This window comes from Panthera onca, chromosome B1 (assembly GCF_046562875.1).
Source record: "Panthera onca isolate mPanOnc1 chromosome B1, mPanOnc1 haplotype 2, whole genome shotgun sequence".
NCBI classification, from domain to species: Eukaryota; Metazoa; Chordata; class Mammalia; order Carnivora; family Felidae; genus Panthera; species Panthera onca.
The window spans coordinates 141,152,594-141,296,772 of NC_138342.1; the positions used below are offsets into that span (position 1 = coordinate 141,152,594).

Sequence of the window (144,179 nt, forward strand, 5' to 3'; positions counted from 1 at the left end):
TTTTCTAGAAAATTGAGCAAGTATACATGCATGTGCATATACTTTCATTAATGTCTTGTATATATAGCAGCATTTAGCATTCTGATAACAAGAAATCAAGATCAATATAAATATGTTAAGCAACACATAAACGAGGAAGAAGTGAAAAGAATACCTAAAGCTTCAGAAGCGCTGTATTGTTCCCATGATTTTAGTTATACCCAAAGGAATGCATGTGGGTATTTTTCTAAGCTTTCTAAAATCATTGGTTTATATATCTGTACTGCAGCAGAGCATATTTCAAGTGGCAAGATTCATGAGATTGGTAAGAGTTGGCAATAATATTTTATAAGTCTTATTTTACTTAATAGAAGTTTATGTACTGCATGAAGTTTATATTTATAGGATATTTAAAGAAAAAGTGCAATATGCTTTCTCACCCAAAATGTTTACACACATGTTTTTTAAATATTTTACCATAGAATTAAAAATTTTCAGTGTGCTTTCACTTTAGTAGCAATTTTTTTTTAATTTATTCATTTAAATTCAAGTTAGTTGACATACAGTGTTGTATAGGTTTCAGGAGTAGAACCAAGTGATTCCTCACTTATTGTATAAGACCCAGTGCTCATCCCAAGAAGTGCCCTCCTTAATGCCCATCACCCATTTAACCCATTCTCCCACCCCCCTTCAGCAATCCTAAGTTTGTTCACTGTATTTAAAGAGTCTCATGGTTTGTCTCCCTCTCTGTTTTTATCTTATTGTTCCTTCCATTCCCCTATGTTCATCTGTTTTGTTTCTTAAATTCCACATATGAGTGAAATTATATGGTATTTTTCTTTCTCTGCCTTATTTTGCTTGGCATAACCCATTCTAGTTCCATCCATGTTGTAAATGGCAAGATTTCATTCTTTTTGATCGCCGTGTAATATTCCATTGTATATACCATATCTTCTTTATCCATTCATCAGTCGATGGACATTTGGACTCTTTCTATAATTTGGCGGCACTGGAGCCTCCAGTGAACCCAGTGCTGCTATAATCATTGAGGTGCATGTGCCCCTTAGAATCAGCATTTTTGTATCCTTTGGGCAAGTTCCTAGTAGTGCTAGTGCTGGATCATAGGGTAGTTCTGGTTTGTTTGTTTTTTTAAGTTTTATTTATTTTGAGATAGAGGTAGAGATAGAGAACACAAGCAGGGGAGGGGCAGAAAGAGAGAGGGACAGAGTATCCAAAATGGGCTCCAGGCTGACAGCAATGAGTCCAATGCAGAGCTCGAACTCTCGAAGCCTGAGATCATGACCTGAATTGAAGTCAGAGGTTCAACCGACTGAGCCACCCAGGTCCCCCCTCTATTTTTAATTTTTTTGAGAAACCTCCATACTGTTCTCCAGAATGTCTGCCCAGTTTGTACTCCCACCAACAGTTAGTAGCAGAAATATTAAGTTTGCTTCTGCCTCCTTGCATTTAAAAATAAGACAAATAAACTTCTGAACGGACCTTACCACTTGGTAAATTCTAAGATAATGGCATTGTGTAAGTTCCCATAGCAGGCAGTTTTCCTTGGCAAATGTTTATCTTTACATGTGACTTCCACTCCTAAACTCATAAAGCCTTTCTAGATTCCCTTTTTATAAAATGACATCTCTCCTTCTTCTGGATCCCTCCTCTAGATTTCTGTAGTACTCTGTAACTACCTGTTTTTACATTTTACATTTTTTGTTCTATTTTGCAATGAATATTCCTTGCTATTATACATCAGTTCCTTAAAAACAAAGATTGTATCTCCTCCACATTTGTAATTTCCACATTATCTAACATAATGCATTACACATAGAAAGCCATTGAAGTTTATGAAAGAGTCATACAATATTTTGGATATCAACTTTTTTGAAGGAGTGTGGGCTGGAGGATGCTTTGTGGTATTCAGTACATTCTTTGGGTAACTTCCCAGAAAAACAAAATAGATATGCATTTCTACAAATATATTTCAAAGTATGTGTAGCAGAATTAATAATCATCAAATATACCAGCCGAACTAGTATTGCAATAATATCTAGTAGTCCTGCCATAGAATAGAATATTTCATGTTAGGAAGAAACCTGTCATGATGCAAATTATTTTGATGTAGTGGTAACCTCCAAATATACAGGTAGGCAAGATCCCCAAGGCCACAGAAGAATAAGGCATACAAAACAATTAAAAGGTTCAAACAATATGATTTATTTAATCAATTAAGATACGTAGTGAAAAGCAAAGGAGAAAAGTGGCATGGGTTAATGCACTTGAGATAGTATGCAAGCAGAGTGGAAGACAATACTACCTATCTTCTGGGTTATGCAATTCTCCCTCTCTGTGTCTCTGTCTCTGTCTCTGTCTCTCTATCTATCTATAAACATAAATACATACACAAAGAGGGATATCATCTCCCTCTGTCTCTCTTCTGAGTTTCACTATCCATTAATGGCATAGTTACAAGCACCAGAACTGAGGTTTGAGTAAATAGACTCAACAAACAGAAGAAGCCTAAGACCAACATACATACTTGCTCTACCAGAGAGATGCAGGGCAAGTATGCCTGAGCAATCACAGGACTCACCATTTGAAAATCTCCCTGGACTCTGCCTGTGAGAAGCTATGGATTTCATTTGTGTTTCTTGAGTAGAAGACATACGAGGCCTGAATGGGCATTACCAGTGAGTGACCAAATTAAAACCTAAGAATACTCAAGGGCTTACATATATTTTAGTGCCTCCCGAATACTATGTGTCTCCGATATATTTACAGTGCCCCAAACTTTAGGTGTCTTTTGATCTATCTTTTTAAATCTATGTTCATCTCACACAGGATCTGCTTACTATCTTATTTATCCTACCCGGCTCATCTTACAGATTCTGCCTACATCTCACGAGCTACTTATTTACACATTGTATATACACACCTAACACATCTTACGGGTTTTGTCTATGTGCTCCTCTTCTATAGGATATTCAAATATTTTCAAATAATTTGTTCAAAAAACCTCTTTAGAAATATGAAAACAGGGGCGCCTGGGTGGCTCAGTCGGTTAAGCGTCTGACTTCGGCTCAGGTCATGATCTCGCGGTCTGTGGGTTCGAGCCCCGCGTTGGGCTCTGTGCTGACAGCTCAGAGCCTGGAGCCTGTTTCAGATTCTATGTCTCCCTCTTCCTCTGACCCTCCCCTGTTCATGCTCTCTCTCTCTCTGTCTCAAAAAATAAATAAATGTTAAAAAAAATTTAGAAATATGGAAACAATTGTGCCATTAGGTTACAAATATATTGTATATTTAAAACATTCAGGGGACCCCTGCGTGGCTCAGTCAGTTGAGCATCTGACTCTTGATAATGACTCAGGCCCTGGTCTCACTGTCATGAGATCAAGCCCCATGGCAAGCTCTGCACTGAACGAGGTCTGCTGGGAATTCTCTCCCCCTCTCTCTTTTCCTCCCCAGCTCTCTGTCTCTCTATCTCTCCCAAAATAAATAAACTTAAAAAAATACAATGTTTTAAAAATATTTAAATAAAACTTCTGAAAAAAGTTAATGGAAAATAAGTTTAGCCTGAGGCTTATGACAGAATTTGTATTTATAAAAACAAACAAACACGAACCTTCCACAAAGCCATGTCAATGAAAAAATAAAAACTATTTATATATAATGTAATGGCATTAGAAGGAATTGGGGATATAAAGACAGAAAATAAGTAGCACGATTCAACAAATTAAAAGATCCTGGTAGGAGTTGCTGTAATGGTCAGGATAAGCTAGGTTATGTTATGTTCACAAACACCCCAAATCTCAACTTTAAAATTACAAAGGCTTATTTCTCACTCATTGTTGATGTCCAACACAGATTCTGCCAGGGAAAGAAGACTACTGTCTTATAATGCCACCATTTCAATACAAGGCTTTATGTTTTATCATGGCAGGAGATAAGTGAATGGAACAGGTGCATGGTTTTTAAGTGCTTCTACCCAGAAGTGACACAATCACTTCCACTCACATTTTATTGCCCACAACAAGTCACTTTGCCACACCTAGTTTCAAGGAGGCCTGTGGCAAGAAAGAGAGGAAAACTGAAAGTTTTGAAAAACACTGGTAAAGTCTTTCGTGGTAATTATTAACATGAAAGCAATAATCAGAGATTTACCAAATTGAAAAGCAACATGAGATGGTGAAAATTGAATATCATATCTATATATCTATATACATATCAGATATCTCTACATTCATATACATATAACATATATATGCAAATATTTGTATGTATACACATATATCTATAGATACACACACATCATTGGGATGAACCGAATGCAACCTCATCCCTTGTCAGCAGAAAATTTGAAATCAAAATAATCTACATTGGGGTAACTCCTCCTACACCAGATGGTTGGGGATTATTCATGGCTAATGAGTTGGTCCTTGTAATATAAAAAGCGGACCCTGCAATTTGTCGATTGTTTCTTAGAACAATGAGATCAGGATTATTCATTCATGTGGTAGGACAGCCAAAGTCACAAATTTAGTATAAACATGCTTTCCTCATATGATACTACCTTGGCAGCCTTGGAAAGAAAATCAACATTCACCTTTTGAAATGTCATAGTTTTAGGTGCCCTGTGAGAAATGTAGCGTCAACATTTGCTGGAGGTTGGGGAAGACTCAAACTAGAATGAGGACGCCCACTGACTTTGGAGAACAGAACCTACCCTGTTCAGCAGAAAGTGAGGAGAACAAGTTCCAGTTAGCCTGTAGGCTGCAGCTAAAATTGTTGAATTAACAAGACCTCAGAAGAATGCCTTTCTTCCTGGAAGGGATGGAAAGGTGGGGGTGAGGTAAGACTCTGGACTGTGAGATTTAGAGAAGCCTCTTGGGAGGAGGAGAGGGAGAAGTAAGAAGCCATGGCTGAGAGGTAGCGTTCACACATCAACTTCCTTGGGTTTGTTTTATAAATATATGCATTTTTTTATTTTATGTTTTTGCATAATATAAATCAGGCCCTTGAAGAAAAGAACTGTGTGTTTTATTCTAGGTCAAGCAGTCCTCAAGGAAGATGGTATCTGATTTTTCATAGTCTTGAAGTTTCCCAAGCAGGAAGACACTAAGAGACCTCTGAACCCTCCACCCCCATCTTTGAGGATGAGTGAATGAAGCTACTACCATTTCCCAGCAACTGCATAGACAACTACTGACCTACACATGGCATCCCTAGCTTCTTACCTGCCCGAGACTGAATTTCCTGCTCCTGAACCTTCCCGCTGGCAAACACACACAGTCCATGGACACTCTGTGGGACTGTGAGGAGAGGTGCGAGAGCTGGCACCTCTGCTTTACTGGTAAGTCCTTGGAAAAGGCACTTCACCTCTCCTCACCTTCCTTTCCCTCATCTCTGATGTAGAAATGGTAATGTCTGCGTAGTTTCTATCACTAACACATTGCAAGGGTCAGATGAGTAAATGCACATGAAAATCCCCTGAAACTTTTAAGAGCTGGTTTTGCTAGTAATGATCTGTTTAGTTTTAATATTCAAATTAAGTAGTCTTTATATTGACACACTTCTTTTTATTTTTTTAATTTTTTTAACGTTTATTTATTTTTGAGACAGAGAGAGACAGAGCATGAACGGGGGAGGGGCAGAGAGAGAGGGAGACACAGAATCTGAAGCAGGCTCCAGGCTCTGAGCCATCAGCCCAGAGCCCGACGTGGGGCTCGAACTCACGGACCGAGAGATCGTGACCTGAGTCGAAGTCGGACGCTTAATCGACTGAGCCACCCAGGCGCCCCACACACACATAGTTCTTTTTAAAAACAAGTCATTTTCTGAGGGAAAAAATATCTAATCTGCTATGTGCATTATGTATTTTATCCTTACAGTAAACATATCTTGTGTAAGCATACTTTTTTCACATTTCACTGTGCAGCAAGCTATTCTACCTGTGGATATAAGAAGATGAGAATGTTTATTTTAAAAATTAAATCTTCCTAAGGGGAAAATAGAGCACTAACTTTTTGGTGGTCAGCACACTGGTCACTAAAGAAACTTCTGATAAATATGTATACTTTAGGGGCGCCTGGGTGGCGCAGTCGGTTAAGCGTCCGACTTCACTCAGGTCACGATCTCGCGGTCTGTGAGTTGGAGCCCCACGTCGGGCTCTGGGCTGATGGCTCAGAGCCTGGAGCCTGCTTCCGATTATGTGTCTCCCTCTCTCTCTGCCCCTCCCCCGTTCATGCTCTGTCTCTCTCTCTGTCTCAAAAATAAATAAACGTTAAAAAAAAATATATGTATACTTTATTATTACAGCTATTCATAACACAACTGACAAAACACTGTAATTACATTGGTATCTATTTTTCATAAAAACTTGACTCGGCTTGACAATTTCATAGAATTTTGGAATATTAAGCTTAAATGGACCTCAGAAATAATTTAGACCATGTCTAGATAAAGTAACTAGGACCCAGAAAGGTTAAGTGGCTTTTATAAGGTTCTACAGATAACCCTTGGCAGAATTACGACTCTGACTTAGAGTCACTTTACAAAATAGTGAATTTCAAGATTTTTATAAAGAAGCCTTCTCGATTTTACTTAGTAAAGATAATATATACTCTAGTGCTGTATGAGAAGAAGAAAAAATATTTTACTTTAACACTAAGTAATACATTAAATTGAAATATATACCCATAATTAGTCAAGTACTGTTTCATTAGGTTTTAAATATTCATTAATTTCACAATGTATAAAAAACACTATTTATTAAAATAAAACATGAAGAGTATGTAATGTATCAAATAGTACCTGAAACAGTTGAATATGCTATATAAAGTATTTCTCTTCTAAATCAAATATTCATTCTAAAAGAGAATTAATGAAAATTGGCCATTATCATGTTTTTATGTGTCCAAAAATATCAACAATATAAAATTTGTGCATACGTATACGTGCACGCGTGCACGCGCACACACACACACACACACACACACAAGCACACTTATTTTGTAAAATAGTTGAGTCAATTTATTCTAGGGTGTGTTTTTTTTAAAGATAACTATGCTAAATATCATCAAAAGAGCTTTTAAACATGGTTCTTTGCAATTTAAAGTGTTACTATCTTTTTTTGGTTACTATATTTTTATGGCCAAATTCCTTGGTTACTAAATTGTCTCACAACTATCTAATGCTTTTGATAAACAGAATAGTTTTTTTTCTTCTTTTGGGAAGTAGCAGCATTCATCTGCCACTAAATCATGTTGGTGGGAAAACAAAGGTTAATAAATAAGAGATTTAATAAAAGCATAGTTAAATAGGATTTGAGTTCAATGGCACCAAAATGGGAATTAGACAATCTATGTAGATTTCCACAGGATAAAGCTTTCATAATATATAAGCAAAAAGAGGCAAAAATGTATTTCTTTCAACCTTTATTTCTTGGCATAGAATAAACAGGAAACCCCTCTTAAGAGAAATTTATAATATGTGAATAAATTTTATGATGTGACCTAAGAAGTCATAAAATAGTGAATTGAAATTTATCATCAAATTCTACTATGTAAAGAGTTCATCATTCAGCAAGACATTTATTGACAAAGAAACAGAAAATTACATGAGAGTAACCCTCATTTGAAGAACTAGTGTGAGCAGCATCGACGAGGTCTTGACCTCTAGGACTAAATGGAGGCCTGTTATAGAGCTGTGGCAATCCCCAACACCTTACATGGCTTGGCAGTGTGACGTCACGCCTGGCCTCACATCTGTCTTTCCTCCTGTGGAGCATCTAAAGCACCAGGCTTTGCTGTTATCAAGAGCGTAAAATATCTGTCCTCTTAGAAGCTCTCATAGGATTTGAGCACAAATTGAACGAGCTCCGACATCTGTATAAAACTCATTTATAATTCTTGGTATTTGAAAGCTGTTTCATAATGAGCATGTTAATTACCCACTTAATAGAGAGGTGTCATGTTCTGACATTGCTTTGAGCTTGACCATTAGGAAAAAGTTTCTGCACAACTTCATCTTCACTCCTCACAGCTTTGCCATTTCCTAGTTACAATTCAGTGTCAAGCCCTCTATTTTTATGGAGGATTTATTAAAAAAAAAACAGATTGTACGGCCTTTTCTTACTGATTGTGAAACTATGCTTAAGGATACTGTACCCTCCATCATTCAATGTCCTCTATCCAAGGACACACATGATCAATTTGTGCTGTAGTTTAGTTCAACCAAAAAAATCATCTTTATAGATGGATGTGCATGCTTTCAGTTGTCACAAGATGAAGGCTGTGTTTCTTTCTTTTTTAAATCTTAGCTGAATGAAAACAGCATCAAATATACTCACCAAACACTGTAATTCAATTCTGGTCCTGAAAACATTTCACTTTTTCTGCTAACTTTAGAGACACCATTCAGTTTTATACCTCCAATAGACAATTTTGAACTCTTATTAAATCTATAAACTTCCTCAAAACTCTTTTTTCAATCCTGCCCTTCTTCTGTTTCATTTATCTGCCACAATCTTGGTTTTTCTTTGAAGGCCGAATCCCGCATGGACATTGAGCCTAACTTGACCGGAAGAATGTATTAGGGAACCCTAACTAGTCAGATTTCCTGTCTGAGACAAGATATAATGCGTTAGATTCAAGATCCAGTGAGCTGAATAGGTCATGGATACCTGGATCCCCACTTAGCAACACACTTCTCTCTTCTTCCTTCTCATTGTAAAGATTGGGTTTCTGCCTCAGTTTCTGGAATTAACACTCCAAGTCTCTTGTTTGGAATAGAGACCTACTCTAAACACTAACTAGCTTTTTTAGAATACTGATAACAGAGGTGCCAGGGTGGCTCAGTTGGTTGAGCATCTGACTTTGGTCAGATCTCACATCATCTCACAGTTTGTGGTTTCAAGCCCCATGTCAGGCTCTGTGCTGACAGTTCAGAGCCTGGAGCCTGCTTCAGATTCTGTGTCTCCCTCTCTCTCTTTACCCCTCCTCCGCTCCCTCTCTCTCTCTCTCACTCCCTCTCTCTCTCTCTCTCTCTGAAAAATGAATAAACACTAAAAATTTTTAATAAAAAGTAAAAAAAAGAATACTGATAACAAATATAATATCAGATCATGTCTGTCATACAAGAAAGATTCTGTGGTTATGTATCCCTATGTGAGAGCTGGTGTCCTCCAAATTTCAAAATTACTCAGGAAACTAATATAGTCATTTACTCAAGCTAAAATATGATCACTACTTAGAAACCACAGCTGCCAGACTCTTCACCTGCTATATTGGATTTGCTGATATACTGGTGTTTGCCGAAATCAAGCTCAAGTTTATGATTTGTCACTTTTATCCCAGGCTATTCCAATCTTTGTGAACTCTCATCACCACCTACAGTCCTACTGCATTAGTCAACTCATCCTGAATTTCTCAGGCAATTATTTCCTACCTTCTATTCTCTCTTGAACCCCTCAATAATCGCTTCCCCTTCTCACATGTAAATGAAGACTTTCTCGTTAGATAGCTTCCTCATCCCCACATATTATATACCATCTGTATAACAGAAAAAATACACGTGCTTCTACTAAGGTATCAACTCTTCTTATTCCCTAGATCCAATTTCCTCTCATCAGTCCAAGAATTATCCTCTTCAAGTACTCTGATTCAATTTCGCATTATTAATTTTTCTCTTTTTATGGGGACTTATGGTCAGCATAAAAATGTACTGTTGTTTCTTCCATCTTTAAAAAAGCAACAAAACCAAACTTTAAGGAAAAATTTCAGGTGTCCACACTTTCTGATTTTATTGTCATACTCACTGGTTCTGTCTAGAAGTCACTCCAATCAGGGTTTCATTCCATCCACTCTACTAAAACAGCTTTGGCAAGTTAATCAATGACCTCCACAACACTTCTACAGTTTTATTTTCATTCTTCTTATTTGACTTCTTGGGAACATTTGAAGCATTCAATCCTGTCCTTCTTGAAATGCTGTAGATGGCCATTTGGTTTCTGGAACACTATCCTTTTCTAGTTTTACTCATAACTGACCATTCTGTATCTCCTGTGATGGATATCTTCCTTTCTCTAACTTGTAAATACTGGAGTGCTCCAGGGATTTATCGTACCCTGTCCCAATCTACATTAATTCTCTGGGCGATCTCATCTAGTTTCATTGGCTTTAAAGTTTATTTATTTATTTATTTACTTACTTACTTATTTATTTTTAGAGAGAGACAGGGAGAGAGTACACAAGTGCACACATATGATTTGAGCGGGTGGAGGGCAGAGAGAGAGGGAGAGAGAGAATCTCAAGCAGAGTCCATGCTATCAGCATGGAGCCCAATGTGGGGCTCAAGACCACAAACTGTGAGATTATGACTTGAGCAGAAATCAAGAAACAGTCACTTAACCAACTGAGCCATCCAGGCATCTCCAGTTTCATTGGCTTTAAATGTGATCTTTATGCTGAGGACTTTAAAATCTCACTTCAGACTCAACTCTTTTGATGGACTTCAGATTAATATATGCAAAAGTCTTCACTTGAATACATTTCTCAAGCCTAACTCTTAGTACCAACCCTTCTCCCTCAAGCTTCTCCCTTTCAGTAAGCAGCACTGTGCTGTCATTCTTGGTGTCTCATTTTATATCACATCCCACATCGGATCCACCAACAAATTCTGTGAAAGTATAATGCAAATCTTATCACTTCTTGTCTCCTCCATTGCTATTACCCCATTTCAAGCCATCATAATCCTCATCTAGAATATGGTCAAATCATCCTATCTGAATTCTTGCTTTTACTCTGTCTTTCCTCCACAGAGCAGGCATAGTATTTCCTTTAAGACATTAAGGCTAATACATTCCTCACTTAACTACCCTTCTGTATCTTTCCATAATACTTAGAAAAAAATCAGTCTTTACCTAAATTTACAAAGTTCAACAGTTATATGATCAGGTGCTAGCTAACTGTCCATTAGCATCTCTTACCACCATCACTCTGAATCACTAATTGCAGCCACACTGGCCTCCGGCTATATCTTCAACCAGACAGACATGCTTTTACCTCGGAGCCTTTGCATTGGATATTCTCTCTTCTTAGAATGTTCTTTCCCCATGTATCCTCTTCCTGACTTCATCCAGGCCTCAGTTCAAATGTTACCTCCTCCAAGAAGCCTTTGCTGATAAAACCATGGTAAAAATCACAATTTGTTTCCTTGAATTCTTTGTTTATTTTATATCAGTTACCATTACCTGTCACAGAAACAACCAGTGAATTCAGTCCATTTTGCTTCAAAAATATCCAACTCATGAGAAGTTAAGCCTTTCTTTTCTGGCTTCATGAAAACAAAAAACGAACCGATTGATTTTAAAAGCTTATTTGGGCATTGAAAAGACACAGAATGTGATCAATAGTACCTCCAAACTCTCTCTTTTAAAGAGTATTATGTGAAAATGTTAAAAAGTATATTATGGGAAATTCACATAATATTATTATGGTATTATGTGGAAAATTCTGGGAGACAACTGTCAGAGAGAATAATGGTGCACTTCTCCCATAGTCTGCCACAGAACTAACAGTATTTTTCAAATGCTAAATGTGCTTATACTACATGCTAAAAATCTCATTTCTAAAATACTCATCCTGCTCATACCATTGAGATATACTTAGTTGAAAAATCTGGCACTTTATGCTTGAACTCATAAATGACTTGAACAGATACTAAAATCCTTTTGCTTTGATGTGTTAGACAAATATGTGAAGTCTGAAAACCAGAGCTTCAGTCTTGGTTCCACCGTTTACTATGTCTGCAGTCTTGAATGAGTTATTCAATACCTTATCTTTGTGTTCTCATCTTTACAAAAAGAAAAAAAAAAGAAGCAGATACTTTTGAGATACTTAAAATATATACAATGAAATTGTCTGAAAACTGGGAAGTTATTAGTAATCTAAATTAAATCTTCGCAAATTTTATACCATATTTGTTGTATACAAATGATGGCATACAACTGGCAACAACTGTTTAGGCACAAAGTCATATACTGGGTATTTTACCACAATATAAGATCGTAAGATTTTAGAGGGGCTAATATGTTTATCAAGTCCTTTAACTACTACCATATGTGGAGGGAATGATTATGAAGGGAAGAATCTGTTGCATATCCAAAGAATATAAGCTGGTACGGTAAAACAAATACATACAGTTATTTATTTGCATAAGATCTTCCTTAGAGTAGTTTCAAAATCCTAATATTCATGTAGCAGTTACACGAGGAAGATTTCAAGCTAGTAAAAGAATTATTCTTGTTTTATACATTTCACCATTTATAGTCCAACTGATGTCTGCCAATTCGCTTAAACTCACACGATAAATCAGTGATAGATTAAAAATAAAGTCTTAAGCCTTAAGACAGAAATGTAATTTTTCAATTGCTTTTAACACTAATTCTTTACAACCATTGCTATGATGTGAGTATATTAATGTGTTCTTCCATCTTGTGTTCTTGAAAAAAAAAAATCTCAAAAGGTCCCAGGGAGGGCATTCTATTTAATTTGCTAAGAAGTAGCAAAATCATCTTATCACTAAAAGAAAATGGGTAAATATTTAAAGATTACTAACCATAATATAAATTTTTGAAGGTTACTACCACAAAGCTAATATGCATGTGATACGCAAAAGAAATTGCCACCTTCTAGAATGGTTCTTTCAAATGTCTAGTGGTACACATGGTATGGCATGTCATCTCGGATACAACATTCCTCTCTCTGCCTTTTCTTTATCTTCAGAGGAAACTCAAGCCATTACAAAGTCCGTCTCAGCATTTTTGATGCTGCTATGGTCATTAATTTAGCTATACTTTATATAAATATAAAATGTTTACAATGAAACATCATTTATTGTCTTTTTATTCTGCCATTAGTTAAGTTGACTATAAAGTATATTTGAAAGAGAAGACAAGCAATAATCATCAGGAAAATACTGAAAATAAAAGCCATTGGGGATTGGGAAGTATTTGGCTGTGCCAAATATTAAAAGATCTTATATAGCTTCTGTAATTAAAACATTAGAGCATGAACAGGGCATCAGAGCATGAACAGACTGTTAGACCAATGAAAGCGAATTGGAAAATATAGAAATAGAGCTAATCTCATATGAAAAATTAGCATGTGATAAAGTTATCTTAAATCACTGGGGAAAATATGGACATTTTAATAAATGACATTGAAATAACTGAATAGCAGAGTAACAAAACATATATTTGAATCTGTCCCTGTACACTATGTCATGACAGATTCTAAATAGATCAAATATTAAAATGTAAAACATAAAATCATTGAATGATTAAGAGAAAACATGGCTATATTTTTCTATAACTTTGGGCTGGAAAAACTTTTCTGACTATACTCAAAATCAAGATGCAATAAGAGAGTGATAAACTGGACTAAATACAATGTTAAAATTAAATAAATAAATTTGAATTTCCAAATTCCATACTCTTATGTATGGAAAAAAATCTATATGATAATGATCAAAATAAATAAAATTAAAAAACAGAAAAATATTTTTAACTCAAATCATTTTTCCAACTATATATAATGTCTTTCAAATTATATGATATTCTATTATTGATGGAGTGTTAATAATTCTAATATTTAAATAGATTCTTTTAAATTTTTTAACATTTATTCATTTTTTTGATAGAGACATAGTGTGAGTGGGGGAGGGGTAGAGAGAGAGACACAGAATCTGAAGCAGCCTCCAGGCTCTGAGCTGACAGCACAGAGCCCGACGTGGGGCTCAAACTCATGCATCATGAGATCATGACCTGAGCCGAAGTCGGACGCTTAACCGACTGAGCCACCCAGGAGCCCCTTAAATAGCTTTTTAAACTAGAAGGAAAAAAACAATATTAAAAATGAGCAGGATATATGAATAATTCGTGGAAAGAGAAAAGCAAATGATCCTTAGACATATAACAAGATGCTCAGTTGATCTTGAGCATTGGTAATGGAAAATAAAATTTTGAAACAACTCTGAGATACCATTTCTCCTCTATAAGTCTGGGAAAAATCTGAAAGTTGGACAATAGATTTTTGCAAAAAAGAGCTCACGTCAACATTGCTGATTATGGCAAAAACTGGGAGGCAATACAAATGTCTTTCAGTCAAGATCTACATAAATTATGACCCATTTATTCAGTGGAATTGTATGTGGCTATTTAAAGAGTGAAATAAAAATTTTAAAAAATCATTTGATTTCTCACTGCTAATGAGTGCCATTTTAACCAGAATTTTCTGTTTAATTATCTGCTCACTAACCCAGAAAAAGGCATAATTTTTAAATGGATATTTTAAATAAAATTGAATCATCACAATATATGTTTTGCTTTTAGTATTTTTTCTTTTTGCCTTTTTAAAAATGTTATTATTTTTAATTTACATGCAAGTTAGTTAGCATACAGTGCAACAATGATTTCAGTAATAGATTCTTTAATGCCCCTTACCCATTTAGCGCATCCCCCCTCCCACACACAACCCCTCCAGTAACCCTCTGTTTGTTCTCCATATTTAAAAGCCTCTTATGTTTTATCCCCATCCCTGTTTTTATATTATTTTTCCCTTCCCTTATGTTTATCTGTTTTGTCTCTTAAATTCCTCATATGAATGAAGTCATATGATATTTGTCTTTCTCTGACTAATTTCACTTAGCATAATACCCTCCAGTTCCATCCACGTACTTTCAAAAATCACAATATATATTTTGTTTTTAGTATTTTCAAAAATCAGCTACAGCTCAAAAATTTTCTAAATAACCACTGCATTTAAACTTTCATTGAGGTATACAAGACTATGTATGGAGCTTCCAAACAAACTTAACTAAATGCAGTGAAAAGTGCAAGCTGACAAAGTTATTCATGATGTGGAAATTCAAATCAGATAAAAAAGAACCTTGATTTGGCTAGAGACTTGAATCTATAATTCACATTCAACAAGATGAAAATCACCATTGCCGGGAATATTATAATCAGTAACCCAAGGAGTCTGTAACTAGCTTGGCGGTGAGGGGAAAGAGAGAAGTAATCAAGTCATCAACACTTGTCTTATTAATGTCAATCTTACAAGCACATTTTTTTGAAAGGAAACACTAAATAAGAAGGATTCATATTTCTATTACAAAGTCATACAGTTTTATTTCAGCTTGAAAATTTGTGTTAGAAATATGACAAGGAATATAACAGTCTGACACAAGAAAATCAAGGACTATCATCCATTCATCCATAAACCGTAGGATTGGTGTGTACATAACTATCATACCAAGGGTCAAGTTTTATGCTAGGGACTGGATATGTGAAGTTTACTGTTGTTGACAAGTAAATGATTGTAACTCAATGTGATAAGTTGTATGTAAAAGTACTTATAAAAGACTATGAGGAAAAACTGAAACATCATGGATGACTTCATAACACAAATAACATGTGAGCTGTGTCTTGAGGAATGTTTTATTCCTTATTCTATTTCATAACCAGATGGACGAGAAGAACACCCTTGCAAATGGATTAGCAAGTACAAGGATATGGAGTATGATATTACATGATCTATTCGGGAAATGCAGAATAGTTCTGTGGTAGCAGTATTAATTGCAGGGAAAGTGGCTACAAATGAGACTAAAATGTACCATGAAAGCCATGATACGAAGAGTGTCACTTTCACCAAGCTAAAACGATTTGTAAACTTTATGATGGAAAATAAGATACTACCAATGGTACTTAAGCAGGATGATTAGATTTGGGTTTTACAAAGAAAACTCTGATATTTGGATTGAGGAGGTGAGAGACTAAAGAGATTTTCCTATTCCTAATTTCCTTATCTTTGGTTGGTACTAGTCAATTAGTCATAACAACTAATTGGGTGTTTAAGGTAATAGACAAAAAAGTTAAGTGTGACTCAGTAATTTCTATTTCTTACAACAAGATTAATTCATGTGGGCACAAAGGGGGTGTGGGAAGAGAGCAAGTTTGGGGAAATAAAAATAAGATTAGTGTCAGATGCCAGGAACTTCCAGGAGATGCTGAAATGATAGTTGAATATACAAGTTTTAAGCTGAGATATGAAGACTAAAGAAACAGGTCTTGGAGTAAACAGCTTGCAGGTGATATAAAAACTATGGAGGGTGGGGCACCTGGGTGGCTCCCGACTCTTGATTCCAGTTCAGATCATGATCTCATAGGTTCATGGATTTGCACCCACCCAAGACTCTGAGCTGACAGTGCAGAGCCTGCCTGGGATGCTCTCTTTCCCTCTGTCTCTGCAACTCCTTCACTCACACTCTCTCAAAATAAACATTAACTGTGGAGGAGGGTGGATAATATTGACCTGAAAAACTATGGGAAAAAGAGTTCCAACAACAGAATAGAACCTTGGACCATTGGCCTTTTAAAGGATGGAGAGAGAGAAGGAATCTAGAGACTGGGAGAACCTGGGTCAAAGATATCATGGGAAGAGAGAATTTTATGAGGTGCACATTATTGTTAAATGCCTTACACTAGTCATAAAACATAAAAACTAAAATGTTGTCATTGCAAACTTGGGGACCTTATAAGAAGAGTCAATGATTGATGAGGAGTAAAAAAAAAAAAAAAAAAAAAAAAAAAAAAAAAAAAATACTGCAGTGAGCAGAAAGTAATTAGAAGTCAAGCAAACAAAGACAGTGTGTCTATACATTTCTCAATAAATCGCATTTTAAGGAAATAAGAGCTTCGTCTATATTTTAAGATTAAGTTATTCCCCAGTTTTACAACAAAATATTGTCAAACTAAAATACAGTTGGAAATACTTAACTTGTTTGCTTTGTGTAAATAAGTTTATGAAGTGGGAGAATAGAAACAAAGTGAAATGAGAATTAGAATTTATTACTCACTTAACACAAGCCCAAGTAAGTTTAACAGAAAAATCAACTTACTACACTGTGATTTCTACAAGGATTCTCAGACCTTTGAGAAGCCCTTCCCTGGTTTTCTCTCAAGGGTTTTCCCTACCCTGGACTGTAAGGAACTTTAATTCTTCAGTTAATGAGACTTTTGTAGGTTCTGATTCAGACTTTTGGAAAGATTCCAATTTGACCACAGAAAGTTCCTTCCTTCCTTCTTTTCTTCCTTCCTTTTTTCTTTCCTTCCTTCCTTCCTTCCTTCCTCCCTTCCTTCCTTCCTTTCTTCCTTCCTTCCTTCACTCTTTCACTCCTTTACTCCCTCCTTCACTCCTTCCCTCCCTCTTTCCCTCCCTCCATTATTTCTTCTTTCAGCTTTTAGGCTAAACCACATTTAAACACCCATCTTTTACCTGTTTTCAAGGTCTCAATCCCTAAAATTCCTACATTTTCACCTTTCCTGTTTTCTTCAGTCTCATTTTCAAAGAACATGGCGTACCTATGAGCTGTTCCCTAAGTTCTTGCATCTAGCTGGGGTTATTGCTTCTTGTTCCTATGTCATTTATAAAGCAGAAATGATTGACATTCCCTGAGACAAAGCATGGCTAAGCCTTTCTTGGTTCTGGTTCCAATTTCTCTTGATCCCTCAAATGTTTCAACTGCCAAGGAAAATGACCCTTCAGAATTCTAGTTATTAAAATTTTACCACATATTCTACTTTACTTTGCAATATCACTGCAGAGTATTATCCACACTAGATGTCAAAGAGATACCTACAAAAACATACACTGTCTTGTGCTTTCTTACAGCATGTGGTTTATTGTCTGTATGCTGCAACTTCTATCCTTTCAAAGAAAAATCTCTCCATGTGAGCGGTGACTTAGTAAGCATAAGTTGAAATATCTAGTCCTAGGACCCAGCATAAGTGCTTAAAAGAAATATGCAGAAGCACAACTCTGAGCCTTTATATTGTTTAAGTGGAAAGAGTCTATAGAGGAAAATAAAATATAAAAGTGGATCAGTTAACTATTGGGGCATCACAAACCACCAACTATTGCTGCAAAACTTACTGGCTTAAAACAAAAACCATTTACTTTCTCAGAGAAGGAGCAATTTGGGTTGAGCCCAAATGGGTGGTTCCTCTGCTGGTTTCTCCTGCGATCACTTATGTGGCTTCAGTCATCCAGCTCATGGTTCAGCTGGGGCTGGATGATCCACAACGGCCTTGCTTACCTATCTGGCAGTTGGCACGGGATGTTGCTTGAAGTGCCTTTGTTCCTTTCCATGTGGTCTCTTATCCTCTAGGAAGCTAGACAGTTGATTCTTCATATAATGGCTAAAGTGTTCCAAAAGATCAAAAGCAGAAGTAGCAAGAACTCATAAGATCTGGTCTTAGAAGTCATACAACATTGCTTTTGCCAAAGCAAACCTCAAGGCCGGTCCAGATACGAGGAATATAGAAGTAAGTTTCATTTCTTTTTTTTTTTTTTTTTTTTTTTTTTTTTTTTTTTTCATCAGAAAGATTATATTTTTATTGTCCAAATCGGGACAATTTGGAGAGTGAAATAGAACATAATTTGCAGTTATGCTGAGACAGTAGCCATAACCTTTGGACTATTCCAGAAAGCTTACTGCTAGCCCTCCTACTCCACTCCTCTTGTTCCTAAGTCCTTCCCAATTTGTTACAAGTCACGGTTACTAATCCCCAGGCCATGCTGGCGAGTAGCCTTTGAACCCTTGGCAATTTGCGAATGTCTCTCTTGGAATTATGGCGGCTAGAATTGAATCCAGTAGTCGAGATGTGGTTGACTGGCACCAGGTGATGTGGATCACTTGGTTTGGAGAATATATTCCCAGTAAGTTTCATTTCTGATGGGAGAAATTCTAGGATCACATTGCATAGAGACATAAATACAAGGCAGTGTGATTCACTGGAGGCCTTTATTCATAATTCTCTGGAAGTCATAGCAACGAAAACAAAATGATTTCTGCCTTAATAAGAAGCAATATACTTTTATCTATCAGACATGATTATAATTGGTTAAGTGTATTCTCCCAGACTACACTATGAGCATGTTAAGGGTTAACATCTTACCTTACCTCCTTTAGAATGCAGAGTTTACATTAAAATCTCCACATAGTAAGAATATAAATAATAATAATAATGTATAATAGCTACTGTTATTGAGTTCACTATAGCCTAAAATCTTTGCACGAATATCTCATTTGATGCTCACAACAACACTACTAGGAAAATGTTGTCATCACCCTCAGTCAAAAGATGAGGAAACTGAACCTCAGCAGGAATAAATAATGTAGCCAAATTACATGAATGGGTAAAGGTGAGATTAGAAACCAGTTCTGCCTCACCACTGAGACTATCATCTCTCCCACTAAGCCACACTGCCTTACATGACGATGCCTGGGAGGAATGTGACACGCATGGCTTTGTCTAACTCCAGGCAAGAATATGCACACACTAAAGTATAACTGAGTCTTTCATTTACTGTTTCATATATTTCTTTCTTAGTTATTAGGATTTTGTAAGTCCTGACGGTGTGAGAGGTGATTTGTTTTCATCTCAATTCTAACACATTTTGAACTATTTTATCAGCCTATGGGGAAAACAGATTGTTATTTTTATTTTTATTTGGTTTGTTTAAAAAAAAAACACCAAAAAGCTGGTTTACTAGTAAAACTATTGTAAACAGTCGCCTGGGGACATCTCCTTTGGCAGACAACCTGTTTGCAGAGTCCAATTCCCATCAGCTCAGTAGTTGAGATTAATGATATGGGAAGAGTTTGAACACTACAGGTGGCAGAATGGGTGATTTAACAGCAAAGCTGTGCAAATCAATCTACCCTACACCTCACAGTCATCTTGTAAGTTTACAGAAAAAGGGAAAAAGGAAGGAAGAAAGAAAGGAGAGAGGGGAGAAAAAGAATATTCTCCACTTTCAACATATGGAGTGATATGTGATCTATGTTTACTTTTTATATTTCTCTTTTTCTTTACTTTACAACATCCATATGTTACCAAAACAACTTTGTTGTGATGTACTTCTCACTGATGGGAATTTGTGTATAATGCAGATTACACCCTTCTTCCTCTGAGCCCCGTTTTTAAATGAAAGATTGGCTAAAGTTGTACCTTTGAGCGGGAGGCATGTAGAAAGAAAATGATGCTGGACAGGGAACTGCAGGCGACTGCAGGAGAGGTCAGGGTAGATTCCCATGTTTACAGGATTTTACCAACCTTATCTTCCCTCATGGTATCAACAAAAGGGGTACCATTTGACCTGACGATGTCTTAAATTGTCTCAGACATCCTGGAAAGCCCAACTTGGCAGAGAATGCAGAATTTTCGCCAAGTAGCACAAAGTTGAATTTGGATTATATGGCCTGACTGACCCTAGAACTCCATCAAGCTGCCAAATAGTCTCACCTTGGTCATTTTATTAACTGAACAGTGGCATGGCTCTACATTTGATTAGATGGAATTTTTTGGATGCTACTGCTTAAGTAACAACTGAGCTTTACTGTTTACATAATCATAAGAAAAGATGTGTTAAAAATATATGTGCAAAATAAAACATTTATAATGGCAACAAAAACTAAGAAGTATTTACTGTTGGGGTTCTGCTAGTTGTCCCCTAATGTCTATTTGCCCCTTTTTCCATACTAATAGAATGCCAGACTTTTTGTTGACTCATAGTGTCCCAAAATAAAGGAAATGTTTCTCAGACTTTCTTGCCACAAACAGGTGGCCATTTGACTTATTCTGGCCATGGGATATAAGTAGGAATAGGTGCAAGGATTCTGTTTCCAGAGGCTTCCTTGTAAGATACCTGGATGTTCGTCTTGACTCCTTCTTGTGTATCTTTTCTTCAGTCTTCCTCCCTGTCATACAGATGTGTTGGCTGACATTCTTACAGTTATCTTGAATCGTGAGGACCAGAACTGATGTCTGAAAGATGACAGGGGAATGTGGAAGACTGCAGCAGAGATATCATACCAACCCTTTGTGAGATACTTTCATGTGAGAAAGAAATAAACTTCTTCCATATTTAAGCCACTATTACTTTGAGTCTTTTTTACTTTCAGCCAAACCTAGCCCTAGATGATATACCTAGGAATAAAATCCATAAAAAATGTACAAAACTTATGTAAAGCACACTTTATTTAATGAAGGACATAAATGAATACCTTGAATCAGTAGAGAGTCATGCTAATTTTCTGGTTGAGAAGGCTCAGTATTATAAAGATATAAATTCTCCTCAAATTGATCTATAAATTCAATGCAAACATAATCAAAATCTCAATTGGATTTTTAAATTTTAAGGTGATTCTGAGGTTAATCTGGAAAATTAAATATACAAGAGTACACAAAAAATGTGAGAAAGAGAAAAAGAATAGTGATTAGGGACTTGCCCTCTAATATGTCAAAATATATTATAAGATATATTAATTAAAATAATATGTTATTTTTAATGTTTATTTTTTTATTTTGAGAGAGAGAGAGAGAGAGAGAGTGAGCAGGGGAGGGGCAGAGAGAGGGGGAGAGAGAGAATCTCAAGCAAGCTCCACGCAATCAGCACAGAGCCCCACGCCAGGCTCAAATCACGAACTGTGAGATCACGACCTGAATGGTAAACAAGAGTCAAATGCTTAACCAGCTGAGCCACCTAGGTGCCCACAAAAATGTGTTATTGGTATAGAAAGTACAATATACATCAATGAAATAAAAATACTCAAATATATATGTATATAAACACATATAGTATAAATGAATATAAGCAGGTAGCATATATACATATATATACGTGCATAAGGCTATATATATTTATACGCAACCTGGTTATATTCATATACTAGCATATATAAAAATATAAATCTAAACAATGTAAACTCATTAGGCCACGAGGATAAAAGGAAAATCTATGATTTTAGAAAGGAAAGGTGGTACCTCTCAAAGAGACATCACAAATATGAGCAAAAGAGTGGCATTTACTCTTGTAAACAAGATGGGCGTGCGACAGTCCCAGAGTCTCATGCCAGCCTGTCACCAGGTCCCGCCCTTGCTATTTACTGTGGATCCAAACCTATTTTCCTCTAAATCCAACAGTTTCTTTACTTACATTTTCCTGGAGAATGTTATCTTAACAAGAGAAACACTCCCAGATTTGACAATGTTTTGAATTTAAAGAAGGTTGGGTAAGATTGTGAAATGTCTTAGTATTAAAGTAAATATAAATGACAAGAAAAATCACAGTTTTAACTGTATATAGTATTGACAGGGTATTTATCAATGAATTTAGATTTCGGAAAAACTGCAGATTCTACTAGCATAAGTCCTAGTAATGTGTACTTATAATTTAAATTTAGACAGGTGGTTTAATTTATTCCTATGTAACAGAATATCACTTATTTTATATACTAGGAAATTACAAAATAGAAATGCATAATAGTTATGATTTCAAAATACCTTAACTAAAAAAAGAAACAAAAATATTTTTTTTCTTTATTACTACCATAAAATTTTGGTCTTTCTCTTCAAACTGTTTTATCAAACTGGTCTATAATTATTGATCATTGAAATGTTTGCCATCTGTTATTTAAGAGTCACAGATATTTTATCCTATTTAACCATTGAGTTCCAATGATACAAAAAGGTATTTACTAACTATGTAAACATGGAAATAATTGCTTGGAAGGGAAAGTATTTATCTAATTAATTATTATCCTTCTATGAATCCAAAACAAGTGCTTCAGAGTAGTATGACACAATGGAAAGAATCAGAATCCTGATTCTTATCTACCAGCTATGTGAACATACATTATTTACCTAACCGCATTGACAATTAAATACAGTTTTTAAAATGCAAGTAAATTGGTTGGCATGCAGTTGATCCTTGCTAATTATCATGCTTCCTTTCTACTAAGTGTGCCAATGGGTTTGGGAAGCTTGAGCTCAAGTCATAGTTTATGAAACCCTTTTTTGATTATTTATAGAAGCAATAATTTAGAAATCTATTTGATTTAATAATCATAAAATGATCTAGATTGACATTTCTGAACCCTGACACAAAGTTACTGAATTAGAATGATAAGGAATAAATTCAAAAACTCTATAGAAACAACTTTCCAGGGAATTCTGATGATCAATTATAGAGGAACAATACTATCTTAGACATTTTAGTAAATGCAAAGAAGCATATTTAAAGTAGCTGGCAATAAAATTCAGCAAAATTAAAATGGCAAGAATGAACTATGAGAAATGTACATTTATTTGCATCTTCTAAAAGTTAAAGTCTCTTCATTTTAGCCATATGTCTTTTTTTAATTTTTTACAGTGTATACTAATATCCATATAGTAAAGATTAAATTATTCAAATAGATAATCTTGGCTATCTAGTACCATTATTATAAACTCCTAAGGAGCCATCAATGTTTCTATGTGGTCTGCCTAAATCTACATTTTGCATTACAAATTGCTTTGCTATTTGCTTCATCTTGCTTAGAACTTCCTAATCATTCATGACATATGACATTGTGTTGGAAAGACACACATGGAGCCACACACTGTGCTCTATTAATTTTATTTGTTTACTTAGTGAAAGTTCCAGCCACTGCATCTCAATAGCTTCCCTTTTTTCTGGGTCAAGAACATGAAATGACAAATGGAGTGTCATGCTCCTGGAAATTGTTCCAAGAGTTACTTCTCCCACCTATCTCAGGTTGCTATATAACCTAAGAGTCAGATTTCTGGAAAGGTCCCACTGAGATATTTTAGTTCATGTTCCTGCCTCCAGGCTAGGTCTAGTATCCAGCTACCTAGTAAAATACACAGCTCAAAGCCAGCTTTATCTACATGTACTGTCCACACGTAGAAAAGTGAGTATGCACATGTGTGAATGTGAGTGTGTAAAATAAAATATGACCCCCATAATGCTAATGTTTTTAAACTAACTGTAATATATTAGACAGACTTTTAATAATATACAGAAATTACCCCCATGGATTTACTGCTTTGGTAACTATGAACATTTTATGCAGTGGTTTGGAGTCATCAGGTTGCTTGATCCATTCTTGTTCTCAGCTTATCAACACCAGAACTTTGATTACCCAGAAACAAAGCAGAAAGTAGACCAAACGGTAGGATTTGCTGGGTACCAAAATCTTGTGTTCCCCATAACATCTGTGTACACAGCTGTAAGTCTATCTTCTCGCCTTAATAACGGGTTCAATTCAATGGAGACTCTGGAGCCTGACTTCCTGTATTCAAATCCTGTCTCCACCACTTCCTAGGACAGGCATTATAGTCAAGTTCCCTAACCTCCCTGTGTCTCTCAATCAACTATCTGCTAAAAACATAAAATAAAATACCTTTTTGAACTGATGAGATAAAGTGAGGTCACCTATGTATGCAAAGCACATACAACAATACTAGGCCCATTATAACTTCTCCATGTTGACTATTATCTTTACTACTATGATTATTATAAACTACTGTGTAAACATTTAGCTGCAGTGACTCTGCAACTCTTTCCCACCATTACAAATTGATACTAGGAGCTAATAACTTTTTTTTAATATGAAGTTTATTGTCAAATTGGTTTCCATACAACACCCAGTGCTCATCCCAACAGGTGCTCTCCTCAGTACCCATCACCCACTCTCCCCTCCCTCCCACCCCCCCATCAACCCTCAGATTGTTCTCAGTTTTTAAGAGTCTCTTATGCTTTGGCTCCCTCCCTCTCTAACTTTTTTTTTCCCTTCCCCTCCCCCATGGTCTTCTGTTAAGTTTCTCAGAATCCACATAGGAATGAAAACATATGGTATCTGTCTTTCTCTGTATGACTTATTTCACTTAGCATAACACTCTCCAGTTCCATCCACGTTGCTACAAAAGGCCATATTTCATTCTTTCTCATTGCCACGCAGTATTCTATTGTGTATATAAACCACAATTTCTTTATCCATTCATCAGTTGATGGACATTTAGGCCCTTTCCATAATTTGGCTATTGTTGAAAGTGCTGCTATAAACATTGGGGTACAAGTGCCCCTATGCATCAGCACTCCTGTATCCCTTGGGTAAATTCCTAGCATTGCTATTGCTGGATCATGGGGTAGATCTATTTTTAATTTTTTGAGGAACCTCCACTAGCTTTTACCTGGAATCCTGATCGGATGAGACACAGAAGAGATAAAATTAGTTGCAGCATTACAATGATAAACACTATGCCCTTTTTCACATATAGTGTGAATAGTAAAAATTCCTTCCATTCAAATATTAACCTTTTGTGCAAACCCAGTGCAAGTGATTTCATTTTTTTAAAAAAAAATTTTAGTGTTTATTTATTTTTGAGAGAGAGAGTGAAAGAGACAGAGTGCAAGTTGAGGAGGGATAGAGAGAGAGGGAGACACAGAATCTGAAGCAGGCTCCAGGCTCTGAACTGTCAGCACAGAGCTTGACGTGGGTCTTGAACCCATGAACCAAACCATGGGATCATGACCTGAGCCAAAGTTGAACACTTAACAGACTGAGCCACCCAGGCACCCCAGTGATTTCCTTTTTTATAGCAGCCCCCCTGTTCACTCCCACAAGAGATTGCCCAACCTTCTGGAGCAAGAGTGGTACCTAACACATAATTCTATGTAATCAGGAACTGTACTACATTATAATACATTATATTACAAGACAATACATTAATTGTATTAATGTATTTACTCTTCACAATATCTCCTGAGTTGGGTGCTATTATTTCCCCATTTCATAGATAGAAAAACTAAAGCCTGGGGTCACACAGTAAGTAGTGGAACAGATTGAAATCTTGGTTTTGAGCTCCAGAAGCTGGTTCTTGACCTCCCTTCTTCTTTTGAATGCTTCTGGAACTCATATTGACCTTGTGACATTTGATCTCATGAAACTACTTGAAATTGCCCATGGGGGTACCTACTGTAACAGGAGCAGAGCCCTTCCTGGTTCTGCTCCTTAGTCAGTTGGTAGAGGAGAGGGCCCATTGTCTCCCTGGCCCCAGGGCCTCCTACAGTAATTAGGGCTGCTACACTTTCATTCTGAAAAGCCCCTGTGAAGTGCTCTGCAGGTCCACACCACTCCAGGGACTATCCAAAATGACCAAACGAAAGAATTCCCCTCAAAAGAATCTCCAGGAAATAACAACAGCTAATGAACTGATCAAAAAGGATTTAAATAATATAACAGAAAGTGAATTTAGAATAATAGTCATAAAATTAATCGCTGGGCTTGAAAACAGTATAGAGGACAGCAGAGAATCTATTGCTACAGAGATCAAGGGACTAAGGAATAGTCAGGAGGAGCTGAAAAACGCTATAAACGATATGCAAAGTAAAATGGAAACGACCATGGCTCGGATTGAAGAGGCAGAGGAGAGAATAGGTGAACTAGAAGATAAAATTATGGAAAAAGAGGAAGCTGAGAAAAAGAGAGATAAAAAAATCCAGGAGTATGAGGGGAAAATTAGAGAACTAAGTGATGCACTAAAAAGAAATAATATACACATAATTGGTATTCCAGAGGAGGAAGAGAGAGGGAAAGGTGCTGAAGGGGTACTTGAAGAAATAATAGCTGAGAACTTCCCTGAACTGGGGAAGGAAAAAGGCACTGAAATCCAAGAGGCACAGAGAACTCCCTTCAGATGTAACTTGAATCAATCTTCTGCACGACATATCATAGTGAAACTGGCAAAATACAAGGATAAAGAGAAAATTGTGAAAGCAGCAAGGGATAAACGTGCCCTCACATATAAAGGGAGACCTATAAGACTCGTGACTGATCTCTCTTCTGAAACTTGGCAGGCCAGAAAGGAATGGCAGGAGATCTTCAATGTGATGAACAGAAAAAATATGCAGCCGAGAATCCTTTATCCAGCAAGTCTGTCATTTAGAATAGAAGGAGAGATAAAGGTCTTCCCAAACAAACAAAAACTGAAGGAATTCGTCACCACGAAACCAGTCCTACAAGAGATCCTAAGGGGGATCCTACGAGACAAAGTACCAGAGACATCACTACAAGCATAAAACATATAGACATCACAATGATTCTAAACCCGTATCTTTCTATAATAACACTGAATGTAAATGGACTAAATGCGCCAACCAAAAGACATAGGGTATCAGAATGGATAAAAAAACAAGACCCATCTATTTGCTGTCCACAAGAGACTCATTTTAGACCTGAGGACACCTTCAGATTGAGAGTGAGGGGATGGAGAACTATTTATCATGCTCCTGGAAGCCAAAAGAAAGCTGGAGTAGCCATACTTATATCAGACAAACTAGACTTTAAATTAAAGGCTGTAACAAGAGATGAAGAAGGGCATTATATAATAATTACAGGGTCTCTCCATCAGGAAGAGCTAACAATTATAAATGTCTATGCGCCGAATACCGGAGCCCCCAAATATATAAAACAATTACTCATAAACATAAGCAAACTTATTGATAAGAATGTGGTAATTGCAGGGGACTTTAACACTCCACTTACAGAAATGGATAGATCATCTAGACACACGGTCAATAAAGAAATGAGGGCCCTGAATGATACATTGGATCAGATGGACTTGACAGATATATTTAGAACTCTGCATCCCAAAGCAACAGAATATACTTTCTTCTCGAGTGCACATGGAACATTCTCCAAGATACGTCGTATACTGAGTCACAAAACAGCCCTTCATAAGTATACAAGAACTGAAATTATACCATGCATACTTTCAGACCACAACGCTATGAAGCTTGAAATCAACCACAGGAAAAAGTCTGGAAAACCTCCAAAAGCATGGAGGTTAAAGAACACCCTACTAAAGAATGAGTGGGTCAACCAGGCAATTAGAGAAGAAATTAAAAAATATATGGAAACAAACGAAAATGAAAATACAACAATCCAAACGCTTTGGGACGCAGCGAAGGCAGTCCTGAGAGGAAAATACATTGCAATCCAGGCCTATCTCATGAAAAGCCCCTGTGTCACCGGCTGCCTCTATTCCCACATTCCCTGGACACTGTGGGGGTTGGCCAAGAGGGTGTTATTAGCACTAGGTGCTGCTACCCACCCACATCCTATAGGAAGGGAAAAATAATTTTCCCCCTACCCTTCCAGGTTCTTGGCTGACACTGCACTGTCATAAAGATAGATTAACAGGGGGGAAACAAACAGAAGTTTAGTAATATGTATACCACCAGAATGCATGGGAGAGACCCAGGAGAATTGGCCTCCCTGAAATGGCCTAAGCCATCACCTTAAATAACATCTCTGGCTAAAGACAAAAGAAGATGTTGGTAGGTGGGGTAAAGTCAGAGCTGGGGAGTATCAGGTAAAGCATAGTAAACAAGAGTAAGGTTGTTAAATTGATTTAGGCCATTGCCTTCTCCGTTGCTAAAAGTTTCTAGAGTTTTAAGCACCCCTCTCTTCCTGGTACAAAGAGGAAGACACCCTTCCAAATAGAGATTTCCCTTATGAATGTAAATGTTTCTTACAAAAAGGTAACTTCTGTGTGGTTTTCAGAGCTTTTCCTATGCTGTTTCTTAAAAATAATCCTTATGCCAAAGAGATATTTTGGGATGGCAAATTCTGCTTTCCCTTACTACCCTCACTGTAGCCTTCCATCTTCCCCCTACCAAGCACCTGAGCTCAAGGACCACAGAAGGGCAACTGCAGGTTGTGACATGTTAGCCTGGACTGGTCCCTGCAGTCCCCCAGCCCTTAGGCTGGGAGAGACCTTCTCTGTCCAGAAGCATAGCAGGACAGCCAGGGTGTTTGGGCAGCACAATGAGAGGGTCGAGGTGGATCTGGTCAGTAGGTCCTCAGCCATCTAGCCCCATAGCTCTGCATCCTGTCAGTGCTGATATAGGAAATAAAGACAGAAGGAAATGGTAGATAAAATTAAATTTCCTTGTAACCTGCAGCCCACTGACAAATACTTGAGGCAGGCAGAGTATAACATTCCTCCAGGAACTCCCTACTATCTTAATGTTAATGCTTTGCTAGAGAAAAAACAACCTTAGCTTGACAATAGCTAGGCCTCCAGTATCCTGTGAGTCTTCTTTAGTATATGAAAATCCTTTTGGAAACTTCCCCTTGCCTTTACCTCCCCCAACTCCCAAGTATATAATCAGTCACTCCTCATAATCTGCCAGGTCTTTCTGCCCACGGGCCCCATCCTCATCCTTTAATAAAACCACCTTTTTGCACCAAAGATGTCTCAAGAATTCTTGGCCATCAGCTCTGAACCCCAACACTCCAAACCACATCAAGTGCCACCACCCACAGTACCACCTCGCCCAACACATGCCCCCTTGTGCTAATTGGCCCTCTCCTGTGTGGTGACCCATTCTACCCCAACTCCAAACTCCCTGGGGCATTTCCTTGCTGATTTTTCAATGTTATGTTTAAAGAGTGGAAAATGAGAATATGAGTTTTTATTTTAAAAAAATGGTGCCAAAAAAAAAAAAGCTTTGGTGAATATTTTATTGCTATTTACTTTCCCCACAAATTTATGTAATTACTCTGCAATTAGATTATAAGCTCATTGAAAGAAAAGACAATACTTTATAAATTTTGTGTTTTCCCCCAAATACCCACCACAGCAGTAGTAGTTCTAAAATTCCTCTATAGCAAGGGATTAACCTTGCTATACCTTCTACTGAGGGGGAAGATAAGGGGTGAACTAGGGGATGTGCTTAAAGCTTCATTTTCCAAGCAAATGTTTTAACTTATGTTATATATTTACCAGGGCCACTTGTGGTAGTAGAAAGGCTGAGAGAATTTTCAGCTGATAAAGACCCCCAATTACCTCTGGCCCAAATTCTGTACAATAGTGCTATGCACTGTTGAGGAGGAAAAATTTTCTTCTACCCTTCCAAGTTTCTTTCAGGTGGTCTAAGAATTAAATTGAGACAGATTAATAGGAGAAAATCAAATTTAATTTTGTATGTATGGAAACCCTACCTATATAAGAGATTCGAAGATGAAAGGTACAGTGAGGTATATGTGCCATCTTTGGCTAAAGAGTGAGATCAGGGTTTGGGGCTTCAAAGGGAGGGGGACAACTCTAAGGCAATAAGAAGAGCAGATGTTTGATAATTAAATGTTTTCCCTGCCATACAGATGGGTCACTCAGACAAAATGTATCTCTGGGAGTAACTCCAATTGTGGGAAGGGCCTCCAATTTAGATTCTTCTAAGTGATTAAGGGAACAGTAAAAACTTTCTCTTGAATCCACAGGGTCTCAAAATAGTCCATATGCCAAAGTGACACATTTTGGGAAGACTTGCCCTGAAGTCCTTTAGCACATAGGAAGCACTTAATGAATACTTGATGTATTATTTCATGTATGTGATAACACTAAATGACAAAAAAATGTGATGGTGCCTTCATAGATTAAGAAGGGCAATATCCTTAGGAAAAAAATGGATAGTCTGCCCCACCCACAAACTAGATAACAATTAAACCCCCTGCCTCAGTTCTCATTCCAGAATGACCTACTATACAAGCCCAGTGATCTATAGTCACTCGGAACCAGTAGCAGACAGATGGTAACCTTAAAAAGAAAGTCTAATCTTAGGAATTAGAACTGAGATTTTATAGCACAATAAAGTCCAAGACCATATCTTTTTCCTCTATAAAGCTTGCAGAAAAGAGCCAGAATTTAATTAAACTGCCATTACTCCTGAATTACGTATTCTGTTTTCTAATTTTCCCCAAAGTTCTTCATTATCTTTTAGTTTTCAGCCCAAAACAAAGGAGGACGAAGAGGAGGAGAAAGAGGTGGAAGAGGGGAGGGTAAAGGGGAGAAAATGGCTACTAGAGGAAAAGGGCACTATTTAAGGGAACTATTGGGGAATAAAAAGTCTCCCTTCTTCTTGTCTAGGTTCTTTGTCTGGGCCTAATAATTTCAATTGACATAAGACAGATTAACAGAAGAAAAACAAACAAAATTTTATAACATATATCCTACACACACACACACACACACACACACACACACACACACACACAGGAAACATCCAGGAAAACTGAGTAACTCTTAAATGGCCAAAGCCATCACCTTAAATACCACCTTCAGTTAAAGACAAAAGAAATAGGTTAGGGGTGGGGAATTAGTTATGGAAGTTTATGAGGAAAAGACAATAAACAAGAGTGAATTATTATGCAGACCTTTAAGTTGTTAGAATGACAACCACAGGTCCAAAATGGAGTTATTTATGCTGGACCAGGTCTCCAAACTGGTGCTTACTATCTAATAGAATTACAGTTTCAACTTCTCCCACAGTAGGAGTCTTAATCACTCAATCAGGAATTTTCTGCTCAGCACCAACAAGGTAATCTGTCACATGAGCCCTCTCCATCTACCGAAGGAAGATGAGTTAATCCAGCTAACAAACCTTCCTGCTTTTCCCCCAAAGGGAAGGTGACCTTGCCTGAAACAATCCTTTTGTGTCTTTTGCTAATTGTTCTGCCCCATTTCTACCTATACAACCCTTCCATTATGTACAGTTCCTTGGAGCTCCTTTCTACTTTCTAGATGGGATGCAGCCTGATTCATAAATCATTGAACAAAGTCAGTTAGATCTTTAAATCTACCCAGTTGAATTTTTTTTTTTTTTTTTATCAAACTCCATACCTTTTCCAGTTTCCATTTCTAGAGATCTGGGTATTCTCTTAGTCCTGGTACAGAGAGGGAGACACTCTTACAAATGGATATGTCCCTTATAAATGTAAATGTTTCTTACCAAAGGTTAACTTGTAGTCAGTTTTCAGAGCTTCACCTGTATCTGCTATATCTTTAAAAATAACCACCTTAAAATATCAATATGACAAACAGGCATACTTTGGGGTGGTATATTTTGCTTCCTTGCAGAAAATTTGCAATCATTTAATCTATTTCCCACTGTGAGGGAGCAAAAATAACTTTGCTCTACCTTTCTAGGTTGTTGGCTGAGACCCCACTGTAATAAAGATAGAATACAGAATAACAGAATTCTAAAGATAGAATATTCTGATGGAATTCTAAAGGTAGAATAACAGAAGAAAAACTATCTATCTATCTAAAGATGTAATAACAGGGGTGCCTGGGTGGCTCGCTCAGTTGGTTAAGCATCTGGCGTCCGACTTCGGCTCATGTCATGATCTCGCAGTTTGCGAGTTCCAGCCTTGAGTCGGGCTCTGTGCTGACAGCTCAGAGCCTGGAGCCTGCTTCCGATTCTGTGTCTCCCTCTCCCTCTGCCCTTCCCCTGCTCACGCTCTGACTCTCTCTGTCTTCCAATAATAAATAAACTTAAAAAAAAAAAAGATAGAACAAAAGAAAACAAAAACAAAAGTTTAATAAACATGTATATTTCCTGTGACATGGGAGAGACCCAGGAAAATGGAGAAACTCCCTGAAACGGTCCAGGCCACCACCTTAAATATCATCTCTAACTAAAGAAAAAAGAAGATATTGGGGAAGAGGGGAGATGAGTTATGGGAGGCTACCAGGCAAAGAACAGTAATCAAGGGTATGGTTGTTACACAGTTTTAAGTCCTTGCCTTCTCCATGGATAAGAATTTATAGAAATTTAGCCTTCCTCCTCTTTCTGGTACACAGAGGGAGACCATGGAAATTTCTTTTACAGATGGAGATTTCCCTTGTAATGTCTCTTACAAAAGGGTAAGTTCTTGGTTTTCAGAGCTTTTCTTATGTCTGCTTGTTTCTTAAAAAATAATCAGCCTAAAATAATCCTTATGCCAACAAAATGTATATTAGTGTGGAAAATTCTGCTCTTTCACTGTCTCAATGAAAGGGAATATCACAAGGGATCACATGGGAGGACAGGGATTTACAGTACTTGAAATCAGGCAGACCTGTTTTACTTCCTGGTTTTACTAGTCAACCAGCTATGTCAATGAAGTTAGACTATTTAACCATTCTCAGTCTCATCTTTCTCATTTGTTAAATGTACATCTACATATCTTAGTGAATTAAATGAAATAAGGTGTACAAAATGCTCAGCACAAGGCCTGGCACATTAGAACGCAGTCACTGTTAGTCATATCGCCATTAGTGTTCCCAGGGCTGATGCTGCCTATTGATGGCACAGGATAGGTTCAATGTAGAAAGCTGAAATAGAAATTCTTCCTTACAGTGTGCTAAGGCAAAACGTCTTACACACTGGTTATTATTGTGATAGAATTAAACAACATTCTTTTTTACAGCCTTATTCCGACATAATTCACATACCATACAATGTACCCTGTGAAAGCATGCAGTTCAATGATTTGTAGTCTATTTACAGAGTTGTGCAAACATCACAACAATTTTTGAACATTTTCATCACCTTAAAAGCAAGTCCCAAACAATGTATTTTTTGACAATAATTTTTATGTTTTTAGAATAATGTCATAAAAAAATTCTCCTCTAGATTACAATTACCAGATACATAACACAAAAGTGGAAAAGTGGTAAACAAAGTAGAATAAGTCATATTTATGGATTATCAGTTTACTCAAACATACTATGATATAGGATACCATAATGACTTTATAAATAGGTTCAATGAAACACTAGTCACATTAAAACTGAGAACAATGCTAATAGAATTGATATAGCAACAGTCATAAAATAGTACATGTACATCTCTTCTGTATTTAATTATTTAAGTTTGTAAGTGTTCAAATGCATCACAGATTTTTTTAAATCTTAGAAAATATGCAACTATTATACAGAAATAGTAGTCAAGTACTCAAACATTTCAAAAACATAAAAAATAAAATAATTTCTCTGTTCTTACTCTTAGTGGTATTGGATAGGGAACCAGAAGTCTACATCCCTTCATGACTAATTTTCCAGGTTGTTTTTATTAATCAGGATCTATGGGAAATAATAGTAATAGTAGAGGATTAAAAAAAACACCTATGGAACTAGATGCTCCTTATCAAATCTAACTGGGTAAACTTAATAAGGTTAAATGACCTCCCATGCATCAGTTTTCTCATTCATAAATTCAGGATATGGTAGCACATGTAGCCCATAAGATTGTAATGAGTATTACATATATAACATGCATAAATCAATTTCCAAATAATTCCAAAAATATATAAATAACCCCTCCTAGGAAGTGGAGCTTAATTCTCCTCCCCCTGAATATTGGCTGGACTTATTAACCTGCTTACAAAGACTAGTGCATGGAGAGGGGAAAATGGTACCCTTACAGTGGAGAAAACTGGCAAACAATGTCCCCTGTTAAACACCATCTTCCAAAAAAAAAAAAAACAGTAAAAAAAAAAAAGTTATAGTCACACTACTGCTTAAAACTTTCCAATGGTTTCCATCTGTGCTTACAATACAATTTTGATTCCTTGCTATCACTTTCTAGGTCCATGGTCTCATTCTCATCTACTTCATAATGGATGCCTTTTCCCTCTCTCACTATGGTCTGGCCTCACAAGCCTTCTCAATATAACTCAACTGATCCAATATTTTCTTTAAGTGCTTTCCTTGTGGTGTCTCTGATCTTGCCATGACCAATCCTTGTTTATCATTGTCACTTCTGCTCAATAGTTGCCTCTTCACAGATGCCTTCTCTGACTATCCTACCTAGACTGCCCTCTGCTTGGCCACTCTGTCAGCTTACCTAGTTTATTTCCTTCACAGAGTCTATCATACCATAAAATTTTCTTGATTATTTGTTTACTTACTTGCTTGCAATCTCTCCCATCATGAGAAAGGTTGTTCAGTGAGGGCAGGAATTCTGCTTGTTTTGTTAAACTCCATACCCTCAGTTCCCATAAACTTGTGGAAGCCAAATAATAACGTGTTGAATGAGTAAATGACAGAGAAAATAGTAGGGATGTCCCCCATAGTTTTCATGTATTTTAGTAATTACAAAGACGGTCAACCCTTAAATGAGGACTAGATGAAGAGAAGAATGTCTGTTTTTTAAATTTCTATGCTTATTCTCTGATAGTTACCAGTCTTTCTCAGCTGTAGACATTTACTATATCTTTAACTTTCATGCTTCGCACCATTCATTTCTGATTTAGCATTGATCATGGACTCCTTCATGCTAGTCAATGAGCTGTAGAATTAATCTCTCTGCCAAGGCTGGGACCATATTAAGGGAGGGTGTCCTAAATACTTCCTTCCCTCAGATCACAGCTTTCCTTTAGCCCTTACCATATTTTCTCAGCTCCAGTAAGATTGTCGGTGGATTTTCTTGTCCCCCACTAGGATTGTAGCCTTTTCTGAGCCCAATGTAATTAATTGGGACTTTGCATCTTGTCTAGCTGTCAAGAATTTTCCACCTAAGACACAGATTCCCTTACCTCTGTGATTCTTTTTCTCTTCTTTCCCACATCTTAATTGTTTCACCCACCTAACTGCAGATATGGCCCACCCCATACTCTTACAGCACCTAAAGAACTAATTTAGAACCCCTTGGTTCATGTATAACTGAGTTCCTATGCCTCCTGGGACCCAGAGCATTAAATGATAGCTATTAAACTTAGGCTTTCTTCTTTTTCCACCAGCCCCTGCAGCTGAAGTCAGAGTATTCCTAAGGAAAAAGCCCATTTACATCATAAACCCTCTTTAATATGTGTGGCAAAATATTCTTAAAGTTATCAACCATAGCAGAACATATTTCAGTTTCAAGATACTTAAAAATAATAAGTAAATCATCATTGTATATATAAAATGTAGTAATAGACATTAGTAAACTGTGTAACATTCACCTGAAAGTAAAGACCCATTGGCAAAGTTTGATAATTACAATTAACCATGGCACAGTCCCAAAATCACTTGGACTGTCTAATAACTTTGAAGGTAATATTATGTTAAGGAACCACATACCTAAAGAAAATGTTTATAATGTTCTGTATTTTTGTAACAGATTTACTATCACCTTTCACAGAACCCAAAATTTTATGCTTCAAGTGGTAGAATCTATAGAATATTGATTTGTTTTTATTTGTTCAGATTCAACTGTCAGTAAAACCTAAAGAAGAAAGAATTCAGTCCCACTTAGTGGAAACTCACAAGATATAAATGTAGCAATATAATATTACATACAGGAAATATTGTGACTATCAGAATATAACAGGAACCATGTTTTAAAAATATTAAACCAATGTGTTTTCCCTTATTAATCCTGTTCTTTCCCCTATAACTCTTTCGGCCACTATGGCTATACCATGAAGGTTATTACCCAGAAAAAGTATGACTGCAGTTTGCCTAGACTCCAGAACATAGTGTAAGTAAAGAAGAAAGGAAAATAACATAGAAAAGAAGTTCTCAACAGAATAAGGGAAAATCTAAAGAAAATGGTATTTGGAAAAGATGAGATGATATTAAAGGAATTATGTTCAGGATCCCTTCATCCCTCATTTGTGTTGAGAAGATAGAAACCTCATTGAATGTCTAACTCAGACAGCTCCTGCACCCTGCTCCCACCTTATAAAGGACACCTCTTTGAACAGCACTTTACATCAACTCAAAGTGGTAATATAAGAGGAATCATACAGCATATTTGGGCAGCAGGTGGACTGGAGGTAGCATTCCAAAAATCTTCCTAGATTCGTGTGTGATATGAAAGGTATCCAAAATCCCTTCTGCTGTAGGTAGAACTAGAAAAAAGATGTGGGGTTCCTGGCTGCCTCAGTTGGTGTAGCATGCAACTCTTGATCTCAGGGACATGAGTTCAAGCCTCACATAGGGTGTAGACTGTACTTAAAAGAAGAAGAAGAAGAAGCAGAAGCAGAAGAAGAGGAGGAGAAGGAGAAGGAGAAGGAGAAGGAGAAGGAGAAGGAGAAGGAGAAGGAGAAGGATGTTCTAGCAGATGTTACCTGGCTAGCAAGCTTGCTAACGTGTGATGCTAGTGATGGTCACTGTGGCAGAGGTAAAATGTTTATATATCAAGATCTACTGGATGAACCACCAGGTCCAGGACCAAATGAAAGTCAGAGCCAGAACTAGAGATAGCTTTAGTGCTGCCCCAAACAAAAATGGGATCTTACTCCATGGAGGGCAATATACCTCCAATAATTAGCCATGTATTTATATCCCTCATATATCTATCTATCTCCCTCATATATCTATCTATATCTATCTATCTATATAGATAGATATAGATAGATATATGGCCATATAGATAGGTATATGAGGGAGATAGATAGATAGATAGATAGATATAGATATAGATATAGATAGATATAGATAGATATGCATCCAATAGCCAATATTCCAGTTTGAGTCTGAAGACTGTCAGCTGTAGAAACAGGAAGAGCCAATGATGCAGATGAAGGAAATCTGCTAGAGAATTCTCTCTTGTGTGGGGAGTCTGGTCTTTTTGTTTTTGTTTTTGTTTTTTCAAGTCTTCAACTGATTGAATGAGGCCCACTCCCATTATGGAGGGGATCTGCTTTACTAAAAGTGTACTGGTTTAAATGTTAATATCCAAAAACACTCTCACAGGAACAATGTTTTATCAAATATCTGAGTACTGCATGGCCCAACCAACTTGTCCCATTAAATTAATTGTCATTTGGTTGAACAGTAAAACACTTTGTTGGTGTAGTTATTATATTAGAAGGGGAAAGTTAACTAGATTTAATGGAACAGAAATGAGCAAATATCTGTTAAGCATATTTTGGACCTATATAATTATGGTATAGCCTTGCAGGGCATCAGATTAATGGGACTGAGTGCCCAGACTATGGGCTGGCATAGAATGAGAATGCTTTGGGTGGAGAGGTAACAGGTATTTATTCTACGGAGCTATGTGCAGATATTCAATCAGAAAATAATTCTTTGATCACACATTCCATTTAGTCTTCACTATTCTTTTCAAATCCAACGGAAGTTTTAAATTAGGGAAAGATAGCATTAATAACATAGTAAAGGCTTAAAGAAATGTTTTTATCTCATTTTTGTAGTTGACACAGGCAGTCTTTCCTTTCTTCACCTTTTCATTATTACCACTCTTAAATTGGGTGTCTCACACCACAGGACTTTGTTAATATCCAATGGTCAATCGGGTAGCTCATTCAGTAAAGGTTGGAAAAGAAATCTTTTTCCAACTCACTGTGCCAATTCTATGGAATCAAAAAGACTACTAATTAAAATTCACTTTTTTTTAGAGTCAGAACACAGAAGGTGTTAGTTAGGCTAGTAAAGTTCTGAATGTTATCTAAAGTTGTGCCATTAATAAAAAACAAAGTTTAAGCAAAAATATTTTGTCCTAAATCTGGAGGGATTAGAAGAGCAAGAGAAGAAAGGAAAACTGGCACATCTATGGTGACCAAAGGGGAAATGATAAGGAGGAAAAGAAGACTCTAGAAGGAAGAGTCATCCCCTCAAATGTCAGCAATTTTAGCCTGCTCATTAGTACACTCTTCTTCTTAACATTCTATGTGAATAATTTACAGTTAAAACAGGTATAATCTAAAAACAGTCCATTACCCTAAACAAATTGATGACACATTAAGGCAGTGCTCCAGAATAGGAGAAATAGGCCCAGGGGCAGAATGACAAGGCCAGTCTGAGTATAGTCAATACCATTCATGAATGTGTCTTCACTAGCCATGAAAGTCTCACACTCTCATATTTAGGATGACATCTGATTGTGCTATGATCATGTGCAAATACCAGGAAGGTATTACAGAACTACTGATGTGTTTAGATATTCCTGTATTTGGTTGAATTTATGACAAAAAATGAATGGCCCTTGCAAGATTTATAGGCAATAGGACAACTGAAAATCAACTTGCTTCTTCTGCATATTTTATTATCTATCATAAAAGTAAAACATGACAGAAATAACTAAAACTGAATGGTTAAATAAGAATAGGTCATTCTCACAAACTTGGTTTTAGTCCTTTGTAATCGAGAGGCATAACATTTTCAGGATTGACCTGGCTGGTTGTTTCTGTTTCAGAGGAAGGTGCAATCGGCCTAGAGGTCTGACCTTAGAATTTAGAGTGTCATTGTCATTTTTTTTTGTTTTTGCTTTTGTTTTAATACTGAGATGATCTCCTCCATCCTCCTCCAATCTATTTAAACATGAATAAGCCTAAGTCACACTAGACAGACATCTATCTATATAGATATCTGGTTCAAAGTAGAAGAAAAGGAGGTAGGTTTGGGAAGTTTACCTTCAGCCTAAGGTGTCAGGAAGAAAGAAGTACTATGTATGAGGCTCCAAGTAGGTGAAGACCTGGGAAGAGAGCAGAGCCTATTTACAAAGGTTAACCTTTGTCCCAAATGACATTCATATATCCTGGTGATGCTATCTGCTGAAATCGTGACCACTACCTATACCACAAAATCATTATTTTGAGAAGCCAATCATAAGTCCTCACATCTAGAAAATATCAACACTCCACTCATTTGAATACCAAATCCAGTATTCTTTGAGTTTGCATTTAACTTTCTCAGGTAAGGCCTCTTGCTAATTACAAAGTTGTGGCAAAGGACTAACAAGGAATCTCACCAACAATGGAAAAAAGAAAAACTCTATGCATTTCATGACTGGGCAGGAAGGAGGATAGACTTTAACAGATGAGGATGAAAGAGGTTTCAGGAGAGGATGAGAAACTGGAGGCTTTCATTAATTCCATACTTTCCTTTATTACAGGATTTCCCTCCATCACTCTTTGCTTACTGTTGCTACAGGAGGACTGAATGTTCCCAATGAAGGCCTGAAGGTCATCAAGGACCTCAACCAGAGGGAGTGAGGGCTAGTGTCACTGTGAGGTTCAATTCTCTGCACACTGGTGCTACATGAGTAAACAACTCTGTCGTGTTTTGCATAGCTGCAGAGTTGTTATGTAAACCTAGGCAGGCCCTAGCAGAGGACACAGCAAAGGGAGCAGAGCAAGATCTTCCTGAATGTGCTGTGCCCATTCAGAGTGGACACACTCTTCCAGAGTGACTGGCAGGGGATGCTGATCTTTTGAAAGAATGAGGTAAAGCATGATTACCAATATCTGATCCTTGATTCACTTTTAAAAATAAACTGTACTACTTTAAGAGTGACCAAAAGTTCTGAGAGTCTTCTTATCAATAAGTGGGGTCTATGTCCTCTCCCTTGCATCTGGGTGGGTTTGCCACCAGAGAGACCACAAGACTTGACATTTACTGCCCATGGGCTTGTACTTATTAACATCGGTCTTAATGTTTTTTCTTAAGCTCTTCTTTCTGGCTTACCCCTTAACTCAGACAAATGAAACCAAAAACCACCCCTTAGGTGATGGCAGCTGCCCTGACAAGATCTCTTGTGGGCCTAGATCACCCAGACCTTTTGAGCTAAACCCCCAACTCACATCTGTGCAGATGCACCAAGGAGTGATGTCAAGAATGACCTACCATTACCTTTATCTTATAATAATACTAAGATTTCCACCTAAGGAGCCTCAGCCTCACTTATATACAATGTATGTATGAGCATGTTTCTTTTTTAAAAAAAATTTTTAACGTTTATTTATTTTTGAGACAGAGAGAGCATGAACCTGGGAGGGTCAGAGAAAGAGGGAGACACAGAATCTGAAACAGGCTCCAGGCTCTGAGCTGTCAGCACAGAGCCCGACGCAGGGCTTGAACTCACGGACCGCGAGATCATGACCTGAGCCGATGTTGGACACTTAACCGACTGAGCCACCCAGGTGCCCCGAGCATGTTTCTTTCAGGCACTTACAGGACCCTATGCCTTCTACATACAATGACAAGGCTTCCTTGTCTAAATATTCCTTTGAACCCTAAACAAAAGGACCCCTTTCATCCTCCTCAGGGAGTCAAGGCTTTGGAAGCTTGATCTCCTTATTTTCTATAAATAAAACTTTTCTTTGTGCAACAACTCACCTGGTGCAGTTTCTGATTCACCAAGGAGTGAATTCATTCATGTTGATTCTGTGAAAGCTTGACCAATAAAATATGGGAGAAAAGATGCTATACCAAATTTCTGAGCCCAGAAATTAAGTGACCAGTCGCTTCTAGTCCTGTCTTGTGAAATAGTCACTCTTAGAACACTGCATCCAAGCTGTGAGTAAGCCCAATCAGCCTATGGTGAGACCCACATGGAAAGCAAATTAGGCTCCTGGCCAATAGTCTAGTTGAACTCCCAGCCACCAGCCAGCACCCAACTTTGGTAACCATGTGAGCAAGCCATCATGGAAGCAGATCCACAAGCCCCTGCAGACACCACACAGAGCAGAGATGAGTAGTAAGTAATTATATCATATATAGCAACTTGGCAATTTTGGAAAGACCACTGAGTTAAGCACAGCTAAGAAAAAAGGTTCAAACATCTATATAACACAATAAGCATTGTCCAAAGTTAGGATAAATAAAAATAAAACATTTATCAGGTGGATGGGAACTTAAAATTATTTGATAACAAAAATTGACTCCCATCTTTGAAGTGACTGAAAACCACTATTTTGTCAGAGAAATATATTTTAATTTAAATAGTTAATCAAATAAAGTGTTGTAACAATTAGATACATATACATACACATGTCTCTATAAACCACACTATTATTGTCATCTTATACTACAGCAAATGTTTGCAAATTAAACTCTGAGAAAAAACAATTGTTTAGTTTCCCCCTAGCCTCTTGAGAAAGAGGACTGCAGGAAACCTAAGAGGCCTCATGGAAAGTCACTGGCACCCAGACCACATAGGGTTTTAAAGATCAAAGTAACATATGCAAACTCCACTGACTTCGGATGTTAAATCAAAACATGAAAGCCTTTTCATTCTTGAAAAACTCTATTGGATTTTGTCAGAGAATTTGTGTAGGAATTGTACTTCTCCTGTTTCTCTGTTTTAATTATTAGAGGTATTTGCATGAAAACAGGGTCTTTATTTTTAAGAGTTCATCTGTTCCTGCTGTGTTTCCCTCACTTGAAGTCATAATCCAGCATAAGATAAATACCAACAGGATGAGATAAACTCTTTAAAAGGCAAAGATTTTGTTTTCATGCAAATGATTCAAATAATGTTTTTGAAGTCAAACATAAGATTGATGGTATGCAAATAACATTGTCTGTAATATTTGTTCTGTAGAGTCTAGGATATTTTTTTTTTCCAGTCTTTGCTGTACAAAAAAAACTTAGTGTTCAGAGGACATAATAAACATTTTACTTATTAAGAGCCAAGATATATTAGCAAAAAAGTCAGTTATAATGGAAATGCAGCAAAATAGATCAAATATCACTTTAAATAAGGTTCACATCATGTTTAAGCTACACTTTAAATAAAAAAAAAATGTCAAAATAATTCTATTGTGACTTTGGAAAGTCCCCAAGCCGGACACAGGATCTTTTATAATAATGTGTCATTTCCTCATGCTTTTATTTCTCTAGATTTAAAGGTTTTTTGTGTCTCCTCAATACTATTCTGTCAAATACATTGAGAGATGGTTATTTCTTAGTCCACTGTCCATAGAATTATCTTCAATGTACTGGGTCAAAAAATTTATAGTGCATATATACTTAAGAACTATTGCAAAGATTTTAAGGACAGATCTTTCAGTTATAATTTCAAATATTTTATTTCTAAATTATAAATTATTATTAATATCAGTTAATAACTTCACTTGGTTTTTCAAAAATCTTGCTTGGTTTTTCAAAAATCTTTGGGAGAAAAGAGAGAAGATGTTGTTAAACCATGTTTTAAAGTGAGTGCTAATTAGAGAAGTTAAATCACTTGCTTAAAAGTCATGTGATTATGCAACATTACTTCTGGGTCTAGAATTCAGGTATTCTGGCTTTCAGACTCAGCATTTAACCACCACATTATGCATATGACAAAAGATCCTTGGAATAAATATAAAAAAATGAATAATAAAAGTAACAAAACTATAATGAAATATATATTTTACTATAAAGGTGTCAGAGTTATCATAAGCCTGAATCAAGAAGAAAGTCATTAATTAATAGTGAGTTCATTTGTTGTTTTTTGTTTGTTTTTATTTGAGAGAGGGAGAGCAAGACAGAAAATGCAAGAGGGGGAGAGGGGCAGAGGGAAGGGAAGAAAGAGAGAGAGAGACAGAGACAGAGAGAGACAGAGAGAGAATCTCAAGCAGGCTCCACACTCAGTGTAGAGTCTGACATAGGGCTCAATCCCACGACCCTGGGATCACGTGAGCCCAAATCAAGAGTTGGATACTCAGCCAATTGAACCACCAAGGTGCCCTGTGAGTTCATTTATTTTGCAAATGATAAGGACAGTTAGTTTATAGCTGGAATAGGGATTTTGAAATTATGGAACAAATACTACTTAAATATAAATGATATTTATATTTTGTTTCTATATGTCCTAAAAATACTTCAAGACATAACATTTAGAAAACATTGGTCTAGAAAGCAGATCATCATGATAGAAAAGCAAATGGGAATATGATTCTGCCTAGTTTGCAAATTAATTCCATATCTAGTAGCTTACAATCACTATCTTTCACTAACGGAATAAACGCACACAGGGATATCTTAGAAAACAAGGAAATAGTGTAATATGTTGTATGATTGGTTCCTCAGTCATTTGCTTCTTAAAAATGTAGTCAGAATGACAATCTCATTCTCATCCTCTCTCTCCCTCTTCCTCTCTTTCTGTCTCCCATCCTGAGTTTAACTTCCACTAAAGTTTCTGAAATTTAAATACAAAATACTTAAAGGTTATTATGATACATTATTCTAAAATTTTAAAAAAGTGTTGTTATATGGATAGCCTCCTAATGCAGCTAACCAAAATGTCAGTCTTTGGTCAGAGCTTACACAATGTCCAAGTAGTTAGTAGTTTCCTACAATTTCTGTCGAACACATAAAAGATGAGGGAAGTTTTTTTGCTAAGGTGATATCAACATATAATCTATCTCTTCTTATGAAATACATATATACTTCTTACACTTAAAAGAAGTTTGTATATGTGAATGTATCTGTTACCTACAGCTGAGTAACAAATCACCCCAGATTTTACTTGTGCATAACAATAATGATTTATTATTTCTCATGACTCTGGTTCTTCTGGTATCTCACCCAGATTCACATAGACAGCTTTCTTCAACTGGAGGGTTATTGAGGGGTAGGCTCAGCTGGAGACCTGGGACAATTGGACCCTTCTCTCCACGTGATTTTTCATCCTTAAGGAAGCTAGTCCTAGCATCTTCACATGGTGGCAGCAACATTCTAAAAGGGTAAGTTCCAATGTGTAAATATATATCAAGTTTCTGCTTGCCATATGTTTGCTGATGTCCCATTGACCAAAGCAAATCACCTGGCTAAGCTGGGTGTCAGTGTTGTTGGGGATGATCACTACATGAGGGCATTGCTTGCAAGAGGTATGGTTCATGGAGAGCCAATTTTGTTGCCTATGTACTACAGTGGGGAAAAAATGCTACTTTTAAATAAAACAACCTGTATGTTTAGAAAAAAATATTCTAAAGGAGTGTAACCAGATTATCTGAATGCTTTTACAGTGAGGCAGCTTTTAGGTCAGGGCAAGTCACTATTATACTATTTTGCAATTTATTTTATATTTATAATAAAACATAAAATACTTTATTTACAATAAAAATAAATAGCAAGAACTTTTTAAAGGAAACCCACTGACTTTAATTAGAAGGAGGAAAATATAATTATTATTGAGCAATCATTATGCACTTGGTACTTAATCAAATAGAGTATATATATTCTCACTTATTCTAATAGACAACACTGAAAAATTTTTTGTTAAATTTAATTTGTTAATGAAAATTATAATCTTGAATGCTCACTTATTAAGTATTGTGCCCAAGTATTTTCATTATTTTGACTAATATTCTGAAGACATGACTTCTAAATTAAACCAACTGTAGTTTAATGAGACATTCACACTCTTTTCCTTATAGTTCTGGCTTCAGCAGCACATATACTGAATTTGGAACACATGCTTTCTTTCCTTATAATAAAATCACTTAGGATTTGAACGAATCCTTTACTGCTACTCTTGAGTAGCAGAGACCCAGAATAACATTGGCTTCAACAAGACAGGAGTTAATCTCTTTCTCAAGGAGAAGTTTGGACATAGGCAGTTCAGGGTTGAGCTCTCCTGCTCTGAGGCTTAGGTACCCAGGTTCTTCAAGCTTATCATTACCACCCCTACAGTATAGCTTGCTGCAGTGGAAGCTGGGAAATGCTGACTAGCCTTTTTCCTTAGTGTTTATTCACTCTTTCTGTGGAGAGAATGGACACTGGATATCAGGGGACATGGGCAACCTTTGCTTTACCTTATAAGCAATGACCTTATATGCTTTACCTTGTATGCCCAATCTCTGGGGTCAGAGATTATTATCCCTAATAGTACCCTTAAAATGGATGATTTCTCTGAGTGATACTAATTAACCTATAATTAGGATAAAAACACTTGGCCTTATTAGAACTCTATTCTAAACATCATGTTTCACGCTATCGAGAAAGTTGGTGCATTTGCAACTACAGAACTAGCTATGTTGAATTGTTATAATAGGCACAGTCACTATTACTCACTGAAATTCACATGAACAGGCAAGAAGCATCAAGTAGAAAGTCAGACAAGCAATGTCTCAGGGAATGAAAATGCACTAAGACGGTTGGGGAGGGGCTAATAGGCAACAGGGGTTGGCTTAGAAAGGAAAGTGCTAGGGGTGCCTGAGTGGCTCAGTCAGTTAAGCATCCCACTTACGCTCAGGTCATGATCTCAAGAGTTCATGAGTTTGAGCCCTGCTTTGGGCTCTGTGCTGACAGCTCAGAACGTGGAGCCTGCTTCAGATTCTGTGTCTCCCTCTCTCTCTGTCCCTCCCCCACTTATGCTCTGTTTCTCTCTCTTTCTCAAAAATAAATAAAACATTAAAAAAATTTAAAAAAATAAAGAAAGGAAAATGCTCCCTTAGACTGGTGAATTATAAGGAAAAATTTTTAAAAAAAGGAGAAAGGAAATTTTCTAGTAAATTAAAACTAAGGGAAAATGTTATTACTCTACCTTTGTGGTAAAGGTGGTTCATTGGTTTTAGATATTCATTTCACATTGACTAAATGACCACATGATTTATTAACTTTTCATACCACCTTTCTCATACATTTATTCAGAAATCCCTACAAATATATACATATTGGGTTCTCCTTGACACTGTAACCAGCTCTAGCTCAAGACCATCATTCTTCTGGGCATCCAGAATATACCAGCGCCACTAAAGGAGACGAGCTGGACCTGACCCACATCATGTCAAGGGTCTGCCTCAGGGAAGGAAGCCAAAGAATTCTAAAAGGTTAAGGTAGACCACATTTTCAAAAAACACCTGCCACAAATTACAATTGTAGCATTTCCTCAATTCATTTTAGGCACTTCCAAACTTTCTCAGGTAAATTTGATTTATTCAGTCACTTCATTGGATCACACTGGTTTTACCATGGAAACTACTTCAATTATTCAAATGTTATCCATAGCTTTATGAATGCTGAACACTAGTCTCTGTCTAAATAACATCATTCAGCCAGTTAGTGACATAACCAGCCCCTGAATGAAAGAAATTTAGCTGCTGACTCCAGACCCATGCAATGACTGATTCTAAAGAAAATGCTTAGTTTCCACTATAAATCTCAGTTCTTCTGTCAACTACGATGACTGAAACTCTTGTATATTTCTTCAAAACAGCCCTGCCACACTCCCTGTTGTGCTGATTGTTCCAAATTAGAGATCTGCTGCTTCCCTGTGGGCATCCTGTAGGAACATATAGATTTTCTATTGAGCTGCGAGGGCTTCACATCAGTTTTGCACAGTAGCCAATTTAAGCAGATTGGAGCATTATATGCAATCCTACTGCATAGTCAGCATTGGAATTGTCTTACTAGGATGCATATGATTAGGAAGAAGTCCTATCCCCTGTCACACACAGTGAACCAGTGTGACCTGCCAGAAAGAGCACAGGCTGAGGAGCTTACTGTGGCCTGACTGTTCTAACTCTCACTTCTCCCATCTATAAAACTAGGAGGATAATGCCTAACTTTCGTGATCACATGAATTAGTGAGAACACATGTAAAATACCTACCAGAGTATCTGAGATAGGATACTACTCCTCATTTATTATTACAAAAAGGGAAAGATCCTTGGTTTAGAGAATGTTGAAAATCAAACATTTTTCTTCAATACTAATATTCAAAATTGAATCCTGTTAAGGCTGTCAGTGATCCTGATATTATGGGCCCTCTTGTATAATTAAAAGTAAAATCAATGATAAAGAATAGTTTTAGGAACTTTAACAAATTTCTGACTTTTTTCATCAGGATTACTTTTTTTCTTCTCAAGAAATGTCAATATTCAAAATCTCTTGCCTGAAGCACATTTTTAATTTGCCTTAGGATAATCCAGCACTATTTGAAATGTGCTTTAATCACTTTCTCTCAAAAGCATCCATTCCTTTCTGATCTTTTTACTAAAGATTTCAAAAGAAAGAAAGAAAGAAAGAAAGAAAGAAAGAAAGAAAGAAAGAAAGAAAAAAAAAAAAAAAAAAGCCTGAGAAATTTATTACTATGAAAACCTGAGCTAGTGCCTAAAATAGAAACCAAAGTGTAAATGTCTGTATTGAATATATTGAGTATTCCTATTGGAGCCCTGTGGCAAATATTTAAATTTCATGATATGAAAATTAAATAGAAATGTATCTAAAAGCAGACTGGGGTAGTGTAAAGAGCCGAGGCTTGGAACTGGAGAACCCAAGTAGGATTTATTCATTAATTCTAAAAATATTTACAGAGTGCTTGCATTATGCTAGACAATCTAAATATTATGGTGAGCATGACTGTATTTCCTGCCTTTATGTGTTCTATGTCTTGTGGAGAAGATAGTATACATACAATTGTGAGGTGTTAAAACAAAAGTAAAATGGATTGTCAATTTATAATAGATGTACCAAAATGATTGTAAGGAATCAAGGAAATCCTTCTGAAGAAGTGTTTTCTAAACTAAGACCTGAATATTGAGAAATGATGAGGAATGGAGAGTGGAGACAGCAGATGAAGCAGAATGGAAAGGTAAATGTTTTTTTCTACAGAACAGTGTTTCATAAGGAAGTGACATGAGCATATTGGCACTTTAAACTATGCTTTTGACTGCAGACAGAAGCACAGTTCAAAGGCAACAAGGGTGGATGTAAGGAGATCCATTAAGAGCGTCTTGCAGTGGAACAGGTAAGGTATAAGCTAGGTGACAGCCATGTAGATAAAGAATGGTTGGCCCTTTGCAATGCTAAAATTGACTTCTGTAGAGGACTTGATTCTTCATCAATCAGAATGAAAAGGATGAACAACAGGCCAAATATGATGTTCAGCACTAAGACTAAGGGGTTGAGTGGACAAAGATGCAGTTTACTAATCTAGAAAACACAGAATAATGGAAAGCTTGAGGTTGAAGATGATAAGATGCCTTCAAAATACTCAAGGGAAGATGTCCAGTAGGCAGTTAGTTATACAGGTTTGGTTTTCGCTCAGGAGTCTGGGCTGAGAAAAATCTCAAAAAGTTCTTACAAGACTACATGGCACGTAGTCAACATTCAATAAGTTCACCTATGTTTATTAGTAATAGTATTATGAGTTCTATCACTATCAGTGTATAGAAATGTAACCATTACCAATACGCAAAAGACTCCAAGAGAACCAAAGCCAATCAGTCATAAAGCTCTTTTACTCATTTTGAAATGGTGGTAAATTTATACTTGATGAAAATATAAACATAATCCACTTTATTTTAAATAAGCAAAAATGCTATCTTCATATGCCTCTGAAGTAAACATCAGTACTGAGGCTAATGTTCATCTTGGACTCCAAGTCAAAAATTCCATTAATCGCTCAAACTCTGGTAACATACTTTTTCCCCTGTGGTTAATCAGTTGCTTTTCAAAGTTTATCAGGCCTTTGCTTAAATCTCCTCCAATAATGGAAAGTGAGATCATCAACCTTGGAGAATAAGAGTTTTCTATCATTTTTCCCTCAGAGAATACTTACTTACACAAACACCATTAAACAAACAAACAAACAAACAAGTCTTTGTAGAAGTTCAGGAGTCCCGCAAAGGAGTTTCAGCACACTCTTGGAGAAAAAACAAATTCAGGATTAGATGCATTGAAGAGAATAAGAGGAACAGTTTCACTTTACCTGTGTCACCCTTCCCTTAAGGCAGCATAACATAGACACCAAAGCCATATCAGGAAACTACAAGAAAAGAAAACCAGAGGTTATATCACTACTGAATACAGATGCAAAAATTCCCAACCAAATTCTACCAAATGAACTCAACAGTACTTTAATAGGATCATACACCATGATCAAATGGGATTTACCTCTGGGATTCAAAGATGTACAACATCTGTAAATCAATCAGTGTGATATATTATATATAATATCAACTATTATATATAATATGAACTATTATGTATAATATGAACTATTATGTACAATATGAGCTATTATGTATAATATGAACTATTATATAAAATATGAACTTTTATGTATAATATGAACTATTATATATAATATGAACCATTACATATAATATGAAATATTATATAATATGAAATATTGCATATAATAAGAAATATGATATATCATAAGAAATATATCATAAGAAATATGATATATCATATGAAATATAGTATGAAATATGATATATCATATGAAAGAGGATATATCATATGAAATATATGAAATAGGATATAGCATATGAAATATGATATGTGAGAAAGGATATATCCTATGAAATAGGATACATCATATGAAAAAAGTATACATCAGATGAAATAGGGTATATCAGATGAAATCTCATATGAAATATGAAATGCCATATGAAATATAAAATACCATATGAAATATATGCCATATGAAATATGATATACCACATGAAATATGATACATAATGAAATATGTTATATCATATGAAATATGAAGACGAAAGACATAAGTTATTCAGTTATGTTTCATTTGTATACCTCCTTAGATATACGAACAACAGTGACCACAAAATAAGAGGAGACAATGTAGATGCATGTTTTCTCAGACAGGGTGTTTTGCCCAAAGCTAGATTCTCACGCATTTTCTCGTCCTCTCTTTACCTACCCTGTCTTCTGTTCTCATTAATCCCAAGGTTTAAAAACTGTATTTAGTTGGATGTCTTTGAATTTTCTCTACCAGATGCTTCTAACTCCCCTGAGCTACAGACTCTAGACAGACACTGTCACTCTTACTTAGATCTTACTGGAAACCTCATCCTAGACATGTCCTCATGCCAATTCCCAGGCTTTCCTCCTGATTTCTCTGTAGCTCTCACAGAAAGAAAGAACAATGAGATTAAAGCCCAAGTCTTCATGGAAAGCCTTCCAAGCCCTTCTCTGTATCCTATGACCTGCATGTGTTCCCAGTGCTAGAGGGCCTGAACCAATGCCAGGATATGAAATATGATATGTAATAAGAAATATTATATATAATAAGAAAAATTATATATAATAATAAGTATTATATGTAATAAGAAATATTATTTATAATAATAAGTATTATATATAATAAGAAATATTATTTATAATATGAAATATGCATACTATGAAATATTATACATACTATGAAATATTATATATAATAATAAGTATTATATGTAATAAGAAATATTATATACAATATGAAATATTATATATAATAATAAGTATTATATGTAATAAGAAATATTTATAATATGAAATATGCATACTATGAAATACTATACATACTACGAAATATTATATATATGGAGACATAAGACATAAGTTATTCAGTTATATTTCAGTTGTATACCTCCTTAGATATGCAAACAACAGCGACCACAAAATAAGAGGAGACAATGTAGATGCATGTTTTCACAGACAGACTAGTTTGCCCAAAGCTAGATTCTCACAGATTTTCTCATCCGCTCTTTACCTACCCTGTGTTCTGTTCTCATTTAATCCCATGGTTTAAAAACCGTATTTAGTTGGATGTCTTCTGAATTTTCTCTATCAGGTCCTTCTAACTCCCCTGAGCTACAGACTCTAGACAGACACTGTCACTCTTACATAGATCTTACTGGACACCGCATCCTACACATGTCCTCACACCAGTCCCCAGGGCCAGTGGCCCTTTGCTTTCCTCCTGATTTCTCTGTAGCTCTCACAGAAAGAGATAACAATATGAAATATTAAACATAATATGCAATATTATACGTGTTATTAAATATTATATAATATGAAATATTATACACAAGAAATATTATATACAATATGAAATGTTTATGCAATATGAAATATTATATATAATATGAAATATTGTATATAATATGAATATACCCCATTAATAAACGAAAGATATAAATCATATGATCATCTGAATAGATTCAAAAAAATATTTGACAAAATTCAACATTCTTTCATGATAAAACTCTCAACAAATTGGTTGTAGAAGGAACATACCTCAACATAATAAAAGCTATATATGAAAATTTCACAGTTAACATCATACTCAGTGGTAAAAGTTGAAAGCTTTTTCTCTCATTTCAGGAACAATGCAAGGGTGCACACTCTCACTACTTTTATTCAGTATAATACTGGAATCTCTGGCCAGAGCAATTAGTCAAGAAAAAAAAAAAAAACAGGTAAAAGGAATACAAATCAAAATGGAAAAAGAAAAACCATCTCTGTTTACAGATGACATGATCTTATATATAGAAAATTCTAAAGACTCCACCAAAAAAATTGTTAGAACTAATAAATTTAGTAAAGTTTCAGGATACAAACCAACATACAGAAATTAGTTGCATTTCCATACACTAAACAGTGAAATATCTGAAAAAGAGATAATAAATAAAATATACAATAAAAACAATAAAATAATTAAGAATAAATTTAACCAAGGAAGTGAAATATCTGTATACTGAATACTATAAGACTTTGATAAAAGAAATTAAAGAAGACACAAATAAATAGATATCCTATACTCAAGTATCAAATGAGTTAATATTGTTAAAATGTCCATACTGTTCAAAGACATTTGTAGATTTAATGCAATCTCTACCAAGATTCTTATGGCAGTTTTTATAAACATAGAGAAAAATTCTAAAATTTGTATGAAACCATAAAAGACCTTGAAACCAAATCAATCCTGAAGGAAAAAAAAAAAAAAAGGAAGCTAGAGGCATCAGACTTCCTAATTTTAAGCTATTATTACAAAGATACAGTGATCAAGACAATATGGTACTGGCATAAAAACAGACACATAGGTCAATGGAACAGAATTGAGAGCCCAGTAATAAACCCACTGTATATGGTCAACAAATATTTGACAAGAGAGCCAAGAAGATTTGTTGAGTAAAAGAGAGTCTCTTCAATAATTAGTTTTGGTGTGTTTGGATATTCATATCCAAAAGAATAAAATTGGACCCCTATCTTACATCACTTAAAAATTTATCTTGAAATGGACTGAAGATTTGAATATAAGATCTGAAACCATAAAACTCCTAGAAGAAAACACAAGGAAAATCTTCTTGACATTGGTCTTGAAAACAGTTTTTTGGTTATGACACCAAAAGCACAAACAACAAAATAAAAAAGAAATATGTGGGGTTACATCTAATTAAAAGCTTCTATAAGCAAAAGAAACAATCAACAAAATGAAAAGGCAACCTATGGAATAGGAGAAAATATTTGCAAGCCATCTCTCTGATAAGGTGTTAATATCCAAAATATATAGGGAACTCATACATCTCAACAACAACAGCAGCAACAACAAAACAACAACAAATAATCCAATTAAAAAATGTGCAAAGGACCTGAATAGAAGACATACAGATGGCCAACAGGTACATGAAAAGATGATCAACACCACTAATAATTAGGAAAATGCAAATCAAAACCACAATGAGATATTACCTCACACCTGTTAGAATGGTTATCATCCAAAGTATAAGAAATAACAAGTGTTGGTGAGAGTGTAGTGAAAAGAGAACTCTTGTGCACTGTTGGTGGGAATGTAAACTCGTATAGCCATTATGGAAAACAGCCATGAAGTTTCCTCAAAAAATTAAAAATAGACCTACTACATGATCCAGCAATCCCACTTCTGGGTATATATCGAAAGGAATTAAATCATTATCTTGCAAGGATATCTGCACCCTCATATTCATTGCAACCTTAGTCACAATAGTCAAGAAATGGAACCTAAGTGTTCATCAATGCTTATCAATGGATTAATGAATAAAGAAAATGTGATATATATATCTACATATATATACACACATATATATAGGTATATAGGTATATATATGTGTGTATATAGATAGATATATATAGGTATATATATATATATATATATATATATATATATATATATATAGGTATATATAGGTATATATGGGTATATTTATATATGGGTATATATATATATATATATATACACCTATATATATATATATACACACACCTATATATATATATATATACATATATATATATATATATATATATATATATATACACACACACACACACACACACACACACCCTAAAAAGAAGGAAATCTTGCCATTTGTAACAATATGGATGGACCTCGTGGGCATTATGCTAAGTAAAATAAATCAGACAGAAAAAGACAAATACTGTATAATCTCATATATGTGTAAAATCCAAAAAACATTGAACTCATAGAAACAGAATAGAATGGTGGTTGCCAGGGGCTGGATGGGAAGGGATGGAGACATATTGTCCAAAAGGTATAAACCTCTAGTTGTAAAGCGAATATGTTCTGGGGATCTAGTGTGCACTATGGTGACTAGAGTTAACAATACCGTATTATATACCTGAAAGTTGCTAAGAGATTAGATCTTAAATGTTAAGCACACACACGCTCAAATGATAATTATGTGAGGTGATAGATGTGTGAACTAACCTTATTATGGTAATCACTTTGCAATAAATGCATGTATCAAATCATCATGTTGAACACCTTAAATTCACACAAGATTGTATGTTAACTATATTTCAATAAAGCTGGAAAAAATAAGATAAAAACCTTTTCCATTAATGACAGCCATAAAATGGCAAAAAAAAAAAAATCTTAATTTCCCAAAAGACACAGAATCAAGTGCAATGTATGCAAACACCTGGGAAGGTTAGTTACTATAGCTAGGGCTAAACTGAGTATAATTTTCTAAGATCAGTGACATCATAATACCAAAATTTGTGCCATCTCTTTAGACACTGAGAGTTAGATATACATAGAAATATATCTAAACCACGGGCATAAAGTGACATGAAGGATTTCAGTTTCCATTTACTTTCTGTTGTTGGAGTTTGTATTTCCTTTCCTATGAGCTAAACTCCATTTCCAATAATCTTGTGTTAGTAGTGCTAGCAGGAGGACTGAGTAGATCATACCAGCCCCATATTTCAGACATTGTCCACAATATTAGGAGAAGAGATAACCAACAAACACAATAATCCTGGAACTAATGACCCAGGGGACTTGTGAAGTGTGCTGACATAGGGTTACATTGTAATGAGATCATTTAGAAAAACTGATGCTCTGGGTATCAGCCTTTTGTTTGCTCCACAAAATAAGACCCTCAGCAGAAATTTCTGGATTGGAGCATAGATTAGATTCTTAATTCAATGAAGAATTTCTTACCTCCCAAATAGCAGGACCAAGTATTTTTAATATTTAAAAATTTTAGCATTTAAAAGTAAACATTTTATATTTATTTTTTGTCATCAATTATAGTTGATAATCTTATTTTCATCATCCATCATTTATATAGCTAACTTACAAAAATCATATTTGGTCTTTGGTAAAAAAGCTGGCATTTTTAAATGCTCTGCCATAAAATTCAGTATTTGATATGCATTTTTTCCATTAGTTCTGCCCTAACAACATGAGTTTCCTACAAAGGGATTCCATATCACTTGTAAAAAACTTTGAACTATTAGAAACACTGTAGTATATTTTTTTTTTTTTTACCATACAGCATCTAACCCGCTTCGTATGATAATAATTTGATAAATTTTATTTGAAAACCTACTAATGTCCATCATTAGTCCCCACGGACTGCACAGGACTACCCACTCTCCTCAACCTGTTACCAAGAGTGGACATATGACCCAGACTTGGACAAGTAAAGCATAACATTTCTCTAAGCCCAGGGATTAGCTTAATGGCCACATGACAAAATCAGATTCAGTAAATTTAGCTCTGGAATATGTGTGGACCTATCTACTGGGGAAAGAAAGCAAGTTCTCTTTCATGTCTTCAGTACATGAAAACATGATACTGGTGGCAGCCAGGATTGTCCCTACATACAAAGAAATGTGATCCTGATGATCTCTAGAGCCTCTGGATCAAGCTGTCCCTCATACTATCCCTGGACTTTTTCATCCCATAAGTCAATATTTTACTACTATGCTTTCTGCTTAAACCAGTAAGTACTTTCTTTCTTTTATAACTAGAAGAATACTAACTGATACTATGTAATTTAATCTTAAGAGAGACATATGAAGAAACTTCAGAAAGCAAAACAAATTCAATATGTTGCTTTGCTGTGAAAAAAAAATGCAGCCCCTAAACTCTTGGATAGAAGAACACAACCCTCATTTACAGAAAATATAATTTCTGCACACATTTCTTTGGGAATCAATGACAGATAATAGATAGATAGATAGATACATAGATAGATAGATAGATCAATAATTCACTGGCTATCTGCCTGGATTGCCAGATCTGTGGCAATCCTGATTTCTTCTGGGTTTTGGAAAGCCTTATTTCAAATCTTAGCTCTACCTCTGCTAAGCCTCAGTTTCCTCACATGTGAAATAAACACAATAAAAATAGAACCTATCTCATAAGCTTTCATGAGATTAAAGAAGATAGTGCTTCTAGAACTCTGTAAAATGAGTGTTCAGTAAACATTAGCTGTTAGCTATTATTCATAGATGGCATTAAGGTAAGAATACATTTATATTCATTGAAGCTAAAGCAGAATAGAAAGTTAAGTCATGAGTAGGCAAATTTCTGTTAGACTTCTGGTCTTGTATCATTCTGCTTGGACAAAGAGACAAATCTTGCTAGATAGATGTAAGTTTTTTAAAAATTTAAATATACTTTAATTCCAGTGTAGGTGTGTATCTGGCCTTAAATATTTGCATTTGTTATTACCTCTACAGAAATGAATTACTTCTAGCATTTGGTCAAACTAAGAATGACTATAAATGTTTGGGGCATTCTGGTAAGTTTCCATTTTCTCTTTAATTTCATTTATTTGGTGTATTAAATAGCCAGCCTCTACCTGTAGAAAGATTGAATTTTTTCCTATTGAGAAGGGAAAGATAGAAATGACAGCATTTGCCAGTTTAGTGGGAGCTAGTATCTTGGCACAGCCAAAGAGTAGATGGTTTAGAATGTGGGTCTTCTTGCTGTTGCCCTGAATAATTTCACCACCAACCTAATAGTGACTATAAAATAAAACAAACAACTCTACACATCCTACTTATCTCATGTATGAGCCCATAGTCATTATAACTCATTGTAGAGTCAGATCTAAGAAAAAGCTAATTGATACTTTAAAAAAGATGTATACAAAATAAAATCAAACTCCATTATGACATTTTAACATGAACCATCCATTATTAAAGTCCTTAGATTTTTAACAAATTCAATAAAGTTATCTCTAGCACAAAAGCACTCTCAACTCTCATCAGGTCAACTTCCACTTTAAGGCAATTTTTAATTGAGGGAGCATTTAAATCCAGATGATACAAAAGGAAAAGATTCCCATTTGACACATTAGCATAGAGATGGAGGCTTAAAGTTTTGATGGTTGCAGTCCTAAGAACTACATGAATTACATGAACTATAATAAAAATAAAAACTGAATAGAAGTGGGAGGAGACAAGATGGCAGAACAGCATGGAAGATTTTTGTGTGTCTTGCATCCAGGAAATACAGCCAGACCAACAGTAAACAATCCTGCACACCTAGAAAACTGACTGGAGGATTAACACAACAATCTGCACAACCTGAACCACAGAATTCAGCAGCTACGTGGCATGGAGAGGTGAACTTGGGGAGTGAGAAACTGCAGTGGGCAGGGAGCCGCCTTTGCAGGCACAGAGAGAAGGGACACTGTGGGGGGGGGGGCATAATATGGGAAAAGCACCCCTCCCCCAAAGCGGCTGGAAAGAAAGTGGAAAATTGGAAACAGCCACAGGGACTAAACAAAAAAGGGAGAAAGGAGGAAGAAGAGGGTTTAAATTCCATTAAGACTGCAAACAAGAGAAGGGCAAAGTCTGCAATTCCGCAGCTCAATACCTGGCAGTGCTCTGGTGGGAAGGGCAAATCCCCAGGAAGAGTGGGGTCCCAGAGGTTCTCAGGCCACACAGGGAAAAGCAGTTCCACTGCTGGAAGGACATTTGGTAGAGACTGTTGAGACCACCTGGTCCCAGCAGATCCCAGAAAACGGCCACATTCGCTCCTGGAACAAGGTCGTTAAGGGTGAAGCCTGGCGCCAGATGTGTGTTGTGATTTTCCACAAACCCTGAGACGCTGCTGCTACACTATCTCACGAACTTTTTCTGGGGCTGGCTGGAACCTGGCCACAGTCACAGGGTACCGGCAGCAGCAGGGTCCAGCAGGCATTCCTGGGTGCAGCCGGCATTCGGCCATTGCTCCATGAGACCCTCCCACAGAGGGGCTGAACTGGTCAAAGCCGCAGTCCTTTAGAAGTAAGGGGCCAGGGAAAATAGCCACATCTGAGACAAAGCTCGAGAGAGAGGTACCGCCTGGGGCTTGGGCACGGACAGTGAAGAAGCAGGAAGTGGACGAAAGCTAAAGACAGAGGACGGGTGTGTGATTGCTGATCAGGGAGAACAGTTCCCATACGAGAGACTGGGTAGCTGGGTGACGCCATTTTCACCACTCCGGCGCATGCGCATACGCACCTACAAGCACTGCCACAATCCACCCCAGTAGGCTAGCAGTGCCATCTAGTGGAGAAGGGAGCCATTACACTGAGCCCTGCCCAAATGGGCCAACCTAGCTCTTCAAGAACACAAGTCTCACCACCTACTTAATTTATGGACTATAGAGCACTACATAGTCTGATTCTAGGGGAAAACGAATTAATATCAGTCCTATTTCAATCTGTTAGCAGGTCCATCTATTCAACTTTCTTTTTTTTCTCCTTTACACTATTCTTTTCCTTGAATACAGAAAGCGAAAAAATTCATTTTTATTTTCAATTTTTATTAAAATTATTTTTAATTTTTTTACTATATTTTTTCTTTTGCGTCAATTTTTTCAAATTCTATCTTACTTCCATCATTCTATTTTTGTCTACTTCAGTGTATTCACCTTTTCAAATTTTCAAATGATTTCCTTGCTTTCTTTTTTCTTTTATTTTTTTTCTCTTCCATTTCTTTTCTTTTTCTTGAATGCAGAAAGTGAAAAACTTCATTTTTACTTTCAATTTCTATTCAAATATATTTCTCTAATTTTTTTACTATATATATATATATATATATATATATATATATTTGCTTTTACGTAAATATTTGCAAATTCTATTTTACTTCCATCATTTTATTTTAGTCTACTACAGTGTGTTCACTTTTTCAAATTTTCAAACGATTTCGTTTTTTTCTCTTTTTTCTTTTTCGTTTCTTTTCTTTTTCTTGAAAACAGAAAAAGAAAAAAAGTCATTTTTATTTTTAATTTTTATTAAAAATATTTTTCTTTAGCTTTTTTCCTACTATATTCTTTACTTTTATATAAATTTTTTCTAATTCTATTTTACTCCCATTATCTTACTTTAGTCTACTTCAGTGATTTCATTTTTTCAAATTCTCAAATGATTTCCTCCCCTTTTTTTTCTCTAATCTTTCAAACCACCTTCAACACCCAGACCAAAACACACATAGGATCTAGCATCATTTATTATATTTGTGTGTGTGTGTGTGTATTTTCAAGTTTTTAATTTTAATACTTTCTAATTTTATTTTTTTTAATTTTAATATTTCTACCTCATTAATTCCTTTTCTCCCTTCAAAATGACAAAATGAAGGAATTCACCCCAAAAGAAAGAGTATGAAGAAATGACAGCCAGGGGTTTAACCAACACAGATACAAGCAAAATTTCTGAGCCAGAATTTAGAATCACAATAATAATAATACTACCTGGAGTCAAAAATATATTAGAATCCCTTTCTGCAGAAATAAAAGAAGTAAAAAAACCGGTCAGAATGAAATTAAAAATGGTATAACTGAGCTGCAATTACAGATAGATGCCTTGGCAGCAAGGATGGATGAGGCAGAACAGAGAATCAGTGATATAGAGGACAAACTTACGGAGAATAATAACGCAGAAAAAAGAGGGAGATTAAGGCAAAAGAACACGATTTAAGAATTAGAGAAATCAGTGACTCATTAAAAAGGAACAACATGAGAATCATAGGGGGCCCAGAAGAGGAAGAGAGAGAAATAGAGGTAAAAAGGTTATGTGAGCAAATCATAGCAAAAACGTTCCTAACCTGGGGAAAGACACAGACATCAAAATCCAGGAGGCACAGAGGACCACCATTAGATTCAACAAAAACTGACCATCAACAAGGCATATCACAAGTCAAATTCACAAAATACTCAGGCAAGGAGAGAATCATAAAAGCAGCGAGGGAAAAAAAAAGTCCCTAACCTACAAGGGAAGACAGATCAGGTTTGCAGCAGACCTATCCACAGAAACTTGTCAGGCCAGAAAGGAGTGGCAGGATATATTCAGTGTGCTGAATCAGAAAAATATGCAGCCAGAATTCTTTATCCAGCAAGGCTGTCATTCAAAATAGAAGAAGAGATACAAAGTTTCCCAAACAAAAATTAAAGGAGTTTGTGACCACTAAACAAGCCCTGCAAGAAAGTTTAAGGGGGACTCTCTGAGGGGAGAACACATGAAAAGATAAATACATACATACATACATACATACATACCAAAAGCAACAAAAATTAGACAGGACTAGAAAACACTACAAGAAACTCCAACTCTAAAAGTATCATGATGGCAATAAATTCATATCTTTCAGTACTCACTTTAAACATCAATGGACTCGATTGGTCCGGAAGATGGCGGCGTAGGAGGACGCGGGGCTCACAGCGCGTCCTGCCGATCATTTAGATTCCACCTACACCTGCCTAAAGAACCCAGAAAACCGCCAGAGGATTAGCAGAAGGGAGTCTCCGGAGTCAAGCGCAGACGAGAGGCCCACGGAAGAGGGTAGGAAGGGCGGCGAGGCGGTGCGCGCTCCACGGACTGGCGGGAGGGAGCCGGGGAGGAGGGGCGGCTCGCCGGCCAAGCAGAGCCCCCGAGTCTGGCTGGCAAAAGCCGAGGGGCCGGACGGACTGTGTTCCGACAGCAAGCGCGACTTAGCGTCTGGGAGGTCATAAGTGAACAGCTCTGCTCGGAAAGCGGGAAGGCTGGAGGACAAAGGGAGGGAGAGCTGCTGAGCCCCCTGACGGCAGAGCTCAGCTTGGCGGGGAACAAAGGCACTCGCCAGCGCCATCTCCCCCGCCCACCCCCCAGCCAAAATCCCAAAGGGAACCAGTTCCTGCCAGGGAACTTGCTCGCTCCGCGCAAACACCCAACTCTGTGCTTCTGCGGAGCCAAACCTCCGGCAGCGGATCTGACTCCCTCCCGCTGCCACAGGGCTCCTCCTGAAGTGGATCACCTAAGGAGAAGCGAGCTAAGCCTGCCCCTCCAGCCCCCGTGCACCTTGCCTACCCACCCCAGCTAATACGCCAGATCCCCAGCAACACAAGCCTGGCAGTGTGCAAGTAGCCCAGACGGGACACGCCACCCCACAGTGAATCCCGCCCCTAGGAGAGGGGAAGAGAAGGCACACACCAGTCTGACTGTGGCCCCAGCAGTGGGCTGGGGGCAGACATCGGGTCGGACTGCGGCCCCGCCCACTAACTCCAGTTATACACCACAGCACAGGGGAAGTGCACTGCAGGTCCTCACCACGCCAGGGACTCTCCAAAATGACCAAACGGAAGAATTCCCCTCAGAAGAATCTCCAGGAAATAACAACAGCTAATGAACTGATCAAAAAGGATTTAAATAATATAACAGAAAGTGAATTTAGAATAATAGTCATAAAATTAATCGCTGGGCTTGAAAACAGTATACAGGACAGCAGAGAATCTCTTGCCACAAAGATCGAGGGACTAAGGAACAGTCACGAGGAGTTGAAAAACGCTTTAAACGAATTGCAAAACAAAATGGAATCCACGATGGCTCGGCTTGAAGAGGCAGAGGAGAGAATAGGTGAACTAGAAGATAAAGTTATGGAGAAAGAGGAAGCTGAAAGAAAGAGAGATAAAAAAATCCAGGAGTATGAGGGGAAAATTAGAGAACTAAGTGATACACTAAAAAAAAATAATATACGCATAATTGGTATCCCAGAGGAGGAAGAGAGAGGGAAGGGTGCTGAAGGGGTACTTGAACAAATTATAGCTGAGAACTTCCCTGAACTGGGGAAGGAAAAAGGCATTGAAATCCAAGAGGCACAGAGAACTCCCTTCAGACGTAACTTGAATCGATCTTCTGCACGACATATCATAGTGAAACTGGCAAAATACAAGGATAAAGAGAAAATTCTGAAAGCAGCAAGGGATAAACGTGCCCTCACATATAAAGGGAGACCTATAAGACTCGTGACTGATCTCTCCTTTGAAACTTGGCAGGCCAGAAAGGCTTGGCACGATATCTACAGTGTGCTAAACAGAAAAAATATGCAGCCGAGAATCCTTTATCCAGCAAGTCTGTCATTTAGAATAGAAGGAGAGATAAAGGTCTTCCCAAACAAACAAAAACTGAAGGAATTTGTCACCACGAAACCAGCCCTACAAGAGATCCTAAGGGGGATCCTGTGAGACAAAGTACCAGAGACATCACTACAAGCATAAAACATACAGACATCACAATGACTCTAAACCCATATCTTTCTATAATAACACTGAATGTAAATGGATTAAATGCGCCAACTAAAAGACATAGGGTATCAGAATGGATAAAAAAACAAGACCCATCTATTTGCTGTCTACAAGAGACTCATTTTAGATCTGAGGACACCTTTAGATTGAGAGTGAGGGGATGGAGAACTATTTATCATGCTCCTGGAAGCCAAAAGAAAGCTGGAGTAGCCATACTTATATCAGACAAACTAGACTTTAAATTAAAGGCTGTAACAAGAGATGAAGAAGGGCATTATATAATAATCACAGGGTCTATCCACCAGGAAGAGCTAACTATTATAAATGTCTATGCGCCAAATACCCGAGCCCCCAGATATATAAAACAATTACTCATAAACATAAGCAACCTCATTGATAAGAATGTGGTCATTGCAGGGGACTTTAACACCCCACTTACAGAAATGGATAGATCATCTAGACACACAGTCAATAAAGAAACAAGGGCCCTGAATGATACATTGGATCAGATGGACTTGACAGATATATTTAGAACTCTGCATCCCAAAGCAACAGAATATACTTTCTTCTCGAGTGCACATGGAACATTCTCCAAGATAGATCATATACTGGGTCACAAAACAGCCCTTCATAAGTTTACAAGAATTGAAATTATACCATGCATACTTTCAGACCACAATGCTATGAAGCTTGAAATCAACCACAGGAAAAAGTCTGGAAAACCTCCAAAAGCATGGAGGTTAAAGAACACCCTACTAACGAATGAGTGGGTCAACCAGGCAATTAGAGAAGAAATTAAAACATATATGGAAACAAACGAAAATGAAAATACAACAATCCAAACGCTTTGGGATGCAGCGAAGGCAGTCCTGAGAGGAAAATACATTGCAATCCAGGCCTATCTCAAGAAACAAGAAAAATCCCAAATACAAAATCTAACAGCACACCTAAAGGAAATAGAAGCAGAACAGCAAAGGCAGCCTAAACCCAGCAGAAGAAGAGAAATAATAAAGATCAGAGCAGAAATAAACAATATAGAATCTAAAAAAACTGTAGAGCAGATCAACGAAACCAAGAGTTGGTTTTTTGAAAACATAAACAAAATTGACAAACCTCTAGCCAGGCTTCTCAAAAAGAAAAGGGAGATGACCCAAATAGATAAAATCATGAATGAAAATGGAATGATTACAACCAATCCCTCAGAGATACAAACAATTATCAGGGAATACTATGAAAAATTATATGCCAACAAATTGGACAACCTGGAAGAAATGGACAAATTTCTAAACACCCACACTCTTCCAAAACTCAATCAGGAGGAAATAGAAAGCTTGAACAGACCCATAACCAGCGAAGAAATTGAATCGGTTATCAAAAATCTCCCAACAAATAAGAGTCCAGGACCAGATGGCTTCCCAGGGGAGTTCTACCAGACGTTTAAAGCAGAGATAATACCTATCCTTCTCAAGCTATTCCAAGAAATAAAAAGGGAAGGAAAACTTCCAGACTCATTCTATGAAGCCAGTATTACTTTGATTCCTAAACCAGACAGAGACCCAGTAAAAAAAGAGAACTACAGGCCAATATCCCTGATGAATATGGATGCAAAAATTCTTAATAAGATACTAGCTAATCGAATTCAACAGCATATAAAAAGAATTATTCACCATGATCAAGTGGGATTCATTCCTGGGATGCAGGGCTGGTTCAACATTCGCAAATCGATCAACGTGATACATCACATTAACAAAAAAAAAGAGAAGAACCATATGATCCTGTCAATCGATGCAGAAAAAGCCTTTGACAAAATCCAGCACCCTTTCTTAATAAAAACCCTTGAGAAAGTCGGGATAGAAGGAACATACTTAAAGATCATAAAGGCCATTTATGAAAAGCCCACAGCTAACATCATCCTCAACGGGGAAAAACTGAGAGCTTTTTCCCTGAGATCAGGAACACGACAGGGATGCCCACTGTCACCGCTGCTGTTTAACATAGTGCTGGAAGTTCTAGCCTCAGCAATCAGACAACAAAAGGAAATCAAAGGCATCAAAATTGGCAAAGATGAAGTCAAGCTTTCGCTTTTTGCAGATGACATGATATTATACATGGAAAATCCGATAGACTCCACCAAAAGTCTGCTAGAACTGATACATGAATTCAGCAAAGTTGCAGGATACAAAATCAATGTGCAGAAATCAGTTGCATTCTTATACACTAACAATGAAGCAACAGAAAGACAAATGAAGAAACTGATCCCATTCACAATAGCACCAAGAAGCATAAAATACCTAGGAATAAATCTAACCAAAGGTGTAAAAGATCTGTATGCTGAAAACTATAGAAAGCTTATGAAGGTAATTGAAGAAGGTATAAAGAAATGGAAAGACATTCCCTGCTCATGGATTGGAAGAATAAATATTGTCAAAATGTCAATACTACCCAAAGCTATCTACACATTCAATGCAATCCCAATCAAAATTGCACCAGCATTCTTCTTGAAACTAGAACAAGCAATCCTAAAATTCATATGGAACCACAAAAGGCCCCGAATAGCCAAAGTAATTTTGAAGAAGAAGACCAAAGCAGGAGGCATCACAATCCCAGACTTTAGCCTCTACTACAAAGCTGTCATCATCAAGACAGCATGGTATTGGCATAAAAACAGACACATAGACCAATGGAATAGAATAGAAACCCCAGAACTAGACCCACAAACGTATGGCCAACTCATCTTTGACAAAGCAGGAAAGAACATCCAATGGAAAAAAGACAGTCTCTTTAACAAACGGTGCTGGGAGAACTGGACAGCAACATGCAGAAGGTTGAAACTAGACCACTTTCTCACACCATTCACAAAAATAAACTCAAAATGGATAAAGGACCTGAATGTGAGACAGGAAACCATCAAAACCTTAGAGGAGAAAGCAGGAAAAGACCTCTCTGACCTCAGCCGTAGCAATCTCTTACTCGGCACATCCCCAAAGGCAAGGGAATTAAAAGCAAAAGTGAATTACTGGGACCTTATGAAGATAAAAAGCTTCTGCACAGCAAAGGAAACAACCAACAAAACGAAAAGGCAACCAACGGAATGGGAAAAGATATTTGCAAATGACACATCGGACAAAGGGCTAGTATCCAAAATCTATAAAGAGCTCACCAAACTCCACACCCGAAACACAAATAACCCAGTGAAGAAATGGGCAGAAAACATGAATAGACACTTCTCTAAAGAAGACATCCGGATGGCCAACAGGCACATGAAAAGATGTTCAACGTCGCTCCTTATCAGGGAAATACAAATCAAAACCACACTCAGATACCACCTCACGCCAGTCAGAGTGGCCAAAATGAAGAAATCAGGAGACTATAGATGCTGGAGAGGATGTGGAGAAACAGGAACCCTCTTGCACTGTTGGTGGGAATGCAAATTGGTGCAGCCGCTCTGGAAAGCAGTGTGGAGGTTCCTCAGAAAATTAAAAATAGACCTACCCTATGACCCAGCAATAGCACTGCTAGGAATTTATCCAAGGGATACAGGAGTACTGATGCATAGGGGCACCTGTACCCCAATGTTTATAGCAGCACTCTCAACAATAGCCAAATTATGGAAAGAGCCTAAATGTCCATCAACTGATGAATGGATAAAGAAATTGTGGTTTATATACACAATGGAATACTACGTGGCAATGAGAAAAAATGAAATATGGCCTTTTGTAGCAACATGGATGCAACTGGAGAGTGTGATGCTAAGTGAAATAAGCCATACAGAGAAAGACAGATACCATATGGTTTCACTCTTATGTGGATCCTGAGAAACGTAACAGAAACCCATGGGGGAGGGGAAGGAAAAAAAAAAAAAAGAGGTTAGAGTGGGAGAGAGCCAAAGCATAAGAGACTGTTAAAAACTGAGAACAAACTGAGGGTTGATGGGGGGTGGGAGGGAGGGCAGGGTGGGAGGGAGGGCAGGGTGGGTGATGGGTATTGAGGAGGGCACCTTTTGGGATGAGCACTGGGTGTTGTATGGAAACCAATTTGACAGTAAATTTCATATATTAAAAAAAAAATAATAAAAATAAAATAAAATTGTGGATATAAAAAAAAAAAAAAAAAAAAAAAAAAAAAAAAAAACATCAATGGACTCAATGCTTCAATCAAAAGACATAGGGTAACAGAATGGATAAGAAACCAAGATCCATCTATATGCTGTTTACAAGAGACCCACTTTAGACCTAAAGAAACTTTCAGATTGAAAATAAGGGGATAGAGAACCATCTATCATGCTAATGTTCAACAAAATAAAGCCGGAGTAGCCACACTTATATCAGACAATCTAAATTTAAAATAAAGACTGTACAAGAGATGAAGAAGGGCATTATATCATAATCAAGGGGTCTATCCACCAAGAAGACCTAACAATTGTAAACATTTATGCACCAAATGTGAGAGCACCCATATATATAAATCAATTAATCACAAACATAAAGAAACTTGTTGATAGTAATACCATAATAGTAGGAGACTTCAACACCCCACTCACAACAATGGACAGATCATCTAATAAAAAAATCAACATGGAAATAATGGCTTTCAATGACACACTGGACCAGATGGACTTAACAGATATATTCAGAACATTTCATCCTAAAGCAGCAAAATATACATTCTTCTCCAGTGCATATGGAACATTCTCTAAAATAGACCATATACTGGTACACAAATCAGCCCTAAGTAAGTACAAACATATCAAGATCATACCGTGCATATTTTCAGACCACAACGCTATGAAACTCGAAATCAACCACAAGAAAAAAATTGGAAAGTTAACAAATACTTGGAGACTGAAGAACATCCTGCTGAGGAATGAATGGGCTAACCAAGAAGTTAAAGAGGAAATTAAAAAGTATATAGAAGTCAATGAAAATGATAACACCACAACCCAAAACCTCTGGGATGCAGCAAAACAGTCATAAGACGAAAGTATATAGCAATCCAGGCCTTCCTAAAGAAGGAAGACAGATCTCAGATACACAACCCAACCTCATGCCTTAAAGAGCTGGAAAAAGAACAGCAAATAAAACCCAAAACCAGCAGAAGATAGGAAAAAATAAAGATTAGACAGAAATTAATGCTATTGAAACCAAAAAAAACCAGTAGAATGGATCAGTGAAACCAGAGGCTGGTTCTTTGAAAGAATTAACAAAATTGATAAACCACTAGCCAGTTTGATCAAAAAGAAAAAGGAAAGGACCCAAATAAATAAAATCAAGAATAAAAGAGGAGAGATCACAACCAACACAGCAGAAATAAAAACAATAATAAGAGAATATTATGAGCAATTATATGCCAATAAAATGGGCAATCTGGAAGAAATGGACAAATTCCTAGAAACATATACAATACCAAAACTGAAAAGGAAGAAATAGTAAATGTGAGCAGACCCATAATCAGTAAGGAAATCAAATTAGTAATCAAAAATCTGCCAAAAAACAACAGTCAAGGGCCAGATCGCCTTCAAGGGGAATTCTACTAACATTTAAGGAAGAGTGAACACCTATTCTCTTGAAGCTGTTCCAAAAAATAGAAATGGAAAGAAAACTTCCAAACTCATTCTATGGAGCCAACATTACCTTGATTCCAAAACCAGACAGAGACCCCACTAAAAAGGAGAACTATAGACCAATTTCCCTGATGAACATGGATGCAAAAATCCTCAACAAGATATTAGCCAACCAGCTTCAACAATACATTAAAAAACTTATGCACCACGACCAAGTGGGATTTATACCTGGGATACAGGGCTGGTTCAATATCTGCAAAACAATCAATGTGATTCATCACAACAACAAAAGAAAGGACCAGAACCACATGATCCTGTCAACAGATGCAGAGAAAGCATTTGACAAAATACAGCATTCTTTCTTGATAAAAACCCTCAAGAAAGTAGGGATACCTACCTCGAGATCATAAAAGCTATATATGAACTACCCAATGCTAATATCATCCTCAATGGTGAAAACCTGACAGCTTTCCCCCTAAGGTCAAGAACAAGACAGGGATGTCCACTCTCACCACTCTTCTTCAACATAGTATTGGAAGTCTTAGCCTCTGCAATCAGACAACACAAAAAATAAAAGGCATCCAAATTGGCCAGGAGGAGGTCAAACTTTCACTCTTCACAGATGACATGATACTCTGTATGGAAAACCCAAAAGATTACACCAAAAAACTGCTAGAACTGATTACTGAATTCAGTGAAGTTGTAGGATATAAAATCAATGCACAGAAATTGGTTGCATTCCTATACACCAACAATGAAGAGAAAGAAAGAGAAATCAAGGAATCGATCCCATTTACAGTTGCACCAAAAACCATAAAATACCTAGGAATAAATCTAACCAAAGAGGTGAAAAATCTATACACTGAAAACGATAGAAAGTTTATGAAAGCAATTGAAGACACAAAAAAATGGAAAAAGATTCCATGCTCCTGGATAGGAAGAACAAATATTGTTAAAATGTCGATACTACCAAAAACAATCTACATATTCAATGCAATCCCTATCAAAGTAACACCAGCATTATTCACAGAGCTAGAACAATAATCCTAAAATTTGTATGGAACCAGAAAAGACCCTGAATAGCCAAAGCAATCTTTAAAAAGAAAACCAAAGCAGGAGGCATCACAATCCCAGACTTCAAGCTATACTGCAAAGCTGTAATCATCAAGACAGTATGGTACTGGCACAAGAACACTCAGATCAATGGAACTGATTAGAGAACCCAGAAATGGACCCACAAAGGCATGGCCAACTAATTTTTGACAAAGCAGAAAAGAATATCCAATGCAATAAAGACAGTCTCTTCAGCAAGTGATACTGGGAAAACTGGACAGCAACATGCAGAAGAATGAAACTGGACCAATTTCTTACACCACACACAAAAATAAATTCAAAATGGATGAAAGACCTCAATGTAAGACAGGAAGCCATCAAAATCCTCGAGGAGAAAGCAGGCAAAAACCTCTTTGATCTTGGCCACAGCAACTTCTTACTCAACACGTCTCCAGAGGCAAGGGAAACAAAAGCAAAAATGAACTACTGGGACGTCATCAAAATAAAAAGCTTCTGCACAGTGAAGGAAACAATCAGCAAAACTAAAAGGCAACCAACGGAATGGGAGAAGATATATGCAAATGACCCATCAGATAAAGGGTTAGTATCCAAAATCTATAAAGAACTTCTCAAACTCAACACCCAAAAAACCAAAAATCCAGTGAAGAAATGGGCAAGAGACATGAATAGACACTTCTCCAAAAAGATATCCAGATGGCCAAACGACACATGAAAAAATGCTCAACATCACTCATCATCAGGGAAATACATATCAAAACCACAATGAGATACCACCTCACACCTGTCAGAATGGCTCACATTAACAACTCAGGCAACAACAGATGTTGGTGAGGATGCAGAGAAAGAGGATCTCTTTTGCATTGTTGGTGGGAGTGCAATCTGGTGCAGCCATTCTGGAAAACAGTATGGAGGTTTCTCAAAAAACTAAAAATAGAACTACCCTATGACCCAGCAATTGCTCTACTAGGTGTTTATCCAAGGGATACAGGTGTGCTGTTTCGAAGGGACACATACAGCCCAATGTTTATAGCAGCACCATCAACAATAGCCAAAGCATGGAAAGAGCCCAAATGTCCATCGATGGGTGAATGCATAAAGAAGAGGTGGTATATATATGTATATATATATATATATATATATATATATATATATATATATACATATATATACATACACAATGGAGTATTCCTCGGCAATCAAAAAGAATGAAATCTTGCCATTTCCAACTACGTGGATGCAACTGGAGGGTATTATGCTAAGTGAAATTAGTCAGTCAAAGAAAGACAAATATCATATGACTGCACTCATATGAGGACTTTAAGAGACAAAACAGATGAACATAAGGGAAGGGTAACAAAAATAATATAAAAACAGGGAGGGGGACAAAACAGAAGAGACTCATAAATATGGAGAACAAACAGAAGGTTACTGGAGGGGTTGCGAGAGGGGGGATGGGCTAAATGGGTAAGGGGCATTAAGGAATGTACTCCTGAAATCATTGTTGCACTATATGCTAACTAATTTGGATGTAAATTAAAAAATAATAATAATAAAACAAGTTAAATAAATAAATAAATAAATAAATAAATAAATAAATAACTGAGAAACAAAAAAAAACTAACTTAGGAACTAAGAAATGCAGAGATATTTCACTTAAATAAATAGAATGAAAGCTTTTTGTTGGATTTACTTTCCTTCTTACCACACCTATAATTTGTATCTCTCCATGTTTCCAATTCTCTCCAGGAGCAAGTTCAAAATCTTAGATATGCAGCTTTATGAAGAAATTTATTCAGTCAGATGAGAATGTTCTGCTTGGTATTTTTTCCCCAGCCCAATTCATTCTTAGTCCTTATTTCCCCAGGAGAATGAAAATAGGAGTTTCTTCCTTTTATCCTTAGCTAGAATCTCACGGCTGGTGCTGCCAATATTTTTGCAATGAAGATTCGTAACAAAGATGAATTAACTCCAACCCTGCTCTCCTTGATTTTTTTTCTCTCATTATCTCCTTCTTTGCTAAGCCTAGAATCTTTCTGACCATTGATCTGAAGGAGAGTGCATGATTCACAAAGTGCTGTGTATTTGCCTTTAGTATATGTAATGAGACTTAGTTTCTAGAGCAGCTAGTGACAGGAGGAAAACTCTCTGGTTCACCTGCTCTGCTTAATACATAGTCACTGAAGCAATGACTTAAGTTTGTATACTTCCCTATGCATCCGACATGGCAGGCACGTTCTGTTATTAAACAAAGCGGGGAAGGGGAGAGATGAGGTAAGGTGTACTGTAAAATGTAAATGGGGGAAAAAGCAAAATGTGGGCACCTTCAGTTCCAATATTCTGTGGGCAGACTACCACAGAAAAATTCCTCCCTGTAGTTAAAAAATTTTTTTAATGTTTATTTATTTTAGAGAGAAAGAGAGAGAGAGAAGCAAGGGAGGAGCAGAGAGAGAGGGAGACACAGAATCTGCAACAGGCTCCATGCTCTGAGTTGTCAACGCAGAGCTCGTGGGGCTTGAACTCATGAGCCACAAGATCATGACCTGAACCAAAGTCAGATGCTTAACCGACTGAGCCACCCAGGCTCCCCTCCCCCTGTAGTTTTTAAATTAGATTTTCTATTCATTACTGCAACTGTTGTAATAATGAATGCAGTTAAGTATTGTAAGGTTTATTGGTATTGAACATATACAAATAGCATCTTTATATAAAAGGAAATGACATTTGCTCATGAGGTAAAAATGACATATAACCTTATATCAGTTTCAGATGTACAACAGAATGATTCAATATTTGTATATACTGCAAAATGATCACAATAATTCTAATTAACATATGTCACCATACGTAGGTACAAAATGTTTTCTCTTGTGCTGAGAACTTTTAAGATCCATTCTCTTAGCAACTTTCAAATATACAATACAGTATTTATTATTAACTATAGTCCTCATACTGCAGGTTACAAACTTATTTATTTTATAACTGGAAGTTTGCACCTTTGACCTCAACCCATTTCATCTTCCCTCTTCCCCTGTCTCTGGCAACCACCAGTCTATTTTCTGCATCTACAATCTTGGATTTTTGTTTTCATTTGGTTCCACAAACCAAAGATCTCACCATAAGTGAGATCAAATGGAATCTATTTATCTCTGTCTGACTTATACCATTTAGCATAATGCCCTCAAGTTCCATCCATGTTTTTTTCAAATGGCAAGATTTCATTCCTTTTTATGGCTAACATCCCATTGTATATTATACCACATTTTCTTTAGCCATTCACCCATGGATTGACACTTACATTGTTTCCATATCATGGCCATTGTGAATGAACATGGGGTGTATGTCTGTGGTGAACATGGGGTGTGTATATCTTTTCAAGTTAGTGTTTTCATTTTCTTCAAATAAATACCCAGAAATTAAATTGCTGGATCATATGGTAATACTATTTTTAATTTTGGGGGGAAATTCCATATAGTTTTCCATAGAGGTTGTACCAATAGACACTCCTACCAACAATGCACAAGGGTTTCCTTTGCTTTACATCTTCACCTCACAATTTATATTTGTTCCATACTTTTTCCTTTTTGGAATATTTCACATATATTACTGCCAGGAGCACACCTGACCTTAATTCTACTCTCTTTGATGTATAATAAGGTCCATGACTATGAGGGTTCCAGGTAAAAAATAAACCACCAAGAAATCTTGGGCCTGACTTAACACAGATTTTGAATTTGAATTAGTATATGGGCCAGAAAGCTAGGATTTAACATTAAAATTAGCCCCAGAGGGGCGCCTGGGTGGCGCAGTCGGTTAAGCGTCCGACTTCAGCCAGGTCACGATCTCGCGGTCCGTGAGTTCGAGCCCCGCGTCAGGCTCTGGGCTGATGGCTCGGAGCCTGGAGCCTGTTTCCGATTCTGTGTCTCCCTCTCTCTGCCCCTCCCCCGTTCATGCTCTGTCTCTCTCTGTCCCAAAAATAAATAAAAAACGTTGAAAAAAAAAAAAAATTTAAAATTAGCCCCAGAATAATGATATACATAAGATACCCAACAGAAGATTAGATACCTCTAAACCTCTTTGGAGGAATTGCTTGTTGTCATGAGGGATTATCACAGGAAAAAAAAAATCCTAACTAAAGGTGAACATATAATCAATACTTACAAAACAAACACAATTGTGAGAGTCATCAAATAAACACTAATATAAAAAAAAAAACTTTGTGAAATGGAATATAATCTGAAAGAGAATATAAGCATGTTTAAAGACATAAGAAAGGGGGCGCCTGGGTGGCTCGGTCGGTTAAGTGTCCGACTTCGGCTCAGGTCATGATCTCACGGTCCGTGAGTTCGAGCCCCGCGTCAGGCTCTGTGCTGACAGCTCAGAGCCTGGAGCCTGTTTCAGATTCTGTGTCTCCCTCTCTCTCTGCCCCTCCCCTGTTCATGCTCTGTCTCTCTCTGTCTCAAAAATAAATAAACGTTAAAAAAAAAAAATTTAAAAAAAAAAACAAAAAAAAAAAAAAAAAAAAAGACATAAGAAAGTAAACACAATCATAGGGATAGAGTTAGACTTCAATGGAACTTCAAGACAAAAATTTAATATTGATGGAATGATTTACCAGCAAATTAAATATTCAGAAGAGGGAATTAAGAAAGTGGCAAACAAATCTGAAAAAATTACCCAGAATGTTGTGTGTATAAATACGAAAACATGGAAGGAAAGGGCCAACTCCTACAATAAACAGATGTTTTAAAAAATAGAAGGAATTTCAACCAGTAGGATATTGGCACAAAGACAGACCAATGGAATGGAATAGAGCCTTGAACAACACCCATATATGGACACACAAATTATGAAGGAAGTGAATTATAAAGCAGTGGTGAAGGGCACCTGGGTAGCTCAGTGGGTTAAACATCCAACTCTTGATTTCAGCTCAGGTCGTGATCTCACAGTTTGTGGGTTCAAGGCCCGCATCAGGCTCCATGCTGTCAGTGCGGATCCTGCTTGAAATTCTCTGTCTCCCTCTCTCTCTGCCCCTCCCCAATCTGTGTTCATGTTCTCTCTCTCTCAAAATAAATAAATAAATAAACATTGAAATGAATTAAAAATAAAGCAGTGGTGAAAGGCCAGTCTTTTCAAGAAATCACACTGAAAAAATTGAAGTCTTTGTGAGAAAAAAAAATTAATGTCAATTCTCTACCTTATATCATGCACATAAAAGCTATTTCAGGTGACTTACAGATGTGTAACAATAAATCAACTAAACAATAGCATGAGAGAATGTTTTCAAGGTCTTGAGGGTAAGCACATATTTTTAAACAGAACACACACGCAAAAACACTAACCATAAAGAAAAACTTGTTACTTTGGAATACATTAAAATTAGGAACATCTTATTATCAAAACACACTATTAAAAAAGCAAAAAGCCAAAAACATACTTGTAATGTGTTTAACTGACATAACTCATCCAGAAAGCCTAAAGAACTCCTACCAATCAATAAGAAAAAAGGTAGACAAATCAGGAGAAAAATGTGTAAAAGACTTGAACAGTCACTTCAAAAAGGGAAAATGCAAAAAGGTCAATAAGCAATATGAAAAAGTGTTCAAAATAATTAGCAACCAGGAAAATGAAAAGCAAAATCACAGTAAGACCCCACTATTTATATTCCACAATAAGTAACATTAAAAACTGTGGTAACACCATGTTTTGGTCTGAGTGTTAGCAAGTTACATACTGCTGTCGGGAGTTTACACTGGCACAACCACTTTGGAAAGCTGAACGCATCAACTATACATATGCATATTTCGTAATCTTATTTCACTTTCAGGAATATACTTAAACGTATGGTATAAACATGCATCCAAAGACAAGAACAAGAATGTCCATAGGAGTATTGTTTGTAATTGTCCCAAACTGGAAACAACCTACTTATTCATCAGTCTTTGAGGAGATAAACACATGGTGACATATTCATACAAAGGAAGACTGTGCGTCTATAAAAAGGAACAAACCTTGTGAAACAACATTGATAAATTTTTCAAACAAAATCTTGAAGGAATAGAAGCCACACTAGAAGAATGTATTTATATATAAAATTCAAAACCAGGCAAAATCCAATATACAGTGACAGAAATCAGGATTGCGATTGTCTCTGGACAGGAGGTCATAGTGATTGAAAGTAGATTCTAGGGGTAGCTTTTGGGTTGCAGGCAATATTCCATTTCCTTGAGTATTGGTTCTCTGAATGTTTTTACTTTGTGACTTCACCAAACTATACATGTATTATTTGATGCCTTCATACATTTATATAATACTTCATTAAAGACATTTAAAATAAAATATGAATAAAACAAAATAAATTCTAATTAGGACTTTTTTTTTTTTTGAGAATGAGCTTTGTGAAGACCCTCCTTCTAAAGGAAGTATTTCCAGCAGCTCATTGAAGTAACATCAACAGAATACAAAATTGGGAGTCAGGGCACCTAAGTTCTAGTTCCTCTGTGACATAAGTACTTCTTTTACTGGAACAGTCATGTAACCTACCTGGTCTTCATTTCTCCTTTGGTAAAAGAGAGTATTTAAGCTAATGTTTAACATTCCTCTGAATTCCAAAAGTCTCATGGTTCCAATGATTTCCCTAGTTAGATGTAAGCCATATGAGGCATACCCTTTCCATCCAACCTAGTTACAGTAAAATCCAGATTATAGAGGGGGAAATGTTGTTAAGAAGAGCTTATTACATGACATGTTGGCAAAGGACTCATTTACAAAAAAGCACATGATATGTCTGAGACACATGAAATACAAAGATGATCTTTTTCTTCCTTCTCATATGACCTTTTAAAATCAGAAACATTATTTATAGGATGGCCCCCATGCTATTTATGTGTAACACATTCCTGACCTTTGCAAATGCAAGGCATGGAATTCTGAATATGACTTTTAAAAATCAATTAATATAGACTACAAAGATATTTACCCATGTCGTTAAAAAGAAAAGTTTCTGGAAAAACTTTTTAAAGCAGCCAGATAAACAACCTAATAAATGAAAAAGGTCATGTTGACTGTAGAACAGACTCCCTTTCTAATTCTTCTAAATAATCATTGCAGTCTGGCTGTTGTCTGATAAGAGAGTTAATTATCCCATATTTCATTTTTAAAAGCAACCTAAGATCTCAATTAAATGCTCAAGATGGGGAAAAAGTGCCATTTTTGTTGTTTGCATCCATTTTCTTTGTGACATGAACATGACAATTTGGTGAGAGAAAAATACTTCCCCTCCTTGTTCCCCTCTGAAGTCCATGCCCCCTGCTGGGGTGCTCATCTGAGCTCTAACTCTTGCTGTAGCTTCACACAGTTGGCGGAGAGAGCTAATTAATTTCACTACTGTCATAAGTTTTCACAATGGGATTATTGTCTGCCACTGCAGTGTTCTGAAGACCTGGTCATTACTCCTCACACATACAGTGACTTGCCCTTTCAAATCTTTGAGCCAGTTTCTTGAGACCCAGTAATGGGTGTGAAATGAATTTTACACTTTGCCAACTTACCTCACACATTTCTTTTTCAGCCTAGTTCCTCCAGAAATAATAACAATAAAGAGGTATTCAAAGAAGAGTAGACTTTCAGCAACTGGCTTACCTCTCTCTCAGATTGCAGGACGCAGAACATATTCATACAGTCCTAAATCAAGAGACCGCAGCTCTTTTCTTCCTTATTCTTCACACAAATTCCCCCACTAATTTTCTGTTCCTCCCTTTTCTTCCTAATCCCATTTTTCTTTGCCTCATCAGCGTGTCCTCTCACAAACGTTTTCAGTCTAAGTATTGCAAAAATAAGCCTGGCCAGAAAAGACTTCTGCCACAGTTGCTCCAGCTCAGGGAGATCGTGACCTGAGCCGAAACCATGAGCAGGACGTTTAATTAACTGAGCCACCCAGGTGCCCCTGGAGAGCTATCCTAGATCAGCAAAGTGCTGCCTGGCCCGGTGGCACACTTTGATAGTCTTCACAAACTCTCAGTAATTATAATCTAAATGTCCCCTTGCCATAGTTGCATGTTCCTATGTTTTTATTGATAAGCCCCCAGTGGCGGCCCTTAGCAGCGGGTCTACTTAGTTCTTATCAGTAAGAACAGATAAGATGATGATATCCTGACGCAACTTACTTCGCTATTATATCAAAACGACTTTATTTCTGAACATGACCTCATTTTTTTGTCTTTGTCATAAACATGTGGATTAAAACAACTTCACTTAAGTCACAAACAAGTGGATTTGAAATCATATCAAGCCAATACACAACGATGTCACTCTTAATTCTCATGCTAATGAGAAATTAAAGCAGACTTACTTGAAATACATAGACATCCATAGTCCCACAACCAATTGTATGATTAGGAAATGTTAACAAAATATAAGAAACACAAAGATAACTATATATGATGTAATTTGGTTGTAATACTGGATTTTAATGTTTTGAAAAACAAGCCAGTTTTTGTCAAAGTTATATTTTTGACAAGAACTATGACATGTATAGAAAAACACACTCTCAGGAAAAAATGGAAAACTATTGGTGGCCAAAACTTACACAGAACAGATCACTCAAGAATGTAAACCAATCCTTTCTCACCGAAGCATGAAAAGTGAGTGAAGTCCAATCTTTTTATGCACTTGAAGTCACCAGCTATATTGGTTCCAGGATATCAGTGTATGTGACAGGTCCCTACTAAATCTGAAGTTGTTTTGAGATGCCAAGTCCTAGCAAGCAGATGTGGAATGAGAATAGGTAAGTGAGTCAGCATTACAGACTAGGGTGAGGCTAAAAGCTATGTGTAGACACATGCCTACCAGTCAAAGATCATGACAATAACTCAAACATGCTTGATGGCCTGGGTGGCTGATGGATAGCACTGTAGTAATGAGTACCAATCAACTATTTCAAGAATAAAATGAGTTTAAGTAGCTGGCCAGCACTTTGTGGATTACAGTCTGAAATCAAATAGTGAGTATAATTCTGTCATTAAGATCCCTACAGTCAACCCCGTGGGTTTTCTTTCATCCCTAAAGGTCCGTTTTATGTTACATAGGTACTGCCTGCGTTTGACTTTCAACTTCTTTTATTTCCATTTCTCATCCTCTGAGAGAGGCACTAATGAGCTATAAAAATAGCCAAGAGGCAGACAAAAAAAAATGGTGGAGAAATGAAGAACAAGGATAATCTACAAAGTAAAAAAATTGCTCCCACAAAAATCAAGAGTTGGTTAATGATTCAGTGAAATGATGAGATTATCTCCAAAAATATGGTTTGGTTTGGTTTGGTTTTAACATACTGAAGAACAGAAAGAATTCTTTAAGGTCTTTGCCCCCCAAAAATCTTATATTTATAGAACTTTTATTTTGGTTTCTCTTACAAAGGAAATCTCTTCATAAAAGAATTGCTGAGTCTAGCTTGGCTAAGGGATCTTGCATTGGTGGGCTATATTTTCCCATGGACCCAAATTGCCTAAGGATTAAGATGTGAAGGATGTTGTGTACTAGAGGGGAGAGAACAACATTGCAAAGAGCTTAACTAAATGTCAACTGGGCTATGGAAAAACCTGGGCAGGAAGAGTAAAAATTAGACTGGAAAAGGAATATTATTTCCAAGATCACATTGTATACTTAGCCAATATTGGGCGCTGTCACATATGTTATCTCATTCAATCTTCCAAGGAATCTAGTGGGTTCACTGCTGTTATTATCCTTATGCATATGATAAATTGAAACTGACTAAGCAACCAATTTGCTCAGCATCACAATTAAGAGGTATTAGAAAGAGAAATCTGACAGCAGAGCCATTCCTCCCTTTACTTCAGTTTATTCTCTCAGAATTAAGAGCAAATAAAGGGGAGGAAGGAGTTGGGGAGGAGGCAGAAGGCAAAGGCAAAGTGAGTTTTCCTTTATGTTTTAGTTATTTTGTCTAACCAAATACATTGGAAATACCCTTTGCACAGTAAATTAGGTTTCATTAAAATTAATTAAAAAAACTAATAACCAGATTTAAAAATGGGCTGAGGGCTTGAATAAGTATTTCTTCAAAGAAGACATAAAGTGGCCAACACATACATGAAAAACACATAACATCACTAATTAGCAGGGAAATGCAAATCAAAACCTCAATGCAATATCACACCCGTTAGGATGGCTATTATCAAGAAAAACAAAAGATAACAATTATTGGTAAGGATATGGAGAGATTTGAAGGTTTGCCCACTGTTGGCAAGAAGCAAAATGATATAGCTGCTATAGAAAACACTATGAAAGTTTCTCAAAAAATTTTGTAGAATTACCATATGACCCAGTAATCCCACTTCTGGGTATTTACCCAAAAAAATTGAAATAAAGATCTCAAAGATATATTAGCAGTCCTATCTCATTTCAGCATTATTTACAATAGGCAAGATTTGGGAACAATCTAACTGTCCATTGATAAATAAATAAGGAAAACATGACATATTCATGTAATAGAACACATACCATTGTATATATTTAGCCTTAAAAGAGTAGTTATCCTTAAAAAAGAAGAAAATTCTGCAATATGGGACAGCATGGATGAAACTTTAGACATTATGCTAAGTAAAATTAGCCACAGAAAGATAAATACTGCATGACTCCACTTATATGAGGTATCTAAATTAGTCAAATTCATAGATTCAACGAGTGGAATGGTGATTACCAGGGGCTGGGAGAAGGGGGAAATGGGGAGTTACTAATCAACAAGCATAAAGTTTCAGTTAAACATGTTGAATAAACGCTAGCATTCTGATAAACAACATTGTAACCACAGTCAACAATAATACATTGTTATACTTAAAAATTTAAGAGAGTAAATTTCATATTATGTTCTTACCATAATAAAATAAAATGTTTACATTCAGAAAACTTTCTGAAAGTGGAAATTATATTAAATTTTTGTTACACATAGAAATATTTGGTCATTTGTGTATATTAATAATAATAATTGTTATTATTAGACTGCTTGGTAAAGTATCTGCACAAAGTATTTGATAATTAATGAGAAGACAGAAACTAGATAATTTCCATAATAAAAGATCTTTCTTAAGATCCCCCAAAGAATAAGCCAGATTACTCATTGTGTCATGGTATACTGTCACGGGTAGAACTTCTACAGAATTCTGCTGGCTTGCATTTTGGATAGGGCACTACAGTACAACTTCTCTTGTGCTTCAAAAGCTCAGAGGATTCAGATAAGAAAGGAGCTCAACATGTGAGCATATCAAGCAGGATAACATTCTGTTTAGAGTGATTTTATATAAACTATATTTTATATCAATGAACCAGCACACATAAAGTTACCTGTCTTAATATAAATGAATTTCATGTTCTCACCTGTTGCAATCCCACTCCAAATTTTAGTTATATAAATGACGTACCTAAATTAATTTAGGGGGCTGCTGGGTGGCTCATTTGGTAACAGCTGACTTCCGCTCAGGTCATGATCTCCTGGTTCGTGAGTTCGAGCCCCGGGTCCGGCTTTGTGCTGACAGCTCATATTCTGTGCTGAGTCTGCTTCAGATTCTGTGTCCCCCTCTTTCTGCCCCTCCCCCAATCATACTCTGTCTCTCTTTCTCTCCCCAAAATAAATAAACATTAAAAAATTTTTTTAAAGTTAATTTAGCTGCCCATTACATGTAATATAAAAGGCCATTTAATTTGGTATCATATAAGCCAAAGTCTAATGATTCAATCATTTTCATTTGAAATTCATTTCATTTGAAATCACTTGAATTCATTTTCATTCATTCATTCATTCATTCATTTCATTTGATTCATGTTCATTTGAACAATCATATTCACTTGAATAGATATATTATTGTCAACAATGAGCTCTGAATTCTTTTTTGATCATGTACTCTTATCAATAAGAATATTCTGAATATATATAAATACATGTATATTTATAACATGCACATACAAATATTCATTTTCCAATGGCCTCCAAAATTGTTTAACTCCCTGACTTAAACAAAAAAATCAAAGCACAAAAATCTAGAAGATTTTCTCTAAGTAAACTAAAATTAAATGAATATTCTGCCTTCTGGGATTGTGATCTGGGCAACATGGCCCCAATATTGTCAATTAGTGTTTACCAGTCAAACGTATTAAAGTGACACCTAACTATCAAAAGACAAGCTCAATACACCAGTCTTAAATCAAGTTTTATTTTATTTCAGTCATACACAGGACAACTAAAAAGTACCAAATGTTTAAGAAGCACCTTGAATGTAAAAGAGGAATTTCAAACTTAAAAATAAAAAATCTCAAAAAGGGACAATTCCAGGAACAGAAGAGAACTTAAAAAGATTAATACTTCAGAGTCACTTAATAAGATAATGCATACATAGAATAAGAACAGAATGTTTGTTCAGTGAATAAGAAAAATATTATGAAATTAAGATGATTGCAGAAATTAATATAAATCCAATAGTAGAACTGAAGATAAAGAAGAAATGCAGTGTGCAAAATACTTATGGCTGTATATTTCTTGACTGATTAAATTTAAAAGATAGGAGGAAAGATAAAATACACACATAAATGAAATAGTCCACCTTCTGATTTTAGAAATTCTAGAGAGAAAGAATAAGGAAAATATGGACAACGAAACCATAAAAAAGATAAGAGCATTTCCTAGAACTGAAAGACACAAGCCTTCATATTTAAACACCTACAACTACCCAGTATATTAGCCAAACAAACATGCAAACAAATACCAAATAGAATACTGAGCATTGAGTGTTACATGTAAGTGATAAATCACTAAATTCTGCTCCTGAAATCATTATTACTGTGTATGTTAACTAACTTGGATTTAAATAAAATTAAAAACAACTACAACACAAAGAAAGGCATATAATTATAAAATTTCAGAATACCAATAATGAAAAGTAGATTTGAAATGCTTCCAAAGAAGAAATAAAAGAGTTTATTTACAAAGGGACAAAAACTAGACTGATGTAAGACTTCTCATCAGCAATGAATGTTTATAAGACAATGAAGACGATTTTTTTCTTTACCTATTCCTTTGTTGATGGACATTTAGATTATTTCTATATTTTTGGCTATTCTGAATAATGCCGCAATAAATATGGGAGTGCATATGTCTCTTTAAGATCCTAATTTCAATTGTTTTGGATATATCCTTCTGTGGGATTGCCGGACTTCGCGTTAATTCAATTTTTAAAGTTTTGAGGAGCCACCAAAGTCTTTTCCATAATGGCTGCACCATTTTACATTTCCACCAATAGTATATGAATGTCCAATCCCTCCACATCATTGACAACACTCATTATCCTTTTTCATAATAGCCATCATAACAGGCATGATGTAATGTTGTGATTTAAAAAAAAATTTTTTTAAACACTTATTTATTTTTGAGACAGAGAGAGAGCATGAACAGGGGAGGGTCAGAGAAAGAGGGAGACACAGAATCTGAAACAGGCTCCAGACTCTGAGCTGTCAGCACAGAGCCCGATGCGGGGCTCAAACCCACGGACTGCGAGATCATGACCTGAGCCGAAGTCTGCTGCTTAACCGACTGAGCCACCCAGGCACCCCTGTGATTTTTGATTAACCCTTCCTCTGTTGACTCCCCATTGAACATTTTATCATATTCCTGTTGAATCTTAGAGAAATGTCTATTCAAGTCCTTTGCTCATTTTTAAATTTGGTTGTTCACTTTCTTGTTATTGAGTTGTAGGGATTCTTATATATTTTGGATATGAATCCCTTATCAGATTGATTTTCTCCTATTCTGTAGATTACCTCTTAATTCTTTTGATTGTTTCCTTTGCTATACAGAAGCTTTTTAATTTGATGTAGTCCCACTGTTTTTTTTTTTTTTTTGTATTTTTGTTTTTGTTGTTTGTGCTTTTGATGTCCTATCCAAGAAATCATTTCCAAGACCAATGTCATGAAGTTTTTCCCTATGTTTTTTTCCAAGAGAGTCACAGTTCCAGGTCTCATATTTAAATATTTAATCTATTCTGAGTTCATCTTTGTGTACGATGTAAGATAAGTTTCCAGTTTCATACTTTTGCATGTGGGTATCCATTTTCCCCAGAACTATTTGTTAAAGAGACTGTCCTTCCCCTATTGTGTATTCTTGACAGCTTTGTCCAAGATAAGTTGACCATACATGTGTGGGCTTATCTTTGGGTTCTCTATTTTGTTCCATTGGGCTATATGTCTGCTCTTATGTCAGTACCATATGATTTTGTAGCTATGTAATTGTAGCTATGTAATATATTTTGAAATCAGGAAGCATGATGCTTCCAGCTTTGTTCTTTCTACTCAAGATTGCTTTGACTAGTGGGGTCTTTGTGGTTCCATGTGAATTTTAGGATCGTCTTTCTGGGTCTGTAAAGAATTCCATTGAGATTTTAATAAGGATTGCATTGAATCTGTAGATCTCTTTGTGTCGTATGGAAATTTTAACAGATTTTGATTTGAATTTTTTAATTACTGCTATTAAAAGCAGCCATGTGTTAATACACTTAATCTTTACACAGGCCAATTTATTGTCTGTTTTTCCACCTTTTATATGTTGACCTAGTTTTAAGTTGTGACTAGAATTTCATATTCTGCATTCAGAGAAAGGAAACTCATGGGGACTAATGTGTTTAGTGCCTATGATATGCTATGCCCTCTCCTGAGTCTTTTAGATGCATCCCTTTTTTACTTCTCACAACTACTCTGAAAAGCTTATAATATCATCTACATTGTATTAGTTTTATATTGCTGCATAAAAAGTGACTACAAATTAGCCACTTACAACAACATACATTTATTATTTTATAATTTCTGTGGGTCAGAATTCCGGGCATAGCTTGGCTGCTTTAGGCTCTTGCCATACTGCTTATTTAGGTTCTGGCGTGATCTCAATAAAGGTGTGGGTGGGGAAAGATCTTTTAATCTTCCTTGGATTGTTGGCACAATTCATCCTCTTGTGTCTGCATGATAGCAATGCTTCAGTTTATTGCTGGTAAACCCTTAACTCCTGGAGGCTGCCCATAGGTCCTCACTACATGGGTTTTTCCAAGATGGGCACTTACACAGGGCAGCTTGCTTCTTCAGAGCCATTGGAGGGCAACCTCTCTAAGATGTCTGCAAGCAAGACAGTCTTGTAGCATATATTGTAATGTAACCACAGTAATGACGTCCCATCATGTTTGCCGTATTCCATTTTTAGAACATCCAAACTCAAAGGAGGGGATTATACAAATAATATAATAAATACTTTACCAGAATGTAAACAGTTTGTGGGATGAACACATATTTATATTTTCTGTTTTAGAAATAGCATCTGTTATGAGCTAGCTGACTTGTGTCTGCCAAAAAACTCTGTTTAAATTCTAACCTGTTACCTGTGAATGTGACCTTTTTTGGAAATAGGGTATTTGCAGATTAAGATGAGGTCATTAGGGTAGGCCCTGATCTAATATGACTGGTGTCCTTATAAGATGAGATAAAGACCATGTGAAGATCCAGATACAGACAAACAACATGTGACAAACAACATAAGCAGAAATTGGAGTAATGCAGCTACAAGCCAAGGAATATCAAGGATTGGTAGCCTCTACAAAGAGTTAGGAAGAGGCAGGGAAGGACTTTCCCCTCCAGGCTCCAGTGGGAACAGGCCCTGCCATCACTTTGAATTTGTGGCTTCTAGCCTCCAGAACTGTAGAACAATATAGTTCTATTGTTTTAAGCTACCAACTTTGTAGTACTTTTGTGGCAGCCCTAGGAAACTAATTTAGCACTGAATTCATTTATTGTCTTACATGTGGGAAGCAGTGAAGTAATACATTTCAAAGAAATTCAAATCCATTGCGCTTACTGCCTAAACACAAAATATTTTATCTTTTATTTCAATGAATCTAAAATGATGCTTACTGTATTATAGATCCTTATTTTATGTAGCATTTATTAAAATAACTAACTAAATACTACAAATTACACTATGATATGATGTTTTCTTTTCACTTAGGAATGTTTTTCACATTATACTTTCTGAAATGCCTCTTTCATTACACCAGTCTTTCTTTACTTTGAAATTTAAAAAAATCTCATCTGAAGATTTTAACAATTTATCTTGCCTTGACTTGCATTACTGTGAAAGATGTAATCATTGACAAAATAGTTTGGTAACAAAACATAAAACAACTTTATCTTCTTGTGAGACTCTGCTCTTGTGAGTTTCCACAAAGCATGTATATTTACCTTCAAAGAAAATAATGCAATTGTGGTTACTGCTGCAATGACAAATATTTGTTTCATCAATATAAAAAAAAAATAGGCCTCATTGTTCTGTTTCCTTTGCTTTTCTTTATGGCTTTTAGGGGAAAAAAAGCCAAATCATAGGTTAATATATTTTAGGCATTTGAAATCACAATTCAACTCAAATGTGTAGTATCAGCAATGCACATAACTCCAGTGACAATATGTACAGTTATGACTAGATTCATGTACACACAATGACAGCCACTCTATGACAAATGGAGCATCTCTATGACAGCAGCTAGTAAACTCTATGGATTGTAAAATGCATCCCAGTTTCAGAGACATGGAAGTGTGAAAAAAATATGTCATAAAATAAAATAAAGTAATCGGTGTAATAATGTGATAGCTGCTATAGTCCTCGTCAGCATGGAAATAAAATGAACTCTTATGGAAAACAGAGAATAAATCAAATCTTAATTTAAACATCATCTAGGCATGACTATGTTTACCTGCTTATTTAAGTTTGCTGTATCTTTTTCCTGAAAGCTATACATTCCCATTTTATAATCCCTCCAAAAAACATTGTGGGAAAGGAAAAACCATTTTCCCTCTATCCTTCTAGGTTCTTGGCTGAGACTGATCTGTAATAAAAAAGACAGACTAACAGGAGAAAAAAAACAAACAAAAGTTTAATAGCATGTATACCTCCTGTGTTCATGGGAGATACCCAGGAAAACTGAGTAACTCCTGGAAATGGGCCTCTGAGTGACCATTTTAAGTACCATCTCCAGCTAAAAGCAGAAGAAACTGAGGGAGATGGGGTAGGTTGGTGGGGGGAGACCAGTTATGGGAGGCTACCAGGAAAAGTACAATAAACCAGGGTAAGGTTGTTATACATTAAGTCATTGCCTTCTCTCTTGATTAAGAGTTTCTTGAAACTTAGAGGCATCCTCCTGTTTCTGGAATAGAGAGAAAGACACCCTTATAAGTGGAGATTTCCCCTGTAAATGTGATTTACAAAAGGGTAACTTCTACTTCTCCTGTGTCTCCTGTTTTTTAAAAATAATCAACCTAAAATAAGCCTTTTCCAAAGAGGCAGATTTGTAGTGATATATTCTGCTCCCCTTCAACATTGAGCCAATTTTATATGGCTCAATTAAATATAAAATAGATTAGAAAATTGTTATAAAGGGGCACCTGGGTGGCTCAGTCAGTTAAGCGTCTGACTTTGGCTCAGGTCATGACCTCATTGTTCCTGTGTGGGTTTGAACCCTCATCAGTCTCTGTGGTGTCAGCTCAGAGCCTGGAGCCTGCTTCGGATTCTGTGTCTCCCTCTCTCTCTGCCCCTCCCCTGCTTGAGCTCAGTCTCTCTCTCTTAAAAATAAATAAACCTTAAAAAAAAAGAAAATTGTTATAAAAGGATGCAGCGATTAAGGGGACACTACTTTGGAAGAGAGAAAGAAAGAAGAAAGGAAGGAAGGAAGGAAGGAAAGAAGGAAGAGAGAAAGGGAGGAAGCAGGGAGGAAGGGAGGAAGGAAGTCAGACAGAGAGAAAGAGGGAGGGAGGGAGCTAGGAAATTTAGAAATAGTAAATAATACTAGGGAATAGGCACACTGTCATTTTCCATTTTCCAATTAGGGAAATGACGCAATGAGAGTTATACAGCTTGTCCAGAGACTAATGACTTGGGAGGCACTGTTGCAACCGGAGCAACAAACACCGCGATCAGGGTCCTGAGGGTAGGGGATGTAAGAAAGAAAAGAGAAGAGAAGCCAGTTTGGGAACAGGAGGGTCCCCTGGGCTGATGGCCAAACTGACGGCTTTATTGTTGCTGTACACAATCTTTTATATCAAGACTCTTATGGATCAGGTCATTCTAAGAATAAACAGGTTTCACATGATCGTTGCCAGCCAAAACATTTAGTTCTGTGTACCTTGTGAACTTTCTAACCGGGTCACAACAAGACCTTGCTGATAGATTGCTAGCAAAACACAGTTCCCATGTTTGTTTCTATTTGACCTGGGGTAGAAAGGGGGGTAACATTACTGCCAACACCCACAGACCACAGGCTTCAGGAATTAGATTTCTCAGCCTTGACAAGGCTTTCGTATGCCTTTGCAAGTGGGGGAATAGGAGGGGGAACCACCGGGTTGGCTGAGTCAACAGGGAGCTGTTGCTCGACCCGGTCTCAGCCTGGCACCGGGGTCTGGCCTCCCACAAGGCACAGAGCCAAGATTTGCACTCAAACAGCCTGGCTTCAGAGTTCATCCTCTTGGACTTCTATGTCAATTTGCCTTTCACTGGGGGAGGACAGGGGAGGGTGGCACTTGTGTATTAATATCTAAGAAATGGTTCTTAGAAAAATTCTATCTACATTTATCCAAATGATAACAGGTTATTCCTATAGTATTTTTTACCAATAAGTATTATTCTAACATGAATAGCGAACAGAAATATCAACCATTACCCAAATAATTCAAATTAGGCCTCACTGCACTGTTTCTTTGCTTTTCTCCTTAACTTTTAATTTTAATATCAACTCATAATTAGGCATTTTGACAGGCGGGGATACTCACCACTATACTAACGAGGACCAGCTCTTCATAATTAGGCATTTTGATTATGCAGTTATGATTAATGCCAAATCACAGTAACAATGCTTATAATTATTGAAACTGTGGTTTTAACTTTTTAAATACGAGGCAACTAGACAGATGTTAAGGCTCTTATTTCCCTATCTAAAAATGAATTAAGGGTGATTTTCCCATTTTTATTCTGTTGAATCTTAAAATTGTGTTCGTTTACTCATTCATTCAACCAACATTCATTGAAACTCTACCATGTGCCAGACATTGGGCCATGTGATAAGCAAATAACAGGAAACAACGCAGCCAGAAGGTCTGCCTTTGTATAGCCCACAATCTCATTTAGCAGTGAAGACAGACTTAAAACCCCACAAGGCAGTACTTAGGTACTCACGAAGACAGTGATTTTAAACATTCACCTTTGAAGAATTTAGACTCATAAAAGTAATCCTGAAAAAACTAAAAGAATAAGGTTTCTCAATGAAGCATTAAACAGATGCCCATAACAAGTGCCATATCTTAGTCTTGATCTGGCAACTGTGAAGATATTGAATAACATCTGCAAGTGAAGATATTAAATAACATCTGCAAGTGATTTCAAAGCAATAAAAACTGATCTTGTTTAAAGATCTTCCATAAATAGCTAAATTGCCTCCTCAAATTGACGATACCAAAAACTCTCTGTAAGGATTACATTATTTTGTTATCGAATTCTATAAAAGGATATGATCTCCAAAAACAGAGAAATGTATTAATTAGAGCCAGATCACTTTTTTAATACCTGTCACTAATACTCTTAGACTAATTGAATCTTAAGAATCTGATCATTTTAATGAGAAAAACTCCTTAGAGGAGTTTTGGAGCTTTTGCTCATGGAAGAGAGGGAGAAGACCAGCAAGGAGAGGCCACAAAGACATATATGTGAATGTAGAGAAAATGGTTTAAGAGAAGAATCTGCCACACCGAAATAGTTCTCTTTGGCAAAAGGATTATTTTAGGGTGATTATTTTTAAGAAACAGCAGCTAGGAAAAGTTTTGGCAACTAGGTAGAAGTTACCCTTTTGTAAGAGACATTTACATTTATAAGAGAGATCTCCATTTGGAAGGGTGTCTCCCTCTCTGTACCAGGAAGAGGAGGATGCCTCTAAGTCTCAAGAAACTCTTATCAAGGGAGAAGGCGATGGCTTAATGCATAGCAACCTTATCCTGGTTTATCGTGCTTTTTCTGGTAGCCTCCCATAACTGGTCTCCCCCCATGAACCCACCTCACCCCCAACAACTCTTGTTTTTAGCTGGAGATGGTACTTAAGGTGGTGGCTTGGGGGGACATTTCCGGGTATTTCAGTTTTCCTGGGTATCTCCCATGTACACAGGAGCTATACACATTATTAAACTTGTTTGCTATTCTCCTGTTAATCTGTCTTTCTAAAAATTTTTTTAAATGTTTATTTTTGACAAAGATAGAGAGATAGAGCAGGAGTGGTAGAGGTTCAGATAGAGGGGGAGACACAGATTCCAAAGCAGGCTCCAGGCTCTGAGCTGTCAGCACAGAGCCCGACGCAGGGCTTGAACTCACAAACTGCAAGATCATGACCTGAGCTGAAGTCAGACACTTAACCCACTGAGCCAGCCAGGCACCCCACTCATCTTTTTATTACAGATCGGTCTCGGCCAAGAACCCAGAAGGATAGAGGGAAAATGATTTTTTTTCCTTTCTTGCAAGAATAAAGATGTCAGATATTCAATTTAAGCTTTTATATGATTCCAAGACTTAATTTCCCAAAACTTTTATTAATATTGCTACATCTTCAGAGACTTGACATGAGTGTGTATATCTGTGTAGGGATGAGTGTATGTAATTGTTGAGAAGGAAAAATGCTATTGTATCCTTCAAAGATTCTTCTGGCTGATCTAAAAATTAAATTGACATGAGATAGGTGAACAGGAGAAAATCTAATTTTGTGTATACAGGAAGTGCACTTACAGGAGAGGTTCAAATGCAGAAATGTAAAATGAGGTATATGCGCCATCTTGAGCTAAGCAATGGGATAGGAGCCTGGGGCTTCAAAGGAAGGAGGGCAACTCACAGGCAATAAGATGAGCAGATGTTTAATAACTAGATGTTTGTCCTGCCATACAAATGGGTCACCCAGATAAAATTTAACTCTGGTAATAACTCTTAAGTCTGGGAAATAACTTCAACTTATGTTCTTCTAGATTTGTTAAGGGAGGAAAAAAGTTTTCCTTGAGCCCAGAGGATCACAACTGCCTTCAGTTCAAAATAGCCCACAAAATGTCCCCAAAGTGGCACATTTTGGGGAAACTTGTTCTGAACCTGTTTAAAATCAAAAAGGGTCTGAATTTCATGTTTAGACTGACTCCAGGAGAAATAAAGGAAGTAACATAACCTACATAATAGATAGCAAGACTTCAATGGAGATAAAATCTCAGAGCCTCAGATGCCCGAGAAATGTAACTGCATCACACAAATACCTCTCCCTCCCTCCCTCCCTGCCTGCCTCTCTCAACCTCCACCCCCAGAAATTTATAGAAATTAAACAATGACCTTTTTCAAAAAAATGGATTCAAATCAAACTTACCTGGATCCATTCTAGCTCTTAAGGATTTAAGTTACACAAGGAATGGTTGAAGAGAATAAAAATACAGTAAAACCTTGGTTTGCAAGCATAATTCATCCCTGAAACATGCTTATAATCCAAAGCACTTGTATATCAAAGCAAATTTCAAGAACCATTGGCTCTGTTTTGATCATGTGACATTCGGCGTCATGTACTACTTGCATTGCAAGACATCACTCTTGTATTAAGCTAAATTTTGTTAGATATTTTTGCTTGTCTTGTGGAACACTTGCAGAACAAGTTACTCACAATCTAAGTTTTTACTATAGTAAAAAATAGTTAAAAGTATGGGTTGCTATTTAATCATCAGAGATGTATAAGGTTACTTGCTTCTTCTCTATTTTATAGGCAAGGAAATTAAGACTTAGTTCAGTAATGTCACACAACTAGGAAGAGGCAAAGAGGAATTTTATCTCAGCTTGGCTCCAAAGCCTGTGTGTATAACTCCGCTTAACCTAAGCAAGAAAAGACTGAGAATAACAAAAAAGTTTTCCTAAAGCTATTATGATTTTTTTAATTTTATAAAATGGCATCAGTAAATTAAAGGAACAAATCTTCTCTCCTATTCAGAGGCAGATCCAGTAACAATTAGTGAGCATTTCAGGGAGGAGTCTCATCTCCATATTAGGGACTTCAGCAACTAGAAGTGTCCAACAGTAGAACTGCTGGGACATCGGAGGAGAGGTTGAATGATCATATGACAAAAACACCATGGGAGATATGAGAGATGGTCTTTTAATGGGGGTGGTGTGGGGTTGCTGAATGATATCCAAGCTGCCTGAGATTCTATGAACTAAAAATCTCCATACATAGTAAGATTTTCTTATCTTTCCCCCCCAGTTTTGTAAAAATGACTGGAGTTATTAGACTATTAAAAATTTGGTGGTAACCCAAATTTCAACTTCTGATTTTCTCCAATGGTTCTATTGAATCCTATTTTATTATTTTAACCTGAGCAGGAAACAACTTGTGATGCATAATATACTCAAATATTTTTTACATAAACTATTGCAAAGCAAGATGGCCCCATCACTGAATGTGTTAAATTTTGCATTTGTCCTTAGAATTTCAGAAAACATTCTCTATGATTTTTGGAAAAGAATCAAACGCTAAATATCCAATAGAAATTTTATCTGTCCTTATGGTATAAGAATTCTTCTTAAGTAACTATGAAGTGTGCAGTTGAAGGTGGCCCTAAAATTAATGAAGCATGGGATCGCTCCTGGAAGAAATCCCAGTCTCTCTTGGATTGTCATAGAGGAACATAAAATGTTGCTCAACCATAAAATGATTTTACATAGATCCAGCCTACTCAGACTTTCTTCTCAACCAAAATGAAAACATTAAGGGAAAATTTCAGGATCATTAGAAGTAAAGAGAAGGAGGATAGAGCCATGATTTACTTTAAAATATATTTTTTCATTATTTTCAGCAATTTTTTAATCAAGAAGAGTCACACACTGAAGGCTCTTATGTATATCTTTCTGGCAAAATGACAAAGTATATCCATGTATGTACATGTGTGCATATGCACATGCATATGTATATTCCTTTATATTGTGGATTCTATTAGCATTTAATGCATTTTCTGCTTTTTGCCTTTTATAAGCAGATCATAAATCTCATTGATGGATATGGAATTGAGGTCACTCTTGCTGCTCTGTGTAGCAAAATCAACCATACCCTAAGGGTCAGCTAATGCTGTTCTTCATGGCTTGTTCGGGAGAACTTGAAAGAAAAGACATCTATCTCTCTGGAATGCCAGCATTTTAGGCATAAAAGCTTACTATTTCATCACTGGCAAGGAAGAAGCCCTGGGAATGTTTTTTGCTAAGTACAGTAAACTCTTCATGGTCTACTGCATTTTTATCTGGCATATTCTCATAATAATATTTTCTGTAGGTCATCAATTCACTGTCTTCTGTAAATATTCAGAAAATAGCTGTCAGCAATCAACTGAGTCAACTGAAGTTTCTGATTAATGGGGAAAGTTGAGTCATCTATGACTGGCCTATTCATCTTTTACTGTTGTGCTAACAGAAAAGAAAGATAGCTTTAATACTGGATTTTTTTTTTTTTTGATAAAATTATTGCTGTATCTTTTGGTCGATTTGTGGACCTTAAATCATCTGATGTTGATTTAACTATATAACTAACATTTAAAATTTGTTGATCATTTAATAAGCATTTTTGAATAATATTTTTGATTAATAAATATATACATATAATATTTATTGAGCTCATACTGTATGCTAGTAAATAGTCTAACAGCTTTAAATGGTTTATGGGGTTTAGCCTTTATTATGTTCCAAGAAAAAGATAGCTGTATTATTTTAACTCACTTTACAAATGAGAAAAATAAGGTATAGTTAAACTTTGAACTTAGAGCCTCATAGCTAGAAAGTAACACAACACTTGTAGTCATATATGAGTATTTTTATAGTACTTTTCCTAGGAAACTGTGAATTTCAAAGCCAACTTCTTACTTATGAGTAAGAAAAAAAATCAGGTATCAACAGCAATGAATAATGATATACACACTTGTAATTTTTGACAAGGCTAATTATTTTTTTAAACGTTTATTTATTATTGAGAGACAGAGAGAGACAGAGCATGAGCAGGAGAGGGGCAGCAAGAGGGGGATTCTGTGTCTTCTGAGTCCAAAGCAGGCTCCAGGCTCTGAGCCGTCAGCACAGAGCCCGATGCGGGGCTCAACCACGAGCTGTGAGATCATGACCTGACCTGAAGTTGGACACTTAACCGACTGAGCCACCCAGGTGCCCCGACAAGGCTAATTATTAAGACCACATAGTCATGAGGAAAATATTCACACCAATGTCAATTTTTTAAGCATGGGATTTAAAAATGGTATGTGCAATGCAAATATAACTGTGCAAAGTAGGTATTCATGTAGTAAAGAACTGGAAGAGAATATTAATAAGCAAAACTAGATAAGCAACATTATTTTGATGACTTCAGTTTTTTGAAATTTCTCTTAATATTTTTACTGCATTATTCATACAATGAAAATTATTCATGTTAAAATTAGTCAAATGCACCCCTCAAAATGAAATAGTTACAAATATAACAAAATACGTATAGGATCTTTATGAAGGAAATTACAGAGCTCTGATGAAAGAGATCACAGAAAAACTAAATAAGTGGAGAAATATTCCATGTTCATTGACAGAAAAATTCAATATTGTCAAGATGTCAGTTTTTCCCAACTTGAAATATAGATTCAATGCGATCCCAATCAAATCCCAGCAGATGATTTTGTGGATATCAACAAAATGATTCTAAAGTTTATATGGAGAGGGAAAATACTCAGAATAGTCAAACACAACGTTAGAAGAGAAGAGCAAAATTGGGGGATTGACACTACTTGACTTCAAGATGAATGATAAAACAGTAATCCAGAGAATGTGGTATTGGTGAAATAATACAATGCGGCAGAATAGAGAACTCAAAAAAAAACCCCATATAAATATAGCCAACTAATCTTTGACAAAGTCAAAGGCAATACAATAGATAAAAGGTACTCTTTTCAACAAATAGAGCTGGAACTGGACATGAACATTCAAAGAAAAAAAAGATCTAGACACAGACTTCATACCCCTCACAAAAATTAACTGAAAGTGGGTCACAGATCTAAATGCAAAGTACAAAACTGTACAATTCTTAGAAGATAACATAAGAGAAAAATCTAAATGACCTTGGGTGTGGCAAAGATATTTTAGGTACAACACCAAAGGCATGATTCATGAAAGGAAAAATGGATAATCTGGACTTCATTAAAAAAATCCTTTCTGTTCTGTGAGAGACACTGTTAAGAGAATGACACAAGAAACACACTGGGAGAAAATATTTGCAAAAGACATATCTGATGAAGAACTGTTACCCAAAAAATAAAAAGAACTCCTAAATTCAACAATAAGAATACAAACAACCTAATTTAAAAATGGGGGAAATTCCTGAACAAAAACTGCAACAAAGAAGATATACAGATGGCAAATAAACATATTAAAAGACGTTCCACATCAAATACCATCAGGGAAATTCAGATTCGAACAAAAGTGAAGGCACCTGGTAGGCTCAGTTGGTTAAGCCTCTGACTCTTGATTTCTGCTCAGGTCATGATCTCATGGTTCATGAGTTCAAGCCCCACACTGGGCTCTGCACTGACAGCGCAGAGTCTGCTTGGGATTCTCTCTCTCTCTCTCTGCCCCTCAAGAGAAATAAATAAATACTAAAAAAAAATTTTTAAGTGAGATAGCACTACACACCTATTAGAATAGCCAAATTCCAGAACACTGACAACAACAAATGTTGGTGAGGATGTGGAGCTACAGGAACTCTCATTCATTGCTGGTGGGAATATAAAATAGTACAGCCACTTTGGAAGACAGTGTGGCAGTCTAAACACATTCTTACCATAAAATCCAGCAATTCATCCCTTAATATTTGCTTAAAGGAATTAAACACTTATGTTGACACAAAAACCTGCACATGGGTGTTTATAGCAGCTTTATTCATAATTGCCAAAATTTGGAAGCAGCCAAGATGTTCTTCAGTAGGTGAATGAATTAACTGTGGTACATCCAGACAATGGAATATTACTCAAAGCTAAAAAGATATGAGCTATCAAAACATGAAAAGACATGGAAGAAACCTAAATGCTTATTACTAAGTGACAGAAGCCAATCTGAAAGACTACATACTGCCTGACTACATGACATTCTGGAAAAGCAAAACTCTGGGGACAGGTAAAAGATCAATGATTGCCAGGTATTAGGGGAGAGGGAAGGATGAATAAACAGAACACAAAGAATTTTCAGAGCAGTTGAACTACTCTGTATGATACTATAATGGTAGTTACATGTAATTCTAAGTTTGTCCAAACCCATAGAATGCATAAGACTAAGAATGAACCCCATTTCAATTATGAACTCTGGGAAATAATTATGTGTCAATATGTCCATTAATTGTAGTAAATGTACCACTCTGGTAAGGGATGTTGATAATGGGGGAGGTTATACATGTGAGGGGGCAGGGGGTATATGGGAAATCTCTATACCGCCCACTCAATTTTTCTGTTAACCTACAAGTGCTTTAAAAAATAAATTTTTTAGAGGTTCCTGGGTGGCTCAGTCTGCTAAACATGAGTTCGAGCCCTGCATGGGCTCTGGGCTGACAGTTCAGAGCCTGGAGCCTCCTTCAGATTCTCTGTCTCTCTCTGCCCCTCCCCCTGCTTGTGCACTGTCTCTCTCTCCCTCTCTCTCAAATATAAAAAATAAATTTTTTTAAAATTACTGCAGTGAAAAATCACAATGCTTTATAATTGTTAGCACATGATTCAAATTATTATATACTTCAAATGTTTTTTCAAATTCAAATATTTTTATGTATACACATATTTATAATATATTTCATATATTTACATATATCTTCAAGTGTTTTATATATATATTTTATACCTTTACATATATATGTGTGTGTATCTATCTATCACACTATGGACTGAATTGTGTCCTCCCCCAAATTTGTATGTTGAAGTCCTAACCCAATGGGATGACATTCAGAGATGAGAACTTTGAAAGGCAGTCAGTGTAAAATGAGATCTTGAGAGTAATCTCTCATGATGGGAAGAGGAAGAGAGAGATTTCTCTCTCCACCATTTTAGGACACAGTGAGAAGGCAACCATCCACAAGCCAGGAAGAGAATTTTCACCAGAAACCAAAAAGTCTGGAACGTTGATCTTATACTTCCCAGCCTCCAGACCTGTGGTAAATAAATGTCTCAAATGTCTGTTATTTAATGCACTCAGTCTAAGGATTTTGTTATAGCAGTCTGAACAAACACTAAACACACACACGCACACACACACACACACACACACACACATTTTGAAAAGATACACAAAAAAACTGTTAAGGGTGGCTATTTCTGAGGAGTGTTAATAGAAATTTTGGAGGGAGGAAGGAGATCTTTACTTTCCATTTTATGTCAATCTTGTGTAATATTGAAATTTTAATAAAGTGAGTATATTAATTTTTATTTTAAAACCCAAAGAAAATCAAATGTATTAACTAAGGGACAATGCCTATCTTCTTGAGTAGCTAAAGAATACAATGTGATATTAACACCTTAAAACTTTTGACATATATTCAAAAAGTATTTCTGGACTGAATAAAAATATATTGTTTTGAACAGAAATATGTTTTGATGTAGTGACTTATACCTATATAGCATTTCTGATGATTTTTTAATACATACCTTATGCATTGTATGCTGTATTCCTATTGGCAAAACACATCTCAGGAAACATCCTGTCACTCTCTCACTTAATGAAATCAGACTACCTTCGCAGAAGAATGCCACAGTAAGACCAATGAGCTCCAGGATACAGAAAGATAGTTAAAAGAAAGGCAGTCCTGTTGGAAGAAAATAATGTCGGTTCAAGTTATGCCATGAAAGAATTTTCTTATTGTATAATTTCACATATATGGCCACATATTACTCAATGCAAAAGTATTCTTTAACTAAAATAAGAAGAAAAAAGAAGAGAAAAAAAGGATGATTAGAATTTGCATATACATGAATATGTGAGCAAGAATACATTATATAAAAACCAACAAGTCCTCAACAAATACATGTAACTGTAGATATTTCAAATTCAGAGGTACGTGGTCACTTAGCAAGTGAATCTGGCAAAGACTTCTGTCTGATTGCACACTCTATGATGGACAAAGCTCAAAGGCACAAAGATCGTCAACTTGAGTCATAGTCAAGATGCCCTTCCAAGCTGTACAGTCTCTTTGTGGTTAAGTAATGATGACTTCTTGATAGGAATATGTTTGCCTCATTTTCCTCACAAAATACCTAATAACTTTTCTCAAAATAAGCCAATTCTGTTTTCTAGTTTTGAAAATACAGGGAAAAAATTTGATACCAGTATAAACCTTGTTAAGCTTACAGAGTGTTTTCGTGCACACCTTCCCATTTGGTGACTACAACGACCTGAAGAAGTTTGTTATAGACCACAAAATCAGATCTAAAGGGAGTTAAATAATGCCATTTTTGCATGACAGGTGAAGAGCTGTGATATAAATGTCGGTATGTTGACTTCAGACCCAGCCTTTTAAAACTGTCATATTGGAAATTCCATAAGGGTTTTAGAAAACTAGAGAATAAAAATACTCCAGGAAGAGGAGTATTTCCTGGGTTTTTCACTGTTACATTCTTTAATTTCTGAACAGCTAGCCAACTGAAGCTGTAAAGAGCTTTATCTTATTCTATAAAAGCAGATTTTCATCTTTTTTTTCCCCTACATACTGTATGCACTTGGTAATTAGAAACTTCATATTTGAGCCAATTAACTCAATAAAAACCATTTCAGCATTAGTTTAAAATTTAGAAACCACAGGATAGGGTACTAACATCATTTTGCATGTTTAAAGGTTCATAGAATTGACTTTAAATGGCCCAAATGAATCTCCTACCACATAGAGATCTAGGAAAGCTCATTAGAGCAGGCACGTATAACAACAGTTACTGAAGCAACATTTTTTAATAGCTGGAGCTTATATGATTACAAGTCACTTTCTTTTATTAAAATGACCAATTAGAAGGCAGTAGTCTATTTTATCAAGCTGGAAACATAGGCTGCATTTTTCCTTCTTAATGAAAAAGACAAGATGGTGCTTAAGTTTGAGCTTAATGGTCTGCAAATCCCCACCTTCATTTTGTAGCACTAAATTTTGGTCAAGAAAGGATACATGGATTTGTAAAAACTGGTTTCACTCCCTTCATGCAACCAGAAGTCCTGGGGAGCATGAGCAATAATAGAGGTTCTCCAAAAAAGACTGAATTATACTACATTTTCTCTTTAATTCTTACATTTCTGGTGAGAAATTGGAGATCAGAATGAAAACTAAAAGCTTAAGGTGAACTTCACAAGTCTACAATGGCAGTTGGGTTCTGACTTGATATGTCTCCAGAGGCAAGGGAAACAAAAGCAAAAATGAACTACTGGGACCTCATCAAAATAAAAGACTTCTGCACAGTGAAGGAAACAATCAGCAAAACTAAAAGGCAACCGACAGGATGACATATCAGATAAAGGGTTAGTATCCAAAAATCTATAAATAACTTCTCAAACTAATACCCCAAAAATAAATAATCCAGTGACGAAATGGGCAAAAGACATGAATAGACACTTCTCCAAAGAAGACATCCAGATGGCCAACTGACACATGAAAAAATGCTCAACATCACTCATCATCAGGGAAATACAAATCAAAACCACAATGAGGTACCACCTCAAACCTGTCAGAACACTAACATTAACACCTCCGGCAACAACAGATGTTGGTGAGGATACAGAGAAAGGGGATCTCTTTTGCATTGTTGGTGGGAATGCAAGCTGGTGCAGCCACTCTGGAGAACAGTATGGAGAACTACAACCCAGCAATTGCACTACTAGGTATTTATCCAAGGGATACAGGTGTGCTGTTTCAAAGGGTCACATGCACCCCAATGTTTATAGCAGCACCATCAACAATAGCCAAAGCATGGAAAGAGCCCAAATGTCCATCAATGGATGAATGGATAAAGAAGAGGTGGTATATATATATACAATGGAGTATTCCTTGGCAATCAAAAAGAATGAAATCTTGCTATTTCCAACTACGTGGATGGAACTGGAGGGTATTATGCTAAGTGAAATTAGTCAGTCAAAGAAAGACAAATATCATATGACTGCACTCATATGAGGACTTTAAGAGACAAAACAGATGAACATAAGGGAAGGGAAACAAAAATAATGTAAAAATAAGGAGGGGGACAAAACAGAAGAGACTCATAAATATGGAGAACAAACAGAAGGTTACTGGAGGGGTTGTGAGAGGGGGGATGGTCTAAATGGTTAAGGGGCATTAAGGAATCTACTCCTGAAATCATTGTTGCACTATATGCTAACTAATCTGGATGTAAAATTAAAAACAATTAAATTAATTTAAAAAAATCTACTTCTTGGTTTCTCGCTCTTTTTTCCCCTTTCCTCATTTGTTTTATTTCTTAAATTCCACAGATGAGTGACTATTTATAATTTTTAAAGGACAAGCAGGTAATAAAGGTACAAAAAATTTATGCACAAGTGTTCAAAGTGGGGGTCAAAATTATAATCAAGTTAAATCTTTATAGAATTTACTTCCTCTTTAGAGTGGCAGAGCATCATAGCAAGACTAACACATCTCTGATTATAGCTCCTCACTTTCTACCCTGGTAACTCAGGCAAGTTGGGAGATGGAAATATGAATGCTTCTAATGCATAAAGTTATTGTGAGAAATAGGCTAATACATTTAAAGCACTTAGAACAATGGATCATTATTCAGGAAAATAAACTGAACAACCTAGATATAGGAAAAGGCCCAATTATTGATACATACTGGTTTTTCAAAAATAGGATTAATTATCCATAACTAATAGAAACTAGAAATTTTATAATGTATTTGTTTAAAGCTTCTCTGGTATCAGTTGTCTAAAAGTACCTGGGCAATATGACTTGGTGGGAATAGCACCCATCTTCTTTTAGTACATATTTGTATACTTTAATACACATGGAGATTATTTTGTAATGCAGAAGGAGGTAGTAGCTTGGTTAGGTCAAGTTTCCCTAGGGAGGAAAGTGAAAAGGAAATTAAGTAAATTTATTATATCTCTTACCCTTTAGGCTCCCTTAGGCCAGTTCGAATCACATTGATTAAAGAAGTAAAGGCTAGAAGCTGATGAAACTATTTTTCATAAAATACTTGATGAGATTCTGTGTGAAGAATGAATGCCAGAAATTGACCTATTTTAAGAGAGATTTGGGGAAACACTCCAAACACTTCCCTATAGAAACTAATCCTGCGCTATTACTCTAAGAATCATGAGATGATGCTCTTGGCAAGGACTGTGATATTTTCACCATGAGTGCCATCAGCTGTATCAGCAGAGTGGCTTCATAGAGTGACTTTATACACAGTGGATGTCAAAAATGGTGGATGCTATATGATGAACTGCAGGTGATTCATTGGCATTAAGATTGGTTTATAGGCATTATGAGACATGCCTTGGGGGTTCCCACAAATAGCTGAGATATGCTTTGAGACACTGCTTGAACATGAAGCTATTGTCAAGAATCATCAGAATTGGGGTATAAAAAAATGTGATTTCACTTGTGCCCCAAAGCTAGTATTTTCTGGAGAACTTTAGAATTACATATGGTTACACACAATTGATCCAGGCATCTTGTTTAGAGAACATAACCATATATTGTCAGCCAAATCATAAATCAATAGTTTTAGTGTTTTAGAATTTAAGAAATATAATTAGTACCTAAAGAAAATTTACCAATAAAAATAATACAATTAATTAAAATTTTTAACTAATGGAATTATTTTAATGTTTATTTATTCTTGAGAGAGAGAGATACAGAGCATGAGTGGAGGAGGGCAGAGAGAGAGGGAGACACAGAATCCAAAGCAGGCTCCAAGGCTCCGAGCTGTCAGCACAGAGCCCAACGGGGGGGGGGAGGGGGGGGGGCTCGAACCCACAAACTGCAAGATCATGACCTGAGCCGAAGTTGGACACCCAAACGACTGAGCCACCCAAGCGCCCCAACTAATGAAATTTTTTAATGTTTATTTGTTTTTGAGAGAGAGAGAGAGAGACAGAGTGTGAGTGGGGGAGGGGCAGAGAGAGAGAGAGAGAGAGGGAGACACAGAATCTGAAACAGGCTCCAGGCTTTGAGCTGTTAGCACAGAGCCTGTCGCGGGGCTCAAACTTGGGAACGGTGAGATCATGACCTAGGCCGAAGTTGGATGCTTAACCAACTGAGCCACCCAGATGCCCCTAACTAATGGAATTTTTTAAATATATGCTTACAAATATGAAACAGGAAAAAATAACATTTTCTTCAATTCATCAGTTAATAACAAATACTATGATGCTAAAACAGAAAATTACAGTTACTTAATGAGGCAAATAATTGCCAATTATAATCTTCCTAACCATCCACTTAAGGTATGAGAGTCAAGAATCAATATACTTGAAAAATATATTAAAATTGATTTTACCTTTAAGGAACATTGCCTTATAGTACAGCCTTACCTCATGTCCTAGATATAAAATTACATCACAAGAAAATCTCCTCCCACATCCCATCAAAACCTCAGGCCCAGAATTTCTGCTTTCATTCATTAAGGAATGGCAGGGACTAGACATTCCCTCTCACCTAAAAGACTTAGACAAAATATATGAAACAACAAGCAGCATTGAGAGAGAAGAAAGACACAAAGTGAAAGCTGAAAATGCCCCAGCTTACTGCCAGGAGAGAGTTTTCAAGTTGCAGTATAGAGAGGGGGAACCCAAACAGAACTCAGTGGTTTTCTTGAGTTGAGAAGACAAAGTTCAGGGTTCAGAAAGGCAGTAGCTAAAACTGTTAAGGCAGAGAACTGAAGAGGAGAGCGTTGCACGGAGGGGCGGGAGGAGGAAGAGGGTTGTGGGGATATGCATGGGGTCCTCTTTGTGTCTTTACTTGATCACTGATCAGTGCATGCCATTAGAGAAACTCTGTCTCTGGGGAAAGAACCACTCAAAAGGAGTAGAAATCCATAGAGCTTAAAAAGGACCAAGAATAGCTCATGTTCTAACCAGCCAGAATGGAGAGACTTTCTAACACATGAGGCATCACGAAGAGTCTTTATAAGGATATTGTGCCATAGTGCTGATATGAAATTAGCCCAGATTAAAAGCTGTCCTGGACCATCTAACAAAACTTCTAAATAAGACTTAGAAGGATCAAATTATTTCCGAGTAACTTAATTCCACCCCAGAATAAAGGCAAAGAAATATTTAAAGAAATCAAAACAATATCTCTGGCATGTAATAGGTAAAATTTGCAATGTCTAGTTTAGAATTCGATCAGAAAATAACAGGTATGCAAAGAAGCAGGAAAACACAATGTGCAATGAGTAAATAACTATAGGGGATGCAAAAATGATACAGATGATAAACTGAATTAATAAACAAGAATGCTGAAACATCTATTATAAATATGCTCCATATATTCAAGAAGGTAGAGAAAAGTATGAGCATAATAAGAAACATAGAAGACAAGTAAAGAATCCAGATCAAACTTCTGGAAATGAAAAAGAAATACATGGAAAAAATACACTGAATGAAATTAACAGTAGATTAAACACTGCATAAGAAAATATTAATGATTATAAAGACATTGTAGTAGAAGCTATCTAAAATGAAAGAAATAAGACTAAGAAAAAAAACTGTGACATGAGCTATGGAATGAGAAAAAATGAGCCTGACCCATGGAAGTCGGGAGGGGAGCAGAATGAAAATTGAAGATTTTACTTATTTGGGTCATTTCCTTTTTCTCTTTGATAGATCTGCCTAGGAGTTTATCAATTTTGTTAATTCTTTCAAAAAACAAGCTCCTGTTTTTTTTTTTAATCTTTTCTACTGTTTTTCTGATTTCAATACCATTGATTTCTGCTCTTTATTTACCTTCTGCTGGTTTTGGGCCTTATTTGCTGGTTTTTTTCCAGCTCCTTTAGTTGTAAGGTTAGATGGTGTATTTGAGACATTTCTTCCTTCTTTAGGAAGGCCTGGATTGCTATATACTTACTTCCCTCTTATGACTGTCTTTGCCTCATTCCAAAAGTTTAAGACTGTCGTGTTTTTATTTTCATTGGCTTCCATGTACTTTTTAATTTTGTCTTTAATTTATTGGCTAACCCATTTATTCTTTAGAAGGATGTTTTTTAATTTCCAAGTATTTGTGGTCTTTCCAAAATTTTTCCTGTGTTTGACCTCACATTTTGTAGTGTTATGGTCTGAACATATGCAGGGTATGATCTAGATCTTTTTGTACTTGCTGAGGACTGATCTGTGACCTCTTATGTGATCTATTCTAGAGAATGTTCCATGTGCACTTGAGAAGAATGTGTATTTTTCTGCTTTAAGATGAAATGTTCTGAATATATCTGTTAAGTCCCTCTGGTCCAGTGTGTCATTCAAAGCCATTGTTTCCTTGTTGATTTTCTGCTTAGATGAACTGTCCATTGCCTAGCCAGATTTATCAAAAAGAAAAAGGAAAGGACCCAAATAAGTAAAATCACGAATGAAAGAGGAGAGATCACAACCAACATAGCAGAAACACAAAATAATACTAAGAGAATATTATGAGCAATTAGATGCCAACAAATTGGGCAATCTGGAAAAAATGAACAAATTCCTACAAACATACAAACTACCAAAACTGAAACAGGAAGAAATAGAAGATTTGAACAGACCCATAACCAGTAAAGAAATTGAATCAGTAATAAAAAATCTCCCAACAAACAAAAGTCCAGGGTCAGGTGGCTTCCCAAGGGAATTCTACCAAACATTTAAAGAAAAGTCAATACTAAAAGGAGGAGGAGGAGGAGGAGAATCAATACTATTCTTTTGAAGCTGTTCCAAAAAATAGAAATGGAAAGAAAACTTCTAAACTCATTGTATGAGGCCAGCATTACCTTGATTCTAAAACCAAAGACCCCACTAAAAAGGAGAACTATAGACCAATTTCCCTGATGAACCTGGATGCAAAAATTATCAAAAAGATACTAGCAAAATGGATCCAGCAATGCCTTAAAAAAAAAGTATTCAAATGATCAAGTTGGACTTATTCCTGGGCTGCTGGGCTGGTTGAATATTCACAAATCAATCAACATGATACATCACATTAATAAAAGAAAGGACAAGAACCACATGATCCTCTCAATAGTTGACAAAATACAGCACCCTTTCTTGATAAAAACTTTCAAGAAAGTAGGAGTAGAAAGAACATACCTCAAGATTAGAAAGGCCATATATGAAAGAGCTACAGCTAATATCATCATCCCTGGGGGAAAAACTGAGAACTTTACCCCTGAGGTCAGGAACACGACAAGACGTCCACTCTCACCACTGCTGTTCAGCCTAGTGTTGGAAGTCCTAGCGTCAGCAATCAGACAACACAAAGAAATAAAAAGCATCCAGATAGGCAAGGAAGAAGTCAAATTTTCACTCTTCATAGATGATATGATTCTCTACATGGAAAACCTGAAAGACTCCACCAAAAAACTTGCTAGAATTGATCCATGAATTCAGCAAAGTCGTAGGATATAAAACCAATGTACAGAAGTTGGTTGCATTTCTATACACCAATAATGAAGCAGTAGAAAGAGAAAATAAGAAATCAATCCCATCTACAATTGCACCAAAAACCATAAAATACCTAGGAATTAACCTAACCAAAGAGGTGAAAAATACATACACTTAAAACTATAGAAAGCTTATGAAAGAAGTTGAAGAAGACACAAGTTGAAAAACATTCCATGCTCATGGACTGGAAGAACAAATATTGTCAAAATGTTGACACTACTGAAAACAATCTACACCTTCAATGCAATCCCTACCGAAATAAAATCAGCATTATTCACAGGCTATACCAAGTAATTCTAAAATTTGCATAGAACTAGAAAAGACCCCAAATAGAGTAATGTTGAACGTTGTAATGTTGAAAAAGAAATAATGTTGAAATGTTGAAAAAGAAGACCAAAGCTGAAGCATCACTATTCTGGACTTCAAGACATTATGGTACTGGCACAAAAACCAACACATAAATCAATGGAACAGAATAGAAAACCCAGAAATGGACCCACAAGTGTATGGCCAACTAATCTTTGACAAAATAGGAAAGAATATCCAGTGGAAAAAAAGACTGTCTCTTCAGCAAATGGTGTTGGAAAACTGGACAATGACACGCAGAAGAATGAACCTGGACCACTTTCTTACACCATACACCAAAATAAACTCAAAATTGATGAAGAACTACTTGTGCGACAGGATACCATCAAAATCCTAGAGGAGAGAACAGGCAACAACCTCTTTGACCTTGGCTGCAGCAACTTCTTACTAAACACGTCTCCAGAGGCAAGGGAAACAAAAGCAAAATAAACTATTGGGACCTCATCAAGATAAAAGTCTTCTGTGCAGTGAAGGAAACAATCAATAAAACTAAAAGGATACCAGTGGAATGGGAAAAGATATTGTAAATGACATATCAGATAAAGAGCATCCACGATCTATAAAGAACTTACCAAACTCAACATCCAAAAAAACAAATAATCCAGTGAAGAAATGGGCAAAAGACATGAGTAGACACTTTTCCAAAGAAGACATCTAGATGGCTAACAGATATGTGAAAACATGCTCAATGTCACTCATCATCAGTGGAATACAAATCAAAACCATGATGAGATACCACCTCACACCTATCAGAATGGCTAAAATTAACAACTCAGGAAATAATAGATGCTGGCGAGGATGCAAAGAAAGGGAAACACTTTCACACTGCTAATGGGAATACAAACTGGTGCAGCCTCTCTGAAGAAATTGTAATTACCCTACAACCCAGCAATTGTACTACTAGGTATTTATCCAAAGGATACAAAAATTCTGATTTGAAGGGGCACATGCACACCAATGTCTATAGTAGCACTATCAACAATAGCCAAACTATGGGAAGAGCTTAAATGCCCATCAACTGATGAATGGATGAAGAAGATGTGGTGTGTACAGACACACACACACACACACACACACACACACACACACACACACACAAAATAGAATATTACTCTGTGATCAAAAAGAAGGAAATCCTGCTATTTGCAACAACATGGATGGAACTAGAACGTATTATGCTAAGCAAAAGAAGTCAGTCAGAGAAAGACAAATATCATATGATTTCATTCATATGTGGAATTTAAGAAACAAAACAGGTGAACATAGGGAAGGGAAGGAAAAGTAAGATAAAAAGAGAGAAGAAGACAAACCTTAAGAGACTGTTAAATATAGAGACCAAACAGGGTTGTTGGAGGGGTGTTGGGCAGGGGGATGAGATAAATGGGTGATGGGCATTAAGCAAGGCACTTGTTTGGATGAGCATTGGGTGTTATATATATGTTAACTAACTTGGATTTAAATGTTTTTTTAAAAAAAAGTTGGAAGAAATAATGGCTGATATCTTCCCAAATTTGGTGAAAATTTTAAGCCCTCAGACCCAGAATCTCAACAAACCTCAAGAACAAGGTATATGAAAAATGTTTCATCAAGACACATCATAAACAAATTTTTAAAAATCAGTGATGAAGAAAAGTAATCTTAAAAGTACCCTCTCTGCCCCCACAAAACTATAGACAAATATCCTCTCACACTTCTTAAATGGCTATGATCCTAGAGAGAAAAGATAACAAGTGCTGGCAAGAATGTCAAGAAAAGGGAACTTCTGTACATTGTTGGTGGGAATGTAAATTGGTGCAGCCACTCTGGAAAATAGTATAAAGGTCTTCAAAAGATTAAAAATAGAACTACCATTTGATTCAGCAATCCCACTTCTGGGTATATATTTAAAAGAAATGAAAACAGTATCTTAAAATATCTGCACTTTCATGTCCACTGTAGCATTATTTACAGTAGCCAAGATATGAAAAAAACCCCAAATGTCTGTCAACAGAGGAATAAATAAAGAAAATGTCCATATACATATATGTATATATATGTATATAAATTTGTATGTATACACGCACACCCACCCCCACTCACACACTTGGGATGTTATTCAGCCATGAGAAAAAAAGGAAATCCTGCCATTTGTGACAACATAAACCTGAAGGAAATAAGCCAGACAAAGAAATGCTTTATGATCTTTCTTATATGAGGAATCTATAAAAAAAAAAAAAAAAGTCAAACTCATAGAAGCAGAGAGTTAAACAGTGGTTATCAGAAGCTGTTTATGGGGGTGGGGGGGTGATATTGTTCAAAGGGTACAAAGTTGCAGTTATGTAGGGTTAATAAGTCTAGAGATCTAATGTATACCATGGTGACCCTAGACAATCATGTTGTATGGAATACTGTAGATTTCAAATGCCCTTATCACACACACAAAACGGTACCTATGTGAGGAGATGATACATTCATTAGCTTGACTAATCATTTTATCATGTATATGTATATCAAATCATCATGTTACACACTTTAAACATAGACCTTAAAATAAATGAGCAATTCTAAAGAGAGCAAAGCAGATGTCAAAACACCTTTTATGATCTAGCCTAAAAAGTCACATATCATTATTTCTTACACATTCTATAGGTCAGTATTTATTCATTGTGGTACGGTACTAAACAAAGGGACTGAATACCAGAAGGCAGGAACATTGAGCACCATCCTGGAGGTTGGCTATCACACCTTGCCTTTTCTAGAACTGGAATATGATTAAATCAAGTTTTACATACCTGCTTATCATGTTCCTTTTTTAACAAAACTTTTCTATTAATTTTCCACTCATAATTGAACCTATAATAAACTTATTTAAACTATCAGGCATATTGGTTCTATTATTTTCATCATACCCTTCAACTTCATTCTTGATCCTAAACCTCCTCAGCCCTTGTCAGTCTACTTGTCATGTAAGTTATAACAACACAAATATAGTGTATCTAGAAACAATACTCTCCTAGCTTCTGTTCTCTAAATGGAGACTAAAACTCAAATGAAATATTCATAAAAATAGCATGTCAGAATAGAGGCAGAATATGTCAAATTTTCCTATATATGATTTTTTTTTTAAATCTGGCAGGGTCCCTGGCTTTCCATAAGCAACATTCTTGGCCAATTCTTATTTATTTATCTAGTGGTATTACAAATTCTTAGCAAATTCAGATGACAAAACATATGCCTCTAAAATAGGAATTATCAATTAGTGTTTTTTTCCCCAAGATCTAAGAGGTCAATTTTAATAGCAAGTCATCCTTCTATTGACCAAAATACAAATGAAAGTATCAATAACTAGAGAAGTTCTCACAACACAAGCCAATTCTTAAATTAATGGGCTGGATAATTCATTCTGTTTAGTAGACTTCCTGACTGTAGTGATCTAAATTCATTACTTCTATCTTTTGACATTGACAAATCAGTTAAATGTATTTTGTAATCTCTGCAAAAAAAAAAAAAAAAAAAAAAAAACAACTCTTATACTCCTTTAAAATTTGTTCAATGAAGAAAATAATGGCCAATTTTTTTTTCTTTTACTTCCCACCAACTAACCTTAATATATCTTCACATATCCCATGAATTGAAATAAAGTTAAAATAGCTATTTTTGCAAAACTCATTCTATGGAATGCTTTTACCAGGGGTTGAAGCAAAGAGACTTTTAAAGTTTAGGGATTTTTTAAGAAGAGTTTTCTCACTCTAGATATGTTACTATAACTACCGCTCGTCAGCCAAATCCAGCCCACCTCTTGATTTTGTGGATAAAGTTGTACTGGAACACAGTCCCGCTCATTCATTTACCTACTGCACGTGGCTACTTTTGCACTATAACAGCAGAGTCTAGTGGTTGTGACAGAGACCACATAGCCTGGAAAACTAAAATATTTCCTATCTTGCCCTTTATAGTGAAAGTTTGTAACTCTGACACATCACAAAGTAAACAGGGAGAACTGTTATCTAGCTGAGGTAAGATACAGGTACCCAATTTTAAGATCTGGGTGTATTCTCATTGCATTGTACCAAGTGACAGTAGTGAGAGGAAAATGTCCCACCAAAACTTACTCATTACATTTTTTTTCTAGATTTAAAAACCACAGCAGTGTTGCCAACAAAAATATTTGTAGGTTTGCAAACCACTGGTTCCTTGATAATACACTACTACAGTCATCATGCATCTAACTGCAATTAGAATCATATCTAGTAAGTATGGACTCATGGTTACTATGCATGCAAGCCACTCAAAATGGCAATTTGTAGTCAGACAGCAGCTAAGATTTTCAGCTTGACCTGAGGATGCCAAGGCCAAATTGTGGTTCCCAACAAGTAGTTCCTATAAGAACTTCTCTTTACTGGGAAAGCTAAGGGTAAGTTCAATATCATTTCTTGCTAACCAACTTTTATGTGCCTCGGTCTATCTGACAAGGCAAGTGTGAATTCAAGTTCTATCATATCATGTGTTTGTGCTTTCAGGGAAAATACAGGCTAGAACCCTTGACATTAGCGCTTACCCACTGAGCTCCAAATGACCATGGGCTGTTACAGAATTTTGGTGTGCACCTGTAAACTCTTTTAAGATATTTAAAATCCACTGGCAACAGCATTGCTATTGAAACAATTCACTGAAAAGACGCTGAAATCCAGCCAAATGCATTTCTTGTTTCTTTTTAAATATGCTAACCTTAGTAAAAGATGTTTAACTTGCTGCTCACTCTTCTTGGGGTTTCTGTACAGTGTAGTACCTATGGGAATATAAAAGGTGATCAAACTATGGAAATTAGTAACCAACCACATCCAACTGGAGAAAGCAGAGCCACAACTTGGGCTCTGAATGGGCGGGCCTACACCGGCCGACTCCATCTTGCTCTGTGTTCTCCACCTTGAGTGACTATGTCCCTGACATGACCCCTTTTCTGGGAAAATCGCAGAAACCTCAGACCGTGCCTCCTCCCCTTGAGTAACCTCCCGCTCACCCATTCAAACTTACTGATCAAAACATGCCCAGCGACCTGCGTAGCAGGACTCCGACCCTTCCCCAGCCAATCGGCCGAGGCCACAGCCATTACCTCACCAACTGCCCCTAGACCCCTATAAAACCTTTATGCTTTTGAAACTCGCTCTCTCTCCCTGGTATCTCACCGCTGCGTCGGTGCAGGTAGGGGATTGAGCTCAAGCTAGCTCGAATAAAGGCTCTTTTGCTTTTGCATCCGACTCGGCTCCCTAGTGGTCTTTGGGGATCACGAATTCTGGGCATAACAGGCTCTACTTAAGCTCCTCATTTCCCTAATAAAACTTTTTAAACCCCTTTCTGTTGTATTTTTTTAATGGAGATACTGACAGCTTGTGTACTGTTTGGCACTTCTAGTGGAAGCAGGAAAATTGTATAAATAATGAAAATGTTTTCCTTTATTTAAAAGTAGCAGGTGTCGGGGCGCCTGGGTGGCGCAGTCGGTTAAGCATCCGACTTCAGCCAGGTCACGATCTCGCGGTCTGTGAGTTCGAGCCCCGCATCAGGCTCTGGGCTGATAGCTCGGAGCCTGGAGCCTGTTTCCGATTCTGTGTCTCCCTCTCTCTCTGCCCCTCCCCCGTTCATGCTCTGTCTCTCTCTGTCCCAAAAATAAATTAAAAAAAAAAAGTTGAAAAAAAAATTAAAAAAAAATAAAAATAAAAGTAGCAGGTGTTAACTTAAGTTTCCAAAATAATTTGGAAACTGTGTCCTATGGAAGTCCATAAATAGTTCTGAAAATCACAGTGTAGTACTTTTATATTTCCTTCCCACAATTAAAACAAATTCTGATGCCTCAACAGTGTACTGTGAGATCGCTGAACTAAGAACCAGGAAATCTTCGCTTTCGTCTCAGCTCCAATGCTGTCTTCACAACCTGAGGCAAATACCTTTATCTGAGTCTCAGATCTATCATTTGTTCATTGCTAAAGTACATTTCAGAGCAATGTTTTGTCTGCATTTGTATTTGTACAAAGTGAGTGCGGGATTTGAAAAAAATCTGGTGCCATCTCTGTTCATCTTCCAGAGAGCAAAACAAGGTAGAAACAATGGGTCTGTAATCATCTCACTCCACAGGTTAGTGATAAGCCATATGAAATGATCTGGTCAATGCAAAAGATTAGGAGATTCTCTAATCAGGTATTTGAAACTTCACCATTTTAATTGTCAAATTCTATTGAAAATATTTTGGGGAACAACTTCACAGGCAGAGAGTACATGGAGAAGGTCATAAAGCATATAATTACTAACTTTTAGAATAGGCTGGTTAGAATGTTGGTTGATGAAATCTTATTTCTAAGTTCTATAACCACTAAATATGCAGTTCATGTTTATGACTTGATATGTGATCCAAGGTAATTAAATTATTTCCAAATAAGCCCATGATTATTTCAATTTCCAACAGTTTTTAAAAAGAATAAAAATATTTGTGTGTGGTCTAGAATTAAGTTTAGTGTGACATCAAAAGATGTTTTTCTCAAACTCAGTAAATTTTTTTCTTGAATTGTTTTCTAGAATTATATTTCATCTTTAATTCTCTTTTCCAGTTTATGAAATTATTTCTCCCTGAAAGTTGTGAATTGATCTAAAATAGCAAGTAGATGGACTATCAGTAAATAAATTTGATGACTCAATTCACCACTGTAAGCCATTACACTCTGTTATATTCAGACAGAGCAGGCTAACCACAGGTAAGTGTTTCCAGTTATTCTTACTCTTTCTGCACATTTCATTGACCTTCTTGATGCTTTTTACCTTACAGAAACATAGACACCTATGAGGCAGAGATTATGGGTAGATATTTTTAAACCAGCCTGTCGGGTTTAGTTTTGAAGAAGAGCTTAAAAGCAGCTAAGCTTTACTGACATGCAACCGTGTTAAACTGAGTGGTTTTAATTTTTTTCCTTACACTACTGAATATGAACAAAGCATGTAGTGCTATTAGGAACATATTGTGCTGCCCATAACTTATAATTAGAAGAATATTAGCATTTTCACTCCTAGTTTCTAATAGTTATTAGTATAGTAATACTGAAAATTGGGGAATACAATGGCATATTTATTTTTTCAAACCCTTATCCTTCTAATATTCCCTAGACAAAATTTTCCATATAACTTCAAGTAATTCACACATCTGGCCTCATGTAACGTTACTTTTGCAGATGCAGAAATTAAAATGGCTGCCTTTTTCTTTAGAAAGTTATAAATTTAAACCCTATTGAGATTAAATGATAATTAGAAACGTAGTTCACATAGTTCTTTTAGTATCATAAAAATGACTATGACAAAATAGTGATACAAACCACTGTTTTAAATATTACATTTTAACTTTTAAGTTGAACTAAAGAATACATTTTTTATTTTGTATTTATTTGAATTGTATTCATGATTCTCAGTGTAACATTGGTTACACTTTGGCTGTAATAATTTGAGAATTTTTTTTAGAGAACTTAACCAGCCTGACTTAGAGTCTGATTTAGAGCCTGACTTAACAAGCTTTAATGTCACCACAATACTGAATAAAATATCACCTCATGAACACAGACATAGGCTCACAGAGCACAGATATATGAAAGACACATTCCAAACAAAAAGAAGAAATAAAATAGCCGTTCCCTTTATTAGGTAACTATCTGTAATTCACATTGTAGCAAACTGCCTGCAAAGCTCTGCTTACCCAGTACATGGGCTTTCGATAACTCGGGTTCCTGAATCCACACTCCTCTCTCTAGCCTCTTGATGAGCATGGGCCTTTTGAAGAAATAGGAGAGAATGATCTTCACAGTTCTTCACCTAGTTGTAGAGAAGAGAAGCCATAAAACCCACTTTGGGATATTTTTCCTACGGAGACTAACAACAGAGGAATTAGTGACATACAGACTACACACAAGGCCAATCCAGAATAAAATTCTCCTCAGTTTCCACACGACTTTTTATTTTTAGATTTTAAGTGAGGCTAATCAGGGCCATGTCCTCAGGCATACACCATTGTTATGTAACAATATTTCCGTAGGTCAGAATATTCTAGTTACTATCTCTTTGCCCCATCCTGTCCCGTCTCCACATTTTCACAAGTAAAGTATCCCCCAGAATATCCCTGAAGAGACGTCAACCAGAAGCTCCATTGGGCCTCAAGAGATGGTGGCAGGCAGTCTGGCCTAGCAGTTTGGAGGCTTGTCTCAGTGAGCCTGCTCACCAGGGCACTAGAAGAGGAAGCCTCTTATCGTGCCACAAAGAAGAGTTGGATCTAAAGGGTCTGAAAAGGAAGCGTTTGGGGTCAAACTTCATCAAACTTATTTTATTTTTTTTTTATTTTATTGTATTTAAAAAATTTTTAATGTTTATTTTTGAGAGAGAGAAAGAGTGCAAGCGAAGGAGGGGCAGAGAGCAAGGGAGACACAGAGTCCGTGGCAGGCTCCAGGCTCTGAGCTGTCATCACAGAGTCCGACGGGAGGCTCAAACCCATGAACTAGACCATGACCTGAGCGAAGTCGGATGCTTAACTGACTGAGCCACCCAGGCACCCCTGCATCAAACTATTTTAGCTAAAATTCCAGACACCTGAAAATAGAACTGCCTTTTAAAAGTGTGACTTGAACCACAGTATGTGTGCAAGAATGTGATCATTTAAGCAATATGAAAAGTCTAATGACATACTAAGCAAGAGTACTAAAAAAATTCTCTGAGACTCTTTCTTGACTTAGTGCCCAGGCACAATCTGAACAGAAGGGGAAGAGTCTATAGCCTCTTAGCCATGCCCTTCTGGAATGAATTTTTCTAGCTTGACCAATATCCCTTCAGCTTCTCATGTTTTGCTGAGACCCAAAGATTCTGCCGAATTTAAAGGAAATTTCTAGACAAAAATAGCAAGGGAAAAGAGGGGGTGAATCTTGAATTGAACCCCTGAGAATAAAACATTTTCAGCAAGATACAAGATAATGGATTTTTTTTTCATTTGATAGGATTGATATTTTTTTCTTTGTTTATTCTCACCAACATAAAGCACAATCCCAGTTCCTACGGTGAAGAGTCTTGAATATGTCTCTTTTCTAAATAAGCACAGCAAAAGGTTGTGGTTTCCCTAGCAACAGATGACTTCTTTCTATTTTTCTTTTTTGGGAAAAAAAATGTACTTTGGCTTTATAAAGAAGCCTTTCATCATGGGTATCAAAGCATTCTATGGCCAAATTGTCACCCTGCCCCAGCAAAGTAGATAAATAATATCCTCCCCACTTAAATGGGGGAGGAAAATGGCAGCTGGAACCAGCAGCTTCAGTGGGAACTTTATCTCTTGTACTCTGGGCTGTGTTTCTTGAACCTTCACCAGCAGCCCTGTGAGAATATTGGAAAGGGGGGGTGGCAGAAACACCCTAATGTGACCCCCAATTAGATCCTCCCCATGGGATCCCCTCCACTCGAGTGTGGGTATGACTTGTGATTTGTTTCTAATCAATGGAATATGGCAAAGGTGTGAGAGATGACTCCTTTAATTAGGTTAAGTTGATAAGACTCTGTCATAACACACTGCAGAGAGATTCTCCTGCTGCTCTTCAAGAAGTGACCACCATATTTTGCCAATGGAATTGGAAGAAGACCTTTAGGATATGACGGTGACCCCTAATCAACAGCCAGTAAAGCCAGAGCTATCAGCCATGCAGCTGCAAGGAAATGAATTTTGTTAATACCTTGGAAGAGGACACCAAGCTTCAGAAAGGTACGAAGCCCAGTTGACACCTTGATTGCACTTTTTGAGACCTTGAGCAAAGAATCCAGCTAAGTCATAGCAACCTCTGACCAATGGAAACTGAGATAATAAATGTATGTTGTTTTAGGTCACTAAGCTTGCTACCAGCAATAGATAACTAATACAGGGGATTCTGCAAATGGATAGTTGCTAGGCTGAGGTGAGTAGTTGGATGACAATGAAAAGAGAGAGAATGAAATACAGCCTTGGAAAACAGACACATCCAAATCTGTCCCTTTATGTCTGATGTCTGACTTTAACCCCTCTAAACCACAACTTCATTTGAAGACTGGAGATAATACTTATGCCTGCATGCAGCAATATGGATTAAAAATAAAGAAAAAAAAAGTATCTGGCATGGTGCCTGTCATGTAGTTGTTGTGCAATAAGAGATAGTCAGCAATAGATACAGTCATTATACAAAAAGAGTTTTGACCCTGTTCCCAGAGCTCTAGTAATTGCAACATGGACAGGAGGCATTCTGTAAGCTAGCATCCCCCTAGTGAGAAAACTGATTGATGGGATCAGGTCAATGGAGAGGTTTAAGAAGTCAGCTCACCTTCCATCCCACTGGGATCTCACAAAACTTGGAGCAAAGGTGGTAGAATTTCAGAGCTTAATCTATTTGGAGCTTGGCAGTGGTTGTTTGGTGGCTTCCCTTGTGTTCTATTTGTCTTATTCTGTTGTAAAAGATACATTGAAGACATTGTCAAAAACATTATGAGGCAGGGGTATGACTGAAGAATGAGTCAGTGCAGGTGCACTTATTCCGGAAGATGCCCAAGTGGATTATCCATCTGCAGGAGCTTGTATGAAGAGGTAGAGAAGAGAGGAAAGTAAAGGAGGAGCAGAGAGTCAAACCAAGTGAAACCAAACACCATGGTACAATGAGAAGGTCCAGAGGCAGATCAGGGATGGGGTGAAAAATCCTTCAATCAGGGCAGAACCATAGAAGATGAAGAATGAGAACAAGGAAGGTGTTAATTTCATGGGTAGAAAGTGTGCTTTACATGGATGAATCTAGCTGCTTTAAATTTGAGACGCGAGCATAGATAGACATGACTCTGGGTTGTAGAAAACTGAAGAGATATGGCCCATCTAATAAGAGGATAACCTACATTTAAATGGTTCTGTGTTCAATAAGGAGCCTACTGCCACTGAAGGATAAAATCTTTGGGTTTTCTCTGTGTTTGAGATAGATTTCTACACAAGATGCCCAGCAAAAGAAGCTCACGGTTTTGACTAGAAGTGGTCTGACTTCCTCTAATACACAGAAAATACCAGAGCCTCCCACACCTCCCTGCACCATAATTTGCTCCTAGATGGCCATGTGCAAAATCCTGCAGTAGACATCACCACCTAGCAACTCACCAATGCTCTCCTTTTGGAAGATTCATTTATAGTTAGGAGATTTGCACATAGTTAAATTTGTGAATTCTACTATTTATGTATGTTTTTCTTTCATGAAGCCATAGAGGCATGTAGTTTTGGGTGACTGAAAAACAAGAGTTTGTGATAGATTCCTTTTCTTACTGCCAATGTTTGATTAAGACATACAGAGTAACTGAGCACTCAGGAGATTGTGTGTCCTGCCCCATGTAATCCAAAATAAAAGCAATATGAAACTCTTTTAAAAAGTCAAAATTCTGATTTTCTCCCTGATGAGTGCTTCAATGCTATTTTTTAAAATTTGAAATACCAATTTTTTGTGCAAAAAAATGCCCCTCCTTTCTTTCCAGTCTCATAGTTTGCTGGTTCCCAAAGCTTATTCTCAGGGTCTTCAGTCAAGTCTCCTAGAAGCAAGAGTCTAAAAGTACATTCTAGTGCAACTCATTTTTCTTAATGTTTTATTTATTTTTTGCGAGTATGGGTGGGGGAGGAGCAGAGAGAGTGGGACAGAGGACCCAACGGGGGCTCAGTGCTGGCAGGCTGACAGCAGTGAGCCAGATGCAATGCTTGATCCCACGAACCCACGAAATCATGACCTGAGCTGAAGTTGGACGCGAAACCAACTTATCAATCAAGGTGCTCCTGTGCAACTGATTTTGAGACAGTTTTCTCAGGATAACTCTAGACGGAAGTGAAGGAAACAGAGTATGCATACGTAGTATCCTAAACAAAGATGTGAGTTAACCGAAACCAGTTTCAGGCTGAGTTTATGGGTTCAGGAGCCTGAATGGTAACCCCCAGTAGTTCTAGCTTTGGGTGGGATTTTGTACTGTGTATCAGTCAGCCATTGGCCATAGCCGTAGATTGTCCCAGAGATGGGCATAACTTCCCAGAAAATTTCAGGCTAGGTGGCTTCAATTGGTGAATGGGAATTCTTCTGGGAGGGTATAGCTGTGAACTATTAGCAGCTAACACTGTAAGCGACTAGGGATGACTATACCAGCACAGCAAGGGGGGTCAGAATGGGAAACCAGAAGTTTCCACTACATTTGCTATGCTTATCAGGAATCCAGAACAATCTACTTTATAATGAGACTTTCTTTAAAGACTCCCAAACAAATAGAGTATGTAATTACCTATATAATGTGGTTGAAATGAGCCAGGATATTCAACTCTTATTTCTTTGGGTTGAATACTTCTCTCTTCACATGGTACTCAAATATAATGGAAATAAGAGGTAACATGTGTAGCCGCACCCCCAGTAGACTCTAAGCCAAGAAAAGACCCAGAAACAGGGAAGGAGACATAGGTTTATTGGGAGAACTTATACACAGCAAGTCCAAGAGCGGCCAATTGGACAAACCATGTACTACAGGATCTATGTGCAGCAAGTTTTTATATCATAGTAACTTCACCTAGCAACTATCAATGGCCCTTCCCCTTCCTGCACAGCCACTGTTTCCAAGGATATCAAGGCCTGCCATCCAGACGCTTTTCATTATAAGGGAGATGCTCCTGGATGGCCATCCCCAGATCCCCTGACCTTGAATGCCGAGCAAACATTCTTCTGCATATTCTGTTTAATGGGAATATGGAGGGGGAACAGGATCTCTACATTCTCTATAGAGTGATTAACAGAGGCATTCAGGGTGTGCTTGCACAAGCTACCTAACCAGCATGTACCATGCAACATGAGATCCTTAGCTCCTAAATGAAAATTAGCTTCTTGGAGAAGCTAATTAGCTTCCTTAAGGCTGAGGAAGAGAATTGGCTGGGGGAATGGAAAGGGAGCACAGCTTCAAGAATTGGAGGGGTTGGGGTGCCTGGGTGGCTCAGCTGGTTAAGCTTCCAACTTCAGTTCAGGTCGTGATCTCACGGTTCGTGAGTTTGAGCCCTGCTGTCAGCACAGAACCTGCTTCAGGTCCTCTGTCTTACTCTCTCTGCCCTTCCCCTGCTCTCTCTCTCTCTCTGTCTCAAAAATAAAAATAAACATTAAAAACAAAAGAATTGGAGGGGTGGGCACCCAAGAGGAGAGGCAAAGGGCAGCATAGCATTGTTGCCTCATTTTCTCATTTTGCCCAGTTGAGCAGCTAGTCCAGCCCTCTGGCAGGCTGAGTTACACCTGTACCTGCCTAGCACACCTGCAACTGCAAAGTGAGCAGAGGCCTTTATAAGATTAACTATTAATAAGGCTGAGAAACAAAGAACACAGGACAAGAAAAGAGCAGCAGAACAATGCTTTCTCATACCCAAAGCGGCAAAACGTTCTGCACACAGAACGAACTCCCAGATGACAGGAGAGGGGAAAGAAAGCAATTCAAAGTCTGTAGGGGGGAGAAAAGGAGCCAAGGGTGTTTATAATAAAAGTTAGTAATTTCAACCCATCTTGGAATAAATGGAAAGTCCGAACAGTCGCTTGAGAAAAGAGATGATTTATTAAGGAGTCTGAGTAAAGAGTTCCTGACAGATTATAATAATAAAAAAAAAACTCCATAGAATTCACAATTAATGAAGAAAGGGAGATCATCATCACTGTCAGAACAAGAAACTGCTGATCTCTGAACTTTGGGCTTCAGTTGTTAGATGAGCACGTGGGCAGCCGAAGCCAGGCAGTAAAGGATCCTGCAATGAAACAGGTGCAAGGAGGGAAGGCCAGGCTGCAGCCTCGTGCGTTGGTGAATGATTTATCTGGCAGAAGGCCCACTCCTCCTGGGAACTGCATATCTTTCATAACTTTTCTGGTTGGAATGAACTTCTCCATTTGAACTAAGTGTGAATAATGTAACTATGCTGCTGCCTAAGATTTTATGAGATGGGCCTTTATTTTATACTGATTTCCCAGCAGTAGCAAAAGGGAGAGAGAAAGATGAAGAATGAATTTTAACTTTAAATAGAAGCAAGCTGCTTTTCCTGACCAGATTTGAAGAATTGAACTCTCTCTTGCCACTGGAAAGGAAAGAGTTGTATCTCTAAAAGTGCCAAGGAGAACGATGTAAAAGAATTTTTTTCTCAGTGTGTTTACTTTGGGATAGATACATAAATGCATTTCTCTTCACAAAAGTTCGATTTGAATGAGAACATCTGATAATTTACTAGGAAGTTCCTATCTACATCATGTTCACTATTTTTCATGCTCACTTAAAATGTCTCTCATCGTTCCTATACAAGGTATAAAACAATAGTCTTTTTTTTTTCACTACCACTCTAGGTCACTGCTTGAATATTAATAACAACAAAATAATAGGATTTAATATTCAGTGCGTGTTAGGTGCCAATGTCCTAATACAGTGTTTTACATGTATTAAATAATGTAATGCTCAGAACATTCTTTTGAAATAGTATGATGGTTAATTTTATGTCAACCCGACTGGGCCATGACATTCAGATATTTGGTCAAACATTATTCTGGATATTTCTGTGAAAGTTGTTTGTTTTTGCTTTTGTTTTTAATGAGACTAACAATTAAATCAGTGAGTAAAGCAGATTGCCCTCTGTAATGTGGAGGGGTCTCATCCAATCAATTGAAGACCTTAACAGAAAAAGAATGGCCTCCCCCAGCAAGAAGGAATTCTGACAACTGACTGCCTTTGGGCTCAGATAACAATTCTTTCTGCAACATATCCTATCGTTTCTGTTTCTCTGCAGCACCCTGGCTAACACAGATAGGTACTGTTATTTTTTGTCCTTAGATGAGGAAACTGAGGATTGTTAGCTACATTTGTCTTGAATCAACTTGCAACCCCTGGCTGGGTTTTCACAATTTCTTAAGCTCATTTTTAATTCTACTGTTTAAAGCACTGAACCACAAGGCACTTAAATAATCAGACATTCCACATAGCTGAGAGCACCCATAAAACGTGAGTTTGTTTATTCCATGGACAGGAAATTTACTAAGAGCAACTCACACCTAAAGCAGCTGTCAGTTTGACCCAGTGTCATCACGAAAGCCTAGATTCTGCAAATCTTTTCACTTCTTTGACCAAAGTTGTCCCTAAAATGGTCCCCTCCCAAACGTGCCAAGATTAAAATGTCCTGTTAAGTATTCGAATTATACAATTCAAAATTGTACAGTTTTGTGGAAAAAAGAATTTGTTTTACTTTAGAGTTCCATTGACAAAGTTTCATTTAGTCAAGTCAAAGATTTCTACAAGAAATCTAAGAGTGATTTTCTTATTTATAGATTAGTATCCAGGTAAAAGTCAGAAAAAGTTTAATCTTCATCTTATTTTTATTATAAAATAGACATTAAACAGTATATTAAATTTAATATACATGAAAAATTTTAAATGATTCCAAGTAGTAAGCAAGCTTTGATTTTATTAAAATTTACTAAAATTCTATCAAATTTTCCCTATCTTCATAATTTTTACAGATTATTTCCCACCTTTCTATAAGAAAATGTGAGAGAGAGAGAGAGAGTGAGAAGTCTAGACAAATTACTTAGGATCAGCGAGCCTATTCAGAAGTAAAAACAAGTTGTATTAATAAATTTTTAAAGTACATTCCCCACCCCACCCCCCCCACCCCCGGGATTCAGACTAACTCAGAGATACTACTATCAATAACATTGCCAAAAAGTAAGTAAAATGTATTCTCGCAGCAGTTTTGTCAAGAGTAAATATAACATTGCTAAAGTAAAATGTCTAACCGAGGACACATGGTGCCACATTAGAATTAGTGTTGTGCTGGGGCACCTAGGTGCTCAGTCGGTTGAGCGTCTGACTTCAGCTCAGGTCATGATCTCATGGTTTGAGGGTTAAGCCCCATGTCAGGCTCTGTGCTGACAGCTCAGAGCCTGGAGCCTGCTTCGGATTCTGTGTCTCCCTCTCTCTCTGCCCTTCCCCCTCTCGTACTCTGTCTCTCAAAAATAAGTAAACATTAAAAAAAAAAAAAAAAAAAAAAAAAAAGAATTGTGTTGAAGAACGCCACCTTCCGGCCATACAGAGCTTTTGGGTGTGAAGAAAGTGGTCCTCTTCCTCCAGGGAAGAAGATGGGACCCACCCAAGGGAATGCAGCTTGGAGGCTGGCCCTGGCATTAGAGTTAACAGAGACAGATGTTTCAATCTTGATTTTTCTCCTTCCCAGCTTGTGTGGCCTTGGGCTAATTACTTAGCTTTTTTGAGCTTTGATTTGTTCACTTGCGGCATGGGGCTATCAATACCCACCTTATCTTTTCTGTCATCTCTTCTTGCATTTCCATGTTTCCCGATGCTTCACAGCAAATCCCGCCATTTCTCGGTGGTCTCCTAACTTGCCTTTCCACTCCGGTTTTTAGCATCTTAATTCTCCCTAGGTTCTGCCCCAGGGAGATTTTTTTTTTAATTGGAAAAACAACAACAACAACAACACCAAAAGCAATACTTATAGGAGTCCAGTCCACCAACATGAAACCCATTAATAGCTTTCCCGCTGGTTCTGATTGTAAGCACTCCACGCTACAGTACTTGCTTTGACTCTTGATTCCTGCATCTTAACTCAGGTCTGGAGTTAGACTCAGGTCAGAGCTGGACTCACCGCTCTCCAGCTGTTCCCTCTCGCCACCCGCCCCCTATTGCTCCCTCCCTTACACACAGTATACAGACAGCTAAATTGCCTGCTGCCTATTTTGCACACACATCATGGTTTTTGTTGTCATTGTTGTTCTTCCATACTTTTGCACGTGTTGTCATTTGGGGGGGGTGTTCTCTTTCAAGTCCTCCCACCTTCTTGTACACACACACACACACACACACACACACACACACACACATGATGTGACTCATCAAAATTAGTGTCTCCTTTTTCAGAAATCTACCCTGTCCTCTCTGGTCCCTTTTTTAAGTATTATTCCTGACCCTTTTTATAAAAACATACTTCTGTTAAAGCGCATATCCCAATTTATTGCAGCTCTTTTCAGACACATTTATTCCTCTATTATTTTGTGGTTGCTGGCGGACAATGGTGGTACTTTATTTATCTTTATCTTTAAATTCCAATTCCACATCAGGTATTCAGGAAATGTTTGTCATTTGGAAGAACCATAGAAAATACCTGACACAGGGTTCACAAAATCAATAAGCACGGGTTTGTATCCCTATCCTTTGGGTAGGAAGGGAGAATGGAAGAATAAAAAGATTACTATCAGGAGAGATTCAGAACACCTGAGCCCTCAGTCCTGCTCTAATTATTAGTAAGCTACTTCTTTTTCCTTGGGTCTCTCCCTTCTCTGTACCTTTGTTTCTTTAGCTATAATACAAAGAGAGTAGATCACCTCTTTAAGGTTCTTTACTTAGGGGTGCCTGGGTGGCTCAGTCGGTTAAGCATCCGACTTCGGCTCAGGTCATGATTTCGCAGCTCATGAGTTCAATCCCCATGTATGCTGAAGCTCAGAGCCTGGAGCCTGCTTCAGATTCTGTGTTTCCATCACTCTCTGTCTCCCCCCCCCCCCACCCCATTCATGTTCTGTCAGTCTCTTTCTCTCTCAAAAATAAACAAATATTAAAAAAAATTTTTTTAAAGCTTCTTTACTTAAATGCTTAACTAGATTCAAGCACAATTGGTTTATGGCTACTTGGATGATTCTACACAATGCCAAATATATGAAAGAAAAATAAAAGCTCAGTTGCCTGGATGCTCTGATTTATGGTTCTAGACAATTACAGTGAGGAAATGATGATGTGTAAAATGTATACATATCTTCTTTTTGCATAGTTTATAAAATGTATAGTTTTTAACACTGTCAGATGCATTGCTTCATTTTGATTATCATATCACTCTTAAATTATTATTTTCTTCATATATATAAGGAATCTGGGGTTTGGAGATGTTAAGTGACTTGCTTAAGACTACACAGGTAGCAGAACACTAATTTAAAGGGATACATGCACCCCTATGTTTATAGCAGCATTATTTACAGTAGCCAAGATACAGAAGTAGCCAAGATACAGAAGCAGTCCAAGTGTCCATCAGTTGATGAATGGATAAAGAAGATGTGGTATATATATATATATGTGTGTGTGTGTGTATGTATATATATATAATGGAATGTTATGCATCTATAGAGAGGAATGAAATATTGCTATTTGCAATGACATGGATGGAGCTAGAGAGTATAAGAGAAAAGTCAGTCAGAGAAAGACAAATACCATATGATTTTAAGAAACAAAACAAACCAGCAAAGGGAAAAAAAAGAGCAGTAGAGAGAGAGAGAAACAAACCAAGAAAGAGACTCTTAACTATAGAGAACACACTGATGGTTCCCAGAGGGGAGGGAGGGCGGGGAATGGGTTAAATGGGTGATGGGAGTTAAGGAGTGCACTTGTGATGAGCATTGGGTGTTGTATGAAAGTGCTGAATCACTATACTGTAAACCTGTACTCCTGAAACTAATACAACACTATGTGTTAACTCACTGGAATTAAAATAAAATTTAAGTTTAAAAAAATTACACAGGTAGCAGGAAACAGCTGAAATGAACATGCCAGTTTTCTAAAAAGAAGATGATTCTACTTTCAGAGCTATCAACTGTCATCAAGATATTTAAGTCAAAGGTTGACTTTTTCACTTTTCATGGGTAATATGGATTCAAAATCAGAAGTTCAATAGTGTTCATTATAGTCATCTTTATCTGGATTATATTTTTGCATTTTTGAAATGAAAGAAGAAAGAAGGGGGGACAGAGAGAAACAAGATATTTAAAATTATCAGGTAAAACATAGTTGACTCTATATTTTAGAAAACACATTTTAGGATATTAAAAATGTTATTTTTTCCAAAATCCACTTCTAAGCAGTCTGTTCTAAACTTAAATGTCAAAAATTTTGTTTCTTATTCATACACAAATTGTGCATGCCAAAGTTCTCCTACATTATTATTCAGTCCGTTGGCAAATGCTCCTCTTCCAGGTTGTCAAGTTCATTTATTTTTGGTTATTACAATCTGTTCATATTTTTCTAATTCATACTTTTATTAAATGAGAAAAGCTATCAAATAAATCTATTTAGGAAATGAGCAGCTAGTCCAAAAGGAGCATCTGTAATGCTTCATAATACTGTTCCTGTTCAAAAGTGTTTTTATGTCCTGCTGTTCATTCAAAGCACTATCAATTTACAAATTTGAACATAAGACAACACGCTATTTTTTATCAACTTTAAAACATGTACTTTCAGAACTCAAACATTTTTCTGATTAGCTCTAGAGAAGAAAATATCACCTTATGAGAAAAAAAAATTAGAGTGAGGGCAATCCAAAATGATTATCAAATGAATAATTCTCTACAAACTTTTGAATATCTTCCCTGTAGTTCCCTCTTAACACTTGGCATACATTTAATTCTCTTTTCCTTTCCTGGTTTCTGTTTATGAATTTATTTGTGCAAGTGCTTTCTGTAGGTATTTTAGAGAACAATATAATATCATATCAAAAGAACCCTTGCAAGGAAGGCAATAAAGTCTTTCTATACTTAAAAACCTAGGTTATAAATTATTATATCTTGAAGACATATGGCTGTTCCAGTAAAAGTTAACATTTACATAGGTTCTCTGATCTCATTTGATGCTTATCACAATGATGGAAATTAGTATATACTGCCTCCATTTTACAGATAAGAGAACAGACACAGAGAAAGTAAGTCAGAGGGAAGAGGTTGCAGATACAGTGAAAGGGAGGAAGTGCTCTAGAGAGGCCTATGGTGCAGCACCAAGTTCATAAAAGGCAGGACCTATCATCCTCTGAGACTAGAGAGGAAAGGGAAAAGATGGGAGCAGATGCAAGTATCTGAGTTCACTCCCACCTGGCATCTCCTCAGGGACAGGTCACTGGACAAGAATGAGAAAACAAGATTAAATGTAACCAGGGAAAAGAGTGGTGAAGATATGAAATGGACACTATTGGAAGTAGTACAGAGAATTGCCAAGTAACCTGCCAATAAAAACACTTAGATGCCCACTGACTTGTAACAAGACTTAATCTCTATATTTAAAATACAATTAAAGTCTCTGCTACCAGGTTTTCTTCATTAGGGGGGCATACTAGAAAAAACTGCCCCCTGGAAAAAGTGAAGAAAGAAGCTGAAACATTTTTAGAGTGACCTATGGCATGGTACATCTAATATTTTAACTTATCCCCTGAAGTTTCTTATTTTTATGCCCAGATCTTTTATCTTCACCTTGTTTACATTTTATAAAATATTTCATGAAAAAACGATATAACAATACAGTTAACACAAGCTTTGTCAACCTTAATATTACACTATATTTGCCTTAGAGTTTTTTTTTTTTTTAGGAAATTAGACATTTCAGATACAGTTAAAGCCTACTGTATACCTTTTCAATTTTCCATTCTCCTTCTTTTCCCAGACATAACTTCCATCCTGAATTTGGCATGAATCATTTTTGTGCATAATTTTACAATTTTGCTACATGTGCATGTAGCCATAAACAATATTTTATATTACTGTACACATTTTTTAAATTTGTTTAACATTTATTTATTTTTGAGAGACAGAGAGAGACAGAGAATGAGCAGGGGAGGGGCAGAGAGAGAGGGAGAGACACAGAAGCTAAAAAAGGCTCCAGACTCTGAGCTGTCAGTACAGAGCCCGATGCAGGACTTGAACCTACAAACCATGAGATCATGACCTGAGCCGAAGTCGGATGCTTCACCGACTGAGCCACCCAGGTGCCCCTATATTATTATACAAATTTTTAATTCTAAAATGGTATCAAACTGTACCTATTATTTCTCAACTCACATTTTTTATTCTCCATGTTCTGAATAGCATTGTCAATGTTGATGCATACAGTGCTATTCATTCATTTTAACTGCTGAATAGTACTCTGCTGTATGAAAATACCACAACTAATACATTTATTATCCAACTAATGAATATTTAAGTTGTTTCCAGTTCTTCTCTTAAAAACAATGCTTCACTGAAGATTCTTACCATATATTTCCTGATGCATATGTACCTAGAATGAAATTTCCAGGTTGAAATTTCAATAGTATCCTGTAAATATAAGCAAGTAACTTTCCAACATGGTTGTACTGAATTACACTCTCCCCTTCATGCTGTGTATGAGAGTTCCTGTTCCTCCAAATCTTCAACAGCATTTAGTACTTTCAGATTAAAAAAAAAAAATCCACCCTACAATCCAGCAATTACACTATGAGGTATTTAGCCAATGCATACAAAAATACAGATGTGATGTGTTTATACCCCAATGTTTATAGCAGCATTATCAACAGTAGTCAAACTATGGAGAGACCCCAAACATCCATCTACTGATGAATATATAAAGAAGATGAATGAATATATATGAATATATATGAATGTATATATGAATATATGAATATATATGAATATATGAATATATATATGAATATATATATGAATATATATGAATATATATATAATGGAATATTACTCAACCATCAAAAAGAATGAAATCTTGCCCTTTGCAATGTGGATGGAGCTAGAGTGTATTATGCTAAGTGAAATAAGTCAATCAGAGAAAGACAAATACCATATGATTTCACTCAAATGTGGAATTTAAGAAACAAAACAGATAAACATACGGGAAGGCAGGGAGAAAAGAGAGGGAAATATACCATAAGAGATTCTTAATGGTAGAGAACAAATCATGGGTTGATGGAAGGAGGTAGGTGAGAGATGGGCTGGATGGGTGATGGGTACCAAGAAGGACACTTGTGATGGTCACTGGGTGTGGTAGGTAAGTGATAAATCACTGAATTCTACTCCTGAAACCAATATTGCATGGTATGCTAACTAAAATTTAAATTAAATATAAATTTAAAAATATTCCATATGGAGAACAAACAGAGGGTTACTGGAGGGGTTGTGGGAGGGGGGATGGGCTAAATGGGTAAGGGGCACTAAGGAATCTACTCCTGAAATCATTGTTGCACTATATGCTAACTCATTTGGATGTAAATTTTAAAAAATAAAAAATAAACCAAGTTAAAAATATTCCAATCTGATGAGCATAAAGTATTTCGTCCATATCTTAACTTGTATTTCCCTGGCTAATAATGAAGCCACTTCACAGTTGTATTGCCAGTTTGGGCTTACTTATCTATGAGTTGTGTGTGATGTCTTTTTTCTTATTGATTTGCAGTTCTCTAAACCTTCTGGATACTAATTGTTTGTCAGAAATATTTTTTTTTCCTCAAGCTATGACTTTGAGTATAGTGTCTTTTGAATGCAGAAATTTATAATTTTGATGTAAACCAAATTATCAATTATTTTAACTTTTTGTTTGTGTCTTTTGCATCTTACTTAAGAAAGTCTCCTCTATCTATGCTGACACAATATTTTCCCCAATATTTTTGCTAAATATTTGAAAGTGTTGCTTGCTCATATTTAGGCCTTTAATCTATCTGAAATTAATTTATGCATACTGTGAGATAAGAATATAATTTTATTGTCCCAATTGTCCCAGCACCATGTATTGAACAGACCATCTGTCCTTCCTAAATTTGTAATGACACCTCTATAATTTACAAAGTGGCTTCATACGAATGAGTCTCATTCTTAGCTCTTGGTTGCATTACGTTAGACTGATATTCAAACTCTGCATCAGTTTGTAACTTTTTGCATTTTGACAGCCTCATCATGGGTCTTCATATCTGCCGAGGTGAATCTATCCTGTCTGTACTCCTTAAATTTTTAGGGTTATTCTTCACCTTTTACTGATAAATGAGAATTTTTGAATTGGCTTTTAAATTTCCATATAAAATCACATGAGAAAACAACTGTATTGAACTTTAAATGCGATTGTAATAAAAATAAATTAGGAGCTAAGTGACACTTTTGTTCTTTTGAATTTTCCAAACTCCAAACTTCCTTTTACTCAGGTATTCTAATATATCTTCCCACGGAATTTTATATTTTTCTCTTTAAAAGTCTAAAACTTCATTTCTTAGATTTTACCTAAGTACTTAGGTTTCCTGTCTTTGAAAAACTACATTTTCTTGTTAGATTTTTTATTTTATTTTATTTTATTTTTTAATATATGAAATTTACTGTCAAATTGGTTTCCATACAACACCCAGTGCTCATCCCAAAAGGTGCCCTCCTCAATACCCATCACCCACCCTGCCCTCCCTCCCACCCTGCCCTCCCTCCCACCCCCCATCAACCCTCAGTTTGTTCTCAGTTTTTAACAGTCTCTAATGCTTTGGCTCTCTCCCACTCTAACCTCTTTTTTTTTTTTTTTTTTCCTTCCCCTCCCCCATGGGTTTCTGTTATGTTTCTCAGGATCCACATAAGAGTGAAACCATATGGTATCTGTCTTTCTCTGTATGGCTTATTTCACTTAGCATCACACTCTCCAGTTCCATCCATGTTGCTACAAAAGGCCATATTTCATTTTTTCTCATTGCCACGTAGTATTCCATTGTGTATATAAACCACAATTTCTTTATCCATTCATCAGTTGATGGACATTTAGGCTCTTTCCATAATTTGGCTATTGTTGAGAGTGCCGCTATAAACATTGGGGTACAGGTGCCCCTATGCATCAGTACTCCTGTATCCCTTGGATAAATTCCTAGCAGTGCTATTGCTGGGTCATAGGGTAGGTCTATTTTTAATTTTCTGAGGAACCTCCACACTGCTTTCCAGAGCGGCTGCACCAATTTGCATTCCCACCAACAGTGCAAGAGGGTTCCTGTTTCTCCACATCCTCTCCAGCATCTATAGTCTCCTGATTTCTTCATTTTGGCCACTCTGACTGGCGTGAGGTGGTATCTGAGTGTGGTTTTGATTTGTATTTCCCTGATAAGGAGCGACGTTGAACATCGAAAAACTACATTTTCAATTAAAATAAATGTTGCTGATGTAGAAAGATGCAATTGGCTTTTGTATATTTATTGTGCAATCACAGTGTGCTGAGTTCTCTTAGATAGTCTGTCTGTAGATTCTTTTGGATTTTCCTGGTAGACCATCTTTTTATGTAAAGAGTGAGAGCTATATTTATTTTTCTTTTATTTCATATTCCCACCTACTGAGCTGATTAAAGCTCCTAGCACAATCTGATTAATACCAGAGATAGTGGGCATCTTTTCGTTGTTCTTGACATGAATTGGAATGCTTTTAATGATAAATATGAAGTTTAGTTTTGATATTTGGTAGATAATATGCTATTTAGTCTTGATATTTGGTAGGAATATAAGTTATCCCTATTTTTCTATTTCTAGTTTTCTGTGAATGTTTCCCCTTAAAAAGATAGTGAATTTAATCAGATGCCTCTTCCGTTTATATATTTTTACTTTGTGTCTTTTGATTAATTACATTAACATGTTTTCTAAGGTTAAGAAAATCCTTACTTTCCTGGTATAAATTCAACTTGCTCAAGATGTTTATTTTTCAATATCTTAGTATAAATAATTTAATATAAATACTCTAACAGAAAATAAATTGCTTGATATAGCTTCCTAATATCTGTGAAAAAAGTGAAATGCATTTTCTTGCAAATATTTTTCTGACTTGTTTAATCAAAATTATATTCCCTCATAAAATGAGTGGGAATTGTCCTCTCACTTTTTAGTGTCAGAAAGAGTTTACTTAAGATTATCTGTTACCTATTTAAAAATTTAATGTTTATTTTTGAGACAGAGAGAGCACGACTGGGGGAGGAGCAGAGAGACAGGGAGAGAGAATTTGAAGCAGGCTCTGCACTGTCAGCACAAAACCTGACATGGGGCTCAAACCCACAAACCATGAGATCATGACCTGAGCTGGAGTCAACAGACTGAGCCACCCAGGTGCCTCAAGATTATCTGTTTTTTAAATGCCATCTACTATAACATCCAGATCTGTGCTATAGAATGAATGTTCATGTGCCCCTGAAATTTATATATTGAAACTTAATTCCCAATATGATGATATTTGAGGAAGAGACCTTGGAGGTTATTAGGTCGTGAGGGTGGATTCCTCAAGAGTGGGATTAGTGTCCTTATAAAAGAGACCCCAGAGAGCTTTCTTGCCTCTTCTATCATGTGAGGACACCACAGAAAGACGACAGCTCTATGAATCAGAAAGTAGGACCTCATGGGACATCAAATCTCCTGGCATCCTGATCTTGGACTTCCGAGCCTACAGAACTGTTACACAGAAATTTCTATTGTTATAACCAGTATGGCATAATAGTCTATTGTATTCTGTTAAAGCAATCTGAACAGACTTAGATAGGCTGGTTTCTGCTTAAAGAATATTTGAAGATGAATATGTGCCTCTGCTCCCTTCCCAGATGGAGGGATTTATAAAGCTGAAAAATAGATGAATAAGTGGTAACTGTCATAGAAGAAGTGTAAAGTTAATCCTAAATTGGGTGCAAAGAAAGCCAGGAAGAGACACAATTGTCACCAGAGATGGTGAAACTCATCAGGAATTGGTGTTGAAACATACATCTAGAAGTGAGGATGAAGGTAGAACTGAAGGTAGGTGTAAACATAGAACTAAAAATAGGTGTAGAATTTTAAAAGTTGATTAAGAATATTTAAGTCGCTAAATGGCCTTCTCCACCCCACAGAAGACTGGAAGTTTATTCTCCCAAAGGAGTAAAAAAGCAACACTAAAAACTGAGGCTTTCTTTGAAATTTTATATAGGAAAAATGGTAGCTCCAGCCTTTTGTTTGAAACTAACTCTAAGAATCCTGGCAGCAAAAATTCTACAACTCAAGAAACAGACTCTTAACTATAGAGAACGAACTGGTGGTTTCCAGAGGGCAAGTGGGTGCAGAAATGGGTGAAATAGGTGATAGGGATTAAGGAGGGCACTTGTGAAGAGCACTGGGTGTTGGAATGCTATGGAAGTGTTGAATCACTATATTGTACACCTGAAATTAATGTAACACTGTATGTTAACTACACTGGCATTAAAATAAAAACTTAATAAAAATAATAAGAAATTGGTAGAAACGTGAAAAAAAATGTCTACATCCCAAGCAGCAGATTGTAAGAGACTTGTCTACAGGGTTGTCAGATAAAATATAGGGTGCTCAATTAAATTTGAATTTCAGATAAAGAATGAATAATTTTTCAATGTAAGTATATTCCCTTGGGATAATTGGGTCACATTTCTTCTACAAAAATTACTCTTTGCTTAAATAAAATAAAATTTAATTGAGCACTTTAAATTTTTATTTGCTAAAAATGGCAACCTACTTGTTTGAAAAATCTGAACAGTCTTTGAGAAAACCTAAAGATACTGATATTCAGTGTCCCCTAAACAGTTTAAATTTTAAAAAGCCACATTCATGTGCAAAGAGCTCCCAATCAGCTTTTTAGTGTCCCATTCTTTAAAAAATAATTTAGTAAATGAAAAATCCCTTTATTCATTAATAACAACTGTTAATACTCTGAGTCTATACAACCCCAGCTACACTTTCTGGAGAGTATACACCTTATAGAGTAATTCTCCAAATATAAGTTATCTGAGCTCCTATTTCCCTACCATGCAAATCCAATATTTCTCACTGTAGAATTTTTTTTCCTAAAAATCTAAGGAAACAGAGACTGTTATGGAAGAATGTGGAGCTATATCATGCTATTCTGTTGACTTTATTATTATTGTGCTCTTAAGGGTTGTTGTTAATCCTGCTGCCAATTGCTACTTTCGTTTGAGATGAAATTCACATGAACATAAAATTAACCGCATTAAAGTGAATAAATAATTCAGTGGCAGTTAGTGTATTCACAATGTGTGCAACCTTTATCTCTATCTAATCTAATTCTAACTTCAGGTAATAACTAAATACTGCTTCATTAATTAATTAATTTTGTTCCTCTAATTGTTTAAGTTTTGGCCACTGGGAGATTTTTCAGTTGGCTTTTGTTGTTGTTGTTGTTGTTGCCCCTTTGACATAACCCATCAATGTGTGTTTTTTTTCCAATTCTACCTTTGTTTTTTTTCCAATTCTACCTTTGATTGACAAATATTTGAGTTGGTCTTGATTATTATTATTATAATAAATTGTGCTGCTAGGGCATCTCTGGTACAGAAGTTAATTTAGAAAATTCACTTTAAATGGGAATATCTCTATCATATGAAAATGCCAAATATTTTTCCAATTTGTTAGCACTAATTTATACTCCTACCAACAGTGTATTTAAGCTGTCCTACTGAGTCACATTCTCTGCAACACTTGATATTGATAGGCTTCAGGTTTTGCGAATCTAGTAGCTATAAACAATGTTATATTTCATTTCTCTATTAATCAGGTTAAGTATACTTTGAAATACTTATTTGTCATTCATATTTTCTTCCTGTGAAAGTTTCTTCAAAAATTTTGTCCATTTTTCCATTTTGATTTTGAGTCTATATTCTTATTGATTTATGGCAATTCTTTGGCAGTTGTATATATCACAAACATCTTTTATTTTTCTATCTTATCACTTTCCGTCAAGCATCTTTAATAAAGAAATAAGTCCTTAAGTTCAATGTAGTAATTTTATCTTTGTTATTCTGATTATTAGTAAAATCATGAATATTTTTCTTTCAGTATTGTTCCTCTATAAGAAGGTATTAGAAAGTACTTGCTTTAGGATTTATACTTGTGTTAGGTGGTGTCCAAGAGGGTTTAAGGAAGGGGGATTTTTTTGGATGGGGCTATTTCTATGATTATCTTAATAAATATTATCTAGGAGAAAAGACTAGAATAAGGCTATAGTTTTAATTGGTAAAGAAGCAACACTCATGCATAGTATCCAGGATATGAAGATGTTTGGACATTTTGTGGTTTGGGCAATATTTATGTTTTCATCTTTGGTCAAATCCTAACTCAGCCAGTTCACAGCAATATCAGAGGAGATCAGGCGCACTCAGGGTAGTATGGCCATAGACCGTTCATAGCAATATCAAGGGCTATATGGTTATACCAGGCCAAGTCCTGGATCAGGAGCTATTCTTCTCTTGCTCGTAAGATATTTCCATTGTTTTAAAGTATCTCTCACACAAGATACTTACTAACTTCAAACATAAAAATAGTAAATTGATGGTGAAAAAACTTAGCAAATGACACTTCAACCAAGTGGTCAAAGTTAACATCACCAGTAAAAGGCAATCAATACTATATGCCTTCTGATATAAGTCATGGATAAAGGCAGAGCAGCACTCTCATGGTATTCCAGCCCCAAATGTGTAACTTGAATCTAATCATGAAGAAACATCAGATAAATCCATGTTGAGGGACATTCTACAAAAAAAAAACAACTTGTTCTTTTAAAAAATATCAAGGTCATGAGAGACCAAGACTATGAAACTATTCCATTAAGGACACTAAAAAGGCATTATGTAAATGCAATGCGTGATTCTAGATACACTCTAAATTATTATTTTCTCTGCTATAATTTGTGAGATGGTTGTAAATATTAATAAGACCCATAAAATTTAGTACTGTTCTGTTTATGTACTGTAATTTTCCTGATTTTAATTACTGTGGTTGTGTAAGAAAATGTCAATCTTTAGGAAATTTACACCAAAACATTTGGGGCAAAATATCATGTCTGCAACTTATTCTAAAACTTCTTAGGAAATAATAATAATAGTAATAGAAAATAATAAAGGAAGAGAAAGTGAGAGAGAAAAATGAAGCAAATATGGCATAATATTAACATTTGGGGAATCTGGGTAAAGTGCATACAGAAATTCTTTGGATTACTTGTGAAAATTTCCTATAAATTTGGAATTATTTCTCAAGAAAAAGTTTTCTAAAACACTAAAAGAGAAGACAGTTATGTGCAGAACAATATTCACTGGTACATTATTTATAACTGAAATATTGTAAGCCTTCCCAGTGTTCTATGACAAAGTAAGTTATGATGCATATGGTTAAGGAATATTACTCAGACATTAAAATTAGCCTAAAATCTAGGTAAGAACTAACTAACTAATTAACCAAATAAATAAATTAAAATAAAATCCAGATAAGAACAACTCAATTTGCTCTCAGAAGAGAGAACCACAAAATAATTCTCTTGACTATTTTGGCATATAAATGTTTTAGGTGTTTTATAATAAAGAAACTTTTTAATTTCAGTTTAAAAGCTTGATTCTTTGATCTGCCTCAACCACTCTTGAAAGCTATCAGAAGCAAGACTAGAATTCAATGCTATGGGAGCTTTGTGTTCATCTTTCTATAAAATCCTTTCATATCTCTACTCAGATGTTGAAAGGATTTTTCCAAGTCACTGTGATGGTCAACGTTATGTGTCAATTTGTCTAGGCTACAGAACTCAATTATTCAACTGAATACTAATCTAGTTGTTGCTATGAAGGTATTTTGTGGATGTGATTAAAGTCAATAATCAGAGGACTACAAGGAAGATGGCAGTGTAGGAGGACGCTGGGCTCACCTCGTCCTCCTGATCGCTTAGATTCCACCACATCGGCCTAAATAACCCAGAAAACCACCAGAAGACTAGCAGAACAGACTCTCCACAGCCAAGTGTAGACAAGAGGCCCACAGAAGAGGGCAGGAAAGGTGGAAAGGCGGTGCATGCTACACAGACTGGAGCGAGGGAGCCAGGGTGGTGGAGAGGCAGCCCATCTGGCAAGGCAGAGCCCCTGAAGTCTGGCTTGCAAAAGCGGGGACCCGGACTGTGTGAGTTCTGACAGCCAGTTGGACTTAACACCTGGAATGTTAAAAGTCAACAGCTCTGCTCTTGGAGAGTGGGGAGGGCGAGAGGACACCGGGAGGGAGAATTGTTGAGCCCCAGAAGGACAGAGCTCAGTGAGGGAACAAGACGCTGGCAAGCGCCATTTCGCTGTCCCATCCCCCAGCCGAAATTCCAAAGGGAACCAGTACCCTTCACCAAACATGCCTGTACCACACAAACGCCCAACACTGTGCTTCTGTGGATTCATCCCTCGGATGGGACTGCCTCCCTTCCAGTGCTGCAGGGCCCCTCCCTCAGGGGACCACCGACAGCAAAACTAGATAAGCCTGCCCCTCCCAACCCTGTGCACCTTGTGGATCCACCACAGCTAATACACCAGATCCCATCCAGGCAGCACCACAAGCCTGGCAGTGTGCAAGCAGCCCAGACAGCAGCCACACCACTCCACAGTGAGTCCTTACCCTGGGAGAGGGGAAGATAAGGTACACACCAGTCTGACTGTGGCCCCAATGGTGGGCTGGGGGCAGACATCGGGTCTGACTGCAGACCGCCCACCAACACAAGTTACTCCCGACAGCACAGGGGAAGTGCCCTGAAGTTTGGAGCTATTGTGGGGACTACCCAGAATGACAAAACGGAAGAATTCTCATCAAGAGAAACTCCAGGTAGTAGCAACAGCTAACGAAGTGATCAAAACTGATTTAAGCAATATAATGGAACAAGAATTTAGAATAATAGTCATAAAATTAATCACTGGGCTTGAAAAAAGGATAGAGGACAGCAGAGAATCTATTGCTACAGAGATCAGGGACTAAGAAACAGTCATGAGGAGCTAAAAAATGCTATAAATGAGGTGCAAAATAAAATGGAGGTGGCCACAGCATGGATTGAAGAGGCAAAGGAGAGAATAGGTGAATTAGAAGATAAAATTATGGAAAAAGAGGAAGCTAAGAAAAAGAGAGATAAAAAAAAAAGCCAGGAGTATGAGGGGAGAATTAGAGAACTAAGTGATGCAATAAAATGGAACAATATCTGTATCATAGGAATTCCAGAAGAAGAGAGAGAGAAATGGGCTGAAGGTGCACTTGAACAAATCATAGCTGAGAACTTCCCTGATCTGGGGAAGGAAAAAGGCATTGAAATCCAAGAGGCACAGAGAACTCCCTTCAGACGTAACTTGAATCGATCTTCTGTACGACATATCATAGTGAAACTGGCAAAATACAAGGATATAGAGACAATTCTGAAAGCAGCTAGGGATAAACAGGCCCTAACTTACAAAGGTAGACACATAAGGGTAGTAGCAGACCTATATACTAAACTTGGCAGGCCAAAAAGGAATGGCAGGAAATCTTCAATGTGATGAACAGAGAAAATATGCAGCCGAGAATCCTTTATCCAGCAAGTCTGTCATTCAGAATAGAAGGAGAAATAAAGGTCTTCCCAAACAAACAAAAACTGAGGGAATTCATCACCACTAAACCAGCCCTACAAGAGTCCTAAGGGGGATCCTGTGAGACAAAGTACCAGAGACATCACTACAAGCATGAAACCTACAGACATCACAATGACTCTAAACCCATATCTTTCTATAATAACGCTGAATGTAAAAGGACTAAATGCTCCAACCCAAAGACATAGGGTATCAGAATGGATAAAAAAAAAAAAAAAAAAAACCAAGACCCATCTATTTGCTGTCTACAAGAGACTCATTTTAGATATGAGGACATCTTCAGATTGAGAGTGAGGGGATGGAGAACTATCTATCATGCTACTGGAAGTGAAAAGAAAGCTGGAGTAGCATACTTATATCAGACAAACTGGACTTTAAATTAAAGGCTGTAACAAGAGATGAAGAAGGGCATTATATAATAATTACAGGGTCTATCCATCAGGAAGAGCTAACAATTATAAATGTCTATGTGCCGAATACAGGAGCCCCCAAGTATATAAAACAGTTAATCACAAACATAAGCAACCTTATTGATAAGAATGTGGTCATTGCAGGGGACTTTAATACCCCACTTACAACAATGGATAGATCATGTAGACACAGGATCAATAAAGAATCAAGGGCCCTGAATAATACATTGGATCAGATGGACTTGACAGATATATTTAGAACTCTGCATCCCAAAGCAACAGAATATACTTTCTTCTCAAGTGCACATGGAACATTCTCCAAGATAGATCACATACTGGGTCACAAAACAGCCCTTCATAAGTATAAAAGAATTGAGATCATACCATGCACACTTTCAGACCACAATGCTATGAAACTTGAAATAGATCACAGGGAAACGTCTGGAAAACCTCCAAAAGCATGGAGGTTAAAGAAGACCCTATTAAAGAATGAATGGGTCAACCAGGCAATTACAGAAGAATTTAAAAAATATATGGAAACAAATGAAAATGAAAATACAACAATTCAAACGCTTTGGGATGCAGCAAAGGCAGTCCTGAGAGGAAAATACATTGCAATCCAGGCCTATCTCAAGAAACAAGAAAAATCCCAAATACAAAATCTAACAGCAAACCAAAAGGAAATAGAAGCAGAACAGCAAAGACAGCCTAAATCCAGCAGAAGAAGAGAAATAATAAAGATCAGAGCAGAAATAAACAATATAGAATCTAAAAAAACTGTAGAGGCCAATATCTCTGATGAATATGGATGCAAAAATTCTCAATAAGATACTAGCAAATCGAATTCAACAGCATATAAAAAGAATTACTCACCATGATCAAGTGGGATTCATTCCTGGGATGCAGGGCTGGTTCAACATTCGCAAATCAATCAACGTGATACATCACATTAACAAAAAAAAAAAGAAAAGAACCATATGATCCTGTCAATCGATGCAGAAAAGGCCTTTGACAAAATCCAGCACCCTTTCTTAATAAAAACCCTTGAGAAAGTCGGGATAGAAGGAACATACTTAAACATCATAAAAGCCATTTATGAAAAGCCCACAGCTAACATCATCCTCAACGGGGAAAAACTGAGAGCTTTTTCCCTGAGATCAGGAACACGACAGGGATGCCCACTCTCACCGCTGTTGTTTAACATAGTGCTGGAAGTTCTAGCATCAGCAATCAGACAACAAAAGGAAATCAAAGGCATCAAAATTGGCAAAGATGAAGTCAAGCTTTCGCTTTTTACAGATGACATGATATTATACATGGAAAATCCGATAGACTCCACCAAAAGTCTGCTAGAACTGATACATGAATTCAGCAAAGTTGCAGGATACAAAATCAATGTGCAGAAATCAGTTGCATTCTTATACACTAACAATGAAGCAACAGAAAGACAAATGAAGAAACTGATCCCATTCACAATTGCACCAAGAAGCATAAAATACCTAGGAATAAATCTAACCAAAGATGTAAAAGATCTGTATGCTGAAAACTATAGAGAGCTTATGAAGGTAATTGAAGAAGGTATAAAGAAATGGAAAGACATTCCCTGCTCATGGATTGGAAGAATAAATATTGTCAAAATGTCAATACTACCCAAAGGTATCTACACATTCAATGCAATCCCAATCAAAATTGCACCAGCATTCTTCTCGAAACTAGAACAAGCAATCCTAAAATTCATATGGAACCACAAAAGGCCCCGAATAGCCAACGTAATTTTGAAGAAGAAGACCAAAGCAGGAGGCATCACAATCCCAGACTTTAGCCTCTACTACAAAGCTGTCATCATCAAGACAGCATGGTATTGGCATAAAAACAGACACATAGACCAATGGAATAGAATAGAAACCCCAGAACTAGACCCACAAACGTATGGCCAACTCATCTTTGACAAAGCAGGAAAGAACATCCAATGGAAAAAAGACAGTCTCTTTAACAAATGGTGCTGGGAGAACTGGACAGCAACATGCAGAAGGTTGAAACTAGACCACTTTCTCACACCATTCACAAAAATAAACTCAAAATGGATAAAGGACCTGAATGTGAGACAGGAAACCAGCAAACCTTAGATGAGAAAGCAGGAAAAGACCTCTCTGACCTCAGCCGTAGCAATCTCTTACTCGACACATCCCCAAAGGCAAGGGAATTAAAAGCAAAAGTGAATTACTGGGACCTCATGAAGATAAAAAGCTTCTGCACAGCAAAGGAAACAACCAACAAAACTAAAAGGCAACCAACGGAATGGGAAAAGATATTTGCAAATGACATATCGGACAAAGGGCTAGTATCCAAAATCTATAAAGAGCTCACCAAACTCCACACCCGAAAAACAAATAACCCAGTGAAGAAATGGGCAGAAAACATGAATAGACACTTCTCTAAAGAAGACATCTGGATGGCCAACAGGCACATGAAAAGATGTTCAACGTCGCTCCTTATCAGGGAAATACAAATCAAAACCACACTCAGATATCACCTCACGCCAGTCAGAGTGGCCAAAATGAACAAATCAGAAGACTATAGATGCTGGAGAGGATGTGGAGAAACGGGAACCCTCTTACACTGTTGGTGGGAATGCAAATTGGTGCAGCCGCTCTGGAAAGCAGTGTGGAGGTTCCTCAGAAAATTAAAAATAGACCTACCCTATGACCCAGCAATAGCACTGCTAGGAATTTATCCAAGGGATACAGGAGTACTGATGCATAGGGGCACCTGTACCCCAATGTTTATAGCAGCACTCTCAACAATAGCCAAATTATGGAAAGAGCCTAAATGTCCATCAACTGATGAATGGATAAAGAAATTGTGGTTTATATACACAATGGAATACTACGTGGCAATGAGAAAGAATGAAATATGGCCCTTGGTAGCAACGTGGATGGAACTGGAGAGTGTGATGCTAAGTGAAATAAGCCATACAGAGAAAGACAGATACCATATGGTTTCACTCTTATGTGGATCCTGAGAAACATAACAGAAACCCATGGGGGAGGGGAAGGAAAAAAAAAAAAAAAAAGAGGTTAGAGTGGGAGAGAGCCAAAGCATTAGAGACTGTTAAAAACTGAGAACAAACTGAGGGTTGATGGGGGGTGGGAGGGAGGGCAGGGTGGGAGGGAGGGCAGGGTGGGTGATGGGTATTGAGGAGGGCACCTTTTGGGATGAGCACTGGGTGTTGTATGGAAACCAATTTGACAGTAAATTTCATATATTAAAAAATAAAATAAAAAAAAAAAAATAAAAATAAAAAAACAAAATGATTTGATATTTATCTAGCTGTGTTCAAGGGAGGAAGCAAGTCTAGGGTCTCCCTACTCCTCCACCATCTTAACTCTTCCCTCTTAACTTGTCAATTCTTGTTATTCATTGGTGGTTATGCTATATAAATTCACCATGAACATTGAATAGTTAGGTTCCTGCAAGCCCCTAGTCACAGTATTTTCATTAACTAATCAGTACATGACATTGTTTTCTATGCTTTTCTGTTTTAAAGACACTTTACGGGGGGGTTCCGGAAGATGGCGGCGTAGGAGGACGCGGGGCTCACAGCGCGTCCTGCCGATCACTTAGATTCCACCTACACCTGCCTAAAGAACCCAGAAAACCGCCAGAGGATTAGCAGAAGGGAGTCTCCGGAGTCAAGCACAGACTAGAGGCCCACGGAAGAGGGTAGGAAGGGCGGCGAGGCGGTGCGCGCTCCACGGACTGGCGGGAGGGAGCCGGGGCGGAGGGGTGGGGGATGTGGAGAAACGGGAACCCTCTTGCACTGTTGGTGGGGATGCAAATTGGTGCAGCCACTCTGGAAAGCAGTGTGGAGGTTCCTCAGAAAATGAAAAATAGACCTACCCTATGACCCAGCAGTAGCACTGCTAGGAATTGACCCAAGGGATACAGGAGTGCTGATGCATAGGGGCACTTGTACCCCAATGTTTATAGCAGCACTCTCAACAATAGCCAAATTATGGAAAGAGCCTAAATGTCCATCAACTGATGAATGGATAAAGAAATTGTGGTTTATATACACAATGGAATACTACATGGCAATGAGAAAGAATGAAATATGGCCCTTGGTAGCAACGTGGATGGAACTGGAGAGTGTGATGCTAAGTGAAATAAGCCATACAGAGAAAGACAGATACCATATGGTTTCACTCTTATGTGGATCCTGAGAAACATAACAGAAACCCATGGGGGAGGGGAAGGAAAAAAAAAAAAAAAGAGGTTAGAGTGGGAGAGAGCCAAAGCATAAGAGACTGTTAAAAACTGAGAACAAACTGAGGGTTGATGGGGGGTGGGAGGGAGGGCAGGGTGGGTGATGGGTATTGAGGAGGGCACCTTTTGGGATGAGCACTGGGTGTTGTATGGAAACCAATTTGACAGTAAATTTCATATATTAAAAAATAAAAAAAAATAAAATTAAAAAAAAAAAAGACACTTTACTTATTATATATTGTTGATTCAGTAATACTGAAATCGCAGCCAACAGCACTATTAACTCATGCCTGAAGGAAGCTTATCTAATATGCATATGTTCTCCTTAAGGCACATCCCAGCCTTCTTGAGCTCAGGAACACTAGACAGCACTCCAGCACTATGCTTGGGGGCCATTCAGAATGGAGAAACCATCCACAAAGAGTATAATAATGTGGAAAATGTGGCACTAAACAGGGCGTGAAAAGTACATTTGTTTACAGTATGAAAGCTAAAACGAGAAGGTAGAGCCTTGTCTTGTCCCACCTCAACTGGAAACATGCAGAGGTGCTGCAGGTTTCTTGCCACTCTGAACATGTCTTCAAAGGACCACAAAAGTTCATTTTAGCAAGTAAATGAATTCACAAATACGGAATCCACAAATAATGAAAATTGACTCTTGCTTAATCAATGTCTATCTTCTCTCATTAAATTATAAGACTAATAAAAACAGTGAATTACTTCCTTTGTATCCTTAATATTTAGCACAGAGCCACACATATAGTAGGTTTTCAATAAAAATTTGTTAAACAAATGAATTATAAAAATACCCTGGAATAATTCTTATGGGAGAGAGCCTGGAACACTTAAATAGTGTTATCAATTGTTTCCTTTATTTATAAAAAAGTATCAAATTTATTTGTAGCTGGTTTCAGTTTTGAATTAGAGCTGTTGGGCAGTTTTTGTAACAAAATTCTTTATCAGAGGTAGGGAAAACAGTAATAAGCTGTTAAATCCTGACAGCAAATAAAATTGGGGGGGTCATCCATTTATAAAAGCTACACTTAATAGTATAAAGTTTCAGTTATACTACTTAATTGAATAAAATCTTACAGCTCCCCTAATTGTAACATATTCTCATTTTAACATAATTTACATTTTTCACCAAATTACTACTATTCCTGACAATTTTTTTTTCAAATTTTAATACTTTACCACTTATTCAGTATAACTCAGCTGTTACTCTTTAAGAGTTCCTTAAAATGAATTTGAAATTTAAATTTTTGCTTTGAACCTGCTTGATCAAAGAGTACAGAACATCACTACCATGAGAGATGAAACAAAGAATGGAATAAAAAACAAAAGTGATATGTATATAGTCAGCAAATTAGCTGACAAGGCATTTTAACTATGTCACATTTCTGCTCAGCACAAATAAGAATAAGCTGGCTCTGAGGGACCACAATATGTAACATTTTTACTGCAAGTTTTAAGTCACAGCATTAGTCTTCTCCAACATGTCATTTCTAAGAAAATGTCAGTGTTCATAACTACCAAAACTGTTATATCCAGTAGATGGTTTTCTACATTTTAAGGTAAAGGAATTCTTTATAAAATTTGGCTTAAAAAATAATGTCAATAATTACTAATACCTCAAAGGCCAAAATCAGAAAACCACAGAAAATAGAACTACTCACTCATAATGTTATTTAGTTTTGAGAAAGCCAGAAATAACTATTTCAACCAATTAGCAATAATGATAAAAGGTGTGATGAATCTACCATATCTCTTTTAAGCCAAAGCACATTTTCACCTCAAGGAGGACAGTTCTGACTTTTTCATTCTCAATTTCCTTCATCCAGAACAGGATCCTCTTTTAAACCATTATTTGAATAGAATCCATATTCTAAAGTCATTTTTCTCCATATGATGTTTTCATTTCAGTACATAAACTACAAAACAGCAAATGACTAAGTCAATTATAAAGAATTTGTAGCATAAAAAAATGCTAATTTACAATGACTGTCAACAAACCCAACCAATTTCTACTCCCAAACCTACAACTTTATTTACTAAATAATACTTTCATAAAGTATTATGGCGGGGTGGGGTGTGGGGGAGCCTGGGAAGCCCAGCTGGTTAAGCATCTGACTCTTGATTGGACTCTTGATTCAGCTCAGGTCCTGATCTCACAGTTGGTGGGTTTAAACCCAATGGAGCCTGCTTCGACTTCTCTCTCCCTCTCTCTCTGCCCCTCCCCCACTCATATTTTTTCTCTCTCTCCCTCTCTCTCAAAATAAATAAACTTATCAAAAAAAATGCAAACAGAAAGAAAGAAAGAAAAGAAAGATCTTAGTGGGTCCCTTCCAGAGCTTCATAATATGCCAAATGATTTCATTCTAGCTGGAGAGCCTATTTCTTCAACTCTGTGTTGGTTGCGTAGCTTTTGCAATATTTATTTCTTCCTTTGCTCTTTTTCACTGGCCTTTGTCTTCTGGGCCAGTTTCCAAGACAGCTCACACTCACTAGGCGCAGAGGGGAAGGGGCCCACAGAACTGCTGTAAGGAAGCCATGTGGGGCTTTCACAGTCCATTCCATAACATACTGAGCAAACCTTTCCACCAAACATCTCTGTAGCAATATTAGGAAAATTTAGACTTGAATAGGCTCTAATTTGCCCTAGGATTATTAGTCAGCCAATCATAATTTCAGATGACGCTTGGCTGTTTGTCTTCTTCCTTCTGAAAGGAAATGGGGGCTAGATCTCTGGCCCAGACCTGTGTGGTGCCTGTAGCTGCCGCTGGTGGCACTTTACCACCATCAGCACCTCCTCCTTTGTGTTTTCCTCCCTTGCTCACTCTTAATTTCTTACTTCAAGGGGCCATGGGCTGAGAAGAACCACGTTCTTCTGGGCCTTGACAAGCACGGGCTCCTCAGCCCGTCCTAGCCCTTCAGGACTGGCACAACAGAGGGTCCCCAGGAAGCCAGGGCTGCCCCGCCACACCTTGCACAACCTGCAGGTGGCTGCCTCCACGGGGCATTGGGCAAAACAGCTGCAGTGGCCATGACCACCCCTATGTGGATCCTGGGACCAGGTGCTGGGACTCCCACTCCCAACTCACTGAGCCATTTTTTTTGTCCCAGCTACTGCAGTCAGGGAGACATTTAGTAATGGGAGACTAAAATTTCTTCTGTTGGCTTTCTTTAAATTCTAAAATAAAAAAGTTCCTTCAAAAATTTGTCAAAAAGATACTGACTCTAACAAAACAAAACAAAGCAAAGCAAAACAAAAAACAAAACAAAACAAAACAAAACACCAACCTAACAAACAAAGCTGCCACTTTCAGGGAAGATTCTAAAGCCCAGACTGGACAGTCCCAGAAAACACCCTGTGTCATGAACTTCAGTAGGACTGATTTCACTTTGGGCCATAAATATTAACTAAGCATTAAATTAACTGTGATTTATATGACCCAGGTATTCATTAAGTTACATTAGGAAGCAGAGCTGATGGCATATTCTCCCTTAATGAATTTCCTTGCTGGAAGCAAGGGGCAATTCAAATTCTTTTCAGAAACCTTGGAACT

The 144,179-nt window shown here is 36.8% G+C and overlaps 2 long non-coding RNA genes across 3 annotated transcripts; both read right to left on the reverse strand.

The window, feature by feature from the left end:
- Positions 1–18,046: 18,046 nt before the first annotated feature.
- LOC145715416 (uncharacterized) lies at positions 18,047–31,777 on the reverse strand. The gene is made up of 3 exons (XR_014137552.1): positions 31,683–31,777; positions 20,754–20,872; positions 18,047–18,241 (listed from the first exon to the last, which is right to left on the reverse strand). It is a non-coding gene; the product is annotated as an uncharacterized LOC145715416 (long non-coding RNA).
- A 12,166-nt stretch (positions 31,778–43,943) lies between these two features.
- Positions 43,944–112,547, reverse strand: LOC132691950 (uncharacterized). Of its 2 annotated transcripts, XR_009616102.3 has the most exons (6): positions 112,410–112,547; positions 109,409–109,469; positions 99,640–99,764; positions 96,364–96,521; positions 49,089–49,145; positions 43,944–44,110 (listed from the first exon to the last, which is right to left on the reverse strand). It is a non-coding gene; the product is annotated as an uncharacterized LOC132691950 (long non-coding RNA). The 2 variants fall into 2 exon arrangements; XR_009616101.3 differs by lacking the exon at positions 99,640–99,764 and having other exon boundaries at positions 112,410–112,544.
- Between the last annotated feature and the right edge of the window lie 31,632 nt (positions 112,548–144,179).